Source organism: Aotus nancymaae, unplaced genomic scaffold (genome assembly GCF_030222135.1).
Source record: "Aotus nancymaae isolate 86718 unplaced genomic scaffold, 86718_ANA_hifiasm-v0.15.2.pri h1tg000007l, whole genome shotgun sequence".
Taxonomy (NCBI): Eukaryota; Metazoa; Chordata; class Mammalia; order Primates; family Aotidae; genus Aotus; species Aotus nancymaae.
In genome coordinates, this window is record NW_026988418.1 from 16,958,972 (window position 1) to 17,103,150 (window position 144,179).

A 144,179-nucleotide genomic window follows, 5' to 3' on the forward strand; every position below is an offset into this window, starting at 1 on the left:
GCCATCAGGAGAGTTTCCTGAGGGGACCACACTGATGTGTGTCAAGTGATTCCCCAGCCCTGCCCCACACCTGAGCAAGGAAGGAGGGGAGCTGCTCCCAGCCTGGAGTGGGCTGTGTGGAAGAGGGCCACTGGACTGGACCGAGATCGTCAGTGAGGACACAGCCACCCGGGGACCCCTCCCACCTCCCTCTCATGCTGGGCTCCTCACTGGCTGGAGCCAGCCTGGAGCCAGAGGGCAGTGGCTCCAAATGCAGCCCCCCACGAGTCGGCCCTGGATGCACAGCAGGCAGAGCACAGGTGTGGAGGGCTCAAGTAGGATGGGGGTGCAGGCACCTCCTCAGCGGGCTCCTGGAAGGAGGCAGAGGGCAGATCCCCGGGAAGCACTGCAGGTCAGCATGGCACCGTGGGTGATGGGGAGGACCAAGTGCTCATCATGGCTTCACCACCATGTGGCTGGGTGTTCACTCTGACCCTCAGTCTTCCTCTCTATAAAGAAGGGGGCTACTGGGCCTTTCATCTTGCTTTGCTAAGTCAGTGTACAAAAAGGCGGCCCTTTGATGGGGGTGTGAATGCCGGCTGCCCCTCCTCACCTACAGAGGGAACAAGAAGACCCTCCCTAGGCCATTTCTGGGAGCCTGGGAGGGTGGTAAACATGACCACCCTTGCATGGTTCCACTCCAGCGGGGATTAGGCAGGAGTTTTCCTGGATCTTTTTAACAGGTGATCAGTGTGACATGTGAGATGCTGGCCACTGTCCAGGTCACCTGCCCAGGCCTGGAGCGTGGGCCTGTTCCTCATGCTGGATGCTGGAGAGAGAGACATATAGGGGACGGGGACAGACCCATTCGAGCCTCGGTCTTCCAGGGTGGGCGAGGGGCTCTGGGACAAAGGCTGCTCTCAGCTTCCAGCCTGCCTGCAGGGACTGGCCTTTGCTCCTGGCTTTCTGAGGCTGTTTGGGCTCCATCCCAGGTAGGCTTGCCCTGCCCACCCAGGGCTTCTCTGTTTACAGAAGCCCAGATACCAGACTCGAAGCTCGTTCTCCCACCCACTGAGGAGTCTCTGTAGCAGGCAGGAGCCCGGGTCAGATGGAGCTGGGCCGGACTATGGTCAGACTGTGGGATCTGGGGTCTGGAGCCCGTCGCTGCACCTCCCAGCCTCGGTTTGTCCACCTGTCCGTGGGGAAAGGCCTACCTCTCTGCACAGTCCTGGGACTCACGCTGGCTTCTGAAAGGGCCGCAGTATGCGGTGGAGGCTATGTGCCACTGGTTCCCATCCCCACGGTGAGAACCCAGGGCCTGAGCTGGTTTCACCCAGCTTCCCTAGCTCTGAACCCCGGCTCCGTCACCCTCCTCGGAGGCTCTCCCGGTCCCCGCCTCTGGGCTGAATCACAAAGCAGAATCAGGCCCTCACAGCTCCTTTCCAGTTTTTAATGTTTTTCTTGTAAAACCAAAAATATAAAACTGGCAGGGGAATGGAAGACAAGTTCTGCATATTTTATATACACGAGGTCTGTGATTTCAAAACCACCGGGGAGAGGAATGGGAAGACACGATCGAGGGAATGTTACAGGGCCACGAGTCCTGACGGGCACCTCTGTGCGCCCAGCTTGGGCTCAGACGGCAGCTCCCTGGCAGCACTGGGTGGCACGGCCGACTGCCTCCCTGGGTCATGGCCCTGATGTTCCGGCTGTGGCCTGGCACTCCCGCGGGGTACACGGAGGGTGGGAGTAACAGCAGGTGGATGAGGTGACATCTGCTGTGCTGGGCAGGCAGGTGCACACGGGGCTCCTTCAGGTGTCCGTGTAGATGGAGGGGATGTGGCCCAGGCAGTGGTCAAAGGCTCCATTGGGGAAGAAGCCGCAGTCCTCGGGGCCACTGGACGCCACGTCTTCAGATGACTGCTGCGGCAGCGCTGTGGCGCATGAGGCCTCGGCCAGGGCCTCATAGCCTGACAACGGGTGAGAAACGGTCAGCGCCGGAGGCAGCAGGGGCTGTGCCTGCTCATCTTTCCCAGTTCCCAGGCCCCACCCCAACTGCCCAGGGTCCCCCCTCACCGAGTTCCGTCCGCGGGGCCTGCCTGGAGCCCCCTATTTTTCTGAATGTGGGAGCTGGCCACTGGGGTGGGGAGAGGGCTTGGGAGCCACCCTGGGCCTGGCACACCCAGGGGCCCAGGACAGCTGGGGAGACAGGCATGGGGCTGACTGTGGGGAAGAATGTGGGGGCAGTTAGGAGCAGCACAGCCCTTGCCCTCAGAAGGACCAGCTCGCCCCCACCCTTTCAGCTGCATCCCCCAAATGGACTCGAGAAACCCAAAGAAGAGCACCGGCATTTACTGGGCGCTTAGTAAATGCTCATTTCAGCTTGTCTGGCTTCAGCTCCGCAACGCTTCCATGCGGTGGGATTCACTATCCTATTCTATAGCTGAGAAGGCAGACACAGAGAGGCCAAGACGCTTGCCTAAGGTCACAGTGTGAGTAAGGAGGGGAGCTGGGGTTGAACCCAGGTCCATCTGGCTCCAGAGACAGCTCCCTGTTCCACTGGACATGCTGTGTCCAGGGTGAGGCCACCGCTCAGAGGCCCTTGACTTGGGAGAGGCTGGAAGGGGTCATCCTCTCCTGCCCCTGCCCTAAAGGCCTGTCAATGAACTGCTGTCATTCATGTGTGTGGCCTGAGACAGGTGAGCCTGTCTACGCAGTGGCGTTGGGCCGAACTGTTCTGAGGCCCTGCAGCTCCTCGAGCTTATCAGCTGGCGTGTCAGCTCTGTGTGTGATTTTTGCTTGACCAGGGAAGTGTGGGCAGAAGGCAGCTAGTGGGCCTGGAGTGGGTGCTGGGGAGAGGGGAGGCCAAAAGAACCTCCCCTGGCCAGTGTAGGGGTGGGGCGTGGAAGTTGCCAGCCACTCCGTCAGAGCTATTCATTCCAAGCCTTGCTGCACAGCTGAGAAATCCCACATGGGCTGGATGGGGGTGGGAAGACAGGATGGGGAGCCCGCAGTGCTGGGCACCTCAATTCAGGCGTGCACAGACACAGAACACTCATCTCCCGTGTGGGCACATGCCACACAGGGGGCCATGCACACACATCTATCACACGTGGACATGGCACACGTGTACTCACAGGCCTGTGGATATGGTCCTTGAACACAGGTGCACAAGTGCACACAAGCACGCTCATCTGAAACAGCTCACATCACACAGGCATGCACTGTCTGTGGAATCAGCCAAGTCATGGGTGGGTGACACAATGTGCACACAGACGGGGTGCATGGACATCCGCACAAACGTGGGGTAACACGTGTGCAGACACGAGTGCATGCCCTGCCAGCTCCTCACACTCATGGGGCACATGCTGCCAGAGCCACCTGTGCCAGCCCTGCGAGCACAGGCACACACAGGCACCTGGCATGGGCATCCAGCCTGTCTGCAGGGACCGGCCTTTGCAGACGTGTGGACGTGGACCCACAGGGTGGTGTGTGCTCAGCTGAAACCTCAGTGCTTGTCCCTATATCCTTGTCCCTCCACCGTCCCACTGAGCACACTCAAAGCTGACCAAAGGGCCTCTGGGGCGGGTCTCAGGTTCCTCTTTGTTGGAGCCCTGGAAACCTCTGGCTAGACCTGAGCCCCAGGCTGCTTTGAGGGTGGTCTTGGCTCCAGAATTCAGGGAGGGTCTAGCCCTTCCCTTCTGATGCCCCTGCTCTGAGCCTGGTTTCACCTGGGCTGTGGACTGTCCCCTCTCCCTGGGCCTCTCTAGCCAAGCCAGGAGCAGAGCTGGGGAGGCCCAGGGCCCTGCACGGCAGCACCAGGTACCGATGTGGAGAAGGGACAGCACGATCTCCAGGCTCTGTCCCCGCCTAGTCTCCTTTGCTGCCAAAGGGAGAGCAGGATTTGTTCATTCCCTGATACATCCCCAGGGTCTGTAGCTATGCCTGGCACACAGTAGGTGCTTAATAAATAAAGCAAAGCAGTAATTAAACCATGAGATCCCAGTCTGATTCTTCAGAAACCTGTCGGCATTCAGACACATAAGGCTCTCGAAGCTGTGGGAAAAGCCAGACATTACAGTCAGGCAGGTGCAGACGGTGCTGCGGGGTCCTGGGACTCTCTGAGCCTCTACTTCTCCCTCTGTAAAGTGGGGATGGCCCTGCCACATAAGCATCCAAAGGCTACAGGACCCCGTGCTTGCAGCACCCAGCACCAGGCTGAGCTCGGCAGGTGCCCTGGACCGGGAACCACACAGGCAGCGCTCACCTGGGGCAGGCATGGGTGCGCTGAGGCTGTGGTAGCCGTTGGGCCGCAGGGCGTTGAAACCGTGGGTCTCCCCGACCAGTCCATCCCCGCCAGCTGCTGGCTCCGCTGTCCGGTAGCAGTCACCATAGGGGAAGCAGCTCTGGATGGAGTGGAAACTGCCCTGGTAACCTGCAGACAGGGTGGCAGGGGCCGCGTTCACAAAGAAGAAGTACCCAGGGCGGGGAGGGGGACCGTCCTCACTGCACGCTGAGCCTCCCGTGTGGTCCCGTCCAGGCATCATGGGTGTGAGTGAGAGAGGAGGGCCAGGGCAGAGAAGGTGCAGGAGGCTGGGGCCCCGTTCTCAGCTCTGCCCTGCAGGGAGGGAGGACAGGCCGGGGGTGGCTGAGATGGTCTCGACGCCTGCTCCCTCCACGCTCCGGCGCTCACTGGCCTCTCACTCTTCCTCACTGTCAGGACCAGCTTCCTCCAGGCCATGCCCCAGCTGGGCCTCTTATGTCCCCTGTGTTCCAGCTTCTCCCAGTCCCAGTGCCCAGATGGTCATTCTCTGAGCCCCTGCCTCCCCAACTAGACCACTGTCTCCTCAATCCTCTGAGGTTCCTGAGCGGGAATGGCAGGAGTGATATGGAGTGGGCCCCTGGCCAGAGCTTACCTTGCGGGCTGGGCACAGGTGGGGGTGGAGGGCTCTGAAAGGGTGGGTAGGCGGGCTTGCTCGGGAGCGTGGAGAAGGGCTGGCCTCCTGGAGAATGACTCTGGGAGGATGGGGGCATTGGCGGTGGCCCGAGCCCCTTCAGGGGGCTGACTATGGGTGAGAGGAGTCCGGGCCCCAACCTGGAGAGAACAGAGAACCTGTCAGCAGGCAGGGGTGTGGAGGGCGGGGCGGCCACAGCTTGCTCTCCTCCAGCAACGGGAGCCCACTCCCCAGCTGACCTGCTCCAACGTACAACAGTTAGAAGAGGAGCTTTTATGTCTGGTCAGGTTCAAGCCAAACTTTCAATCCTGGAAGCTTTGGAGTCTGGTGTTTAGAACAGTCAGCAAGGAACAGAGGTAAGTGGCGCAACCTTTCCAGATGAGAGCACTGTGCTCAAACCCCTAACTGCTCTCATTGCCCAGGTGTTTAGGGCAAGCTACTCAATGTCTCTGAGCCCTGGTTTCCCGGAAGGGCTGCTGGCTCACCACCTGGTACGCTGCAGCATCATTACCTGCTGGGTGCCTGGCTCTGTGCCTCGTGCTCGCCACTCTGGCGACCTGGAGGAGGAGCCCTGGAGCGGCCCATGGCACTCACAGTCCCCAAGCATCGAGCCCTGACTTGCCCCAGGCCCTGGGAGACAGATGTTCTTGTGTCCTTTTCACAGACCAGAAAACCAAGGTTCAGGGAGGTTTGCCCAAGTTACTCCCAGCCACACAGCACCTGCCTCAGGCGCTACGGTGAGGGTGACATGAAAGCAATGTAGAGTGTGACGTCTGATGCATTCTCAGCCACTCCATCCATCAGCATCATCATTACAAAGATGAAGGGAAGAAAAACTAGCAAGTCGGTCCCACAGCCAAGTTGGCATTTTTTTCTGCACAGTGTATTCTGAGAAACCTTCTCCTGTTTCCAGCCCTGGCCATCTGTCCTCTGCTTGCATACCGCCTGCGATGGGGGGCTCCCTAGCTGCCTTCATACAGAGCCTGAGGGGCATGAAGGCTCAAGACCACGCACTCTGGAAGCTCATGTTCAGAAGAAAGATTGCAGCGGCTGAGAGCTGCACAGGCACCCTGAGCCCAGCCCAGTCCGGGGCCATCTACCTGGACCGTAGGATGCTGCAGGCCGGGTTCCCTCCTAAGCCCCTAGGCCCACTTCACAGGGACTAAAATGACTTTAAGATCAACGTCTTGGGGACTCTGGGGACAAGGCTAACGGCTCCCAGCCTGTAAAGCACTTATGTATATGGCAGAAAGAGGGAGATAGTGGGAGCTCAGAGTCCCCATTTCTTGTCTGGATTTGTGGGTTGTTGGACCATCCACATTAAAATATACAGTGAATTCAGTGTCACAGCTCCAGGTGACCTCGTTACCCTTGCCCACCCTCTGAGACACCAAGTGTTAACAGATCGGTGCCTCCCTGAAGGAAGCAGGGCTATCTGGAAATGGAGAAAGCAGATGTGGAGACAGGCTGGAATCTCCACGTCTGCAGCCGCACCAGGTTCCTCTCTGCTTCCTTCCACCTTGGCAGCCCCTCCACTGCCCCTCCAGTCTGCTGTCATCATCCACAGGTCTGGGCCTCTGTCACTGTGGGCTTGCTTGAGGACAGGGGAAGCAGGGCCTCGGTGCTGAGTCCCTGGCCCAGCCACTCACACACTGTGGGTCCATGTCACCGTTTTAAGTTCATGAGCCAAATCCTCATCACACCTCCAGGAATAAATTATCATTATCATCATCATCAATCATTTTTAAGCCTGTCTTAAGGGTGACCAAATGGGACAGTGTCTTCCTCTATGCACTGGAAACCGTGTAGAGTTGTGCACAAGCCGTGTGTCCTCATGGCCAGTTCTCCTGGCTGAAGCTGGTCCGGGGCCTGGCCGGGGAGTGGCTTCGCCTTCCCGAGGGCCTGCTGCGTGGTGGCTGCCTTATCCCTATCCCAGCTGGGCACCCACAGCCCAGCCGTCCCCTGGTTTCCTGGAGCCCTCGTAGGAAGGGCCGGGTCTTGGTCCTCTTCAGCCACCTGGTGCCTAGTACTGGGCCTGCCACTCAGTCAACAACCGATGACACTAATAAATGAGTTTCTGAATCTCTCAGCTACAAACCCCAGAGATTAACGGCATTGCAGGATTAAGATGAACCAGATATGAAGGAGAAAAAACATGCATTTTCAAAAGTTTGTTTTTCCTGTCTTGCTCCACCATAAGTTCACATTTGCCACCTTCACAGCCAGTGAAATTAAACAGAACACAACTCTCCCCACAGCAGACATGACGCCTGAGGGTACGCAGCTCTACCTGAACTCTTTAAAAGGCAAGAAAGATCATCTGGAGCTCCTCCTCTGAGTCATGCAAATGATTCCTAAATCAAATATTTTTGCTTCAACTGGAACCTATAAAAATTAATATAAAACCTCACTGGCCTGGCAGACCGAGGGCTTCATACCTCGCACAAGGCTGGGAAAAAAAAATACCCTATTCGGCATCTTCTCTGAGCCAGGGTAAATAAATTTGGTCATGAAGTCAGGCCCTCTTAGCATATTTTTGAGTGAATCAGATAATTCTGTCAAGCTATTTAAACGTCCCAGCAAACCACTGGGGAGCCACGAGTGGCTGCTCCTTGTTGACTTTGGCAGGAAGGGGAGGCTGAAGTCCCTTCTCCACTCTCCTCTCAGGATGAAAAAGAAACCCATTCACGCTGGGCCGGGGCCTGGTGTCAGGCACGAGGGCGCTTCTCTCCTGCGGCTGGTCCTGAGGCTCCCACCCGAAGGCAGGGGTGGGCAGGCGGGGTGGGCAGGCAGGGGTGGGCAGGCGGGGGTCCCGTCTTGTCATCACTCTGCCTCTCACTGCAGAATTCTTGACGGGCACTTATGCAGGCAGCAGGCAGGCGATGAATGAGGCAGAGCAGAGTGCACGGCCGAGGAGTGAATGGACTCCGTGGTTTCTTTTCCTTTGGTTGAAGATGTTTTTCAGCTGGCTGGTGGGTTAGCAGGTGGCCTGAGGGGGTATGGGTGGGGGCAGGGGCCATCAGGGTGTCGCCTGTGCCAGGTGGGACACACAGTGTCAGGCATGTGTACGGCTCTCACCCCCTTCCTCAGGCAGGGCCTTCTGATGCCTTTCACAGAAGCAGCAGCTGAGCTCGAGCTGGGCCCAGTTTTCTGGGTCCCCCTCTACATTCCCTGAGGCTGCCTCTTCATGACTCTCTGCTGACACTCACACTCACAGCTACAATCTTCCCCTGCCTGTCAGCAGCCCCTGTGTACCCCAGCTCGCCCCTGACACCCCCTCCTCTCCCTGCCCAGCCCAGGTTTCCCACTTCTGCTGCCTCCGTGTCACCCCTGCTTTCTGGTTCCCCCTCCCCAGCCTGAACCATGCCCCACAGTCCACTCCACCCCTGCAATGCTGCCCTGCATCCTCACCCCAAACCTGACCACATCACTGCTCACCACGCCTCAGGCTGAGTCCCATCCCAGGCCTTGGGCTCTGGACCTGGCAGCCTCTCTCCCAAGTTCGTCACCCCACACGATGGTTCCCCAGATCACACCAAGCTCTCACCATGCCTACCTTCGCTCTTGCTACTCCTTCCTCCTAGCCTCTCCACCCATCCAACTCCAGCCTCACCTCCTCCAGGAAGCCTTCTCTGATATCCTCCCGGCAGCCACATGCCACTGGGCTTTCCTCTGGGCTCCACAGCCCTTCTGCTTCCTTGCCGCGTAGCACTGGCCCCTATGTGGTAGGTCTCCCTCTCACAGTAAGCATCTCCATGGCCAGAGTCATCGGCAGCCCCAGCACTGGGCCCAGGGCCTGCCCACAGGGGCTCCGTAACTGAACACTGAAGGAGCGGGTGAATGAATGGCAGGAGGAGCCCAGTAATAATAGGAGCGGTGGGCCACAGTGGGCCACGAATGTGGTGATGAAGCCAGGCTGGCCCCAGGCGCAGGCAGGCCAAGACCAAGGCTGTTGCCTGGCAGAGGAAGGGCAGGGAAGGAGGAAGGTGCTGGGGCCAGGCTGGGTGTGGGGAGGGGGAGAGTAGGAGAAGGGACAAGGTGATTAGCAAAAAAATAGCAGGGATGGGAGGAGAGCGGGGCTGTGAGGCCTCCCTCTGCTCATTTGCAAGAAAAACAGATTTCAGCAGGTCATGGTCCAGCAATTAACACATTCACCATTTCCAGTCAATTAAGTGGCCACAATGAGAACCACATTGGGCCCAGGAAGAGGCCACCCCTCTCCACAGTGATCCTGAAGGCTCCCAGACAGCCCCCGCAGGCCGGGCGACAGTCACAGCTGCAGTGGCTGGAGATGGGGTGGGGCCCACGCCAGCATCTGTGGAGTGCGAGCAGTAGGCAGTCTGCTCCCAAATGCACAGATGAGCCAAGGAGATGCCAGAGTGAGGCCCGGGAGGCCTGGGTTCCATTCTGGGTTTGGCAGTCCAGAATGCAGGGGTCGTTGGGTGGGGCCACAGAGTTTTCCCAGGGTTCCCCAGTGGGGAGGAGGGGCTGCTTGAAGCAAGGCATTCAGAAGCCAATACTATTTACTCAGGGTTACCGCAGGCCCCAGTGGAAACATGCACAGAAAGTGTTTAGAACGCAGTACGCAGTCCATGTTCCCTGAAGGCTGGCCATTTTCATTATCAGTAACAAGCAGACAGATAGTGCGGGACACCTGCCCTCCCTCCCTCCCCCGAGTTCCCGCTTGCTGCCCCTGGAGGAAGACTGGCCTGGTGTACATACCCATCCCGGGTGCTCTCAGCCATGGGCAGAGGGGACAGATGGTGATGGGAACTGGTGGTGGCATCCAGCGGGTGGTGCCTGGAAGACACATCGTGGCCTGGGGGCAGGAGGCCTGTTGCGAGTCCATTGTGGGGTGTGATGGAGCCAGGATACACACCTGCAGGGAATCAAACAAGGGTCACTGGACTCGGGTCACTCCCTAGAGATGGCTGCGATGGCCCAGGAGCTGTGTGTGCCTGATGATGGAGACAGAAAGACAAGAGGGAAAATGAGCACAGTTGTATCACTGGAAGGTTAAGGGCCCCAGTGAGGGAGGTGCTGGCTCCACTCTGCTCAGTTCAGGCGCTGCAGGCCCGGGATAAAGGGCTGTGTCCAGAGCTGGGGCTCACCCTGATAGCAGAGGTGGACTGGCAAGGGGCTGTCAGAGGCATAGGGTGCTCAGACCCTGTGTGTGTGTGCATGCATGCATGTGTGTGTGCATATGCATGTGTGCATGCATGTGTGTTCGTGTGTGTGCGTGCACGTGTGTGTTGAGATGGGGGCACGTATAGGGTAGGCTGTCTCAAATCTCTGTGGTGCTGTTCAGGAAAAGAAGGGGATTGTTCTGTGTGGCCCTGGAAGCAGACAGAGACCCAGGAATGGAGAGCAGCTTGAGAGAAGTAAACGGCAGCCCAGGACGCCACCATGCCTTCTAACAGGCAGTGTTGCTGCAGGGCAATGGACTGCCCTTGCAGAGTAACCACCTCCCCAGAGACATGCAAACACAGCCGGGTGTCCACTGTGAAGGCTTCCAAAGAGGGAAGACTACACTAGCTGGGTGGCAGGCTGGCCTGGGAGACCTCTGAGAAGGGCTGCCATGGATGGTTGTATGGACTGTACACTGAACAAGGGTCCCAACTGAGGAAAGGAGTCAGCCACATTCTAGTCTCAGATTCTAAACCTTCAGAAGATACCTGCAGGGTGATGCCACCTTTTGTCACCTTTTACCCCCTAGGGTCTTACCCTTGTTAAGATAGGCAGGCTAATAAATCAATGGAGGACACTAGGTCAGCGTCCAATGTTGCTCCAGGGGCCCAACTGAGGCTTTGGGAGTTACTGAGCCCAGCACTCCCCAGATGCCTTCACCAAGAAACCCTAATCAGAGTAGGAAATAAACCCCTACTCTGGGACTGAAGTCTAGGAAGGACACAGCAAGAGCTGTAAGTTTTTATGTTCCCTATTTCATCTGAAAAAATAAAAAAAGATGAATACACCCAACCCCTGCATTCCAGGCCACCACACCCAGAATGGAGCCCAGGGCTCCTTGGCCTCCCTCTGGCTTCTCTGTGGCTCATCTCTCTAGGGACTGCCAGTTGTGCATCCCTTCTTCAACCTGGCCATGTTTATTTTAACAGCAACCGATCATTTTCTCTGAAATCCATGCATCCAGCAGATGCCCTGGGAGGACTCTGTGTGACCTGGGGGCTAGCCTGGGGCTGCACTGATGGACTGTGTGACTTGGGGGCTAGCCTAGGGCTGCACTGATATGGTGTCCACTCTGATTGGCCAGTGCACATGGGGCAGCTGTTACATACTGAACAGCACTCTGGTCACCATGGATCCAGACCAGTGCTTTTATTACACCATAAGGACAAATCTGAGAATACGCCAGTCTCTTTTCATGAATGGAGTAAGGAGACCTTTTACCTTCTCAGTTGGTTGGGGTTCCAAGGCTAGCTCATCCCAGCTGGCCTCTTTGGCCTAGGCCTGCAATTCAGGAGGCTGCTAAGGGAATGAGCAGGGCTGTGGCAGGGGCGGCAAGCTCAGTGCCTCAGGCAGCATGTCAGGGAGCAAAATAAGTGAAACTGCATGGATTAACAAGGGGAGCAGCGGGGCCTGTGGCAAAGGGGAGAGCACATGCTGTGGAAAGACCTTCATATGGAAACCGTTAAAAAAACAAGTCTGCAATCCCAGCACTTTGGGAGGCCGAGGTGGGAGGATCACTTGAGGCCAAAATTCGAGACCAGCCTGGCCAACATGGCAAAACCCTATCTCTACTAAAAATACAAAAATTAGCTGAGCGTGGTGGCATGTGCCTGTAATCCCAGCTTCTTGGGAGGCTAAGGCAGGAGAATGGCTTGAACCAGAAAGGCAGAGGTTGCAGTGAGCCAAGATGGTGCCACTGCACTTCAGCCTGGGTGACTCTGTCTCAAGAAAAACAACAACCAAAAAGCACCCCTGTGCCTATGAGGCCAAACAGTTTGCAACCCTTGGCTTGGAGTTCGAGCTGTAAGCACCCTACATTATGTTACATCAGGTGATTCTACTATCATAATAGCTACCATTAATTAAAAACATACTATGTGGCAAACTGTCTTTCCACATTATCTAGTTTAACCATCTCGACAAATGTCAGTGGGGAAGACAATATATCCCATTTAAGATGGAGAAACTAAATTATTAACAAGTTGAACGACTTGTCCAAAGTCACAGAGTAGGTGGCTCATCAGGGCCATCTTCCAAGCAGTGGGGAGAGAAAGTTCACTTGAGGCCAGGGCTAGGAGTGGCTCCAGCTCAGGTGATGTTCCAGATGTCTGACTGAGGCCTCATCTCTGGTGTGGGTGTCACTGCTGGCTGCTGTGAGACCCTGGGGCTCTGGGTGAGAGCTTCCGGGCACCCTCCAGCTCTCGGCCACTGCCCTTACCGCTCCCTGTCTCTGGGACTGTGTTCCCGGGGCTAGCACCACCTGTCCATCCAGCCACTGCCTCCCTCCCCAGCTTGGGGAAGGCGCCTGAAGCGGTATTTGTGGAGAGAGCTTGGCAAGGAACTGCCCATGTTTGAGCCGCTCACCACTCTCCTTAGCACCTCTTCGCCTGCTATCTTGAACCAATTTGGGGGCTGACAGCTGGGAAGGCTTAGAATCCCGATCAGTCCTGCTCCGTCTCCCTCAGCCACGCTGACCTCATGCTTCTCAAGTCCTCACTGTCCATAACATCACCTTGGGTCTGCTCAGGACAGGCCTGGCAGATAAGCTCCCGGGGGTTGGGGGGTCTCCTGTGCAGAAGAGAGCTGGTCCCTACTCAAGGGAGCGTCCTGCAAGCGGACAACGGAAATTCGGTGTCTCCCTCTGCAGCTCCTCTCTCACCCTCTCTCCTCTGTTCTGGACTCTGCTAACCCTCCCTGACTCGGTCCCCTGCCCTTGCCTCTGCCCTGGGGCCACGTCCCTGCCTGTCCAGCCTCCACACCAAAGATGGACACAGGGTGGGTGACCGAGTGTGTGAACTAGAGACACTGACCATGTCAGCAAACAGCAGATGGGAATGAAGGAACCACAGGATTGCGAAGAGCAGCAGGAGCAAGGATGCCACGGGGCCTGACAGGCTCTCCCCAAAACACACCACTTCAGGCTGTAAAGCTGTGTCATCAGTCATCAGCCCTGAGTGCTTAACCTCTGGCATCACATCTGTTCCCTTCTCAGGCATCTGCCACGCGGCCTGCAGAAGAACCTAGAAGGCCGGATCCTGGGGAATCCAGGACACTGGGCTTTGCCTGGCTGGTCTTGCCCTCCCTGCTGTACTGGAAGCAGCTCAGGGACGGGGCCAGCATGGGGCCTGGCAGACAGCAGGTGCTAGGTATGGCTGAGGGGCAGCATTGGCAGCAGGGAGGTACAGGCCCTGGTTAAGAGGGCAGCCTGCACAGATGGTCTGGGTTCAAATCCTGCCTCTGCCACCTGCTGGCTATGGCTTGCATGTGCCTTGTGAGGCTGATGTGAGCATGATGGTAGTGATGTCCATGCACAGTCCCTGGAGCGGTGCCTGGAACAGTCAATACGTGCTGGCTGTGCATGACTGTAAGGTGGATGAGCACACAGTCATTCTTCTTGCTCCCCATGAGCAACGATAACAGTAAGATCATCGGTCACACAGGGTTTATATAAGTGACCGCATCCATGATCACATTGTTCGCGTAGCAGATGAAATCCTTCAGTGTCTGGGAGGGAAACTGAGGCTCAAAGCAGGGAAAACACCGCTTATTGTCACAGAGCAAGGGCAGCGGCTTCAGCAGGAGTGGCTCCTCCAATCTGTGATGATGAGGCCTCAGCTGATTCTGTTTCTCATCTGCAGCATGGGTTTCGCACTACTCCACAGCATAGTTGCGGATTGAGTGAGAGGATATTTGTGAAGTGAGTGGCCCAGGCAGGTGCTCAAAGATGGTGACTGCTGGCCCTGGCCCTTCTTGCCGGGACAAGCCCGAGGCCGGCATCTGGGAGAACAGGCTTGCAGTCTGGACTGGCTGCTGACTTCTCTGGATGACCTTAGGTGATTTCCTCTCCTGCCCAGGCCTGAGTCTTCCCTGGGTAAATGATGGGGTAGGTACAAAAGCTTTGCCCTGGGGACAGCACTGCTTCTCGGGAGCAGCTCTTTTTCTGGCTGCAGCTTCTGAGGCCTTATTTTATTTTATTTTTTCTTAACACAGAGCTCCAAGCAGTCACTGCCATGACCAGTCCTTGGGAGCTGGCACTTGAGATACCTTCTCCCAGGGCTGGATCAGCCCCCGGTCCCTTCCAGCCCTGCCATTTTAGCAATTCTGACCCCGTGAGAAGCAGCCACACAGAGGGGTCCTCCAGCTGGATGTGAGGAGCATACAGACCCTCCCCCAGGCACCCATCCACCTGTGTCCTCACCCTCGTGGGCCTGCCTGAGCACAGACCCCTGGGAAGGGCGACCCATGAGAAAGGCTGAAAAGCTTTTCTCCCTGAGGCTGTTTGGCAAGTGTTTGATATATTTTTAAATCCGTTGCTACTTCAACATTGAGGGGAAAGAATAAAAAATTGAAAATAAAAAATGTTTAAAATGATTGGAGTAATTCAAGAAATCCCAGAGGGTGGGCAGAGCTTTCTGCTCTGATACTGTGGTTTCTTTAGGGGAGCTGGGGGTAGAGCTCAAGGACTGTCAGCTGGAATCTAAAGGCCACGCTGCTCTTATCTGGGCTGGATGCCCGAGCCACAAAGCCAGGAATACCTGCTGTGGCCTGAGACCTGCCCTGTGGCCCACGGCTGCTTGGGGGGACAGACAGGCTACCTCAGCTGGAACAGAGGCCCTTAGTGTCTGGCTGGAGGGGCCTGCAGAGTCCCAGGGGTTCTGGGGGCCCCATCTCTGGGCCACAGAGTTTAGTGATGAGCTGGAAGTGATCTGGGCTAAGTTCCTATCCTCTCAGAGCCTGGGTTTTCTCCTCTGGAGCAGGAGTCAAGGCCAGGGGCAGAATGGGCTCTTCTTGAAGATGTTTCCTCCCTGCGGATGATCCCAGCAGCATGGGTTATCAGGAAGGGCACAAGAGCCTCTCTTCATGATGCTTGGGGCAAGACCATGGGTTCCCCCAGCCCAGCTCTGCATATGTCCCCATCCTGGGTGCTGGTGACCCCAGAATCAGGCAGACCCTGGGCCTCCCTTGAGGAGCCTGGTAGGGGAGACAAATGGGAAGCAGAGTGATGCCCAGAGTGCTCGCCACTGGGGCAGAGCGAAGCCCAGAGGAAGACTTCCTGGAGGAGGGGGCACGGAGGTGGGTCCTGAAGGAAGGACAGGAGCTACCTTCATGAAGGGAGGGAGAAGAGGGCTGGCAGGGTGTGGACAGTGCCCAGTGTTGGGGAAGCAGGAGCAGAGAGTGTTCAGGGAACCACCTCTAACATGCCAAGGGGAGGCTAGAGGCTGTCAGGAGGATCCAGGCCTCACGAACCCTGGAGGCCGGGCTGAGAGGGGTGAGGGTTTCATGCCCTGAGCAATGGGGAGTCACAGAGGAATGTGAAGGAACATCTGCCTAGTTAGAGGGAGAAGATGGATTGGAAGTAGAGAGCCAGAGGCACAGACAACCAAGTCCAGACAAGCGGGTGCCTGCAACAAGTCGTTCCCATGTGGGCGGCCCACTGAGTGTCACTTGTGCCACAGGGACTGTCGGCAAAGAATGGCCCCTCCTGGGCTATGCCCTGGCCCTGCCTCCCAGCACACATACCTGGGAGCAGCTCCTGGCCCAGGCCGCAGCCACCCTTGCCGTCGCTGGCAGCCAGTTGTGTGGACGCGTGGAGCTGCTGCAGGGCCAGACACTCGGTCAGGACGTCGGCCTCGGTGTCAGGGCCCACGTGCAGCTGGGGAGCAAGCAGAGGGAAAGGAGGTGTGTGTTACGTGAGGCCCCTGCCCACCAGCAACCCTCCCTTTAGGGGACAGGGCAGGAGGGACTGCAGCCCCAGGGCAAGACCCTTTCCGTCACTGTGCCTCAGTTCCCCATCTGTGAAATGGGCTAACTGTGTACATTGTGAAGATGGTGTTAGTCCAGGTCCTTCGAGAAGCAGATACCAAGATGGGATTGAATGTGCAAGGGTTTAAACGGGAGACGTGCCTGTGTGAGAGGAAACAGGGAGATTGCTGGGAGAGCCCTGGGACCAAGGGAGGGAGGAAGGGAGGCAGGAGGGAGGGAGAAGGGGCCAGACGGGAGCGTCCAGGACAGGGACTCAGGAGGTCCTCAGCAGCCAATGTCTGCTGGATGTCAGGGAGTCCAGTGTCTCTTAGGAAGGCTCTGCCTCAGTGTCCCTACTGGGCCTGCCATACTCAGTCACTGCTGGGAGCAGCCCACGGGAGGTGTGGCCTCCGCACACCCACAGAATGGGTGGCAAAGGGCAGCACTGGGGCCTCGCATGGGTAGCTGCGGTCTGCAGGAGCATTCTGTGCAGCACGGGTGAACGGACGCGGTAGGGGTGAAGCGCAGCAGGCGTGCGGTCAGCAGGTGTGCTGTTAGTGCCCCCCACCTGACCCAGCTCTTTCGTTCTTCCTTCTTGGTACAAGGTTCGGTGGAAATTAGTTCAGGGCTAGGGATGAAGAGCTGGGCTCAGATCCCATCCCACCTCTTCTTACTCCTTGTGTAATGCTGGACAAATAGCTTAACCTCTCTGGGTCTTGCCTACCCAGTCTGTAATAAGCAGCAAGTCATGCCTCCCCCTGGGCTGCCGTGAGGGGGAATGAGACGATGGCTGGGGACGTGTTTTGGAAGTGCGGTGGTAGGGCTGGCTGGGCCCCATCTGGTCACCCCATCGGGCATGATGGATCAGTGTATGGACTTGAGGTCCCTCGGCTAAGAGCAAGCCTGGGCAGGGGTGCACCCAGGAACTCAAGCAAATCTTTGGCCTACAACCCTTGGCTGTTCCCAAAGACAGTCACCTCAGAACGCCTTCCAGAGCCAGAATGGGGACAGGGTGAGGCCTTCAGGACACTGAGTGATGATTGGGGCAGGCACCTGGATGGGAAGGGCCCCTTCTCTCAGGGAAATCCCGAAGCTTGGCTCATCCAAATGCTCATCTTCCCCAGGACAAAACAGACCCAGAGAGGGTGAGAGCTCTGCCCCACATCACACAGCAGCTGAGAGTCAGCCCTTAGGGCTTTTCTGCCCTCCCAGGACAGAAGGGCCGGGGCCCAGACTTGGAGAAGGCATGCCCAGCCTCGAGATGGGCTCTTAGCTCCCTGACCCAGCAGCTGTTTTCCATGTAAATTAAGTTTCTGGCAAAAGAGAGCCAAGGCATGTTCTTGTAGACCGCAATGTCTATCGGATTAGGAGCAGCAGGAGAGGAGAATTAAGGAAGAAAAGCATTTCTAATTCTCTCTGAAATGCAGCAGGGCTGCCAAGGACTTGTCATAATACAAGGGTCGCTTTACCCAGAAAGATACATCATCCCTGATGGCTCTTAATGGATGCTTATTGTTGGGAAGTTTGCAGATCTGGGGCCCCAAGTCCCTGGGGGCTCAGTGAGAGCCAAGCGTGGGGCCTGGGAAAGCCAGGGCAGGATTCTGGTCCTCGGGCACTGGTCCGCTTGGGACAGAAGCCTCCCTGGTGTGGCACTCCAGTCTCCTGGAGCCTGGGCCATTCCCTGTCCCTGGTCAGGCCCTCGACCTGAGAGCAGTGAACCGAGCTCAGGCCCTGAATTGAGCTCAGACAGGTCTGGGATGGGACCCTAGCTCTGGCGCTTCTGCGGTGCATGATGCTGGGCTGGTTTGTTAACTCTGACCCTTAGTTTCTCCATCTCTAAAATGAGGGGCTCATGACTCTAGCCGCCACACTTTGGGAGGCCAGGGTGGGAGGATTACTTGAAGTCAGGAGTTCAAAACCAGCCTGGACAACAAAGTGAAACCTCTGTCTCTACAAAAACATATACTAAAAAAAAAAAAGTCCAGGAGCAGTGGAGCATACCTGTAGTCCCAGCTACTCAGGAGGCTGAGGCAGGAGGATCACTTAAGCCCAAGAGTTAAAGGCTGCCATGAGCCATGATCATGCCACTGCACTCCAGCCTGGGTGAAAGTGAGACTTTGTTTCTAAAAATAAAATGAGGAAAAAAAAAACCGTGCCCACACCTGTGGTTGTGGTTTGTTTGTTTGTTTTTGAGACAGGGTCTTGCTCTGTCACTCAGGCTAGTGTGCAGTGGTGCAATCACAGCTCACTGCAGCTCCAACTCCTGGCTCAAGTGATTCTCCCATCTCAGACTCCTGAGGAGCTGGGGAGCTAGGGTTATAGTAAGGCCTAAATGAGATACAGGACATGAAGCCCCAGGTACAGTGCCGGAGCAGCAGAGGCACCTGGGCTAAAGCACAGCCTCTCCCTCCTCGGTGAATACGGAGGAGGTGTTTCACCAGAAAGCTGATGGTGCAGGCTCTGACCCCATCCCTCTCTGCTCCACAGCTTCTAACGCTCCCCAATGCCTGCAGGCTGGAGACCAGCTTCCCAAGCCTGGTGGTCCCCTCCCATCCTCTTTCCCACTAAGGCTGACTTGCTCCCAGCACCCCATCACTGTCTCCCTGTCCCAGGGCGTGAGGCAGCTGCTTCCTCCAGCCTGCAGGCCTCTGCTCTGTTTCATTCACAGCCATGTCTGCAGTTCACAGAACAAGGCTTAGAATACAGTGAGTGCTCTGTAAATCCAGGTGAACCAATGAATAGGCTCTTCCCACTCTGTCTTCCTCTGTCATGCTAGTGTCCCCGAGTTGGCCCCTGGTGTCTCTTTAACCCTCACACCCTCCCTAGCACTCAAGGACTCTCACTCCCTGGCCCCGGAGTTCCATGGGAGTCCCCAACGCATTTTCTACATGGCCCTCAGGGTCACCTCTTAACTTAAGGTGCCATGTCCCTGCTCTGCTTAAGATCTCTCCATGGCACCCACTGTGTCCTGGATGTAGCCCTGTCCACGCCACCTCTCGTCACTGCGCTGCTTGGCCCAAGAGTGGAGTGCCTGCTGGTCCTGCAAACGATGGGCTTCAGGCTTCAGGCCTTGCTCCACACCAGTCACTGTGGGGAGCGCTCAGAGAATTCACTGGCCCAACACTCAGTCCTTCCTCAGACTAATGAACATATGTGACAAGTCTGTTTTGAGCTTTTAAATTTGTGCCAGGTACAGTTCTAAACTCTCAGCATAAACCATCATTTACTCCTGACTGCAGCTGTCTAAAGGCAAGTCCTTTGTTGTCCCCTCTGATGGCTGAGGAACCTGAAGCCCAAAGGCATGTGCCTGGGTGCAGAGCCAGTGGAGGCGCGGCCGGCAGGCCCACTCCGTGCTGCCACCCCTAAACACTGCACCCAGGCCTGACGCCACTTCCTCCACGGACCTTCCTGCTCCCACCCCTAAACACTCCACCCGGGCCAATGCCACTTCCTCCACGGACCTTCCCACTCCCACCCGTAAACACTCTACCTGGGCGCGATGCCATTTCATGAAACTTCCTGCTCACACCCAGAGGGACTAAGGCCGCTCATCTGTGCCCTGACTTTTCTCTGCACACACCTCTCTTGCCACCTTAATGACATGAGGTGGAATCATCTTTTTGTGTCTGCCCCGCCTGCCAGGCCATCGAAAGTGGGGCTGTATATTTTCATTTCTGTATCTTCCGTGCCCAGCACAGGACTGGACGTTGTGTGTTTTCCACCCAAGCTGTGGGGGGTGGGCAGATGCATGGGGCGAGGGGCAGATGCATGGGGCCAGGAGCTGGTGGGCAATCTGTGGGTGGTAAAGGGCTGTCTGGGGTGCAGAGGGAAGGGCTGTGGGTCAGCAGAGACACTCAGGGCGGGTGGAAAGTGGATGGACAGATGGATGGACTAACAGATGGACGAACAGTGGCATTCAGGTCGAGTGGGTGGGCGGTGCCTGGCCTGGTGTGGTGCAGGCGGCTGCGAGGCTGGAGGCGGTCAGATGAGGAGGGCTGGCTTACCTTCTTACGCACCTGCTGCTCTTTGGCTGAATGGGCCTTGACGTGCTTGCGGAGGGAGCTAGGGTCCGTGTAGCGCTTGGAGCAGCCAGGGATCTGACAGGCATACGGCTTCTGTAACATGGGGGGTTGGGGTGGGGTGAGTGAGGTCCATCCCTTTGGGCCTTGGGCCTTTGTGTGACCTGCTGTGGGGAGGTGACCAGCCGAGGGGCTGGCTGCAGGCCAGGAGTGCTCTGCCTCAGCCAGCCCTGCCCAGCTGTGGGGACGGCGCCTGGCCTGGAGCCAAGTAGGGGGTTTGTGTGTTCATCCCACCACCATCCTGGGGCCTCAGGCCAGTTGCCTCTCCTCTCTGAGTCTCAGGGGCCATCTGAGGTCTAAGGATTCTTTCAGGTCAGATCCTGGCTCTGAGCCAAGTCCACTCTTTCAACCCAACAGCTGCAAGTAAGCAGTGAGCAGATAGGGAGTGCAGTGAGACAGCTGCTCTGCAGATGGGCGGGAAGGGGCACCCACACGGGGCCAGGCTGGGGGCACTGGCTGCACCTTGCAGGTAGGTGCAGAGGCCCCGGACAGCTCTTGGGGCCACAAGAAACCCAGGTCCTCCTGCCAACAGCTGTGAGAGGCTGGAAGCGTGGCTGGGTCTCAGAGAACACAGGGCTGGGGAGGGTGGGGCGACTGTGGAGGCTGGGGGCCGTGCCCTGTGCATGGGAGTGGATAAGTTGCTTCCCCTTGGGCCCCCATGGCTCACCCAGAATGTAAGAAGTGGACTCCAAAGCCATCCCCACTGCCCCTCCTGAACTCCTGCCTAGGCCCCACCCTGCCCTCCAGCCCTCGGCCTCCCGCACACTCACAGCCAGAGGAGAAGGTCTTTTGCACAGACCCGCGCTAGCCTTGAAACCCCTCCGTGCCCCCCAGTGCTCTATAGGCCATCTCCCAACACTGAAGGCCCTACGCCTCCCCCCACGGGAACCTCCTCAGCTCTCCTGCAGCCATGCCACCTCCTCTCCAAGGCCTCCTCGAATCCTCCACCCCCTCCCCGGGCAGAGTGTCCCCCTGCAGCGCTGTCCACCCTATGTGCTGGGCTTGCTCAGTGTCCCTCTTCTCAGCCAGGGAGGGACCTGTCTGATTCATTCCAGGTCTGAGTGACCCAGGGCAGTGACACGTGGCTCTAACTGAATCCCAATCTCTCCCAAGGCTTCCATAAGACCCTGCTTGAGGACTCTGGCTGCTGCTGGGGCTTGAAGCTCACGAGGCTTCCTTTTGTGGACACATCTAGTTCATCTGCTCTCTCGGGAGCTTCTGCCCTGCTGGGACTGCAGGGGACAGGAGCAGGACTGGAGGAAATGACACCTCAGAGTGAGTACCAGGGACTGCCGTGTCCTGCCAGACACACCCGGGGGAACTGCCCCCAGAACCTCAAGGCAGCTCTGCCTCTGCTGGACTGAGGAGAGGCCCGGCCAACCTCAAACCCAGGGAGAGGTGCCCATGGCCCTGGGACCTCATGAGGAGGGGAAGCAGAAAGAGACAACCATACCTTGGTGCTGCCACGGAGAGTTGCCAGATTAAAGAAATGGAGGAGAGCAAAAAGAGAGAGACAGCAGTGAGAAGCTTGCCGGGTTGGCCTGGGAGGGAGAGCAGAGGCCTGCCGCGGATGACCCCTGCTGCCCCCAGGCCCCTCAACCCCAGAGGCAGGCTCCCTCTCTCACACACCACACACACACACACCCCCCACCACCACCACACATACACTACATACACACACACCCCACACACATACACTATACATACACACACACCACACATACACTACACACACACACACCACACACAGGCACTACACACACACCCCACACACATACACTACACACACACCACATACACACTACACACACCACACATACACATACACTACACACACACCCCACACATACACTACACATACACACACACACCACACATACACCTACACTACACACACACCCCATGCACATACACTACACTACACACATGCACCCTGCACACACCACACATACACTACATACACACCCCACACACATACACTACACATACACATATACCACACACATACACTACACACCCCACACACACTACACACTACATACACACACCCCCACACACACATACACTACACACCACACACACCACACACTACACACACACCACACACATACACTACACACACACATACCACACACATACACTACACACACACCACACACACACCACACATACACATACACCACACACATATACACTACACACACACCACATACATACACCACACACACACACCCCACACACATACACCACACACACCCAACACACACATACACTACACACACACCACACACAACACACACATACACTACACACACCCCACATACATACACTACACACACACACCCCACACACATACACTACACACACACCCCACACACACATACACTACACATACACCCCACACACACATACGCTACACACACACCACACACACCACACAGAAACACACACATACACACACATCATCACCACACACACACCCCACACACATACACTACACATACACACACCCCACACACATACACTACACACACACCACACACACTCCACACACACTCCACATGCACATACACTACACACACTACACACACATACACCACACACACCACACACACTACATTCGCACACCCCCCACACACATACACTACACACACAACACACACATACACTATACACACACCACACACACACCATACACATACACTACACATACACAACACACACATACACTACACACACACCACACATACACATACACCACACACACACCACACACACATAACCCCCACACACAACACACACACATATACACCACACACAACATACACACACATACACTGCACACACACCACACACACCACACACACATACACCCCCACACACACCCCACACACACACCACACACACTACACACACACCCCACACATATGCTACACACACCACACACCAAACACACACATACACACACCACACACACATACACTACACATACACATCACACACCACACACACATACACTACACACACACCAAACACACACACCACACACATACCACCACCACACATACACCCCCACACACACCACACACATCACACCACACACACCAAACACACACATACACCCCACACACACCACACACATCATACCACACACACCAAACACACACATACACCCCACACATACATACCACCACCACACATACACCACACACACACACCACACTACACACATACCCGCCACACATACACCACACACACCCCACCAAATACACACCACACACATACACTATACACACACACCACACACACATATACACTACACACATACCACACATACACCACACACACACCACACCACACACACACCACACCACACACATACACTACACACACACACACACACACACACACACATGCATCTGCACGTGCACAGGCACACACAGGGCCCTACCCTGCCCCTGAGCCGGCCCCAGGACTGTCCCTTGGGGATGCTGATACAAATCTACTCGCTTTCGTCTAAAAGCAAACAAGCTGGCTCCGTGTCTGCAGCGCATTTGCCTGGAAGCGGGTGGCAAGGCCCATCTCTGTGTTTGTTTTTCCAGGGCCTGACGTGTGTAGAACATTCCTCAGGCCCCGTGCCCTGTGAGCCCTCAGGAAACCCTGTGGCCGTGCCCAGCCAGCAGCCACACCCCGCCTGGAATCGCCACGTGGGCTGCCGCACCAGCGGCCTCCCTGTGTCCATGATGAGGACACTCCGTGTCTGCTGTGCAGAGCCCCTGACTGCCTCTGCCAGTCTGCACTTGGGGGCAGCTCTGCCGGGAGCGCTCCCCTGTGCGGGCCGTGCTGAATGCTGGCCATCCACCCTCTGCCTGAGCCCCAAACCCACTCTACGAGACTCATCCTGCTTTGTAGAAGAAGAAACTGAGGCCCCTATTTTGCCCAAGATCCCACAGTGAGGGAAGGGAGGGAGTGTGTGCAGGCCTCTGCTAGAATGCTTTCTCACTCAGTGGCCTCGAATGGTCCAGTGAAGCAGGCAAGGGGAGAGAGAATCATGCCGGGGGGAAGCTGAGGCCCGGTGCAAGACAGTGGCTTATTCGAGCCCGCTCAGGGAGTCTGTGCAGTCAGGACTCCAGCCCCACACTGAGAGCCTGGGACATGGCAGGATATGGTCAGCACTGAGTCAGTAAGATGACAGGCAGGGGAAGGCTGCCTAGTCCGTGTGCGGGCCTCATACCTGCTGCCTCAGCTGAGCCTCCCTCTCTGTCTGAGGCAGGGCTTTTACCTCTGAGGTGGCCCAGGGAGGCCAGGGGGTTTCCTCAGACCTCCAGGACCAGGAGGCAGGGCCACAATCAGAACTGTGGTCTGGGCCTCTCCAGTCTGTTCCAAGAAACCTTCCCACCCATGGAGAGAATCCCACATTCTCCAATGCCAGAGGGGACTGGTGACATGGCTGGTCCCCTCTGGAAAGCAAAGCCCTGCCCTGTGAGGGGCCTGACTCAAGAGGCCTCTGGGGAGGGTGTTGGGACTGCAAGCTAGCAACATGGAGCTGCCGGCAGTGTTTCTGTGGGGAGCTGGATCCAAGCGGGGTGCTGGGCTTGGCCGCTATGCCTCCCAAGCCTCCCTGGGACCTCTTGGGGAGACGAAGGCCTGAGATCAGCCTGCGGGCTCATTCTGGGCCTGACCTGACCTAGGCCTTGGGGCTCTGTTCACACACCAAATGGGACCAAAGGCCTGTTGCTTTGGGGCCGGGTCCAGGAAATGCAGTAAGGAGGGCGAGAGGAAGAAGGAGGGACATGGAAGAGGGCCTGGAAGGGTAGGGAGAGGGTGTAGGGAGGCCTGGCGCTGTCAGCGCTGGCTTGCGGCCTCTGGGAGGCATAACTGGGAGTGCTGGGGCACAGACTGTGCCTCTCAGGGCCTGGGCCAGGGTGCCACGGGCCCCTCTGGCTGAAAAGGTGACAAAGCCAGGGAGATTTGCTAGCGCTGCTCCTGACTTCATGTCTGCAGCACAGCATGTGACAATGAAGCTGAGAAGTGGGGGAGAGTTGGGTTCAGGTTGGGGATGGGGCCCTTCCTTGCCTCCCTCACCCCTGTGCTGGCTGCACCCCCCAGGATGGCTGCCACACCAACTTTTCCAACAGAGGGCAGTGGACTGCGAGTGGCGCAGCCCGAGTTTGCGTCCCAGCTCTGCCACTCACCTGCTGTGGACAGGGCAGATGGATCAATCTCTCTAAGTCTCAATGTATGAAATGGGGATAACAGCCTCACACTGGCTGGTCACCAGGATAAACTAGGGGCAGTGTGTGTGAGACTGTGGGGCCGGATGTGCAGGGTGTCCCACCCCGGGCCCGGCCTGGCCCCAAGAACATTGCTTCTCTGCTGTTTTCTGTGCCCTGAATCTTTTCTGGGTCTTGGTTTTCCCTGCTCTAAGGTAAATGGCTGGAATCAGTGACCTACAAGTGCCCTTTCAGCTCTGACCTCTGCTGTTTCACGGCCTCCAATTTACCTTGGAGAGGCTAGCTGCCCTCTTGGGCCCCTGTTTCCTCCTCATCTGTGAACTGGATGGGTCGAGGGGCAGCCACTCAAATCTCCCAGCCCCCTACCCATGGAGTTCCCCAAACACCTGCAGGAAGCGTAGAGAAGTTGGCCTGGGCCTGGGCGTGGCTCTGCTGCATACCCCAGTCTCCTGCTGCACATGGGGGCTGGGGTCCTCCTGGGGCACGTGCCCCTCACCCAGGGCCCAGTGTAAGGCCCAGATCTGAGTTGGCTGTGCCACCGACCAGCTGTGTGATGGTGAGCAGGCACTGGCCTCAGGAGGCCCGCTTCCCTCATCTGCCAAATGGCTTAGTGACTGTCCCTGCTCAGTGCAAGGGGTCGGTATGATATCCTGGGGGGTGAAGTTTTAGGAAGCGCTCTATTAACAGCACATGGGGGGCTGCCTGGGCAGACACTGGAATAAAGCTGCTGTTATCTATTGCCTGGTGCAAACAAGGGCAGGGAGGTAGGAAGGGAGACAGCATCTGGAGGCCCGAGTCACCTGCAGGAGCCTGGAGTCTTAGGCACTGCCCACCTCAGCTCCTCACCTGCAGGGCTCAAGGGACAAAGGACCGCCCTGGAGAGCCTCTGGTGTGTGTCTGTGGAGGGGATAGGAAGAGCAGGGAGCAGTCTGCTCCGGGCATGGCTGACAGGTCCCAGGGAGGAGACGCAGGAGGGCGAGTGCGCTCTCTCCATGAGGCTATTCATGGCTCTGGAGCCCAGGCTGGTACCCATGGCCCAAAGCAGTGCTCCTCAACTGGGGCAGGTTTGCCTCCCCTCACCCCTAGGGACATTTGGCATCAGAGAGTTTTGATTGTTGCAATTGGGAGTGGGAACATCAGCTCTTTTCTAGTGGAGAGAGGCCGGGGATATGGCTAAACATCCTAGAATGCAGAGGATGCCATCCGACCCACCACCCTGCCAAGCATCGTTCTGCCCCGAACATCAGTGGGGCTAAAGGGCAAGGCAGGGGCTCTGCGCTGAATGAGCGGCAAGTGTGTGACCGTCCTCCACCCCGCCCTGGGCCTCTGCCTGCTGGGCCTACCGTGTCTAGGTGGGTTCGCTGGTGCTTGGCGCGGTCGCTGGAGTTGCTGAAGGCCTTCTGGCAGCCCGGGTGCTGGCACAGGTACGGTTTCTCACCCGTGTGGCTCCTCAGGTGGATCTTGAGGTTCTCCAGCCGTGAGAAGGCCTTGCTGCAGCCTTCAAACTACAGGAGAGGCTGGTGAGGGGCACTCCAAGCCCAGTGGGCACCCCACCCCTGCATGGAAATTTGTCCCCCAGGCCCACCTGGCCCCAGCACCCCTGCCCCTCCCATCCTGCCGGAGCCTCTGGGAGCTCCGGATCAGCTGCCACAAAGTGCTCAGGGCTCAGGCCTTATCTGGAAAGGCCGGGTGAGTCCAGAAAAATAGCACCCTGACTTAGAAGTGGGGCACGAGGGCTGGAGAAGAAGGTGGCCTTTCCAGTTCCGGACCTGAAAGGCTCCCCTCCCCAGGGTCATTGGAAGTGCCGAGCTGCCCTGGCCACAGCACAGCCCGAATCAGGACTCTGAGGCGGCACAGCCTGAATCAGGACACTGAGGCAGGTGTCCTGGCACAGAAAGCCTGAGATTGGACGGACCCACAGCCTGGGTCCGAATTTGGCTTGGCCCTGGAGAGGCGTTGGGCAGTGCTTTTGACCCTTCTGTGCTTTGTTTCCTTGTTTTCAAGGTGTTCCTTGTTTTCAAGGTGTTCCTTGAGACAAGGTAGCCACCACTCAAGGCCACTCAAGGCTGAGGGCCCCAGGGGATAGGACACCGAATGGCACAGGGTTTGTCCATCTGGAGCACAGAGTCAAGGCTAACTGCTGTCCGAACAAGAGCCACATTTGTACACCGAAGGGCCCTTCATAGATCCTGTGGCTCTGTGATCAAATATAGCCTACACACCTCTCCCTAGGCCCACCCCATGCCCTAGACCAACAGCAGGAGTTGGCCAGACAATTTACAGCCTTTCTTCATTCAAGTCGCTCAGCAAGGAGTGTCCCCTCTTCACAGCCACCCAGCAACCTCCCTCAGCCCTCACAGCCACCCAGCAACCTCCCTCAGCCCTCACAGCCACCCAGCAACCTCCCTCAGCCCTCACAGCCACCCAGCAACCTCCCTCAGCCCTCACAGCCACCCAGCAACCTCCTTCAGCCTTCAATCCAGCTCAAAACCTGACCAGTGGGGGAAGCAGCCTCTGGTCCTTCAGTGTGACAAGCTCCTCCCTCTGGCTTCTTCCCATCTGTCCCTGTCCCAGCCAGGCTGATGTTCTGGCCATGTGTTCACATGGGTGGGAGGAGGGGACCCATGCTGACAGGCGCCTGCTACATCCAGGTGTGGCGCTGGGTGTTGGACATACAACAGCTGTGAAGTATAGGGCATCAATGTCCCCATCTCAGAAATGGAGGCTTCATGTGGTCAAGTGATCTGCTCAAGGTCATAGGTCTGTGACGTGGCAATGACAGGACTCAGGCCAAGTCTGATGCCAAAGGCCAGGTGGCTCTGCTATGCCCTCAGCCTTCCTGGGGCAGGTGACCCTTGAGGAGGAAGGTACGGGAGGAGGCTGGCCCCCTCTCATGAGCCAATGATTTCATCCCCCAGGTCCAGGGCTGAACGGCCAACCATGAGCACCTAACCCAGATTAGGGACCATGGGACCCCACCCCTCTGAACCAGAGCCCAGAGTGGGCTCCCAGCAGCAGGTGGCCCAGGATGAGCTGGGAGCAGCCGTGTTCCCCAAGGACTGGCACTCCCAAAGCCTGCTCTTTATACCCTTTCTCTGGGGCTCATTTGGGGAGTAGGGGGAGGAGCTGGTGCCTGGAGAGGACTGTGAGCTCATTTCAGACCCTGTGATCCACCTGCCTGATTTTCATGGCCTTGGCTCAAGGCTGTTCAGCACATTGTATAATTTCTGTTGTGAGGCTTTTCACTGGGACAGACTGACAGATTGGCTCCAGTCTGTGCTGAGTGCCACAATGCAGAGAGAACTCACTCAGACACGGGTCCTGCCCTCTAGGAGTACAGAGCCCATGTGGGAGATGCACACCTGCACACCCCCATAAAGCAACGCGATTGAACTGTCACGGAGGGAAACATCAGGGCTGTGGCAGCACAGAGGAGATGCGTAAGGCAGCCTGGGGGCCTCAAGACGCTTCCGAGGGCTTGATGACGGTAGCGAGCTTAGAGAGACATGTAGCAGTGTGGAGACACAGGCAGGCAGCTATACCAACATTGATGTATTCACTTCATTCAGTCTCTGGCCTGCCTGAACCATGACCAACAGATCCAAAGAAGATAGTGGGGTGACGCACACTGAAGGCCAAGGAAGGGCAGGCTCAGAGGCACCAAAGCATGAAAAGGGCACAGATCCCTGTGAAGGCCCCTGAGTGGTTGATGTGTTCATCACGCTGCGGGTGGGCTGGGCTCTACTGGGCAAGGAGCCTGCAGGGAGGTGAGAGGCCAGATAGCAGGGACTCAGATGCCAGGCCAGAGAGCCTGGACTCCACCTTGGGGACGGTGGAGACCCTTCTCCTAAAGAAGGGAAGGGATAGGGTCAGATGTGTGCTGTAGGAAGACCCCTCTGGCTGCAGGGGACAAGTGGGGACTCGGGGGGGGAGACAGGAAGACGGCGGCGGTAGCAGTTCTAGATGAGGGGCACCAAGGCCCCATTCAGGGCACAGGCCAGGCAGAGCTGCTCAGACAGTCACGAGAGACAATGGTCCTGGGAGAGCTCCCTACACATCTGCTCCATGGAAGCCCAGCCACAAATCCGGGCCGTGCCCTGCTGGGGCCAGTCCAAGGCGAGCCACCCACAGCTGGGTTTTAGACACTGTTCTGCTTCCTACTTCCAGATGTTGTGCTTTTTCCATGCATCCAAACCAGAAGGAAACCCTCTTTGGGCAGTAAATAGGCCACAAGCTACCCCTCTTGCTTGCCTGCAATGGCTTTGTGCCAAGTTCACCCCAACGTGAGATGGGGGAACCCAGGCTGGAGAGCGGGGCTTCCTCTGGGCATCCAGCTCGTCCCTTTGTTCCCCTCTGGCCCATGCAGGGCGGGAGGTATCTGCAGCAGAGGGCAAAAACTCCTCTGGGCTGCGTGCTTTTCCCAACTCTGGGATAGTGCTGGATGGTGGACCACAATCCACACAACCACCTTCTCCCTGAGGTCTGTGTATTCCCGGCTCGGCCAACTCTCCGCTCAGCACAGTTGCTCCTACCCCCACCTTGTTCAGGCTGTCCCCCTCCAGGGACTCCTTCCCTTCCAACTCTCCGACAATCTAATTCATATGTTTTTCAAACACAGGATCTGCGCTTGGTTCTTCCAACATGGACTCAACTGTCTCTCCCATGCAGAGGCTCCACGTGTTATCTGCAGGAGTGAGACTGTTTCTGAACTTGTCAGGAATTTCCACGCCCTCAGGCCTTTGCTTCAGCTGTTCCCTAGGCCTGGAATGCCTTTCCTTCATTTGGTCATTTAGCGAATGTCTACTCCTGTTGCTTAAGCACTCCCTCTGAGAAGCCTTCCCCACCCTTCCTCACTCCTCCTCTGCAACATCCATGGGCTTGTGAAGTGGGTTTCCCTGCACAGCTATGGCCTTCTCCCCCGGCTCCAGGTTGAGAGTTTGACAGTTCCTTGGGAGCAGGGCTGGTGTCTCAATCATGGGGCAAAGGGTGGGACAGAAGCATGATCTTGGGGTTTCTAGGCATGCAGTTCATGCACCTCCTCACCTCAGTGTTGGGCAAGGTACCCCAATACATGTGTGTGCACTGATGCCCGTGCTGTGCCCATGTATATTGGCCCAGCCTTGTCCTGCTCCCCGCCCCCTGGAACTTCCCAGAGCTAAGCTGCAGGCTGGGGTATAATAAGCAGCTGGCCAGGATGCCCTGATGGGAGTGGCCCATGCCTCCAGGTGGAAGCAGTGGCAGCAGCAGATGACAGGGCACTGCCCCATCAGGACTGGTCTGGGATGAGGATGCTGCAGGCACCCCTGGCAGAGCCAGAGCCATGCCCCATCAGGACCAGACATGCCAGAGGTCTTCAGGGTCTATGGGCTCTGCCTGCAGCTGCCTGCCAAGGTCCCTGTGGTCCTTCCTAGCCAACAACTCCATAGATGGGGGCAACAGAGGCACAGAGAGAGGGATGGGAGCGACCATCAGTTCAGCACCTACTGTGTGCTCGGCTCTGTGGGGCTGCTGCTGTCACAAATGTGGTGTCTTATCCTCTCCACCGCCCAGTGGGCAAATATTACTGTCCCCACTGACAGATGAGAAGCTGATGCTCAGGGTGCAGCCAGCATAGGAGTTACAGACATGGACCGGGTGTAGACCCAGCCCACGGGGAGCGCTTTGGGTCCCAGGAGCAGCCTCCAGTGAATGTGAGGTAGCCTTTGGGGTGGGCGTGGCTTGAAGGGGCTGCATCCACAGGCTGTGTAGGGCTGGGAGGGCTGCAGGGAGGGAGCCCCCCACCATTGTGTCATGGGGGCACAGATGCTGCAGAATGGATGTGGGGGCTTATTAGAGCAGAAAGGCAGCCATCCAGCACGTCCCTGGCTTCAGACCTTGGCTTCTCAGGGGGAGGGAGGACTTGCCTTAAGGTCATGGCACCACGACCTGAGGCCATCGTGATGATTCCATGGGGCCTGCACCACAGGGAGTGCCACTGGGGCAGGGCCTTCCTGACACCCCGGTTGCCTTGGGCTCTAAGGTACAGGCTGGCAGAGCAGACCCTGGACCCCCATTGCGAAGGCTGAATGCCTCTACATGGGGGTGAGGGAGGGGAATTTTACCCCTGTGCCAGGGGCACTAAGCCTGAGCTATGCCACAGGCAGAGCTGCCATGTCTCCTGAGAAAGAAGTGAGCCATCACCTTGCAACACGAGGCACCCCATACCTCCACTCCCACCTTATCACCCACCCCATCCCTGCTACTGTGCACCCCCCATCCTTCCACTCACCCACTTCTGGGAGTCACTCGCTCATCCTCTCCTCTTTGAGCACACAGGTTCTTATACTCAGCTGCCCCTCGGTGTGCCTGGCAGTGTGCTGGGAGCTGAGACCCAAAGACTTACAGCTCCAAACACAGTGGAATGTGTCCAGAGCCCTAGGAAGGGGCTGACCTAGGGGCTTCTGGCTGGCAGAGGCTGGGGAGCTACAAAAGCCTTCACAGAGGAGCTCAGCCCTGACGCCCAGGCTGGACACACAGAGCCAGGAAAAGCATTCCAGGGAGAGGGCCAAGCATCAACAAAAGCAGGGAGGCTGAGGGTGGGGGGGATATGTTCTGGAAACAGCCAAGGACTTGTTGAGCAGAGAAGGAAGAGGGGCAGGGGGAGGAGAGGTGAAAGTAGAAATGGGAGTTTTCAGGGCCCCCTTCATTTGAACACATGGGGTAGTGATTCCTTCTGAAGCAGGCAAGTTTGGGGATTTTTGACCCCAAAAGACCTCACAGAAACCCCCCATGCAATGATGGATGCGGCCCAGCAAATGGTGAACACAGGCTATTCACCCGAGGGACTCCAGCGAGACTTCTGTTAGCTGGACCACCCAGCACATGCAGGGCTGAAGTCCTGGGTCAGGCTGTCACTGTTTCTTCCATCTGCCTTTACTAAGCACTCACTGTGAGTCCTGACACTGGGCTGGACCGGTGCAGGAGGGTGAACATGGGCCACAAGGCCTCATGCATATATGGCCCTGAGTTGCTGGCACAGGGCCAACCCACTGTGCGGCCTCTCGGTCCCTCATGGTGGGTGGCTGGGCGGGTGTGGGGTCCCTGACCTCCCACCTGCCTGGATGCTTAAGCCAGGAACATGTTCCCTCCTCTGTGGCCCCTGCATCCAACCCAGCCACTAACCCAGGAAATGCCACCTTGTAAGCACCTTCCAGGTCTGCCCCCTTCTCTTCCTACCCACTCCACTGCCCAAGTCCACACCCAGCGTCACTTACCTGTTGACTGCACCAGGTGCCATCCTGCCTCCCTCCTAACTTCCCAACCCATTTCCACAAGGTATCCAGAAAGAAGACTTAAGCCCATAGGTCTTAGTCCCTTCCTGCTTGAACCCTGCATGGCTCCCCAGTGCCTTGACATGTACAGATCCTCACCCTGGCATTCTGGCCAGTATGATCTGGTCCCTTGGTCCTGGCTTGGTGGCATCTCTACCCACCAACTCCCATACCCACACCACTGCATTCCAGGGCAGCCTGGGTGCAAAGCTGGCCTCCATGCTTCCCTACCCAATGAACAAAGGTTAGCCCATTTCATTTGTCAGAGACCAGATACCTCAGCTGTAAGAAGGGGCACATGGTGGGGGCTCTGTGAACCACTGTGTGCAGAAGCACCAGTGCTCTGGCACTGTCTGTGCATGCAGAGAATGACATGGGTACCTCCTGTTGAGGGCAGATTGGAAACACACTGGCTCAAATAACAAAAAACACGATAGACTGATCTGGCCAGAAGGAGAGGCTCCCACGCCATGGGAACAGAGAAGGTGATACTGCGGGCAGGGGGTACCCAGGATGGGGAGAAGGAACAGCAGGACTGTCTAACAGTCTTGAAAAATGTAAGGATAGGTGGTTAGGTTTTTCTTATTTACCTCAAAATACACAAACAGTAAAATATATTCGAAGATGAAGTTGGGGTGAATTCAGAATGACAGAGTGACTGGGTGACTCCCTCTCTGACGCCTACCATGGGCCAGGTGCTGCATGTGTTTCATTTAATCCAGGCCATATGCCCCGCTGGGGAGCTCCTTTCCAGCCCACTCTGCAGAAGAAGAAACTGAGGCTCAGAAGGGTGATGCCACTGGCTCCAGGTCACAGAGCCAGTCAGTGACGGAGCAGGGATCTGACCTCTGGTCTGGCTGATGGGTCTGTATGTGTTTCTAACCACTCTGGCCACTGCCTCAGGAACTCTTACCTAAAACATCAAAAAATAAGCTCTCTCTCAGGAGCTATTACTGTCAATTCAAACCAGGCTGTCACAGGTTCCATTCCTGGGGCAAAGCCAGGCCAGGCCCAGTCCCAGAGCTGACGCTGGGAAGGGAGGATGCCCACTGTGGATGTCCCCATGCAGAAAGGAGAACCAGGCAGCACAGCAGGGAAGAAAGTACCAGCTGATCCACAGAAGAGCCTTGACAAGCCCAGTTCCCACATGTGGGGCATGTTACAACAGAAGATTAAAATAATGGGGGAAAACACCCCGGGAACCGTGAAGCCCAGACCATCTGGAGTTTTATAGTGACAGGCAGGGGAAAATCACAACCTAATTGAAAATTGTCCACTGCAATCCATTACCGCTGCGTGCAGCTCGCAGAGCAGAGGGCAGGAGATGAAAGAGGGGAGCCATCAGGAGCCAGGGAGGGAGTGGCATCCTCACCTCTGGGTCAAGCCCAGGGACCCCTCAGCTCTGACTGGGGGAGGGGGAGGGCTGAAACCCAGGACCTGCTGGGCACTGGCTCAGACGTTCAAATTGCAGGCTGGGTCCACCTTCCTCAGCAAGCTGCCTTCAGAGCCTTTCATGCATCTGTGGAAGGGCTAGGAGCATGCAGAGAGCCCAAGTGCAGAGCCTGGCATGATGCTGGCACTGGGTGATGGCTCTTCTCTCCCTCTGGCCCCTGGGGAAGACCCAAGGGCCCTGTTTCACATGTGAGTTGGTGACACCATGTCACAAACGAAAGTACCACAATCTAAGTGATGCAGACAGAGGTTTGTGCTGTGGCTCCACCACCGTGAGCCTGAACCTGGGCTAGTCACATCTCATTTCTGTCCTCATTTTTCTCCTCTCTAAAATGGGGCCACCACAAATGGCTGGTAGAAGTAAAGAAAAGAATGTCCTCAGCATAGGAACTGGCATGTAGCTGGTGCCTAATGAATGTCAAATTTTCTGCCTGCGGCTGGCATGGCCAAAGAGGAGGCAGGGTTCAGTTTCTCATGCTCTCACTAAAAATCTGGACCCAGAGAGTGAAGAGGTTTGAGGGAACAGGGCACGTGTTGGGGCAGGGGAGGAAATGCCTCTAGTTTCAGCATTTGCCAGTGACTTGCTTCTAAACAAACACATTTCTGGTTTAAGGGTAAAATATATTGGGTTACAAAAGTCTGGCAGGCCATTCAGGGATCAACTCCTCATTTTTGTACAAATGTTTAAGTTATATACAACAGTGATTTGGATGGGAGAGATGTGCAGTGCCAGATCCTTCTACAAGGTGTCAAATAATCCTGCGTTTGGCCAGCTCTAAAGGCCATCCAGCTGGGCACTGAGGGCCACTCACCCCTGCACTCTGGGAGGAGCTGCTGGCTGGCCTGAGGCTACTGTCCTGTGCTCCCCCGTGGGGCTCCCCCAGGGTCTGCTCAGAGTCTGGGGCTTCACCAGTCCTCTGGGGGGAGGTTGAGGCAAGAAGGGAAAGGACAGATGGGAGGAGGGTCCTGGGGGCAAGGCTGGATGGCACCAGCCCAGGCTCTATGATCTGGACCATGAGGCCCTGGAGGGTCTGGTGTTTGGGCATGCGGTGCCACCTGCATACATGAATGGAAGTGAGGGTGGGGTGCAGGGGGAGACTCACCAGAACAGCAGCTACCACGCTGACCACATGCCTAGGACGAGCCAAGCTCTCCCTAAACACCATCTCACTAATCCTGCAACCCCTATTGTTTTGGAGGTGGAAACTGAGGCTGAGGGCGTTTCGGTGAGTCCCAGAGCTCACTCATGGGCTGGAGCCTGGGTTCGCCTCTAGTGCTGAGTCTGTGCCCTGAGGCACACTCCAGTCCAAGGCAGCCATGACCGAGCACCGCACAAGGGACAAGGCCATCTGCTCACTGGTCCTTCATACCCACCTAGGGAAGCTGGCAGGCCAGGGAGGGCTGGGAGCACACAGTAAGGCAAGAGAGAACGGGGCAGAGGGGTACACACCTCCTTCTGGGAGCCCGTCCGGGTAGGCCTGTCCTTGGAAGGAGGATCCCAAGGCTGATGGGGTGGAGGCTGCAGACGCCTGACCCTTCCTCACCAGGAATACACTGACAGCTCTGGCTGGGCCCTTCTCCGGCAGAAAGTCCCTGTCTGGGCAAGAAATGGGTTCCTGTTCCCAGCAGTTGAGGGATCTCCTGGAAAGGTGGCCGGCCAGCAAAGATCAAGAGGGCCACCCTTCCAGGGTGTGGGGAACCCCCAAAAGCAAGAGGTGCAGGGAGGGCTACATCGGCTTCTCTTGGGGCCCAAGTGGACAGGTGGGATCCAGGGGCTCTCCCAGTGCTGAGCTGTGGCTGGACATCGTCTGGGATGAGGGAAGAGGCTCCACCAGGGGCCAGGGCTTTGCAGTGAGCAGACGGCATAGAATGGCTGACACACACACACCAAGCCACCAGCCACAGGCCAGAAACGTGAACATTCACACACTCTGACGTGAAACACCTCTCCTTTCAGCCAAGCCACACGGCAGAGACAGAGCCCCAGGACACCAACACACACACACACACTGATTCACACACACACCAAGACCCAGAAACTCCCTCACACACATGCACACACACACGAACGTACACACCAATTCACCACACATACCATACCCCCACATATATACCACATAACACACCCACACATATCATACCACACACACCACACACACACTCCACAGCACATGAACACACCACACACACACCATACCTCACATCACAGCACACCCCAACACAAAAACATCATACCTCCCACATACATGTGCCACACCCCAACATACACACACCATACCACACACACACACCACACCTCATATACACCCCCACCACACACACGCATACAAACGCCATACATATAAACCACATCTACACCCCATGATTCATCACAAAAACACACTGGCCGGGACACACATGTTCGCACATATACGAAAAGACACCCAAGCCCCAGACCCGCCACATTCACAAACACACTAAGCCCCACCCGCCATACCGCCCCACCGCCCCACACACAGCACAGCACCTGGAATATGGATGTGGGTGCGGGGTCCGTGGAGGGGCCAGGTCCACTGTGCCTCCTGACCTCTGCGTGGTGGCTAGTCTAGCCTCGGGGACCACACACATAGTCTGAGAGATCCCCACTGACCTCACTAGCCCACTCTCGGGTCACAGGCATGCCTTCCCACCTCCGGGCCTTTGCCCATGCTGTGTCCTCTGCTCACGGTGCCCCTGTTCACCGGCCAGTTCTCCCTGCTGCTCTAGGCTTAGCTCAAGCCTGAGGCCTTCCTAGTTTTCTCACTGACCCCAGGGCTGTGGCCAGGACTGCCGGTCCCTCACTGCTCTCCTTCCGTTCATGCACCTCATGCTCCTCTCAGAGTTCGGCCCTGGGAGCAGGGGAGAGAGACATGAGGCCCCAGTGCTGAGCCTTGCGCAGCCTACCCTGCCCACAAGGTAAGCCTCAGAGAGGAGCATCTGTTCCCATTTGCTAGGGAGATTCTTTGTAGGTGGGTGCAGCATCTTACCATCAGCCCTGGGGGTGAGGCTATGAGTGCTGCTTCAGGAAGAAGAGGCCCACAGTGAATAAAAGGGTCTCTCCAGGCTAGAGATGACCCGGGGTTCAGGTGCTTCCTCCTCTTCCTGGGGGCCTCGGCATTCTACTTGCAAAGGGGCCATCAGGGTGTGGCCTTGGTACCGAGCACAGGACAGGTGCTCAGTAACGTTCATCCCCTTTTGGGATCCTCTCCCAAGTTCCAAGAAGAAACAGCAGGGGAGGAGTGGTGAGCAGCACATGGGTCTGAGAGCTGAGTCCAGCCCTGGCTCTGTGTGATCTCAGCCCAGCCTCCTCCCTTCACCCCAACCAAGCTACCTGCCCACCAGGGACCGCCTGCCCAGGATGGGGCAGTAGGACGATACAAGTAGCAGCCGCATCCATGCCTAGCCCCGTTCAACACACACCCCCGGGGCTGCCTGGGGAGGGCGGAGGCCAGAGATTCTCCACCCACTGCCTGAAAGAAAACCTAGTGTCAGGTCGTTGGAGTCATCACACATGTAGCAAGTGCAAAGTTCCCCATCTTGAGGGTGGGAACAACCTGCCCAGTGTGCACCTGAGGCTCAGATTCCACCAGAAATGTCCCGTGAGGCCCCAGACCCCAACTTGAGAGGGGCCAGTATTCAGGACCAGGCCACTGAAGACCATGGGGGTGGGAGCTGGGCTGGGAAGATCCACTGGTGTGTAGCTCCTGGAGCAACAGGGACCTGAGAGAGCTGGGGGTGGGGGGGTCTCCGAGAGGACTCTGCTTAGTAGCAAGATAAGCTCTACGGGAGAGATGGTAAGCCTCCTGTCCCAGATACTCAGGGACAGAGCCGGTGACACGTACTCATCAGGGCTGCTCAGAGGGTAAACATAGTTCCTAAGTTACCTTCAGGAGATCTTCAGGGGCAGCCCATGGTTCTAAATTGGGCTAAGCCTGCCACCTGTGGCCAGTAGTACCAACAGGCCAGGCTAACCTGCCTCAGCCTCCCCACCCAGCCACCCACATGATCGACCAAGAGCCCTCAAGGTAGGCTGGCCCTGTGCTGGCATCTCAGGGCCTTATGTGCATGAAGCCTAGAGGCCCACGTCATAACCTCCTGCACCAGTGTGGCCCAGTGCCTGGACTCACGGTAGGCACTTAGTAAAGAAAGATGGAAAAAAACGGTGATGACCCAGACCCAGGACATCAGCCCAGCACACGCACTCGAGTTAGGGAAGGGAGGTGAATTACAGCGGGAAACCAATCACATACACACAGACCAAAGGAAACCAATCAGGAAGGGAAGGAGAAGCCGGGAACAGACAGAGGCAAACCCGTTTGGTGGCCAAGGGCCTCTGTCTGCAAAGCCCCTCTCTTTCCTGTTCCCACCAGCATCACAGCAGCCCTGTAGAGGCAGGACAGAGCTGCTGCTTTTGAGATGGGTAAACTGAGACACCAGGTGGTGAAGGGAATTGTCTGGGGGTCTGAGCCTCAGTCTGTTCATCCTGCAGCTGGGGGAGTTTGGTGAGGAAGGTGCCTGGCACACAGTAGGTCTGCAATCCATAGCTCCTCCTGTGGCCAGTGATGACGACAGCTGGGTGATCACCCACAAAGGCTGAGGAAGCAGGAGGGCCACAGCCTCGGCTCAGAGGCTTTCCAGCAGTTGGGAGGTTCAAGGGCTTACTTGGCTTCCAGCAGTTGGGAAGTTCAAGGGCTCACTCTGCTTCCCAGCAGTGGGGAGCTGCTGCCACGGCTCTGCCTCCTCCTCAAATGCCTCACTGTCCACAGAGATGTCTGGTTATAAGCAGGTGCCCAGCATACTCCGCCAGAGGAGCCCCCTGGGCCAGGAACCCTGAGGACATCCCCTTCACTCATGGGCCTCAGTTTCCATCTGTCAAATGGGTCCATGTGGTATAGCACTGCACCTCTACTCACGCACCGGGGGAAGGAGATGACTTAGCAGAAAGCAGAGCACACAGCAGCAAATTCCTAGTTTTTGGGTTTCAAAATTCCAGGCCACAGTGCCGAATGGAAAGAACTCTGGACATGGAAGAGTCACAGGCAGTTAATATTTCAAATGATGTTTCTGCCACAAACCCATTGGAGAGTGCCCAGCACAGGGAATGGCACGGAGTGGGTGTTCATGAACATCTGCTAATGAATGAAAGAACCAAGCAGCAAACAAATGAGCCTTGAGGGAAGTGCGGGGCAGGGTGGGGAGGTGGCTGGATGCCCAGCAGTCACCTCTCAAATTAGTGGGGGCCGGGGGAGGCCTTGTGATGAGGAAAGAGCAAAGCTTCCTGTACCTCCACCCCCAAAATGATGCTTCAGCTAGGACTGGGACATTGGAGGGAAGCCAGACACATGGACACGGCATGGGTCCCTGAAAGCTGTGAGGCCCTGAGCTCAGCCCCTTCACCCTGGGGCTATTCCTGGGGGTGCTGACAACAGCACTAGCTAGGTTTGTGGGACCTGAAGCAGGGCTGCTCCCAGCAAGGCCCAGGTCGCCTGGGGCATCCAAGGAGGACACCAGCTGCCTCAGGGAGGTCCCCTCCCAGCACTGTGGAGAAGACAGTGAGTCTGGGCTGAGACAGCCTTTAGATGGACAGGGACAAGGGGACTCTGGCCAAAGATGGGGCAGGAGGGTTCAGCAGGTGTCAGTGTGAGAAATGGCTCTATGGGCCCCTTGGCTCAGTGTAAGTCCTCCACATCCTGGAATTTGGATGCAACTAAGAGAGAAGATGGGCAGTGATCTTAACTGCAGGAGATTCGCTACCCAGCATGTGGGGGCTCAGGATAGGAAGGGAGTGAAAGAAACATTAAAGTTACTTTTTCTTTTCTTTCTCATTACAGTTTGTGGGCTTCGGTTTGGACCTGACATAAGTAAAACAGACTACTGGCGGCCCTCCCTCAGGGGGGACGGGGACACGGGAGAAGGGAAGAGAACTGCCGCTGATGGGCGCCCTCGAGTCAGGCCATGCTGCCCTTTCGGCGGAATGCCTTGTGTAATCTCCAGAGTGCTCTAGACAGAGGGTGCCACCGTAATCGCCTTTCCTAGACGAGGAGACAGAGGCTCCCAGAGGGTTTCAGCCAGGGCCCCTGAGGAGTGCAGGCAGCAGTGGGAATGGAGCCAAGTGTTAAGGAATGAGCCAGGGCTGTCTGATACCAACCACCCAGCCCCTGTTCTTATGATGCATTAAGTCAAAAACGGAGGGTCTATTGATTTAGGAAGAAATGACTAGAAACAAAGGACCAAATATTTCCATGGCACAAAAATAATGCTAGCAATGACAGCCACTGCAGTGAGCGCGCCAACATCTCCTCAAACCCCAACTCGCCAGCTGTTCAGCTCAAAACAGGTTGGAAAGCTCTGGAAGGGTCTGGGGGAGGCAATCCAGCCCTCACCTGCGTCTGGGATGTCCCAGGGGTCGAAGAGGGAAGGGGCCATCTGCTGGCCAGGCAGGCCATCCGCTCCACATGAGCCATCCCTCTTTTGGGCAACGGAGAAACACCCCTTGGTCACCACTTGAAAGAGCAAGCCATGTACACTGAAAAAAGTTACATCCAGAGCGGGAGGAGCGCCGAGGAGAAGCACGCTGTGGGGCGCTCCGTGGAGAAGCAAGGGGTGGCGGGAGGAGCCGTTCTGGGGCGCGCGGCCCAGCCCAGATGCCTGGCTCAGCAGAGCGATGCCTTGAACTCATTAGCATTATGTCAGGAATAATATAAAATTAAAACATTTAGCTTTGGCTTCTAAAATCAAGGAGGATAAAAAGAAAAGGGTGCCATTGTGCTGAGCTGCTCAGCTATGACTTGGGCACCAATAATTTACAGAAAATAAATTGCTGTGCTGCACTTGGGCCCAGTGGGGGCCCTGGGGTTGCCAGCAGGGCTGAGGACACAGACAGGAGCTCCAGCTCTGCCGGGGACCGGAGGAGGGAAAGGTTGGGAGCCAGGGTGCGGCCTGGCCCCCACGGCACCGTGAGGCCTTCGGGTTGCTCACTTGCCAGGGCAGCACTAGGTACATGTGAGTCCTGCCGCTCTCCTCCTGGCCCCAGCCTCTACCCCAGCCGTTGCTCCCAGATCCATCATCTCCCCTGCAGCAGGGAGACCCCTAAATTGCAAGCCTTCCCTTGTCACTCCCAAACCCTGTGGGTGGCACTGCCTTCGGGATACCACCCTCAGCCCGGCACTTCCAGTGTCTTGCCGACTGACCTCTGGGGACCCTCCAGCTGGGGCTGGCCCCCCGAGCTCCCTGGCCCCTCTCCAGGCTCCAGTTACGTTGACCACTTGGGCCATAAGAACTTCATAGCTGTGCGTTTTTACATAGGCTGCTCCTTTAGCCTGGAATTACCTCAAGTCAGGCTCAGCTCCAACACTGGCTTCCTTGTGAGGTTCTGGGCTTTGGGGTAGGTCCTGGGCCCAACTCCTCTCTGGGTTCACGCCAGCCCAGGGGTAAAAGCAGGTGGCTGGGCTGGGCTGCATGGGAACCCAAGTCCCACACAATGTCAGCACTGGCCGAACCTCCAAGGACCTCATGTTGTAGGTGGGGACACCAAGGCAGCCCAGAGAGGGCAAGGCTCCCCAAGGTTTTCTCCCCAGGGACACAAGAGAAGGGAGGAGAACCCAGTTTTCTGCAGGCCCCTGGATCCTTAGGGCAGGCTCTTCCTGCTCCTGTGTGCTCATTTAGGGGAACAGAGTGCTCAAGAGTCACCCAGGCCTGGCTTCAAATCCTGATTCCCTCCAACTCTGTGAAAACCACCTGCCCTGCCCCGAGATTCAGTGTCTTTGTCTGCATTGCCAGGGAGGTAACATCACCCCTCCCAGGGTTGTGGAGAGTCAGCATCAACACGGCTGTAAAATAGCTGTAAAAGTCTACACTACCTGTACCCCCGGCACAGAGACACTATGGTCCATGGACCCCAAGGACAGGGGCCCTGATGGGGTGGACACAGGCTCCTGGCTCTTCAGGAAGGCAGTCTGGGCAGAGTCCCCAAAGCCTGGCTTATTCAGTAGCATCACGGGGCAGACTTATGCATTCGTTCAGTCATTTACCAGACATTCATTCATTTCCTCACTCACTCATTCACCCAGGTAACTGCTCATAGCTAGACACCCAAAATACACTGTTAATGAAAAAATCAAGTACCCGAACAGTAGTAAAAAGTATATATACACCCAGAGAGCAGCCTGGAAAAATACTCCAAAATAGTAAACAGTGGTTATTTCTGAGTGGTATAGTTAGGGGTAACTTTTCCTTTTTTCTTTACATTTCACCCTCTACTTTCTACTTCTTTACATTTTAAGCTTGTTGCTTTATATTTTATAATATGCTGTTTTGCTGAAGTTAAAAAAAATTATAGTAGGCAGCGTTATCCTTTCATGGACAGATCTAGGTCACAATTCTAGACTTCTTCCCTAGTTCTACATGTGCCCTTGGGTGAGCTGCTACGGATGACAGGACCCTGGCCACCCCCTGCTCCATGTGGAGCCAGATCCAGCCCACACACTGGCTCCCATCCCATGTGACACGGGCAAAGGGCTTTCCTCTGAACTCACTTTCCACATAAAAGTACAGGGACATCACAATGGCTTCCAGAGGGGATCTGAGGATTAAGGAAGACATGGATGGGGACCAACTTGCAGAAGGACGGGGATGTAGCTCATGGGACAGCGTGTGTGTGCATCAGGGAAGTGAGACCCACCCACTGAATCACTAAAGGATGTGGGTGCCTCCTCGCAGGGTGACGTCACTGAGCTGTTTCACACATGATGACCAGGGGCGACTGAGGAGGCAGGTGGCCTGTGTAATTAGATATTGGTGACAGACAGGCTCACTCCTAAGGGCAGAGGAAACAGAGGCAAGTCCAACCTGGACAGGGAGGGTGAGGATGACATTTCACTCTGCAGCAGCAGCCCGGAGCCATGCGCACTGGGGTGGAGTGAGCACTACCTCAACACCACCTCTGCAGCCTCAGCCAAATGTCTGGGGACACATCCCTGAGCCACCTGGATGGGGTGCAGCTTTGGATCAGGAAGACCAGGTTCAAGTGTCCGCTCTGCTGCTTACTCGCCTGTGTCCTCGGGCATGTTACTCGGCCTCTCTGGTCCGGGAGGTGTCTTCTGGAAAATGGAGTTAACACTCCCTGCTTACAGATGTATTACAACAACTACACGAGATGAGAGATGGTAGGGCTCGCCAATCTGGGCCTGGGAGAGGGTCCATCCAGCAGTGCCAATACATCACTAGAGGTGGCACACTCCATGCAACTGAAACCACAGTGCCTCTGCTCCCATCATTCTCTTCCCAGAATGCTCTTCACCTGTCACTTCACCTGGCTGAGTCCTGCTTATCCTCTAAGCCTCAGTTCATAAGCCACCTCTTCCAGGGAGACTTCCTAGATTCCCCTGTTGTTAAGACTAGGCTGCCCTGGGGTCCCCAGCCATGCCCTCCCTTCCCTCACGGCCCCTGGACTCAGCATTGTAACTGCCGGGCTCTGTGCCTCTTTCTCGCCCTGACTGGGTGTGGGAGGCAGACACAGGATGGACCTGGTCCTGACCGGCCTCTCACCCCAGGGCCCAGCAAGGGACCGGACACACGGCAGGTACTCAGGGTGTGCCTGCTGACGGCAACACTCTGCCCCATCAGGGTTAGCCACCCTTGTCCCACCTCCCCACTAGAGAAGGAGAGAAGGAGAAAGGCTCTTTCTTTTAAAATCCCAGAAGGTCTGAGCTGAAAGGGCTGTGAGACGAAGTCTACCCATTTTGCAGATAGGGATACTGGGGCTGGGTAAGGAGAAGAAACCTGCTCAAGGCTGCCTGGCATGTGAGTGGTGATACTGAGACAGGGAGCCAGGGCTCCAGACTCCCAGCCCAAGGCTCTCTGATCCTTGGCCTCAGGGCACTCTCCTCACAGCCAGAGAAAGGACAACAGCCAAGAGCCGCAGGCTCGATGGGGCTGAAGGTGGCAAGACCAACAGTGCACCCTGGTCTGGGCACCCCATTCTCCCCCCGTCAGCACAGAACTCACCTGAACTCTACTCCACTTCTCACTGCTGGCTCTGGCCTTTGATGGATGGAAAGTGCCACTCACCTCCATCAAGCCCCACTTCCCAGGCCCTGACCCAGGCAAGGCTCCTCAGTACACCTACCCCTCCAGAACATCACCAAGGCCAAAGCCATCTAGTGGGCCCCCCAGGCCTACTCAAACCTGGAACCAGAGGTCCCTTGCCTAGGAACATATTTGCGAACGGCAACGCAGTGGGGTTTCATCATCTTTGGTGTGACCGAACATTCTGGAACACAAACTTGGTGAATTAGGCTCAGACTGGGTTTAACAAATTCTATTTCCCTGCCTCTCCCTTTGTGCTGAGCCAAGCCTGGCTGTCAGCAATCACCAAAACAGAATGGCAGTGATTTATCATAGAAATCTGGTTCATAAAGTCTATTTCTATTTTATTGGAGCAGCCAAACGCAGCCCAATGGAGGCTGTCTCTGTGAGGCGGTAGCAGGGAGGACTTCTGTTTTCTCATCTATGCTTTATTGTGTCTTCCATGTTTTCTGCAATAAACATACAAAATTTTTACAAATCTGTGTTTTTCTTTTTCTTATTATACTTTAAGTTCTAGGTACATGTGCAGAACATGCAGGTTTGTTATAAAGGTATACACGTGCCATGGTGGTTTGCTGCATCCATCACCCTGTCATCGACATTAGGTATTTCTCCTAATGCTATCCTTCCCCTAGCACCCCCACCCCGTTATCCCTCCCCTAGCCTCCCATCCCCTGATTGGCCCCCATGTGTGATATTCCCCTCCCTGTGTCCATGTGTTCCTATTGTTTGGCAACCACTTATGAGTGAGAACATGCAGTGTTTGGTTTTCTGTTCTTGTGTCAGTTTGCTGAGAATGATGATTTCCAGCTTTATCCATGTTCCTGAAAAGGACATGAACTCATCCTTTTTTTATGGCTGCATAGTATTCCATGGTGTATATGTGCCACATTTTCTTTATCCAGTCTACCATCGATGGGCATTTGGGTTGGTTCCAAGTCTTTGCTATTGTGAACCATACCTCGATAAACATATGTGTGCATATGTCTTTATAATAGAGTGATTTATAATCTTTTGGGTGTATATATACAGTAATGGGATTGCAGGGTCAAATGGAATTTCTATTTCTAGATCCTTGAGGGATCGCCACACTGTCTTCCACAATGGTTGAACTAATTTACACTCCCACCAACAATGTAAAAGCATTCCGATTTCTCCACATCCTCTCCAGCATCTGTTGTCTCCTGATTTTTTAATGATCGCCATTTCAACTGGCATGAGATGGTATCTCAATGTGGTTTTGATTTGCATTTCTCTAATGACCAGTGATGATGAGCTTTTTTTCATATGTTTTTTGGCTGCATAAATGTCTTCTTTTGAGAAGTGTCTGTTCATCTATTCTTTGCCCACTTTTTGATGGGGTTGTTTTTTTCTTACAAATTTGTTTAAGTTCTTTGTAGATTCTGGATATCAGCTCTTTGTCAGATGGGTAGATTACAAAAATTTTTTCCCATTCTGTTGGTTGCCGTTTCACTCTAATGATAGTTTCTTTTTCTGTACAGAAGCTCTTAAGTTTAATTAGATCCCATTTGTCTATTTTGGCTTTTGCTGCCATTGCTTTTGGTGTTTTAGTCATGAGGTCCTTGCCTATGCCTATGACCTGAATGGTATTGCCTAGGTTTTCTTTTAGGGTTTTTATGGTGTTCAGTCTTATGTTTAAATTTTTAATCCATCTGGAGTTAATTTTTATATAAGGTATAAGGAAGGGATCCAGTTTCAGCTTTATGTATATGACTAGCCAGTTGTCCCAACACCATTTATTAAATAGGGAATCCTTTCCCCATTGCTTATTTTTGTGTGGTTTGTTAAAGATCAGATGGTTGTAGATGTGTGGTGTTACTTCTGAGGCCTCTGTTCTGTTCCATTGGTCTATATCTCTGTTCTGGTACCAGTACCATGCTGTTTTGATTACTGTAGCCTTCCAGTATAGTTTGAAGTCAGGTAGGATGATGCCTCCAGCTTTGTTTTTTTTGCTTAAGATTGTCTTGGCTGTACGGGCTCTTTTTTGGTTCCACGTGAAGTGTAAGGTGTTTTTTTCCAGTTTTGTGAAGAAAGTCAATGGTAGCTTGAAGGGGATAGCATTGAATCTATAAATTACTTTGGGCAGCAGGGCCATTTTCACGATGTTGAGTCTTCCTAATCATGAGCATGGAATGTTTTTCCAGCTGTTTGTGTCCTCTCTTATTTCCTGAGTAGTGATTTGTAGTTCTCCTTGAAGAGGTCCTTCACGTTCCTTGTTAGATGTATTACTAGGTATTTTATTCTCTTTGTAGCAATTATGAATGGGAGTTCATTCATGATTTGACTCTGTTTGTCTATTACTGGTGTATAGGAATGCTTGTGATTTTTGCATATTGATTTTGTATCTTGAGACTTTGCTGAAGTCTTATCATCTTTAGGAGATTTTGGGCTGAGACAATGGGGTCTTCTAAATATACAATCATGTCATCTGCAAACAGAGACAATTCGACTTCCTCTTTTCCTAATTGCATACACTTTCTTTTTCTTGCCTGATTGCCCCGGCCAGAACTTCCAATACTATGTTGAATAGGAGTGGTGAGAGAGGACATCCTTGTCTTGTGTCAGTTTTCAAAGAGAATACTTCCAGTTTTTGCCCACTCAGTATGATATTGGTTTCGAAGAACATCTTTATTTCTGCCTTCATTTCATTATTTATCCCTCACACCTCCCTGCTGGCCGCCTCCCTTGCTGCTGCTTTCACATGGGGAGTGGTGTTTCAGCTGAGTGCAGGCTGAATGTCTCCCCTCCAGCTGCCACACTCCATGGACTCAGGGGCCAAAGATGATCTCACAGGGCCCTACTAGTTCTGGCACTCGCACCCAGAGTGTGTTCCAGGGCACCTCAAGGTGAGGCTCAGGTGGGTGAGTTCTGAGGGCCTCCCTTCACACCAACACAGGACTTCGACCTTGCCATGCACATCACTAATGGGAGACCCAGTCTACATGCAGCACTGAGTGAGTGTTGACCTGTCAAGTCTTTAGCATGTTGCCACTGGCATTCCCATGTCCACCCTGGACAGGGAGCTCTCAGGGCAGGAATGAGAGAAGGGCCACACATCACGCGTGGACACCTGCTCCAGCTGGATGCTCATACCCATGACCTCGGCTCACCCTGTGACAATGCTTCCATGCCACCAGGGTTATCCCTGCTCACATTCCTACCACTTTGTCATGCTGCCTTTGCTGTGATGAGAACCCTGGGCCTGGCTTTTTGGGACAGGTCTTGGAGGAGCTCAGAAGTTGCTGAGGTGCTCTGACCAAATAAGGGTTACAGACGGCCTCTGCCCTGGGAAGGTGAACCCAGAGGAAGGTCAAGTGTGGGGCAGATTTTCTGGCTGATGTTATGCTTGCGGCCGTTTCCCTGTGGTCATCCATGTGCCTTCAATAAAGTCAATTATTTTTTTGCAGCTCTGCTGAAAGGTAGTTCACATAATCATAAAATCCACCCATTTAAAGTATAGGATTCAGTGATTTTGAATATATTCACAGCACTGTACAACCATTACCACAATCAATTTTAGAATATTTTCATCACTCCCAAAAGAAACCTTATCTACTCACAGACAGCACTCCCTATTCCTCCCTCTCCCAAATCCCTGGAAACCACTAATCTACTTTCTATTTCTATAGGTTTATCTATTTTTGACACATCATGTAAGTTGAATCATGCAACATGTGGTCTTTGGTGACTGGCTTCTTTCACTAGCATCATGTTTTCAAGGCTCATCCATGTTGTTGCATGTGTCAATACTTCACTCTTTTTGATGGCTAAATAATATTCCATTTTGTATGGATATACCACATTTTATTTATCCATCCACCCACTGATGGACATCTAGGTTGTTTCCACCTTTGGCTACTATGATGAATGCTGTTGTGAACATTCATGTACAAGCTTTTCTGTGGACATTTGCTCTTATTTCTCTTTGCTATATACCTAGGAGAGACCATTGATGGATCATATGTTAACTTCTGATCATTTGAGGAACCACCAGAGTGTTGTCCAAAGCTACTGCACAATTTTACATTTCCATCAGGGTACAAAGAGTTCCACTTTCTCCACCTCCTTGCCAACACTTGTTATTGGCATCTCTTTGATTCTAGCCATCCTAGTGGGTTTGAAGTGGTAGCTCCTTGTGGTTCCAATTTGCATTTTCCTGCTAATGCTGAGTGTCTTTTCATGTGCTTTGGGCCATTTGTATCTCTTCTTTGGAGATATGTCAGGTCTAGTTCTTTGCCTATTTTTAAATTATATTATCTTTTTCATTAAGTTGAAAGAGTCCTTAACATATTGTAGGTACAAGTCCCTTATCAGATATGTAATTGTAAAAGCGAAGTCATTTTTGAGCTGAAACAACAAAAGCTAACATTTCTTGGGTACTTTCAATGTTCCAGGCCCTATTTCAAGTGCTTTACATGTATTAAGTGTTTTAACCCCCAAAACTCCATGAGGTGGATATGGTGGTTATTAATATCATCCCCATATTACAAATGGGCAAACAGAGTCACAGAGCAGCACCCTGCTCAGGTCACCCATCTAGGAAGCTGCAGAATGGAAGCCTGGGGCATTAGGGAAGGTCATGCCCACCCTTGAGCCAATGCTCCAACTGGGAAGTGGTGCCCCTGTGGCCGGCATGGGGTGGCAGCAGCAAGAGGATTGACCCTTAATGGGGACTCTCCTGATGGGCATCACAGCCGCCAGGTTTAGCCCAGCTCATGAGATTTTTCTCTCTCCTTTCCTAGCCCTGTATTTAATTTTATTCGCAAAGAAGTCAGTTTCTTTATAAGCATGCATACTCAAACTGGGTGGAAGAGGAATTTTCTTTCACAAGGGACTCCAGACACTGGCTCAGGAACTGACTCACTGCAAATCATAGATGATGATGTTTCAGAATGATGATGTCAGCACCAGAGGGAGCTCAGCCCCATTAACACATTAGCAAGTGGGCATCCCTGGCCTTGCTCTGCAGTAGGCCTGGGCTGAAAGGAGGCAGGGCTGCTGGGAAGAGAGGCCTCAAAGGGAGGCTTGCCCCGGGGCTGGGAGAGTTAGATGTGACTGTGCTTAGAGCGTAGAGCAAACACATACTCACACTGAGCTGGGTTCAAACTGCCCCTTGACATCTCCATTCGGAGCTCCTACCCAAGGCTGAGGCTGGAGATCAGACTAGCTTTATGCAAGAAGATAATGAACAAAATATTGGCGTTATGAACTATGAGTGGTGGAAGATGAGTCCCACAGTCGGGAAAAAGCTGAGTGAATGGTGCCACAGTCCACACACTGGACGACCATACTGCTGTGAAGCCACGATTATCGGGTGCCATGGCACACCGGCAGATTTCTTAGCCACAATGCTGAAGCCACCGATACAAATTATTAATAATCCTCTCAGCAACTCCACAGGGAACGTGAGGCACAGAGAGGTGAAGTGCCTCATTCAAGACGAGGGGTGATGGGTTCAGACGCTCCCTACTCCAGAACCCTAGCAATGATTTTTTTTTCTTTTTGAGACAGAGTCTTGTTCTGTCACCCAGGAGGGAGTGCAATGGCTCAATCTCAGCTCACTGCAACCTCTCTCTCCCGAGTTCAAGTGATTCTCTTGCCTCAGCCTCCCGAGTAGCTGAGATTATAGGTGCCTACCATCATGCCTGGCTAATTTTTGTATTTTTAGTAGATGGGGTTTCACCATGTTAGTCAGGCTGGTCTCGAACTCCTGACTTCAGGTAATCTGCCTCCGTGGACTGCCAAAGTGCTGGGATTATAGGTGTCAGCCATTGATTTTTAAAAGACCCCTGTGTTGAGCCCTCGCTATGTGCCCGGCATTGTGCTAAGAGATGGGACCAAAGGAAAACATCCTGCAATGGTGGTTTGAAGTCCTCTGTTCTCTTTTTCTGGTTTGCCAAATTTCTAACATATGATTATGCCACATTTATACACAGAAATGTAAAACACCTACCTCTCAGGGTTGTGAGGCCTGGGAAGTGTGGTGGCCCATCTGCACCCTGCATCTGTGCCCAGGATGGAGGCCTCATGCAGAGGAGGGAGAATCACGGGGCGAGGGAGGTCCCTCAGCCTCTGCAGAACTGTGGGTCTCAGGCCACTCCCTCCCTCCCACCAAACAGGGTAACGACCTCTGCCCTGCTGCCTCCCTGGGCTGTTGGGAAAAAGTCAGGTCGGTTGCTCTACTGCAGACAGCTCAGAGCCCCGGGGACCAACAAGAAGCCATGTGAAGGGCTGCCTTTCTTAGGGCCCCTTGGAGTGCTCCGCAGAGCAGGCTGGCAGTCCCTCACTGTGAGGGCACTCCTGTTTGTGAGCTCTGTAGTCTAGCCTGCTCCCACCTCCACCCTCCCTCTGCCCGACATTCAAGGCCCCCAATGTCAGGGCACAAACCATGCTCTCCTCTGCTCTCCATGCCCACTGCCTTCCCTGGATGTACTGGGTGGTTCCTGGCTCTCGGCCTCTGTACAAAGCCATCCCTTCTCCTAGAATGGACTCTGACATCGGTGCTCTCTTTACCCCCAGGCCCTGTTCACTCTCATTCCTCCTAGAGGTCTTCCCAGATGCCCCCTGCGACACCCCACATGGGCCTTGACTGAGGAGGAGGGAGTGGGACTACAGGCTCCCAGGTTCACATCACAGCCTGGGCCAGCCAGAGGCTCATCTCTCCCAGCCAGGGCAATCCCTACACCAACACCCCGACACAAAACACACACCTCTCAACACACATCCAAACATCCTGGCACACACCTAAACACACACACACAAATCCAATACCAACTCACACCCCCACACCCAATACACAGGCACATACACAAAACAGATTCTCAAACACACTCCTTCAAACACATGCACACCATGACCACATACACACACCTGACACACTGCACATGACACACCCCATACACCAACCCCACTCTCAAAACTGCATTCCCCCAACAAAAGCATGCACCCCATGAACACACTACACCCCCAAACTCATACTGATGTACGCCAACACACACATACGCCCACTCACCCGACCCACGCACACACATGCATGCGCATACGCTGGAGTGATCTGAGGATGTGCTGTGGAGGCATGTGCTGGACGTGGCAGTGCATACTGGGTGCTGGCTGTGTGTGTCTGGGTGTGGTGCTGGGGGTGCCTGGGTGTGCTTTGGATGCCAATGTGGAGGTGTGTGTAAGTGTACATGGGTACATGTCTGTCTCCACCATATACTCCCCCTCCACACTTCCACACACATGGAGCTAACTACAGAAGCACTCCATACTCACCCACCCACATTCTTGCCCCCAACCAGAAAACTCCCCAAGCAAACACACCCCAATCACATCCCCAAACAAACTCTGCAACCATACACATCTCAACATGCTGCAAGCAGCCCCCCTACAGTTCCAGTCACGTAAACACATATATCACCACTCCCTCCTAATCACCCCCAAACCTTCACACATGCCTAGACACATTCAAACACACACTGTCACAGAACCCCTACCAAAGCCCAAAGATGCAAGCCCCCTGGCCTTTCCCCTCCTAGCTCCCAGGCCTTACAACACCCCAACCCTAAACTGCTATGGGTGGCAAGTGTGTCCCTGTAGGAGGAGGCCCAGGCACATCCCTGAGAGCCCTCACAAGGGCCCCCGCTGCTCCTGTGCCTGTGCCAGCTCTGCACAGCGTGGCCCAGGTGGCAGGCAGACAGCCAGCCCCCGCCAGGCCTTCCCTCTCAGGTCCCCCTGCCCGCATTCCTGCCTGCCCCGGGGGTTTACTCTTCCCCTGCTCATTGATGATTAAAATACTTTCAAGCCAACCACAAAGATTGTTGTCTTTGTCTTTTTAAATAAAAACCAACAGATGCATTTGGGGACCCTCTGGTTTTCCTCTGGGGTGATTTACGTGACCACAACCAGTTCTTGGAGAAGAAAGGCAAACATTCCCGTGGCCTAAAAGAAACACTCGCCCTCTACCACCCACCCTCCCGGCCTACTCGACTCGTGCCCACAGATGGCTCCCCAGGTTCCCTCTGTCCCACGTAGAGGCCGAGGGGCCAGAGGAGGATCTGGCTGGACCATGGGCTGGCAGCCCCACATGAGACAATCTCTCTGAGAGTTCTGTTTTTATTTTTGTCATCAGCCCTGGAAGAGGGAGTTGGGCAGGCAGAGACTAACTAAAGGAGAAAATCAGCCCGTGAAATCAGCCCATTTTAACATTTAGCAACCCTAGGAGTCAGGAAGTAGAACTATCTCCATCTGACAGATGAGGAGACGGAGTTAGAGGCGCAGGAACCGCTAACGTGCTCCAGGAATCAGCTGGAGGCAGGACTAACTGTCAGGTGCACAGCTGATGTTTCAGCTCTTTCCAAAGATACCACTGTCCCACCTGGCTGGCCGAGAATGGCTCATCCGGAAGATGTAGACCAACCCAATCCCCATCAGTCTTGGCAAGCACACATTGTGCTTCAAAACCAGGATAGATCTGGAACGTGCAGCCTCAGAGCTGGAGAAGTTGGTGGGGTTACTCCAGCCAACCTCCCCTAGCACAGGAATCTACTCCCTGGTGCCCTGACCAGGAGCACCCAGGCTTGGTTCGCACACCTGCTGAGAGCTACTGTCCTGCATGAGAAAAAAAAAGCCTTCCCTAGTCTTGTTCATCCATCCATCCACCTGTTCATACCACTAGGACCCAACCGCCCACCATCCACCATCCATAAACTGTTTCTCAAATGCCTCTAAGAAGCTGAGCATCATTCTAGCTGGTGGTGACACAGTGGGGAGCAAGACACAGGTGGTCTCGGTGCTTGCACAGCTCACATGCCAGTGGGATGACACAGACAGCAACCACATAAGCAAATGAGTAAGACAATGTCAGACCATCTAAGTGCGATAGAAGAAATGCCGGACTCTGTGGTATGGCAGGGAGAACTGGTGGGGAGGGCCCCCTGCAACTTGGAGGTGGTCAGGGAAGACCTCTCTGAAGAGCTGGTATTCAAGCAGAGACCTCAAGGATTCTCATCCTTCTCAGGAGCCACCCATGCTAAGCTCTAGGGACAGAGAACTCCAGATAAAGGGAATGGCTCATGTAAAGGCCCTGCGGTGGGAAAAGAGAGCAAAGAGGCCTGTGTGACTGGACCAGAATGGGCGGGGAGGATGGCAAGGGGCTCTGGAGAGGCAGGGGTGCCGGAGCTCAGACAGTATGCCTTGTGGCCAGGGGGAAGGTCTGGCTGGTGGTTCTGGGAGACAGAGCTCCCTAAGATGGAGCAGCATCAGCCTCAACAGCCTCCTGGATGTCCCTAAACAGAAAAGAGGAGACTAGCTCTCCCCAGACTCTGGCTCCAGGGCCCTTGCCAGGGCCACCTCTCAGTGCAGAGGACGCCATCCTATGGCCATGAGGCCACGAGATAGCACCCGTTCCTCCTGACCACAGCCCTTCCATCACCTGGCCCTCGCGGGACTTTCCCATCTGCCCTCTCATCCGAGCATCCCTCAAACAAGGGAGACAGGGCAGTCCTGACAACCTCCTCTTAAGAGGAGGAGACAGAGGCACAGAGAGGCAGGACGACCATGTGAGGTCACACAATAAGTCACAAGTAGAGTGAGACCTGAGCCCAAGTCCTTCATTCAGGGTGTCCAGACAGCCCCACCAACCCCACCACAGCCCTAGGGGTGATATGTGGTAACTGAGGTCATGGCAGGCAGCTGGGGCCAGGCACAGTGCCCAGCTATTCACATAGGTTAGCTTATAAAATGAGAACCAGAGCTCAGAGAGGGGAAGTGACATGCCCGGAGTCACACAGCGCATCTGAGGAGGAGCCAGGATTGGACTCAAATAGGGCACCACAGGACTAGTCAAGAGGCTCATTAGTGCTAACCAGTATGGACTCGGGTTGGAGCCTGTAGGCAACAGGGACGCTGGAGAGCGTGCGGTGTGGATGGGGCCACAGCAGGGACGGCAGCACAGGCCCCATCAAGCCGGACCTGGAACGTGTCTGTCATTGGGCCACTACAGCCAGGTCTGACAGGTGGGGGCACTTTCTCCTGAGAGCCACTGTGGGGCTCAGAACAGCTTCCCTGCCCTCAACTTGTCCCTGTCCCTGCTGAGACCACTTCTGAAGGACACTGTGTCCTCCTCCCAAGCTCCCATCAGGGCCTGTGAGGTGTGAAGGAGCCATTCTCTGGGGCGCAGAATGGGAAGGGCCTCACACGTAGGGCAGGGTACTTGGGAATCTGAGGGGGACTGGCAGCTCCCTGGAAATCCAAAGCTGTCTCCCTAGGCAGACCTCAGTGGCTTCCCTAGGCTCAGGGACCCACGGGGCTGGCATGTTTCAGAGAGAACCCCAGGCACTCTCAGATTTAAAGACCAGCCACCCCCATCTCCCAACTCAGGCAACACTGCCACTCCCTTCCCTACAAACCAACCTCTCAGGCCACTCTAGTTCTGGAGATCCTCTTACATCTTGTTTGTGGCTCTGAAGGCTGCTGAGAGAGATGTGCCACCATCAGCTTGTGCTTTTAAGAAACCACTACAAGAGCATAATTGGACTGTTTGTAACACAAAGGATAAATGCTTGAGGTGAAGGACACCCCATTACCCTGATGCGATTGTTACACATTGCATGCCTGTATCAAAATAGCTCATGTAACCCATAAATATATACACCTACTAGGTACCTACAAAAATAAAAAATTAAGAAATAAAAAATTTAAAAAAACAATAAAAGAACACTATGGGAGCCGGGTATGGCGGCTCAAGCATGTAGCCCCAGCTACTTGGGAGGCAGAGGCAGGAATATCACTTGACCACAAGAGTTCGAGACCAGAGCCTGGGCAATATGATGAAACACTGTCACAATAAAAACCCCAGAAAACAAAAAACAAAAGAAATAAGTGGAAAGACAACTCTAGCTGCAGTCTAGAGGATGGACGGAAGGGACCAGAAGAGATGCCATGCAGGTAAGTGGACATGTGTGCAGGTGTACTGCAGGTGTGTGTGTGCAGGTGTACTGCAGGTGTGTGTGTGGTGTACCACAGGTATGTGAATGTGTGCAGGTGTACTGTAGGTATGTGTGTATGTGCACGTGTACTGTAGGTATGTTTGTGTGTGCAGTTGTACTACAGGTATGTGTGTGTGTGCAGGTGTACTGCAGGTGTGTGTGTGCAGTTGTACTACAGGTGTGTGTGTGTGCAGGTGTACTGCAGGTGTGTGCATGTGCAGCTGTACCACAGGTATGTGAATGTGTACAGGTGTACTGTAGGTGTGTGTGTGTGCAGGTGTGCTGCAGGTATCTGTAGTGTGTAAAGGTGTATTGCAGAGGTGTGTGTGTATGCAGGTGTACTGCAGGTGTGTGTGTGCAGGTGTACTGCAGGTGTGTGTGTGTACAGGTGTACTCTAGGTGTGCAGGTGTAATGCAGGTACATGTGTGTGTGCAGGTATATTGAAAAAGTGTGTGTGTGCAGGTGTACTGCAAATCTGTGTGTGTGCAGCTGTACTGCAGTTATGTATGTGTGTGTGTGTGCAGGTGTACTGCAGGTGTGTGTGTTCAGGCGTACTGCAAGTATATGTGTGTGTGCAGGTATATTGAAGAGATGTGTGTGTGTGCAGGTGTACTGCAGATGTGTGTGTGCAGGTGTACTGCAGATGTATGTGTGCAGGTGTAGTCCAGGTGTGTTTGTGTGTGTGTGTAGGTGTAGTCCTAGTCCAGGTGTGTGTGTGTGCAGGTGTACTGCAGGTGTGTGTGTGTGTGTGTGCAGGTATACTGCAGGTATGAATGTGTGTGTGTGCAAGTATACTGCAGATGTGTATTATGTGTGTGTGTGCAGGTATAGTGAAGGTGTATGTGTGTGCAGGTGTACTACAGATATGTGTGTGTGCAGGTGTAGTGCAGGTATGTGTGTGTGTGTGCAAGTGTACTGCAGGTATGTGTGTGTGTGCAGGTGTACTGCAGGTGTGTGTGTGTGTGCAGGTATACTGAAGGTGTGTGTTGTGTGTGTGTGTGTAGGTATACCGAAGGCGTGTGTTTGCAGGTATACTGCAGGTATGAATGTGTGTGTGTGCAAGTATACTGCAGATGTGTATTGTGTGGTGTGCAGGTATACTAAAGGTGTGTGTGTGTGTGCAGGTGTATTTCAGGAGTGTGTGTGTAGATATGTGTGTGTGCAGGTGTACTGCAGGTATGTATGTTTGTGCAGATGTACTGCAGGAGTGTGTGTGTGATGTGTGTATGTATGTGTACTGCAGGTGTGCATGCAGGTGTGTGTTTGTGTGCAGATGCACTGCAGGTGAGTATACATGTGTGCAGGTATACTTCAAGGTGTGTGTATGGTACATAAGCAGCACCATGCCAGCTTCCACACACCCTCTCACCTCCTGACATACCAGAGTGAGCCCATGGCCAGGGGTGGGACTGGAATGAAATGTGTCCATTTGCCCACACTCTGGCCTTATTTGCTGATCGTCCTGGATATTTTGTCCATAGTATCATCAAGCCCCCAGATGAGCTCCAGTGGTAGGCATTATTATCATAATCCCCATTTTGCAGATGAAGAAACTAAGGAATGGAGCAGTGTACAACCTGGCCATGTTCACTCAGACAGTCCTAGGCCATGTTCACTCAGACAATCCTAGTAATTGAGATTTGACTCAAGCAGTCTGGCTCTGGAGGGAGGTTTAGGAGGCTGGGTCATCAGCCCTTGGTGACTGGCTAGATGGATGTAAGGAGGTAAAGAAAGTGTCTAGAAAGCCTCTTGGGGGTCTGGAGGAATGGTGAGAAGGGTGGCAGCAGGTACCCAGATGCAGAGCAGCCATGCCCTGTGGCTGAGGCCGGCTGGGGAACAGCCCAGCCCCCTGATCTCATCAGGTGGGCCTTGAAACAGACACACAGGGTGGGTCACATGGTGCCATTGAGCAGCTACCAAGAAATATCTTGTCACTCCAATTACATTTCTGAATACCTCTCCTAATTCACTTCCTGTAAAATCAGACAGACTGGGTAAATATATATCTTCTTTTAAATGAAGCACGTTATAGTACCTAAATGGTTTTTATCAAGTTGTTTCCAGTCTCTTGAAAATTTCTGATTTCTAAATAATCCTTTATCCATTCCATATGCCCCTCTGAAGTCATTGTTAATAGAAAAGCAGAAAACACATAAATAATCTTCCCTTTTGCATGAGCTTGGGATTGACTCCAGTTGCTGCCAATCAAACATGATTAGGGGACCCCCAAATCAAAGCAGGAAGGAGGAGTCGCTAATTAGATCAGGAACCAGGCTCTGGATGACGAGGGATGGGGTCTGGCGGAGCTGGCAGCGCCCAGTCCTGCAGTGGGTACTCTTCCTCAGGCTGGAAGGGTGCACCGTCCAACACACACAACTTGCAAACGATGTGACCCAGAGCCTGCGCTCCAGAGACAATAGCATGCTGGTGGGGTGGCTGCAGCAGAGGGACACAAAGGGACTGATGCAGGCAGAGTCACTTAAGGACCACCCCTCCAGGCAGGCCAAGGGTCATGCTGAGAGTCAGCCCCTGGGGTTTAGTCTCCTGCTCTGTCACTTACTATCAAAGCAATCTTTTGATGAGGGCCTACCTGCACTGGCACTTTTCATGGATCTCTAAGATAAGACCCTGGTTCCTCTGTGTTCATTCAAACCTCACCCTGGCCAACCTTTCCAGTCACTGCTGCTGCTGCTCTCCACCCCGGGCCCTATACTCCACCCCGGCAGACTTCTAGCCATTCTAGAACAGGAGGCACCTTTGTTCACTCTGTTCCCTCGCCTCCCCATAACGAACTCATTCTCTCAGGGCCAGCCCAGGTGTCCACTGCTGTTCTCCAGTGTCTGGCTTCCCCACTAGACTGGGGCAAGTTTGAGAGGGTGTCCCATTCATGCCACGGTGCCCAGCACCTGCCCAGGGCCTGGCCCAGAGGAGCTTTCAGCAAAGGCTAAGTGAGTGAGTAAATGCCACCTTCCCCTCTGGCTGGGCCATTTACCCTCCTCTATTCAGGCTACTGCCTGTGTTGGATACCCTTGATCTGTGCTGCTTTACTCTCCTATCCTGGGCCACGTAGACTCTGCTGAGATGTGGCCAGAAACAAACCAGAACTTAGCGAGCAGCCACCTGCCTCCTGTGGCCGTGGTGCTCTAGATGATGAAGGGTAAAACATCTGGAAGGCAGACAGCAGTCCAAGACGTGCCTGTGCTGTCTCAGAAACCAAAACCAGGAGAGATACAAATCCCAAACTGATGAGGGTCTGTGGTAGTACAGCCAGCATAAGAAGGGCCTAGAACGCTTTGTGGGACTTCTTAGAAACAGTACCTCTGAATGCAGGGGCTTGGTGGCTGCTATCATTCTGTATGAACCCTGTTTTGGGGACTTTGGCTTTTCCGGGGACAGGGACCAAGTGTTTCTCCGCTACACCAACCCCTCCTCAGACCCTGACCTGGCACAGAGTGGAAAGCACTGGGGCTTCCTAGCTTGGTGGACTGGAGAGAGCACCTGAGGCTGCAATCCCACCGTGCCATGTGTCCAATCCCAGCACCGTCCCAGGGTTTTGGGCTCTGAGTCGGAAGGGCTCTGGGTCCTGGCCTTTGCCTCCCCCTCCTCCCTCTGGTGTGGTCAGTCCCTCCGCCCTGGTGCCCATCCTTCCGAGCCTTCTCGGCCCCTGCCCTCATCCTGCCAGGCTGCCTCAGGCTGGGATGATGACTGGTGAATTCCTGCTGGTGTCCAGCACTGGCTCGCCCCTCCCATCATCCACTCACCAGAGCCTCCCCTCCTCCTCAGGGTCGAGCCCAGCCATGCAATGAAGGACAGAGCCTGGATCTGAGCCCCCGAAAGCCTCTGCTGTGGCTTATCCTCCCCCACACACCCTGCACCCCCTGGCCTCAGCCCTGCAGCCGGCCACCTGCCATGCATGGGAGGGAACTCTATTTCTCTCTGACACACGCAGACACTCACACTCACACACACACTCTGTTAGGTACACTCATCTACATCCCTTCCCCCACACACACTGTATCACACATATACACAAACATAGTCATCTACACAGTCTCTCACATGTACACACATGCACACACACAGCCCCCTACCTCTGCCCACACCGTTCCCTCTCCTGGACAATCTTTCTCCACTTTGGCTAACACGTCCGCATCCTTTAAGGTCCAACGCAAGTGCCTCCTCCTCCGGGCAGCACTCCCTGACTTCCCAGGCAGGATTGGAGGCCCCTAGACTCCCGCAGCCGCGTTCCCAGCAGGATGAAATACACACACTACAACATAGGGAATTTCTAACCAGAACTCTGCTATGGGCAGGGACCGCCTCCTTGACGGAGGTAGAGAAATGAATCCAATACGAAGCTGGAGAGGCCCGAAGCTCACCAGCAAAGACAGACAAAGAAGCGCCAGCTCTACCCAGTCCCAGGGGCAGCAGCTGTGTTGACTCATCTCTGTCCCAGCACTGGGGGAAGAGAAGGAGCTCTAGGGGTTGCTGGGCCTGCCCTTGCCAGCAACTGAGTGCCCCTCCCAGTAACCCCCACCTGGCCCTCAAGACCCAGCCAGGAGGTCGCTCCCTGCTTGCAAGGGCAGGGGTTCCACCGGCAGATGGACAGCTCTGGTTGGGAGATACCTGGTCCACACACGAAGCAGACATGTCCCCCCCAACCCCATGCCCACCAGTTAGCCCTTCCTACCTTTCAGGGAGAGTGGAGGTTGCGGTGGGGAGGGCGGAGCAGGCTACAGGTGAGATTGAAGACAGGCCCCAATTAAGCTGGTGGGCCCCAGGGTCTGTTGGCATCACTGGCTTTCTGCTACCCTTGGCAAACACTCGCTGAGGGCTGTGTGTCTAGCACTGTTCTCGGCACTGGGCAGCCCTGTTCATGGCAGGTGCTTTAAGAAGGCCTCTGCCATGGCCTGCTTGGTGGATGTCTCAGAAGTGGCCCACGATGTGGCGACAAGTCTTGGGGGTCCACTCATACCTCAGGACCCCAGGCCTTGCCACCTGAAGGGACAATACACCACACTCTTTCCTGCCCCTGCCCCATCCTGCCCTGCCACTGGTATCCCACTCTGCCCTGCCCACAGCCAGGCAGCCAAGCAGAGCTCCAGAGAGGAGGCCAGCCACACACTGGATGTCTGCTCCCTTTAGGATCTCCAGTGTACACTCCATTATTGAGCTCCAACTGTGTGCCAGGCATTGGGATGGGCTCTCTACAGACATCGCCTCGTCTGTTTGATTCCCGCAGGCAGTGTCCACTGCTCTGCCTGAGTCCCATTCTGCCCCACTAGCCAAGTCAGAGATGAAGGAATTGAGGCTGAGAGAGGCTACCCAACTTGTGTAAGGTCACATGGTAAGTAGGAGAGTGCCAGGATGCAGGGAAGCCGAGCAGCAGGGAAGGTACAAATATATGGCATTTATACATGGTACGCGACTTTACAAGCCTCCAGCTATAATTTCATCATAGTCCGGGACCTGGAAAGTCTGCATAATCCTGGAAGGCGCTGGGTTTCAGCTAAAAGACCACTGTGACTGCTAATTGGATCCTCAGCCTACACTGTAAATCAGACCAAAGTGTGGGCAATCTTTTTTTAAACAGGCACTGTATGTCTTTGCATTATTGTTGGCGGACCAGGGCCTTAAATAATTTCTGTGTAACTCAGTTCATAAATCTGCCCTCGCTCTGTGGCTGGCGAACGCTGCCAGAGAAGAGACCAAGTTCCCAAGGTAAACAGCTCAACTGGCCGCTGCTCCCTGGCCATGCCAAATCTAGAGCACTGGCCGGGGTTAGGAACGGCCGCACTCACTCAGGAAGCTCAGAACAGGCTGGGTTTGGCAGAGGGCAAAGGGCCAGGGAGCCAGCAGTTCATAGAGAGTCATCCCGAGGTGTGAAGCCAGGCAGCTGAGGCCCGGGGAAGTCAGGGTGCTCTGGCTAGGGGAACATGCCAACAAGCAGGGCAGGTCCAGAGGGCATCCGGAGACGCTGCAAGGAATTCCCCCTCACCACGCACCTTCAGCATGCGCATTTCCCCACACCCTTGGAGGCTGGCTTCACTATCCCCATTTCAGAGGTGGGGAAACAGGCTCATTTGTCCACAGAGCCAGCGAGTGGTGAACCCATAGTGTGAACCCAGCGTAGCTCAGTTTCAAAGTCTTTCCATGTTACCCATGAAGAGAGGACTTAGGGGCAGATGGGGTTACAGAGACCATCTTTACCAAATCAGTGATCTGCCTGCCAGGAATAAGTGGTTAAGAGGGCAATGCAACAGGGCATTTGAATTTGGGATGATGCCAGAACACCACAGTGACAGAAGGAGTGAGCTTCCCAGAGATGCACAAGCAGAGGCCGGACCATCTCATCTTACGAAGATGCTACAGATGAGGTTCCTGCATGATCATGGAGAAAGGTAAGAGTCAGTGCCTGCTTTCAAGGAGCTGAGTGGCAAACAGGAAACCACCAAGATTTTCACCATGCAGAGATGAGACACAGAATGAACCTGAGATGTTGAGAAGTGCAGCCCTCCCAGGGAAAACAATGAGGGTCACCTCCATGGTGACTCATGATGTGTGAAAACACACTCCCACAGCCACAGCTTACCCATCTGCTCCTAAGATAACAGCACCCCAGACCACAGCCAAGCTGGCTCAAGATCACCCAGCAAAAGCCGGTCAGAGCTGCAACTCCACCCTCTCTGCTGGGTTCCAGCCCATACTCCCCAACACACCACAATGCCTGTTCCCACCTGCTTAGGCACCAGTACACCTCCAGATATTCTCATTTCTTCTTCCCCCTCCAACAATAACAGCACAACTCTAACAATGGCGATAGAGAAGAAGCTTAACCACTAGAAACCTCAACTTCCTCATTTGTAAATGGAGGTGATGACAGAGCCAGATCTGTGAGGCATGAATGAAATGATGCATGCAAAGCACTCAGCACAGTGAAAGATCATCATCTAGCAGTTACTTGTAAAATCACACTTTACAGTGCTCTGCCATAAGCCATTTCCTGTGATCTTTACAATGACCTGTAGAGTAGTTATCATTGGTGACCATTTCACAGATGAGGAAACTGAGGTTGTGCTTCTGGGCCATTGTCCTGCAAAATCACGAGATTATGCATAAAAAATAGCTTCTGTCACATTGCTTCGGTTATAGGAGGTAAGGACAATCTCAGAGGACAGGGAAGAAACAGAAGTAGAAATCCCAGGCCAAAACTAGGCTGAAAGGTGGGGTTCTCCAGAGGGCAGGTACTCAACTCAAGCCTCCAGTGCGTTCAGAGACAAACCCTGGCCATGTGGTCTGGAGCGACTGTGTTAGAGGACCTTCCAGGGTTGACTAGGGGCTTTGTTTCAAGGGCAGGGATTTTTCCCACCTCTCACCCCAGAGGGCGGAGACTCAATGACTCAGGGTTTTGAAACAGTAATCAATCTGGTAAATGATTCAAAGATCAATTAATCCAGAGAAAGATCGGAAAAAACCCTCTCTTTGGATGAGAACAAAAATAGGGAGGGAATAACTCAGGGGTATAAGCTCCAGCCGCTCAAGCCTGCAGCAGCACCCCCTCTGTGTCCCCTTCCACTATGTGAAAGCTATCCTTTCACTCTGCCTAATAAACCGCACTACTGCACACTCTTTGGGTCCATGAGTTCTATTTGAGCTGTAACACTCATCGCAACACCGAGACCCCCTTCCCCATTTGTCAGGGTTGGAGAGGCCAAGAACCTGAGTTCCAGAAAATCTGGTCGCATCTAATCCGGTTACAGTCTCATGCTCAAAGGTGACCAAACACATGAGGCAAGAAGAGGAAGGCTCTGCAGAAGCAATGAACCACATCGCTGGACCTTCCAAGGATTCCAAATGCTAAAACTACCAGACATAGAGTGTAAACCAAAAGGTGTGAAATGTGTAAAGAACGAAAGGGCAGAATCACAAAAAATGAGCCAGTAACAAGAGACTGTCGAAAACAACCAATCAGATGTGAAAAGGAATCAACAGAATTTCTGGAAGTTAAAAATATAATTGTTGAAATTTTTTTAAATTTAAACATTTTCAATTTTCAAAATGTTGACTGAAATGAGTCAAGCAGCAGACGAGACACAGGTAAGCCAGAAGAAAGAACTGAAGACGTTTCACCAAACTCAGATCAGAAAGACAAGCAGCTAGAAAATAAGAAATATAGAAACCAGAATAAGAAGGCTAATCTACCTTTAATCAGAGCCTCAAAAAGAATACAGCATAGACGGGAAGCAATATCTAAAGGGATAATGGCTTGGAGTATTCTAGAGCTGCAAGGAGGAAAAAAATAAAAGAAATCCACATTTACTTACAGAGTGGTGAAAATTCAGACTATCAAAGAAAAAGAAGAACTTAAAAGCAATAGATAGGAAACACAGACACCCACAAAAGAATAACAGAGACTGACAGGTTTCTCTACAACAGAACAAAAGCCATTGCCAGAGGCAACACTGTAATATTTTCAAAGCACTGACAGACAGTAGCTGTCAACCTAGAAGTGGATATCTTCTATTTATCTTTCAAAACATGGGCAAAAAAAAGAGCACCTTACTCAAAGAACTTCTAAAGAATGAACTTCAGGAAGATGGAAGATGATCCCAGAAGAAAAATATAAAATGTATTAAAAACTAATGATGTGCAAATAAATGTATAAACATGTAGGTAGAGCTAAATGCACACTGTTTTATGAAATGGTAATATCCTCTAATGCACAGAGTTGAAGGAAGGCCAGAACTAGAATACTGTACAACAAACGCACGTAGGTTTGGATGAAATGATTAAGAGACAGTGCCCTGAGGTTCCTGTATTGTTGGGGAGGGAGTTAAGGTATTAATGTCAGACTCTGTTAGGTTAAGCATGCGTAGGTAATCATCAAGAGAAAGGAATTAAAAAACCTTTTACTCAACCTAAAAAGCAAAATAAAACTAACAGCAGCAATAACAACAACAAAACCAAGCCAAAACATGGAAGCAAAAAAAGGAAGTATAGGAAAAAGGAAAGGAGAAAGCAAAACGTAAGCTATCAGAAACAGGTCCAAATGCATTAGTAATTACTATAATTGAAGATAGACTAAACTCTAATTAAAACAGAGCATGTCAGCATGAATTACAGACATAAAACAAATTAACCCCCCATTTTCTAATTACAATAAACACATCTAAACATAAGGAAAAACCTACCTAAAACATACAGAAAAAGTTTAAGGGATAGAAAAAGATATACCATACAAATACTATTCAAAACAAGGCTGGTATAGCCATATTAATATTAGATAAAGTAGAATTTAAACCAAAAACATTCTTAGGGATAGACTGATTATCTAATAATAAAAGTTTTCATTTTATAGAAACCTAATGATGTTGCAGTGAAACCTACTCATATTATTAGAAATGCAAAGCCTACCACCTTGGTGGAAAATTTCAATATCTTTCTCCAATTACTAACATGTTAAACAAAGAACAAATTAATGAAGTTACAGAAAATTTGAATAAAACAATAAGATTTTTGATCTATTGAACAGAAACAGAGTATATACATTTTTCTCAAGTACATATGCAATACTTACAAAAAACTGCCTGAAATTAAATTAGAAGTCAATCACAAAAAGGGAAAAAATGTCCCTGTGTTTGGAATATTAAAGGCTCACTGCATCATCAAATCAAAACATCATAATGGATATTTATAATACTTATTTACAACTGATTGCAACTGAACAACAATGCCAATACTACGGACCAAAAATTCTGAGATGCAGTAAAAGTGGCATTAAAAGAGACATTTATTTTGCAAATATTTATATTAGAAAAAATGGCTGAAAATTAATGTGCTAGGAGACCCATTTCAGAAATTAGAAAAAGAACAGTGAAATAAACAAAATGTAAAAGGCAGGAGATAATAAAGATAAAAGCAGAAATTAATATAATAGAAACAAACATAAAATAAAACCAAAAAGCCAGGAATTAGCTCTTGAAAAGACTACTAGACAAACCTCTGATGAATTTTTTTTTTAAAGAGAGAAGGAACAAAAAAGGAATAAAATTAGAAATAAAAAGAGAAACATAACTACAGATCTAGCAAAGATTAAAAAAATAGGAGAACACTATGACTGGTTTTATGGCAATAAATTTGAAAGCATATACAAAATGGACAAATTCCTTGGGGGACGGGCAGACTAACTTCAGAGGAAATAGAAAGCTTTAATAGTTCTATGCCAATTAAAGTAATTGGATCAGTAGTTTAAAATCTTCCCACAAAGATAACACTGGACTCAGACAGTTTTATAAGCAAGTTTACCAGATGTTCAAGGAACATAGCATCCTAATCTTACACAAATTCTTCAAGAAATAGAAAAGAGGGAATACTCCCAAACTCACTCCATAAGACCAATAAAGCCCCAATATCAAAATCAGATAAGAAAAGCATGAAAACCATGGGCAAATATCACTCATAAATAAAGATGTAAAAACTTGGAATTGAGCGATGTATAGAAAAGATAACAAATTATATCCAAGTTGGGTGGATTCCAAGAATGTAAGAAGTATTTGACATCAGAAAAGTCTGTAAATTTAACTCACTACATATACAAATTGAAGTAGTTAAGCTATATAGTAATAACCTCAATAGATTTAGAAAAAGCATTTGATAAAATTCAATGCACATATATTCTAAAATTCTTAGCAAGCTAGGAATAAAAAGGAATGCCTTGAATAAGGCAAGATGTCCCCTCTTACCATTCCTTTTCAATATCATGCCAGAAGTCCTAGCTAAGGAAATAAGACAAGGAAAGGAAACAAAAGATACACAGATTAGGAAGGAAGAAATAAAACTGTTCACAGATGACATAAAAGTGTATGTAGAAAATCTAAAATCACTGACAAAAAAACCTATTGGAACTAATAAGAAATTATAGCAAGGTTGCAAGATACAAAGTTGGTATATATAAAAGTCAATTACTTTCCTATATACCAGAGATGAACAAGTAGAATTTGAAATTTAAAATACAGTATCATTTACACTAGCACCCCTAAAAATGACATACTTAGGTATATCACTAACAAAATATGTACCAGATCTATATGAGGAAAATGACAAACCTCTGATGAAAGAAATCAAAGAACTAAGTAAATGGAGATATTTTCCATGCTCATGGACAGAAAGACTTAACATGGTCAAGATGTTAGTCCTTCCCAACTTGATCTATAGATTCAATGCAATACTAATCAGATTCCCAGAAAGTTATCTTATAGATATTGATGAACTAATTCTTAAGTTCATATGGAAAGGCAAAAGACCCAAAATAGCCAGCATAATTTTGAAGGAGAAACACAAAGTCAGAGGAATGACACTATTCGATATAAAGATTTCCTATAAAGCTGCAGTAATCAATACAGTTTGGTATTGGCAAAAGAATAAACAAATGGATCAGTGGAACAGAATAGAGAGCCCAGAAATAGACCCACATAAATATGGTCAGCTAATCTTTGACAAAGGAACAATACAATGGAGAAAAGACAGTCTTTTCAACAAATGTTGTTAGAACAATTGGACATCCACAGACAAGAAAATGAATCTAAACACAGACTTTACGTGCTTCACAGGCATTAACTCTAAATGGATCATAGACCTAAATGTAAAACACAACAATAAAGCTCCCAGAAGATAACATAGAGGAAAATCTTGGTGGCCTTTTGTTTGGCGATGACTTTCGGATACAACATCAAAAGCATGACCCATGCTTTCACAAGCTGGACTTCATTAAATGAAAAACTTAACTGCAAAAGACATTATCAAGTGAGTGAGAAGACAAGCCATAGACTGGGAGAAAATACTTACAAAAGATATATCTGATAAAAGACTGTTATCCAAAATATACAAAGAATTCTTACAATTCAACAATAGCAAACAAACAACCTCCTTTAAAAATAGGCAAAATATCTGAAAAAACACCTTAAAAGATAAGAGATACAGATGGTAAATAAGTATATGAAAAGATACTCAACATTATATGTCACCAAGGAATTAAAATAACACAAAGATACCACTACACACCCATTAGAATAGCAAAAATCCCAAACACTGACAACAACTCTCATTCATTGCTGATGGGAATATAAAATGGTACAGCCACTTTGGAAAACACTTGGTTACAAAACCAAACATATTCTTAACATATGATCTAGAAATCATTCCTTGATGTTTACCCAAATGAATTGAAAATTTATGTCCACAGAAAAACCTGTACATAGATGTTTACAGTAGCTTATTCATAATTGCCAAAATTCAAAGCAACCAAGATGTCCTTCGGTAGGTTATATGATTTGGCTCTGTGTCCCCACGCAAATCTCATCTCAAATTGTAATCCCCACACCTCAGGGGAAAGGCCTGGTGGGAGGTGATTGGCTCATGGTGCAGATTTCCCGCTTGCTGTTCTCATGAATGTGAGTGAGTTCTCATGAGATCTGATTGTTTAAAAGCATGTGGCACCTCCACCTTCTCTCTCACTTTCCTGCTCCACCATGATAAGACATGATTGCTTCCCCTTCACCTCCTGCCATGATTGTAAGATTCCTGTGGCCTCTCAGTCATGCTTCCTGTTAAGCCTGCAGAACTGTAAGTCAGTTAGACCTCTTTTCTTCATAAATTACCCATTCTCAGGTGGTTCTTTATAGCAGTGTGAAAACAGACTAATACAGAAAATTGGTACTGGGAGTGGGGCATTGCTATAAAGATACCTGAAAATGTGGAAGCAACTTTCGAACTGGGTAACAGGCAAATTGGAACAATTTGGAGGGCTCAGAAGGCAGGAAGATGGAGGAAAGTTTGGGACTTCTTAGAAACTTGTTGAACTGTTGTGACCAAAATGCTGATAGTGATATGGACAATGAAGTCTAGGCTGAGTTTGTCTCAGATGGAGATGAGAACTTACTGGGAACTGGAGCAAAGGTCACTCTTGTTATGCTTTAGCAAGGAGACTGGTGGCATTGTGCCCCTGCTCTAGGGATCTGTGGAATTTCGAACTTGAGAGAGATGATTTAGGGTATTTGGTGAAAGAAATTTCTAAGCAGCAAAGCTTTCAAGATGTGGTCTGGCTGCTCCTAACAGCATATAGTTAGATGCATTCACAAAGAGAGGGTCTAAAATTGGACCTTACGTTTAAAAGGGAAGCAGAACATAAAAGCTTGGAAAATTTGCAGCCTGACCATGTGGTAGAAAAGAAAAACCCATTTTCTGGGGAGAAATTCAAGCCAGCTGCAGAAATTTGCATAAGAGGAGCTGAATGTTAATAGCCAAGACAATGTGGAAAATATCTCCAGGGCACGTCAGAGACCTTCACGGTGGCCCCTCCCATTACAGGTCCAGAGGCCTAGGAGGAAAAAATGGTTTCGTGGGCCAGGCCCAGGGCTCTGCTGCTTTGTGCAGCCTCAAGACATGGTGCTCGGTGTCTCAGCTGCCCTAGCACCAGCTGTGGCTAAAAGGGGCTGAGGTACAACTCAGGTCATTGCTTCAGAGGGTGCAATCCCCAAGCCTTGGAGGCTTCCATGTGGGGTTAGGCCTGCAGATGCACAGAAAACAATAGCTGAGCTTTGGGAATCTCTTCCTAGATTTCAGAGGATGTATGGAAACACCTGGATGTCCAGGCAGAAGTCTGCTACCGGGGCAGAGCCCTCGTGGAGAACCTCTACTAAGGCAGTGTGGACCGGAAATGTGGAGTTGGAGCCCCTACACAGAGTCTCCCTTTGGGAACTGCTTAGTGGAGCTGTGAGAAGAGGGCCACCATCCTCCAGGCCGCAGAATGGAGATCCACTGATGGCTTGCACCATGTGACTGGGAAGGCCACAGGCACTCAACACCAGCTTATGAAAGCAGCCATGGGGGCTGTACCCTTCAGAGCCACAGCAGTGGAGTTACTTGAGGCCTTTGGAGCCCACCCTTTGCATCAGCGTGCCCTGGATGTGAAACATGGAGTCAAAGGAGATTACTTCAGAGCTTTAAGATTTAATGACTACCCTGCTGGGTTTTGGACTTGCCTGGGGCCTGTGGCCCCTTTGTCTTAGCCAATTTCTCCCTTTTGGAATGGGAGAGTTTACCCAATGCCTGTAATCCCTATAGTATCTTTAAAGTAACTAACTTACTTTTTTTTTTTAAACAGGCTCGTAGATGGAAGGGACTTGCCTTGTCTCAGATGAGATTTTGGACTTGAATTTTTGAGTTAATGTTGGAATGAGTTAAGACTTTGGGGGACTACTGGGAAGGTATGATTGGTTTTGAAATATGGGAAGGACATGATATTTGGGGGGTGCCAGGGGTGGAACAATATGGTTTTGCTTTGTGTCCCCACCCAAATTTCATCTCAAATTGTAATCCCCACATGTCAGGGGAGGGGCCTGGTATGAGGTAATCAGATCATGGGACAGATTTCCCCTGTGCTATTCTCCTGATAGTGAGTCCTCACAAGATCTAATCATTTAAAAGTGTATGGCACCTCCCCCTTATCTCTCTGTCTCCTGCTCCACCATGATAAGACATGCTTGTTTCCCCTTCCCCTTTAAACATGACCATAAGTTTCCTGAGGCCTCCCAGTTATGCTTCCTGTTAAGCCTGTGGAACTGTGAGGCAATTAAGCCTCTTTTCTTCATAAGTTACCCAGTCTCAGGTAATTCTTTATAGTAGTGTGAGAACAGACTAATACAGTAGGTGAATGGGTAAATAAACCGTGGTGTGTCTAGTCAATGGAATATTATTCAGTAGTAAAAAGTAATGAGCTATTGAGCCATAAAAAGACCTGGAAGAAATTTAAATGCATATCACTAAATAAAATAAGCCAATCTGAGAAGACTACATGCTGTATGATTCTAACCATATAACACTCTGAAAAAGTTAAAACTAAAGAGATAGTGAAAAGATCAGTGGTTGCCAAGGGAAGGAGGAATAAGCAGGCAGCACACAGAGGACTTTTTGAGCAGAAAAACTATTGTATATGGTCCTATAATGGTAGATACATGTCATTATACATTTGCCAAGTCCACAAAATGTACAATACTAAGAATGAACCCTGATGTATACTATGGACTTTGGGTGATAAAGATGTGTCAATGTAGGTTCATTGATCGTAACAAATGCACCATTCTGGTGTGAGATGTTGATAGCAGGGGAGGCTGCATGTGTGAAGGCAGGGGTATAGGGGTACTCTATGCATCTTCCATTCAATTTTGCTGTGAACTTAAAACTGCTCTAAAAGAGAAAGTCTATTTTTTAAAAAAAGCCTTTAATCTGAAAGAATGAGTCCATAAAAATCCTATAGGAGATATTACACTTAATGGCAAAATATTGGAAGCATTTAAAATCAGGAGCAAGACAAGGAAGTCTACTATCATTCTGAAAAAGATAAAAGAGAAGGTAAAACATTGAAAAGGAATAAATAAAATGGTCATTATTCATATCTATGAAAGTTATATAGAAATATCAAAAGGATCTACACAAAAAATGAATAGAAATAATAAGAGAATTTGGCAAGTTGCCTGGGTATAAGATAAATATTTTAAAAGCAATTTTATTTCTGTTCACCAGAACAAACAAAACAAGTAATTTAAAAAGATAAAATTCACAATCACAACAAAACCTTCAGAAGACTTACGAATACATCTTTTTAAAAAGATATATAATGCATATATATAGAAAAATATAAAACACTGTAGAAAGTTACAAAGAACATGTTTATGGACAATAAGAATTAATAATCACATAAAGAGGTCCCATTCCCATTTCCCCCTACCAAGTTGATCTATGAGTAAATGAAATTTCAATCAAAATCTAATCGAGGTTTTTCATAGAAATTTCTTTCTTTCCCTCCCTCCCCCTGCCCCCTCCCTTTATTTCTTTTCTCTCTTTCTTTCTTTATTATTTGCGTTGAGGTCTCACTCTGTCACCCAGGCTGGAGTGCAGTGGTGTTGATCATAGACAGCTTACTGAAGCCTCAAACTCCTGGGCTCAAGCAATCTTCCTACCTCAGCCTCCCAAGTCACTGGGACTACAGGCGGGTACCACCATGCTTGGCTAATTTTTAAAATAATTGTTTAGAGATGGAGGGGGTCTTACTATGTTGCCAAGGCTGGTCTCAAACTCCTGGCCTCAATCCTCCCACCCAAGTCTCACAAGTAACTAGTATTACAGGTGTAAGCCACTGCACCTGGCTAATTGAAAATTTTAAAGTTGATTCAAAAATATACATATGGAAGAGCAAAGTCCAAGAAAAGTCAAGGAACACTAAAACAAGACTGGAGTGGGAAATAGGGGGGATGGACTTTTTACTAGATACTAGCAAAAACTTATTATGAAACTATGGTAATTAATGTGGTGTGGTTTTGGTGCAGGGATAGAAAAACTCACTAATAGAACAGAAGTGCCCAGGGACAGGCTTATAGTTATATAGAGTCTATGATATATGACAGAGTGGCACTGTAGATTACTGGATTTGTAGATCATTGGAAAAAAGACAGGCAATCCAAGGAACAACACCCAGAATAGCTGGAACAAATCAAACTGGATTCCTACCTCATGCCATATACTCTAACTAATTCCAATGGATTAAAAATAAATGTGAAAATAAAATTTTAAAATAAGTCCTCCCATTATCAGAGGATTTATCTGTAGCATCAAGGTAGAGAACGATGTTTTACTGCAGACACAATAATACAGACAATAAAAGGAAAGATTGATAAATTCAACTAATTAAAATGAAAAGATTCTACTAAAAAAAATACCATCAGAAAGTGAAGCTAAGTCACAAACTGACAGAAAATATCAAGAATTCCTATAAATCAATAAGAAAAAGACAAATAACCAATAGAAAAATGGGCAGAGGACGTGAAAGGTCTTTTACAGAAGAGGAAACGTGGACGGCCTATAAACTATGAAAAGTGCTCAACCTTATTAGTAATCGGCTAAAGATGAAAATTAAGACCACAAGATGCTGTTTCACACCTGCCAGACTGGCAAAGTTACATAACAACATTTTTGAGGCTGTGGAACCACAGGACTTCTATATACTGTAGGTGTGAGTATAAGCAGAACAACCACTTTTGAAACCAAGCTGGTAGTCTCGTACATTCCCTAACCCAGCAATGCCATTTCTAGGCACACATTCTAGAAACTGCTCCATGGATTCAAAAAGAGACGTGAACAAGAATATTCACAGCAGCACTGTTTGTACTAGCAGAAAACTGAAACAACCCAAATGTCCATCAACAAGAGAATGATTAAAGTTGAGTTAGTCACAGAATGTAATAGTACACAGGAGGTGAAATGAATGAATTATAGCTGCGCACAATAATATGGATAAAATCTCAAAAGCATAATGTTAAGCGAAAAAATTGCAGAGACTACATACAGTGTGAGACTATTTTTAGTAAAGCTTTAAACCAAGCAAAACTAAACAATATCTTGTTTAAGGACACAGATGTGTGATGAAACCATGTTGAAGAAAGTAGCGAACACTAAACAGAAAATAGGCAGCAGTTTCAGGAACTCACAGATGTTCATTTTGTTGCACTTCATTGCTTATGCATATTTGCATGTATTCCTTTGAATATAGCAAACGTGATATAATTAAAAAATTAAACATGAGTCTGGGGGCAAATAGTACTTATGCAAATCCTGGCATCTCCACTTCCCAGAGCGTGACCCTGACAAGTCTCTTTCCTTCTCAAGCTTCCATTTATTTCTCCATCTGTAAAATGGGAATGGTGACACCTCCCCCTCATGGGTATCGGGAACTCATCCTAATGTAGCACAGTATCTGGCATGTATAAAATGCTAAGCGTTCACTACTGTTATTACTATTAATAAAGATTAGCGTAGTCACTGGCAGGGCAGGGACCCAGGTACCCCATCCACCTGATCCGGTGCTGCTTCCATGACACCAGCTGTCCTGTCTACCTGTTTCCCCACCTCCCTTTGGGCTGCATTGGAGAGACTCTTTCCAACCCTATCATAGGAGCAACTACATCAAGTGCCACCATGGCCAACAGCCCCCATGCAGTCAGGGGACATTTACATTCCTGGTGGATTAAAACTCTCGACAGGCACTGCAGCAGCCTCCAGGCCTTGGTGATTAATAGCACAGGCCAGTGCTGAGAGCTCTCAGAGAATGGCTGGCAGGGAGCTGGCAGGATGGCACAGGAACCTCTCAGACACACATGAGCTCTGGGGACAGAAACATGCCTCTTTCTGGCTCTGGCTGGCCCCATTGCCTGGAGCTGGGGCAAGGGAGGAGGGTCAGTGGCCCTAAGGCCTCCTGACTCAGGGATGCAGGTTCCAGTCCTAGCTGTGCCTCTGCTTGCTTCAGGGACCCCGGGCAAGCTGCTCCACTGCTTGGGCTTGAGTCTGTCATCTGCTACACAACACCTAGCTCAAATGTGGTAGCGTGCTCAGAGCAGTGCCTAGCACACTAAAGGCTCAATCACTGTGTTTTATATTTTTCTTTGGAGAACCAGTCTTACGGGTTATCATCAGCGGTTTATGGGTCCATCTTCTTGAGGGCTGGAACTCAAGCTGAATTATGTCTGTTCCAGGGCCCAGCGCAAGCCCTGGTATGGAACAAAGAGCTTCAGGGAATGTCTGCTGAGCTCAATTGCTAAGTAACAGGCCAGCCTCTGCTCCCCCACTTTGGGGATGGGAACCTCATCCCTTCTCTCTCCTGGGGAAGGTGCCACCTGTTAGAAAGTAAATCCTGGTATGGAGCTGAAACCTATTTCAATGGCTTTCTCCCTCTGAGCTTTGAGAATGGGGGAAGGACAGTGGGGAGGGGAGCCCCTCCACACCCTCCCATTTACATCCACTCTCCAGGGCCCAATCCAGCCCGCCCTCCTTGATGTCCTCTGGCCACCCTGGCCTGGAGGAATGGTGTCCTCCTCAGGCTTATAGAGCCCACATTCCCAGACATATGTTGTATGGACACACACAGAGATGGGCAGACACACACAGTCACATGTACACATAGTTACATGGTCAGAAACTAACACACAGGAGTACACGTGACATCTTGACCCATGAGACAGCTTCAACCACACAAATGTGCCCACAGATACCAACACACAGGCACACACACACATACACACGCACACACACATACACAGAGACGTGGTGTGATGAACACGCAGATGCATGCAAAGATGGACTCTCAGACACAGGAATGGCAGAAGCCAGGGTGTCAGGGTCTAAGCCCCTTGCAGGAGGCAGGCTCAGTGCTTTCCTAGAAACGGACTTGGTACACTCTGAACACATCCCTTGGAGTGGCTCAGGCTAATGCTGGAGAATACAGGTTTCTCCCTGGTTGCTCAGCAAGCCTGGCATCTAAGGGACTCTTTCAGAAACACCAGAAACAGACATTCGGGGGTCTTTTCTGCTCCATTCCATGCACTACAAATGGTAAAGCAATGACTATTGGAGCAGCAGTTGCTGCAGGCCAGCCAGCTTGTGCAAAGAGAGACCACTGCTGCTCCATCCTGCAGCCGGCTCCAGGCACTCAGATGGCAGGACTCTGTGATCTGCGAGGGGCCTCACCACCCTGAGACCACCCACACCTCTGTGGTCCTGGCTCCGAGCTCCTTCCAGGGCACTGTCTGTGAGGCCCTCCCTCATCCAGCACAACTCTGAGCCTCAGTTTCCACAGATATCACTGGGCCTTTGGTTAGCTTCTCCTTCCACTGCCCCATCCAGCCTGCCTTGCCCTCAGGTCTCATTCACCGCTCTGTCCCAGAATACTCACTGCTCTCTACCCAGAGCATGCACAATGCCTGGCATATTCTCGGTACTCAATAAGATTATTGAATGAATGAATGAACCCTCCCCACCTTGGAAGACAGGCATCATTACTGCCACATGTAGAAGGGCCTCCCACATAGTCTCCCCTGGGAGATTACCTGTATACTAATTCCCCTCTCAAGCTCTGCTGTGGGACACCCAGCTAAACACCATGCTACAGGTGAGGAAACGGAGGCTTCAGAAAGGCAAAGTGACTTTCCCATGGTCACACAGCACAGCCAGCCCTGGGGACTAGTTTTGGGAAAGAAGTTTCTCACCCTTTCTCTGCCTGGAGAGGCTGGTGGGTCGTGATGTCCGCTGGTCCCCGATGTGAGTAGAGGAAGCAGTCCCACTTGGCCCTTTTGTCCAAGCCACATTTGTCATTCCAGCCATACCATTAACAAGGGCACTGTGATCCTCACCTGGCCATGGGGTCCAGCTGTGAATGTGGTAAAAAGCTAGGGCAGGAGGTCTGAGTTCAGCTATGGTTTGGCCACAGGCCCAAATGTCAGGCTCCTTCACAGCAACTCTCTCAACAAATGGTGCGATCACTCCAGGGACAGGGCGGGCAGCCCCGGTCTGAATCCGACATCTCATCTGGGCCCTCACTGGACACCTTGGCCCAGCACAGAGGATTCTTGGGCCAAGTTGGAAAACCGCTTGCAAGCACAGTACTTTCCAGCAGCCTACATAAATCTGGAGAAACGAGGTCTGCGTGCCATCCTGTCGGCTCCCTGCCAGCCATTCTCTGTGAAATGGCTGGGAAACCCTGGGAAATGGCAACCAAAGATACTATGTTTCTGGAAAAACTTCTAGAATCAAATTGCCTGTGAGTTATCAAGAACAGGGCAGATTTCAGTTAACATCCCGGCTGCCTATGAGCACTGGCCCTCATGCAGAACAGGAGGCGCATGCAGGCCTCTGTTGACACACACCTCACGCCCCCCCGACCAAAACCCTCCTGTGGCCTCTGCAGCCCTGTGGACAAAGCCCAAGGTCCTCAGTCTGACATCTACGGCCCCTGTCACTGGGCTCCTGCCTGTCTCTTTGGCCCCCTCCATCACTCCATGCTCTGGGCCACTCGCAGCTCTCATCTCCAGGCCTTTGCCTATGCTGTTCCCTCTCCTGAGACACCCTTCCTGTCTTTTAGCAACTTGGTAGCTCTTATCAAGCTTCCCTCCCCACACCAAGCCCTTGTGTCCAAGTCCCCTCCTCTGAGCTCCTGCTTGTCTTTCTCCAGGGGATCCATCCCGTGGTTGGTTGTGTAACTCGGGTCACAAGTGGCCCTCCTTGTCTGGACTATGAGCATTTCCAGGCAAGATTCCTGTCTGTGTGGCCAACACTCAGCACAAGGCAGAACGCATAGCAGGTTCTCGGTGATGAATGAATGCAGGAGTGAGGGAATGAATGAATACACACAAACCCAGTCACACACATGCAGGAGCCGCACTGGGCTGGGATGGGCGCAGGAGGGGATGCACAGGAGGACTCTGTAACACCCTCTGATCACACCGGCCTGCGGGTCCCCTCTCTGACACACGGTGAACATGCACAGTCAGAAGGAGATCAAAGAGGATCCCAAGGGGGCCCAGTGGGCATGAACAACCAAAACCACTCTGCTCTTGTGTGTCCCCAGGGAAAGGACAAAGTCATCACCCAACACTGTGCTTGCTGCACCCCAGGGCTTCACAAAGCACCCTCAGGGGAGAGAGCCTCGCCTTCTCTGCCTCCTCACCCCAGGTTCCCTCCGCTCCTTTCCTACCCACCCTCCTCCCCAGCTCCTGGAGACGTGTGCCCTGTGTACCTCACACTCCACATGCAGCAAAGGCCCTGAGGCCAGGCTTCCTCTGTTGCTCAATCCCAGCCTCACTGGGTGACTTCCTACCCCGGCCTCCTTTCCCAAATCCTCTCTCCTCCATCCTCCTCGATGCCCCTCCCAGATCCACACATCTACTGGGGCATCAGATGCAGAGACAAATCTTAGCTCCAGCACTCACTGTGTGACCAAGCATAAGTGACTGAACTTTTCTGTGTCTCGTTTCCTCATCCATAAAAGAGGGAGAATACTAGCTATTTTGCAGTGTGAGGTGACCCATGTAAAACCCTCAAGCAATTCCTGGCAGATGGCCATGGTGATCACTGAGCACAGCTGCCTCTTCTTCCAGCTAGTTAGCTAGTGCACCCCTGACCTCCCGCCTCCCCATCCACTGGGCCTCTCTGGCCCCCACACCCTCACTGCCCAGCTCAGATGCCTCTCTCTGTCCTTCTGGCCTTCTCAGCTGCTGGGCTGGTACAAGCCCTGAGCAAAACGCATGGATCAGCTTCACCTTCATGGATTCCAGCGGCGAAGAGGGCAATGACCACAACACACACACATATGCATACATACTCGTGCATGCATGCACAAACACACATACCTGCATACAGTCCACACCAGCACAGGCTCAGGGCTCAACTCTGCACCCCACCTTCCTCAATCTAAACCTCCCCGTCTGCTGTGCAGTCATTTTTCCTCAAATGTCCCCCTCAGCTGCGTTCAAAGTGCCCTTCTCTCCTCCTGCGCTTCTCATTCACATTCTAACAAGGCCCAGGCTCCCTCTCCTTCCACCAAAACCCTCCCTGACCCCAGGGCTCTTCTCCATCGCTCCGCTGCTCACCCCACCATACTGTCCCCTTGGCCATCCAAGCTCTGTGCCTCACTTTCCCTGTTCTTCCCCCCTTCCCCAATAAAGACTGATGTCCCCGGTGGGTACTCTCTAGCCCCCCATCTCACAGGCTAGCTCCTCCAGACCCCCATGCTTCTTAGTCTACCTTGAGACTGACCACACCCCTCTCCTGCCTTAGGAGCTCCAGACTCACACATCCCCTGTCCCCTGGGGCCCTCTGGCCAACACCTCCCTTTTCAGCATACCCCAGATCAAGTCACACCTTCCTCCCTAAGCTGCCAGACCTGCACCAGCACCCAGTCAGTGAACCAGACCAGAGACTGGGGCCCTCAAATGGGCTCCTCCACTCAGCCTCTGCATCCAGCAGGCTCTGCACTGCCTCCTGGTGACTATCCCTCCTGATTCTCTCTCAGATCCAGTCATTTCTGGAGCTGACAAATACGTGTCTTATTGGCTGCCCAGTTTCCCCATGGTAAGAACTATCACTCCTTGACTGCGGGAGGTGAAGGTGTAATAGGGAAGACCTATGCCTCCCACAAAGCAGGGGGCAGCCCCCATCCGCCTCAGGGCAGATAGGCCTGGCCAGTGGGATGCCCTGCTGCAGCTGTGGCCCTGGAGCACAGAAGTGAGGACCCCGCCATGGTGTCTGCATAGGCTCTAAGCTCATAGGCCCCTGAAGGACCTGGGACTCTGCCTGTCTTGAGTCTGATCCTCTTCCCTAAGATAGCCTGTGGTCCCCAGGGTCCCTCCAATATATTTCTGAGTGGGGATGCAGGGCTCACTATGGCAGGATTGGTTTCTGCTGCTTGTAACTAAGAAACCTGGCAGGTAGAGGCTCTGTCTTCCTCTGCCACCACTCCAAGCTAGGCTTCATTAACAGCCCCTGGCCTTTCCCTATGCCAGTACCTCCTCCTGGGAGCCCTCTTTTACCTCCTCCATGATGCCATCCTGATCCCTCTACCCTAGGCCCAGGCTCCTTCTCCTAGGCTCCATCATCCCCTGAGCACCCCTTAAAGCAGGTGAAAGAAGAGGGCAAACAGTGTCGCCCTCAGGAACCTTGGAGTCCACTAGGCTACAGACTCCTTGAGTAAAGGACTGCATCAGTCCCAAGTAATAGACTCAAACTTGAAGTCTGAAAAGAGAGGCTGCTTGCTATAGCAGCCTGAATCCCACTGGGTGATCAGGGTCAAGTTAATTAACTTCTCTGAACTTCAATGTCCTCTTCTGTAAAATGAGGATAATGACAGCTACCTCAGAGGGCTGATGTATGGCTAGGCTAAGAGCACCACACAGACTAGGACCAAGGTCCTTCACTGCCAGTATTTACTTGCTCTTGGCTTTTCTCAAATAATAGTAGCAGAGTTATTTGTGAAAATAAGGTCTATTGTTTTGTTCAGGGTCTCTGTGTCATCACCTGTTAATAATGAACTCTCATTTTTACAGCCTTCCTCCAGCCATCAGCTCATAAGACTCACACATAAGACCTCATAGAAATTAAGTATCCAGACAAAACTTCCCCCAGCACACAAGCTGGCAAGTCTGCTTCCTTTCTCACTCAAAAAAGAATCCTGTAATTCAACAAGTTGCCCTCTTTGCTTCGGCTACCAGGAAGCTCCAGGAAAATATAGGATTCAATCAGGACAATTAAGTGAGCTTAGGTTTTCCATGTATTTATGTCCTTTTCTCTAATCTATGTCAATTTAACTGCACATAGATCTTTCATTGTAACTATCCATCATTTCTTAATGGAAAACAATAACTCAATGATAAGGAACAAAATCAACTGTAACAGAAGGGAACAGAGTAGAACACTGCAACAGGATTTTCCTCCACCTGCCCCTTTTCACAGAGGATGAAACTGAAGCCCAGAGAAGGGCAGAGGTGAAGAAAACACGTACCATTCTGCGAGCAGCCCCAGGCTCTGCAGGCCTTGCTCTCAGGGTTGACTTTTCCAGGAGACACAGCAGGCACAGAACCTACAGTCCACAATACTTCTAGGGACTCATGAAAGTGTTTTAATTTAAAATCAGAAAAAAAAAGTTTAGGTCAAAGAAAATGTTTTAATGTATAATATGTTTCTCTTTATACCAATGCTGTCATAAAATAGACTTTTAAATGTTTTTCATGGAGGAAAGCGCCCAAAGGCATAAGTGCTGGAGCCTGAGGACATCAACGAGAAAGCCCTGCTGGCTTTACCACCTCACCAACGGGGACTGGACGCTCCTATTGGCCCCTACCTCGCTCCTGGGGCCCAGGCCTACTCCGTGCTTCTCTCTCTGACACAGATCCAAGAGCAACAACATTCAGCATTCTCGTGGCCGTGCCAGGGGACGTGGGGCCCTGCCAGGTGAATCTAATTTATCCTCTAGGTAACCACCTCAGACAGCTCTTGAAAGGAAGGGGAATCCCCTGGCTGATTTCACCAACCAGTTGTCAGGACAGACCTTCCTGAGCTCACAATGTGGAGACAATTAAAGAGCTGGTGCTTCGAAAGCGCAAGCTGCCAACCTCCTGACAGAGGTGCCGATTGCAGACAGCAGACCCTCTGTTCCTATCAGTTGGAGCTGGAAGCAGCCCTCACTTCTCAGGACCACACCTCATCTTCCCCCAGCACGCAAGCTGGGCTTGCTGTGGGGGCAGCTGTTGGGGCAGAGCTGGCCTAGGAAAACATCATCACACCCCAGGGTGTGGCAACGGGCTCAGAGGGAGAGGTACACAGAGCAATCGCCTGCCCTGGGCTTTGTCACAGACCCACTGTGTGACCTCCCTGCCCCTCAGCCAGCTCCCTGCCTCTCCAGTCCCAGTGTCTGCATTGGAAAGATAGGGCAATGGTCCCAATGACATGAGGTTGTCGCAGGACTATACGGAGTAAAGCGCAGGTAAGCAATTGGACAGGGTTATCACTGCCACTAAACAGATAAGTAAACTGAGACCAGAACAAGGAAAATGCATGCCCAGCCACCGTCCTGATGAGTAAGGGATCGGGCGAGGCCTGGGATCAGAATCTGGATTCCAGGAGCCCCTGGGGCGGAACCTAGGCCTCTTGAGGGGTGGCTATGCCTGCAGGCTTACCTGAACACCATGCCACCTCTTACTTGCCATAGGACCTCCCCACATTCCTTCTTCTGCCCCCGTGGGTGCAGCCATGAGCCGCAGAGCCCCTCCATCCTGACCTGATTCCTTCACCCTCTCTCAGGGCTGGAGTCCCAGGCTGCTGCCCTTAGCCCTCCCTTCCTCGAGCCCTGCAGGCCTCCCTACCTGCAAGATTGGTATCTTTCTGTGCACAGAGTTCAGGGAGTGGGGCATGAGGATGCCCTGAACTCCTGGTGCTGATTCTTGATTCAGCAAAACCTCCCTAGAGCAGGTTAAGTGGAGGGATCTGCTCCAAATCCATGAAGAGCCCAGATTACATGTGACTGCTTTTGAGGAGTTGCAAGAACTAATTAAGAGACCAAGTCAGGGGTCCTCTAAGGTGAGCTCAATTTAAAAGAGGACTCATCAGCTCATGCTGACACAGAGGGTACCCTGGAGCAGAGGGAGGCCAGGGGCTGGAATCCCAGCTCTTAACCTCCCTGGGCCTCAGTTTCCTCATCCATAAAATGACTGCATCACAAGATTCACTGAAAAAACGTGGACAAGAGACTGTGGGGCATCTGGAAGACAGCGCGTGCCTAACCAATGGCACTTTCCTTCTTTCCTCACACTTGAAAATAGCTGCTTTTGGAGGGTTTAATCATTTCCCCTGCTGCACTCTTGGCTGTTTTAATCCTTTTCTCATCAATTAATGCCAAATTTTACTCCTGCCCCACCTCTGTGCCCATGGTCATAAAAACAGGATCTGCAGAGATGGGCTTAATGATAAACAGCTGCAGCAGCAGCAGCTAATTGCTGAGCATCTACTACGTGGAGGACTTGATCGTAAATTCCTTTCCAAGAGGGAAACAGCATGGGAACCTGGATGAGAACTCCTTCTCTCTGGGCCTCAGTTTCCAAATTTGTGTTTCCAGTCGCAGCAGAGGGTTTCTAAGCTCCTGTTTGGATCAACATTCTAGGAGCTGTGGACTGAGGGCATGGCCTCTCCTTTACCCTGACAATGAGGATGAAGAAGGGAGGGAATAGGGGCTGGGGGTAACTGGGTGCTGAGCACCTAGTGGGTACTGGGTGCTGGGCTGGCCTCCCTTGGTGGACACTGCAGCTAGGCTGACCCAGAAATACCTCTCAGACAGCAATTGTGCAGCTCTCAACACGCTGTGAGCCGCTGCAAAACCCCTACTTCACAGAACAGGAGTCCTGACTCTCTGCCTGAGTCCTTTCTAGCATGTTCCATCCCTTCTGACCCGCTGAACCACTCTCCCCCACTGCTTTTTTTTTTTTTAAGACAGAATTTCACTCTTGTTGCCCAGGCTGGAGTGTAGTGGTGCAATCTTGGCTCACTGCAACCTCTGCCTCCCGAGTTCAAGTGATTCTCCTGCCTCAGCCTCCTAAGTAGGCGTGTACCACCACACCCGGCTAATTTCGTATTTTTAGTAGAGAAGGGGTTTCTCCATGTTGGTGTCTCAAACTCCTGACTTTAGGTGATCCACCCGCCTTGGCCTCCCAAAGTGCTGGGATTACAGGCGTGAGCCACTGTACCTGGCCTTCTCCCTTTCATGACTAATATTCATTTTTCTGTTGATCACATACTGTGGGTCAGGAACTGTTTGAGACACTGGAGATGCTAAGGGAACAAAACAAAAATGTCTAGGCTTTCTGGAGCTCAAGTCTGACTGGAGGACAGATCATAGACAAAAACACATAACAGGATTTCAGGTGGAATAAGGGGCAGACAGTGGCTGAAGGTGCTACTATAGATAGGCAGTCAAGTAAGGCCTCCTGGAGGAGGTAGCACAGGAGCAAAGGTCAAGCTGGGACAAGAGCATTCCAGACAAAGGGAACAGCCACGAAAAGAGCTGGTGGTGGGAATGAACTTAGCATGTCTAAGGAAGAGCTGGAACAGGGCAAGAGAGAGGAGTGTGGAAGGAACTGGGGCCAGAGAGCTCAGCAGGGGCCCACACCTGCCCTTTCCATGCCCTCCACCCCCATCATCCTCCCCTAGGGCGTGCCAGGAATGCAGGAAGGTAACTATGGACATCTGAGCATCTGAGCTCAAAGGATGGAGCTCAATAGAGTCCAAGTCTTCCATTCTATAGATGAGAAAACTGAGGCCTCAAAGGGGTGGGATGACTTGCCCAGAACCACAGGTAATTTGAATGCAGCACTGGGGAGGGAACCTAGCTTTGAACCGCTGGCCTGCACTTCTCCATTTAGACTGTATTAGGGTCAGGAGATCTAGGAGGGCTTCCAGCTTCATCTAATCCAAGTCCTAATCACACAGAGAAACTAAGGCCCAAGGGTCAGGTGGCTCCATGCAAATGAAGAAAGGAGGTTGGCAGAGCCAGGCAGTGGAAGCAAAGAGCTGGCACAATGCATGCCTGTGTGGGTCTTTGCACAAGCCAGGCACATGTTAGGTCCTCTGGACCTAACATCCACAGCAATCAGTCATCACACTTTTCCAACGCACTAAGGAGGTGTGATGTTTGAAACCTACCCTTGGTTAAAGTCTCCCTGGAGCCTGCCCGGCAGCTCTTTGTGAATCAGACCCTGCCAGGAGGGAAGGTGATTCTGGTATGTGTGGTATTGCATGCACTGCCAGACATCTCCTGCTGTGTGACCTCTAGCAGGTCACCTCTGTAAGGCCGGTTGCCTCGCTGGGAGCTCAGACACACACACCCCCCGCTTTTTGTCCAAAAGCTCGGACATGCTTGGGCATGTTCCCTTCTCCCTTTCTCGCACAGCCTGGCCTTCCCTTAAAGAACCCAGTATACAAGCGGGGTCTTGTGATTCTAGCTAATAGTAGCCAAGTCTTTCTAGCCAATAGCAGCCGAGTCTTTCTAGCCAATAGCAGCCGAGTAATTCTAACCAATAGCAGCCAAGTCCTGTATGCAAACAAAGGCTTGTAACCTTACCCAATAGTAGTCCTGCTCTCCCACAACCAATCGAGCTCCTTCACTCCCTATAAAACCCCACGTCTGAGAGGAGTCCGTGCCACTTCTCCAGCCCCTCCTGTCGGACTGCAGAACCTCGCCCGGGAGCCTGAATAAATCCTTCATATTGGATCTTCTTGTATTGGCCTCAGTTTCTTCTTTTTAAACTTGGCAAGAACCCAAGAACAAACCTTACAATCTCTCTGCCCTGAGTCTCAAGGCCCCATCTGTCAAAGGGTGCGGTAGGGATTGGGAGGGGCATCAGAGGAGCAGCTGAACCTGGGAAGTGTCTTCCCTAGTGCACACGACAAGAGCCAGTGTTCTTCAGAATCTGGAAGGCAACACATGTAAGTGCTCTACGCAGGACCTGGCACAGTGTAGGTACTCAGCAGACCATGGTGTCTAGAAGGCAGGACACTGGCTGGGAGTGGGGGGATGCTGAGCTTGCCTCTTTTGCTCTGCAATTTCCAGTGAGCCACATCCTCTCTATGTGCCTCAGTTTCCACATCCACAAACAGCAAAAGTGAAGATCCAGGTAGTTGGCCTTGTGACCTAGATGAGCCACCTTCTCTTGTCCTGGACTCCTGTGGGAAGGAGGGAGGGGAGCAGGTAGTGGGGGGGTGGGGACCTTAAGGAAGCATCTGAAGCACTGCAGACTCATTTTTTCTGCCTGTGGCTAGACTCTCTTAAGCTGCAATCACTGTCATGTTCACTGGTAACTAAGCCTGATCAGAAATGACCTGGTAAGAGAAACTAGCTCCCAAAATCATGGTTCAGCAGATGCTGGGAGCATACACTCACAGTTAAATGCGGAAGGCAACTAGGGGCAGTGGGAAGATCATGGGGCAGGGCCAGGACCTGAGCTGGAGGCACAGATGTAACACTGGACAGGTAGCTTTCACTCTGTGGGTTTCAGTGATCCCACTGTGAAAGAGCAATCCAGCCACTGCCCTGTGTCCCTGAGCACAGGAGCTATCCATCCAAACTCCAGCCCAGGGCCCTGCCCAGGGCCTGACTGCTCCCCAGAAAGGTACAAATGTTACTTTTGCTTGAAAATCCTATGGCTTAGGGATCTGCTGAAACAAAGGGGCTGCTGGATGGTTCATCAGTAGAACAGACACTCACCGGGTGCTCCATGCCCAGCAGACCTCCCAGTCTTGCCCCCCAAAATGCAGAGTCCTGCAGAGACCACCAGTACCATCACCCCATCCCCAGGAAACATACTGCCCAGTACCACATGGTCCATCTGCTGTCTGAGCTTATGCCCCAACATAGCAGACCTATCCAGGGAGGTGACTACAAAGAGGTGGACAAGAGCAGGCTGCCTTCTAACAGGAGGCCAGCTCCCAGCCATTTGGAAATTGCTATTTGCAAGGCAACAGAATCTCAGTGACAGAGTCTCATTTTATCATTACCCACGTCAGAAAAATGTATTGCAAAGAGGCAGGGCTGGGAAAGTCAGTGCCTTAATCACTCACAGACCATAGAGGCCCCAGTCCTGGCAGTGGAGGAAGATTTATTGTGGGGATGGGTGGAAAACAAAGAACAGTTGTGCAAACTTTACGGAACCACATTATGGGATATGCCTTTCCCATTTCCCACTGGTAAATGTGCTGGGCGCAGTTTCCAAAGGGAAACCAAGTTCCATCGCCCAGCCACGTGCAGACACTGTGCGCCAGCACGACACGCTGGGCTGACCTGGCCTGGCCCACCGGTGCCCAGGCATTGGTAAGTCTGGGTGCATGGTCCGACCTGGGCTGCTCTGGTGGATCTGCGGAGGAAGGGCTCCAGATTCGAGTTGACTGCCCTTCCCGGGCCCCAGTGTCCTCATCCGCCAATTGCCATGTACCCGCCACACTAACAACAACAGATGTTAACTCTCTGCCCATTTCATGGTCCTGTGTACAACCCTTCTGAGACTCTCTCCACCCCCTTGGGGCACAGTCCAAGTTCCTTACACACTAGACCTGGATGCCCTTTGAGGCCCAATTCCAATCGCCGTTTTTGCCTTCAGCCCCCATGCAGGTAACTCACTCCAAGTCCAAAAAGACACCTACGCTCCCCACAAGGTAAAGACTATCACATCTCAAAACTTCCACACATGCTGCTTCCTTTCCCTGCAATGCCTCTTCTCCTGGTCTACACCTGGAAAGTGCCCGCCCACCTGTCAGCGCCCAGTTCTTATGACATCCTGGGGAAAGCCTTCTCCCTCCTCTCTGTCAGATGCATTTGGTTAATTCCTTTGCCACCAGACCATTCTTCCTTTAACACTGTACCACTTGCTTCTAGCACTGAACTTGGCACAGTGGGGCTGTCAAGCTGTATTGAAAGGTTGGTGGCCAGGTTGGGGTGGACAATACAGATTAGTCCAAGGCTGTCTTTCAAGGGAGGAGCATAGGCAAGGAAGGACCCTACAAGACTCTAAAGAAGGGTCTCTTCTCCTGAGCATCCTGGGTCTTGGTGTGTCCAAGGTGACCAAGACCTTAGGAGTCACTTGGCCCATCACCCATTTAACAGACGAGAACAGGATGCTGAGGTCGGCAGCTGCAGCCATCCAAGAGAGCACACAAAGCCAGCTCTGGCTACCCCATCTGTTGTCCAGCAGAGACAGAGCCTATTAATGCTCAGTTATGAGGTTTACCATTTCCAGGATGGCCCTCTCAGAAAACATGGTCTGGACACCTTCTTAGAGTCACTGTTGATTTTATCTGACATTCTCACTCCAATAAGGCAATCGTTTCAATTCCATTTACATTAAATTCAAAAGCTTTTTTCTTTATTAGTTTAAATTCAATTCAAATAGTTGTGTTTTTTTAATCCTCAATTTTTTTTTCATATTCCATAAAGCAATGTTGAGCTCACAAAACTTGGCCAGCACTCCTGTTCCCTCAACAGTTTGGTGCTCTCGGGAATTCTCTTCCCTGTGAGAGCTTGGGACTAATGACTTCAAAAACTGGGGAGGAGGGGAAGGAACAAGGGCTCCTGTTTTCAAGCATCTAATACGCGCCAGGCACGAGGTAAGTGCTGCACATATATGATCTCATCTAGTTCTTACAACACCCTCCCCTCCACGCAGACAGGAAACCAAGGCTCAGAGAAGCCACATGACTTCTTTTGAGGTCTCACAGCTGGCTAAGGGCAGAGCAAGGGATTTGAACTTCAGTGGTTGTCCTATGTCTTTAGCCTTTCCTCCACCCTGGCTCAGAATTTAAATCAGAAGGGAAAGGGGTTGCGGGAGAGGGTCAGGGATGGAGATAAGTAGAGATGGGGGATGAGGAAGAGGGGTGAACCAGGGTGGGGTGGGGATGGAGGTGGAAGTGAGGTGGGCGTGGGCTGCGGAGCAGGGAAGGAGGGTGTCTAGGAAAGCTGCAGGCTGAGGCCTCAAAGCCAGGAACTACATTTGGGGAGCACATAGCCAACAAGTTCCATTCTCAAGGAAGAATCTAACCAGGGGAACACAGCTGTGAGAGTGCCGTCTCTACTCAGAGGCCTGGCTGCAGGCAGGAGTACTGGCCTGGGAGTCAGAGACTCGGTTTGAGCCCCACAGCCCTGACTAGGGCAACAATGCCCCTCTGCAGAGCAGAGAACCGCCCCTCCACCCCCTACAGAAACATCTGGGGTGAGCATCACAGCTCCCATTTTACAGATGCATAAACAGTTTTCGGAGTGGAGTGCCTTGTCCAAGGCTGCACAGCTGTGAGCAGCAAAGCCGGGATGAGTCTCCAACTCCATCTATCCCCAGTGCCTCTTGTCCTTCCCCAGGCAAGTTATTTCCATCTGGGTACTCAGTCTCCCCTTTGCACAGTGGCTGGTGGTGGACCAGGCTCTGACCTAATTGCAAGGCCAGAGAATTGGAAGGATACTGGCTTCCATGAAGCCTCTCCTTGTGAAGCCCAAGCCCCCTGGGTTTGCTTTTCTAAACTAGGGGAGGAGGAAAAGCATCCCAGTGTACGCCAAGATCTATGGAGCTAAACCTTGGGCTCAAGAGAAGAAAGGGCACTGGCATGTATTGGGCCCCTACTAAGTACAGCTGCAGCCTCTAAGTGCTAGGCATTATCCCATTTCACAGTGCAGGAAACTGATGCTCAGCACAGCCAAGTGACACATCCAAGGTCACAGAGCCAGCCCATGGTAGAGCTGGGACTTCCAACAGCCTTTTCTGTTTCTTTGGGGACATTCATGACTGAACAGCCACTATCCATTTTAGACTTCCCCTTTTCTCTTTTGCAAATGCAAATTGTGCAGAACAGCCAGAACCATCTTGGTATTCTTACTGTGTGCCATTGTCTAGCTTCTCACCGAAGCCTCACAACAGTCCTATTACCCTGATTTCATAGGTAAGAAAACTGAGGCCTATAGAAGTCAAGTGATCCTTGTACACAATCACAGGCTGAGGGGCAGCAAGGCTAGGTTTCAAACTCAGGCTTTCTTGCAGAAAAACTTCAAGCACCAGATTAGGGGGTGGACATGACAATCTTTAAGGTCCCGTCCATGTTGTGACTTCATAGGAAGCTACTCAGGAGGACAGTGTCCAGGCAACCTCACACGGCCTTGGAACAGAGGGAATAGATGATCGCAGGGCAGGGCCTCTGTCCTAGGGAGTGGACTCAGCTCCCCCACAACGAAGGCCAGGCCAGGCGCCAAAGGGCAAGTGGTCCCCCAGACACCTGGTCATTCAGGAACCACAGATGGACACCGTGCAACACATGCTGGGAGAAAAGGAGGCACAGAGAAAGGGGAAGCTCAGGAGGGAGCACTGAACTGGGTTGTGCAGGCTGTATGGGAGTTTGCCAGGCTGGGAAAGACATTCTAGACAGAGGAATCACCAAAAGCCAAGACCCAAAGGATTTAAAGGACCTAGAGAATGCAAAGACTCTCTAGGAGTTCAGGAGGAGAGGGAGCTTCAGGGCAGGAAGAAATAAAGCAGGCATCCCTGGGCTGCTGTTAATGCACTGGGTGACATGGGGCCGTGGTGCCTGCTCTCTGGGCTTCAGCTTCCCCACCTAATAATGAGGGTAGATATGAGAAGCGACATGATCCCAGGAAGGATCATTAACGAGGACACTTCTAGATGCCAACTTGCAAGCTGCCTTTGCCCAAAACAGTCCTGGACTGAGTTGAGGATAGACTTGGCGGCTTGAGCTGGTGGGGCCATTTGGCCTCTCTGGGCTCATTTACAGCAAGATTCTCCAGGGCAAGGGTTTTAAAACAGGTTCCATTTTGCAGCTTTTTTATTTGACCAGAAACCCCAGCCTCCAGGAAGGGAGCTTGTTTCCAGGTGACTCATTTATTTTAAGGAGAGTGAAATGTTTTACTTTTCAACCCATGAGGTGTTCTCTACTCCAAGACAGAACAAAGGACCCATCAAATCAGTGGGCAACAGGCTCTCAAGGTGACTGGGGTGCTGGCTTCTTGAGAAAAATAGTTACGTGCAATATCCATTAACTTCTCCACTTGGCTGAGGGCTCCTTGAGACCAGACAGGATTTGATTCCCTTCTGTGACCCCAGGGCCCAGCTAGAGGGCACACAGCAGGTGCATAGTGACAGCTTGCTGAATGAGTTTCAGATCTGGATATTCTCTCAATATTTGTAAACGGACTGATGATTCTGTGCCTGGAAGGTGGCTTGGGGTCATGGCTATCACACAGTCTCTGGAGTCAGATTGAGACCTGGGTTTGAATCTGACCCCACCATGCATTTGGGACCTGAACTTGGGCCAGAACTGGACTGTCCTTTCCCCATCTGTAAAATGGGGATCATAATTCCAGTCTCCGTGAATATTCTCAGGGCTGAGATTATGCACGTGGAAGCACTATATAAACTGAAAATCACCTGACAAGCATCTCAATAATGATCCCACCCCCACTTGACCAACCTGGCCAAGCTTATAAAGCCAGGCTGCAAAACCTCAGCTCCTGGCTCCCCTCCCTCCCTCCATCATCCAGCAATAATATCCCAAGATTCAAAGGCAGTGTTCTTCCCACGATGCCAGAAGTCTCACATCACATCATCTTCATCTCTGCACCCCAGCTCCGAGCACCGGGTCTGGCACACAGGAGAGCCTCAACAAAGTGAGGAAAGTGTTTCAGGGGGATGATTCTTTCCTAACTGGCGGGTTACTTTCCCACAGCCTAAACTTTCCCCAACTTTGTTTATCAGCCCCTTCAGGAAACTTTCCCTGCCCACCGATGCACACTTGCTGTGCAATCCTGGGCCCCTGACCACCCTCTCTGGGTCCGTCTTCCCTATTCTCTGTCTGCATGTGATGGGATGAACTGGCAGATCTGCCACTCATCAATTTCAGGGTCCTGGATAATTCCCTGGGATGAGCCTCAGATGTTGCAATGAGTCAGGGGTGTTTGCTGGCCCTACAATGCTCAAGCCCGCAGGGCTGGTCTCAAGATGCTGGGCAGGGGGCAGAGGGCAGCAGATGCCCAGGGACTGTACCCACTGTGATTTGAAAAGCACAGAGGTGACTCTGTTCTGCTGAAGGAAGAGGCTGGGCAAAGGTGGATGAGTAGAAGGCAGTGTGTCCCATTAGAATGGGCCAGGCAGCTGAGCCTGGTCATACAGAGCAAGCCATTTTACCTGCGAACATCAGAAACACATAGTTTCTTCTTTGGTAAAATGAGGACGGTAATTCATGGCTACACATAGTATGTCTCAGAATATATTAATTCTCTTCTCCCTCAGGATATCCCATGGGATATGAGCCCAGAACCCCAATCAAACCTCTCTCCAGTTAACATTGGCTGAGCAGGTCAGAAGATATGGTTGGTCTCTATGACCTGCCACTTGGCAGACTATGTGATCTTGGGAATTCATTTGGCTTCTCTGGGCCTCAGAGGTTTTTGTTTTTGTTTTTGAGACAGGGTCTTGCTCTGTCACCCAGGCTGGAGTGCAGTGATATGATCATAGCTCACTATAGCCTCAAACTCCCTGGCTTAAGTGATCCTCCTGCCTCAGCCTCCCATGTAGCTGGGACTACAGGCATGTACCACCATGCCCAGCTAGGTGGTCAAAACAACAGACAGGGACTGGCTTGCATTGAGCCAGGATAAAAGAATCTCTGAATCTCAGTAAGGAGCAACTCTACCTCCCCTGTCCCTCCCAGCACCCAGGGTTTTGTTTCTCAGGGGTTGCAGGGTTGGGGAAGTGGGGTAAAGGTTTGGGACAAGGCAAAAGGGAGAGCCAGAAGCCCCAGGATTACAGGGAATGACTGTAAGTTTGGCTCAGGCTAGAAGGGCAAGGCCCTCCCAGGAGGTCCAGCCAGGTGACTACTGTTCTGAGTTCCTTGGCTAGTTAAGGCCAATCCATAATACTCAGCTTTCAACCAGATAGATTTCTCTGGCCCTAAGTTCAAAGGCACCTGGGACAGCCTGGCAAACAGTGGAGAGGGGCGTAAGGAATGGAGACCAGTGGCCAATGTAGCTGCAGTGGCCAGAGGAAGCTGGGCAGGATGAAAACCCAGCCTGAGACTGCAGCAGCTCATGAGGACTGGGAGGACACACATGGGCCTCCTGTGCCACAGGTCCAGCTGCCTCGGCCTGGCTCCAGGCCCCCTCACAGACACTGTCTGACTTAGAGCAGGTGATCTGCAAGTGACTGTCAATGAACAAGATACAAAGAATCAGGGATCCCTGCAGACAGCGAATGGCAAGGCTGGAGTCCCTGCCCTGCCCAAGCAACTGCCCACACACTGCCCTGCCCACCCCACTGACAGCAGAGGCTGCTAGATCCTCAATTCCAGGCTCTGCCATCCATCGACTGGCTCTCTTGAGCCACAGTTTTGTCTGTAAATCAGCTGTAAATAACCCTGTTATAAGCCCCAGGGCTACTGTACACATCACCTGAGATCAATGCTGAAGAGTGTGATGGGGAAGGAAGCACCTTCCTTTCTGTCATCTCTTTTCATCTCTTTTATCCCTAATCACAACCCTAAAAGCCAAGTACTATTATTGCCGTATTACACAATTGAGTATGCTATGGTTCAGAAAGGGTAAGACACCCGCACGAAGCCACGCAGCTGCCGAGTGACTAAACCAGGCTGGGTCCCAGGTCTGTGGGACTCCAGACCTGGGCTTTTCACCTCTGCACATGCCTTCTGGACTGTGCTCACAGGTCTGGTAAAACTCTTCACCAAAGGAAGGAACTCTTCTCATGACTATTGTTGTTTTATAAAACCCAAGGTAGAGAAGGGCATTGTCATGAGTTTTCCTTTTCCCTCTGCCTCTCTCCTTCATGATGTGAAGAAAAGCAAGCGTCTACTAATTTCTGCAGTCTCAGACAATCAGAATTCTAGCCGTCTGGGAGAACCAACCTAAGAAAGCATGAAACTAATCTGTTCAAAGTTAACGTCTTGGAGGCGTCGCGTCAGTATTTGGGTTGGAAGCGTAACCTTGTTATCGTAACACAGATGAAGCCCCACATTTAATAAGGCTAAGACAACTCGGGCAACGAAAGAAACATAACAGGATATTGCAAAAAGATTAGGGAGCTTCCTCTGGACAGCGTGGATGGGCCGTGCAGAGGGCAGGGTGGGGGATGGACGGTGCCATTGACCCTGGGGTCTAGTGAGTCCCTAGTCCCAGGCTCAGCGTAAGGACTAAGATGCCCAGGCAGAGGGGAGCTGGGCTCCTCTCGGCACACCGAGGCCTGCCTGGTGCCGGAGCAAAGGCTCCGCTGGCTAAATGTAAGCCAGCTGCGAGAATGCAAGTGTTCCAGTCGGATGGGGTGGGGGAGGCTTACCTCATGAAAGAACTGTGGAAACGGCTGCTGGAAAGATAATAAAAGGATTAACTGCTATTTTAGTGGGCCATTTACTCTTCAATCAAAATGTCTCATCTATTTCCTGTTCTCCAGAGGCTCTGGTTCCAAAATTCCTTTGTCTAATACAGTGCATGGTAGCAGAGGCCTGTTATGAGAAATTAATAATTTTACAGGGAAGGGAGATTTTATTTATCTGGGTGCTGGTTGAGGCCCGCCCCTTCCCCTGGGTTACCCACTGTGCCAGCATCATGGAGGAGGGGGAGCATGCCCACCCCACCGCAGGCAAGAGGACCCCAGAGGAGGCTCTGAGGAGCCTCCGAAGCCCAGATCACTGCTGCTGTCTCCAGATGGTGGCACCCAGCAGGGCCGGCCCTAACAGCCCAGAGAATAGTCAGTTTAGCACATCTACACAAACAAGAGCACTGCGGGTTAGAAAGATGTCGGCTCAAGCTCCATTCCAGTGCTTACCAGCTGGGTAGCCTTGAGCAAGGTATTTTTATTACCATTATAATTATTAGCCTCTATTCTCATTATAACTGTTGTTATTGATTGTTTCCAACTAGCTGTGTGACCTGGGGCAAATTATGAAATCTTCCTGAGCCTCAGTTTCCTCATCTGTGAAATGGGGGTTCACAGTATCTACCCCACAGTGTTGTGTTGAGGACCAGGTGGAGTTATCACCTAGAATAGCACCTGCGCACAGTCTGTACTCGGAAGCTGCTTGCTGGTGTTATCAACACCACAATCCTAAACCCTGGAAGAGGTAAGACCAAGTGTTCTCACGGGAGCAAGTGGAAGGCCGGCCAGACCCTGCCAAACCTTTGTTTCTTCATCTGTAAAAACCCTTGGTTTTGCAGGACTTGTAAGGATTAAATAATACTGATAGGTGAGTGTCGACGCAGCTTGCTAATACCTCCTCCATGAAACCCTTGTGAGCCTTCCCTCCCTGGGCCTAAGCAAACTCCATCCCAGGACCTGCCACTCATCTCCCACCCATCCCTGAGCATGAGTGTCCCCAGGACAAGGGCCATCGCAGGTCCAGGTCTGGGTCCCCAGAGCCAGGCCTGAGCCAGTGTAAGCCAGTGTCCTGTGGAGTCTGTGGAATCAAGTGAGATCCTAGCAGCCTGGCCCCAGAGAGAGAGACCCTGAGTCTTCACTGAGTAACCCAGGCCCCTCTAACTGCTCTCTGGGCCCTGTTTCCTAAGCTAGAAAGTGGGTTGGGAAGGCCTAGATCCCCTCCAAGTTCCTGAATGTCCGGCATGGAGACTCCTCTGCATGCTGTGGTTCCACACAGAGGCCCCACTGTGAGAGGACCACTGACCACAGGCAGAAGCCAGGTGTAAGCCAGTGTCCTGTGGGGTCTTCCTTCGGGCCACAGAGCCCCCACCTAGGTCCCCACAGGCACCCGTGGGCTCACCCACAGGAGGGAATAAGGAGAACGGCTCAGCAGCTGTCAGCCCCAGGGTCTCAGGGAGAGATGCAGGCCCAGTTGTCTCCCTGCAGCCCTGACCTGGTCTGTGTGCTGTCTGTTGGTCATCTCCTTCCAGGAAAGGGCATGTGTCACAGGACCCCAAACAAGCCAGGGTATCGCCAGGGGCTGGCCCAACCCCCAGGCCTCCTTCTAGCATCCTCTCAGCCCAAAGGCACACAATAAAGTCAAAGTCTCAGCCTGCCCAATGCAGACTCTCCCCCGTGCCGCTCCACACACCAGAGCGCTAACCACAGATTCCCTCCTCCTGTCTCCCCTTGGCACAAGCCATTCACTGCTGCTCACTTGTTTACAAAGCAAACTCTTTCTCCTCCTTCAAGATCCAGACTCCTGAAGCTACAGAAGCAGATCCTGTTGGATGCCCAGCCCCCAGCTCCACAGGTGGGTGGGGCCCAGGGGCAAGCACCCTGCCCCAGAATAGAGTTTATCCTGCTGACTGCCAATGTGTCCTGCCTCCTTCCTGGCCCCTACAATGTCACTCTGGGCTCTGAGTGGGGATATTACGTCCCTTCCCAGACCAAGCGCTCCATGAGGGGGTGTCCAGTGACAGTGTCAATGTGTGAGTGTGAAACAGCTTGACTTTGGCTATGGCACCAGCCGCAGCACACCAGCCATGCTGTTGTCCTGATGGCCAGGCTGGCTGAGCGGTGGCCTTGGTGGCCCATGCTTCTCATCACCAAGCACACCCTGAGGTCCAGCTCTAGCATTCCTGGGCAGGCACCTCTCCTGGTGGGAGGGCTGGGCCTCAGGGGTAGCACAGCAGTTAGGCTGAGTGTATCAGGGAGTAAGACTATTCTCCTAGCCTCTGATGCAGTTTTCCCCCAACAGACAGAGCAGATATGACGTGTCACAGAAATGACTCATCAGAAGGCCCGGAGGCCTGGGTGCCCACAGTTAATATGCGTGTGTGTGTGTGTGTGTGCGTGCATGCGCACGTGCACACGCACATACACATAATGCTTGTGCCTGGGAACCTGTCTCAACTCCAGAAGAACACTGCTGGTACTAGCCAAGGCCTTAGCTAGTAACCCTGGGCCCCAGCCCAAAGCCTGCCCTGGGGACCCGCAGCTCTTGAGCCAGGTGCCTATGAGGCCCCACTGTTCCTTGGTGGATGCCAAGGCTGAAGGCAGCACCAGAATGCCAGGGAACCTCACTGGGATGGATGCCAGTGAGGGCCCAGCACTGGAGGAGAGCCTGTTCTCCACATCTCATTTGGCCACCAGCAGGTGGGACTTGGAGCACAAACACGTAAAACGATAGGCGGGCCACATCTGCTTTGATCTCCAATCACATGTGCACACAGCACCAGGCCCTGTGGCGTGGTACGATATATCTAATGCCTCAGGGCAGGGGACTGGGCACCTGCTGAGTGTGAGGGGCCCCTCTGCCATGGTGCCCAAGTGACAGGGGCACTGACCGTCTTGACCAGTGGCCACATCTACAGCACTGGTCCTTCCCTCTTCCACCACAGGGATCTCAGCCAGCCCGAGGAGGGAGTCCCAGGTGGCTCTCCTGGGGCACTGGGGTGGGTTCGGCTCTGCCTGAGGGGCTGGAGTGAGGCCTGGAGGCTGACGAGAACTCACCATGCACTTGTTGGGCTTCTCACCCGAGTGCACCCGCATGTGGATGAGCAGCTTGTAGCGGGCGTTGAAGGGCTTGTAGCGGCGCACACAGCCCGCCCAGAAGCAGGTGAAGTCCTCACCCTTGCGCTGGTCGATGTGGCTCTTCTCGATGTGCCGCACCAGCTCCTCCTGCTGCTCATAGGCTGCACAGCAGTCCACCCAGCGGCACGCCTGCCGCCCGGCCACCACCCTGCCTGCCAGGCCCAGCCCCAGGCCTCCAAGGCTCGGGCTAGGTGGCAACTGAGACAGGGGATAGGGGGGCGGCAGGCCCTGCTGGTGAGGCCCAAAGAGCTCTGAAAACTCATCTGCGGGCTCCTGCTTCAGGAAGCTTGCCTTTCGGCAGGCTTCCAGTTGCAAACTGCCCTCGTGGCTGTCCGTGGATGCAGGGCCAGGCCGGGCCCGCTTGGAAGGGTCCCCCAGGTCTCCTGGCAGAGGGGGGCTCCGGAGTCCATTCACACAGGTGACCAGAGACGTCTGGGAGGAGCGGACGATAGAGGTGACGTCGGAGGAGGCACAGGGTGAGGAGGAGACCGAGGAGGTTGGGGGTAGGCCCAAGAGGCAGCAGCGCTTCAGGCTGCCCTCGGGGAGGTGGGCCTCAGGCGGGGGGCCCAGGCCAGAGCTGGGTTCGCTGCCCATAAGGTAGCAGGAAGGCGCAGGGGTGGCAAGGCTTCGGCCTGGGAGGTCCAGGTCTGGGTGCAAACCAGTGGCCAGTGGGGCCCGACAGTGGGCAGACAGGGAAGTGCGGGCCTCTGCCATGGCTTGGTAGTCGGGCAGGGACTCCTGCTTGATGTGTTGTGTGGTTGGGAGGCTGCCGTTCACATATGTGGCCTGGGGTCTGGGCGACCTGGAAGACAGAGGCCAGAGAGGTCATAAGAGGCTGGGCACTCCATGGAGGGAAGGCCCAGGCAGGGGAAGGCAAGGAAGCTGAGGACAGAGGGACAGACGGACAGACAAGCCCAGGGCAGGAGACAGAGGCTGAGGGCTGGAGGCAGAGAACAGCATCTACAGATTGGTTGTCTGGAAAGCAAGGCAGAGTGTGAAGGAAAATGAGGAGAGAGAGGAAGAGGAGGAGGGCTGGGGAGGGAAAGAAGAGGCAGGAGACCAGGTACAATGGCTCACGCCTATAATCCCAGAACTTTGGGAAGCCAAGGCGAGAGGACCGTTTGTGTCCAGGAGTTCGAGGCCAGCCTGGGCCACATAGTGAGACTCCATCTCTATTAAAAAATTTAAAATTAGCCAGGTGTGGTGGCATGCACCTGTAGTCCCAGCTACTTGGGAGGCTGAGGTAGGAGGATTGCTTGAGACCAGGAGGTGGAGGCTGCAAGAAGCCAAGGTCATGACATGCACTCCAGCCTGCTGACAAAGCAAGACCCTGTCTCAAAAAAAAGGAGGGTGGTGGAATGGGCTGAACAGGTGAATGTGGTGAGAACACCAGGAAGGAAGACCTTGCATCCTTTTACCAAAGCCGAGCACCCCACCCATCTGTGGATGCCACGCCATCCTGCCTCCCAATGGCCCTGCTCCCTCCTCGTGGCCTTCTAGTGAGTTCTGCAGGAAGAAGGCTGAGGCTGGCATTCTGAGGAACACCCAGGTCCGGGGTGGGTGCACCCAGTGCACCCACCACTGCTAACAGAAAGCTCTGAGTATCTTAAAGATCTGATGGAAAAGTAGTAACTTTATGGAGCTTTAAAAAAATAAAAGCAGGCCAGGCGTGGTGGCTCATGCCTGTAATCCCAGCAATTTGGGAGGCTGAGGTGGGTGGATCATCTAAGGTCAGGAGTTTGAGACCAGCCTGGCCATCATGGTAAAACCCTGTCTCTACAAAAATACAAAAATTAGCCAGGCATGGTGATGCGCACCTGTAATCCCAGCTACTTGGGAGGCTGACGCAGGAGAATTGCTTGAACCCAGGAGGCGGAGGTTGCAGTGAGCCGAGATGGAGCCACTACACTCCAGTCTGGGGACAGAGCGAGACTCTATCTCAATCAATCAATAAAAGCAGAGCTGCTCCTTAGGGTGCTGTGATCCTGGGCCCTGGCAAAGGCAGACATGGGCAGGAGTTCGGCCAGGAAAATATCTGTTTGGAGCAGTCCTTTGAACATGGCTTCAGGTAAATCAACCAACACCAAGAGGAGAGAAGAGCGGTAGCTTCTGTGACTGAGTTACCCAAGCAACTGAGGCTGACAGCAAGACCTTGCACAGCAACAGGTAGGGAGGGGTGACTCAGGCCTTGGTGTCTGGTGGCTGCCCATATGCACTGAGGCAGCACCGCCTCCCTTCCTTTACCTGCTGTGAGGCCCGGGAAGCTTCCAGCCTGGCTCTGCCGCTGAGCCCTGTGCACCCCGGGGAACTTCCATCACGTCTCTAGAGACTGCAAGCCTGGGTCTCTAGACACAGCCAACAACTGCTGAGCAGCTGCATGTGCTGGGCACCTTCCCAAGGGCCGTCTCATGCAATCCTAGCGCAGCAGAAGACATGGTTGTAAGTATCTGCTGAATACATGACTACATGCTTCACGGGAGATTCCGCCATCTGTTTTACACTTACAAACCCTTGAAGCGACCTGCCCAAGCCTGCAAGGCAGTGATAGAGCAGGAGCTGGAATCTGGATCTGTGTGAATCTGAAGGTTGAGATTTCCCCACACTCTACTGACAGGGGCCCCAGCTTTGTCTATGGAATGATTTCGTCTGAGGAATGATTTCGTCTGATGATCCTTATGGTCCTTACAGTGTCAATGTTGTAAATACGAGAGATGCATGTGTTCTTCTGTCCATAATCCTGGAGCCTGGAAGGGAGCTACTGAGATTGGGATAATCAGTGTTTCTCCAGCAGAGACTCAGGAGAGAGGTAGGGATCTCAGACCTCATGCCCCTGCGGGCTCAGGAACTGAGGAAGCTCAGTGATTTCATTCAACAGGCTTTTCACTCTGCTGGGTGATGCTGAAGACATGGGAAGACCAGATCCCCCACCTTGGGGCAGCTCCCCTTCCAGTAAGGGAGTCTGTGGACCAGTCCCCCAAGAGAACATCTGCATTCTGCTGAGGGACAGATAGAGTTCTGGTGAACAGAACTAGTTACCTCACCTCTCTGGCCTCAGTTTCCTCACTCAACGGCAGTGGGGAGTTGAGATCGTTCATACATAAAAAGCGCTTGGCCTGGGGTGCGGTGCACAGCAAGCACCCCACCATCGTTTCCTATTAGCCGCAGGGTCTGGGCCTCCTGGGACTGTGAGGACTGAATGAGAGAATGTGCACATGCAGGAGTCACTCAGTAAGCCGGGGCTATTTTTATTAGTATTAGAGAGTTAGGCTGGAGCCACGGAGGCAGGTGACGCAGGAGCCCCAGCGCTAGTTGCAGGGTCCTGAGATTGGGAGGGGCAGGCAGGCACCAAGAGTGGAGAGAAGGGGCCCCCAACACAAGGCCATCAGGCGGTCAGGGGAAGGCACGGAATTTGGATCAGGTGAGGGACAGGGGCTGGGGGTCTGTTTTCCCTTAGGAAAATGAGGGCATATGAAAGTGTCAGCTCAAATTCAACCACTTTAAGAGGGAGGGTGTGGGGGCACAGCAACTTTGATTGATGCCGGCGTAGAAGTCTAGATACAGACTCTCCTGTGCTGTAAATTGTCAAAATGACATTCAAAACGACAAATGATATTTCTGGCTGTCTCTAGCAAAAGAAAAAAAGATCCTCTTCCTTAGCCTTTCCTAGGTTAGCACAGCTTCTACCTTGAGAGATAATAGAATGAATTTCACCAGGGAAATTGGATACCGCTGGGGAGCCTCCAGAGAAGAATCCAACAGATAAATGCTTTTGACTATCACTAAACAATGCACGGCTCAAAGTCTAAAAGACGCTCGCTCCTTGCTACGGACTGATTTGTGTCCCCCCAGAATTTGTACGTTGAAGCCCTTACATCCAGTATGACTATGTTTGGAGACAGAGCCTTTAAAGAAGTAATCAAATGCTAAACAAAGTCATAAGGGTGAGGTCCTACTCTCATAGGACAAGTGTTCTTATAAGAAATGAGGGCCGGCAGCGGTGGCTCATGCCTGTAATTCCAGCTCTTTGGGAGGCTGAGGCAGGCAAATCACTTGAGTTCAGGAGTTTGAGACCAGCCTGGCCAACATGGTGAAACCCCATCTCTACAAAAAATACAAAAAATTAGCCAGTCGTGGTGGTGCACATCTGTAGTCCCAGCTGCTGGAGTAGCTGAGGTGGGAGGATTGCTTGAGCCTGGGAGGCGGAGGCTGCAGTGAGCTGACATTGTGTGACTGCACTCCAGCCTGGGTGACAGAGTGAGACGTGTCTCAAAAAAAAAAAAAGGAGAAATTAGGGCACAGGCCAAGGGATGGCCATGTGAGGACTCAGCAACAAGGCAGCCATCTGCAAGCTAAGAAGAGAAGCCTCAGGAGAAACCAAACCTGCGGCACCTCAGTCCTGCACTTCTGGCCTCCAGAATGGTGAGAAAGTGCAATTCTGTTGTTGGAACCACCCAGTCCATAACATTTGCTACAGCAGCCTAAACAAACTAATACACGCCTATAAATCAGAAGTCTTACTAAATCAAAGAAGCCAGAAGGAATTAAATTCTCAAATGAAAATGATTGCACTTGGGAAGAACAGCATCCTTGTTTAGGAATTTCTCCACTGTGGAGCTTCCTCGAGAACATAAGCTCCATCAGGGGAGATCTTTGCTTCCTTCAACAAGATGCTCCCAGTACTGACCACAGTGCCTGGCATGTGACAGGCACTTGACAAACAGCTGGTGAAGGAATAAACTGCAAACCAGCAACTGCGCTAATGTTTACACTCCCTGGTCTGTGAAGCAGGCCTCAGGCTAGCAGCCCTAGGCAGCGGGTGAGGGGCTGGGGCCAAGCTGGTATGCACAGAGGCCTGTCTGTGACTGACCTGCTGTCAGCAAACCAGAGGGTACCAAGGCGGCTACGGTTTGAACATCTGTTCCCTCCCAAACTCATGCTAGAACTTAATCCCCAGTGTGGCAGTGTGGAGAGGTAGGGCCTTTAAAAGGTGAGTGGCTTGGGTCATGAGGGCTCTGCCTCATGTATGGGTGAATCCACTCATGGGTTAATGGATGATCATGGGAGTGGGACTGATGGCTTTATAAGATGAGAGAGACCTGAGCTAGCGTGCTCAGCCACCTCGGTACCCTGCAGAGGCCCTGCCAGCAATCTTGGACTCAGCCTCCAAAACTGTAAGAAATAAATTTCCTTTCTTTATGAATTACCCAGGGCCAGGTATTCTGTCATATGCAACAGAAAACAGGCTGAGACAAAGGCACAGCTGAGACCCTGGGAGAAGCTGTAGGAGGTGGGTGTCAGCCCAGTGCGCACCCGGATGACAGGCATCCCTTGAGAGGCAGCCGGCACTGGGAGTGTGCAGGCACTGAGTGGAGAGTTTCCCAGCAGGGCTCTGTGGGCCATGGTCTCCTGGGGCAGAAATGGCATTCTGCCCTATCAGCAGTTCGAGGTTTGACACTGTATAAGCTCTGAGCTGGGCTTTCCCTCCCCAACCTACCTGTGAATCTTCCTGTTCTGAAATGATTGATTCTCTGTGAAAAGCTCCATCTGCTTGTTTGACAGGGAAACACCTCAATGAACCATCCTTGTGTCTCTCAGAAGGCAAAGCAGGAGGTGCAGAGTCTAGGCCAGGCAGCTGCTTCTCAGCTACGGGGCCCTCTCGTGCCTCTATTTCCCCAAGTGTCCCACCAGCTAAGCAGAGGAGATGAGGCCTGAGGCCCTTGGTCCTGGGGCCTACCAGGAGTATCCACAGAAAGGAGCTGGAGGCACCTACCTGTTAGGGTAGGGGAAATGCAGCAGCCTCTCACAGGCTTGAGGGTGAGCCCGGGGCCGTGGGCTTCCTGCAGGGAGAAACAGGCCCTGGCAGCAGGTGGGGCTGGGGCCCTCAGCAAGGTCCAGGTCCAGCAGGCTCTTCTCCGAGCCCGGGGTGCAGTGGCCGTAGCTCCCATTCACTAGGCAGAGAAAGACAAGGAGAGAGGGGCACAGTGAGTGGGGGCAGCCTGCAGAGGGGTGCGGGGAGAGGGCGGTCCCTGGGGTACGGCAAGGGACAGGGCACCCAGAGCCAACACTGATGCATCCCTGCTGCATGCCAGGTACCAGGATACCTCGTCTAATTCCCACAAGCACCAGCAGGATTGATAATAAAATCCTCCATTCTCAGAGGGGGATGCTGGTGCTCTGGCGGTTAAATGACTGTTACACAAACACTGGACACCTCCTGTGTACAGACACTGCTCTAGCCGCAGGAAACACTGAGAAACTCCCAGTCTCTTGGAGCGTGCAGTGCATTATCCTCACGTTAACCACACGGTGTTCCCGGGGCGAGGTATGAGAGCACCAGCTGGGGCGGGTGGCTGCTCAGCCGTGCTGCTGCCCACAGGCCAGAGGGAGTGGCGCTGACATGTGGATGTCAAGGAGTAGGCGCTCACTACACAGCATCTGGTACTGTTAACACCAAAGCTCAGTCCACATTATCTTCCAAATTGTGTTACACTGTAGAAACACAGCGTGCAATTACTCAAACCTCACTATCACCCATGATTCTTCCATGCCTGTCTCATGCCCTGCCTTGCCCTTCTAGTGGGTTTCTAGGAAGATTAACTGAAGTAGTTGACGTGACAGTGCCGAAAAACCACATAAGGTGTAACCAAAGAGTCAGGCGTGCTTGTTCTAAGCTCCTTCCCCTCTCTGGGCCTCAGTTTGCTCATCTACGGATGAGGGATACACACCTCGAAACTCCATCTTCTTACACTTTCTGTCCTGTCATTCACAGAGCGAAGCTAGGGAGGAAAGGACATGAATTTGGGGGGCTGACAGACCTCGATGTGAGCCCCTACTCTGCCCCAAACCAACTCCATAACTCAGACAAATCCCTGCGCGTAGCAGACCCTGCTTCCCCAGTGTAAGATGGGGCCAGTCTCGCCCGCTCCCCAGTGATGCTGTGAGGCTTGGAGAACAGAGGTGCGAAGTCCCTAACACAGTGCTGAAACCTAGCGGATGCGCCAAGAATTGTTCTTATTGCTAAACAGCACTTCAAAAAGTACAAAGTGCCCTGCAGATACAATAAAACATGATCGACAGGCCGAGTATGCCCGACACCAAGAAAGATAAACTATTAAGATGTGAAAAAACCTGGTCCCTGAACACAATTGACTCCTTAACATGAAGAAAAGGACGTCAGCAAGAGCAGCGTTTGCTGAGCAGCCTGTGTAGGACCAGGGCCGGGGACCACACCACTATCTCATTCTAGCATCCCCACTGCTGTCCGGAGGAGGCCTGAGTCTCACTATCCCCATTTTACAGAGGAGAAAACAGAGGCATGGGGAGGTTCAATTACTCACCCAGGAACACACAGCTAGGAAGCCTCTGAGTTGGATTTCCAGATCTGGTCTGTCAGACCCAAACCCCACATCTTAATTGCTATGTAATAAGGAGAGCCTTTTAGAGAGTCCACCCCCAAGGATCCTTGCCCCTCAACCCTAATTCTAGCCTGCCCCCAAGGCAGTTCCTTTGGCACACAATGATCCCTGTGCTGACTCAGTGCTAACTCGCCACATGCCACAGCTCTGGACGGGCACCAGGTGTACGCTTGCCGAGCACATGCCAGTCTGCGGATGAGCATGCAACACTTGCAAGGTCCCAGGGCAAGTGAGGTGCTCAGATGGGAGCCTCCAGGTTCCCAGCCACACGCAGGCCTGTGGAGAGGACTCGGCTTCCCAGCTCCAGCCCCAGCCCCAGCCCCAGCCCTGGCCCATCCTGCTGCGAGGAACGCTTGTTCCCACTGGCCCTGGCTGCTGCCCGGCCAGCTCCTCACAAGCTTATGTTTTAATAACTGGGTTGTTTTTTAATTAAAATGAAATCCCTGGTAACAAATGTGAATGGCCTGAGTTAATGAGAGCAGGCTGTCGCTCATTTAACTCCGTCTCTGCTTGGCCGTCTTTGCCTTTTCCAAATCGTTTCTACATGCAGTTTTATTGTCCCATTGAGGCAAACCCTGGGACTGGGCCTCAGAAAACTGTGGATAATTTTATGACCATTAATAGCATTTGGAGCAGAGAGAGCTTAATCATCACACGGGGCAGTTTCACCAGGGTCTTTCTCCCAGAGTCTCTAATGGGGGTGTGGTTCAGAGCTTCCTTCCAGGACTCACCAGGCCCCTCGGGGGCCTCGGGTTACTTCTCCCCTCCTGCATTTAGGAGGCGGTGTGCAGTGGGGGAAGGTGGGCCCTAGAAAGGGTGGAGAGCCAGCACTCACCAAGCCCTCACCCATCAAGCCCTTCAAGGGACCATCTCTGTGGGGCAGGGGCAGGACAGCTATTTTCCATATAAGAAAGGCAAGGTTTAGAGAGAGATTCTGTGCCTTGCAGCAGACTTGGGAGTCTGTAAGAGGCAGGGCCACAGTTCAAACCTAGATCTCCTAGACTTCAAAGCCCACATCCTGCAGCCTCTTGGTCGACTGCTGAGTAATCAGAGATCCCTAAATCAGTGTCCATACCTTTGACTCCAGTGAGGGTCATGTTGGAGAGCCTCTGGGGAAATAGAAGAACCATCATAATGATGTCTAAGCTTTAATCTTTGCAATAATTCTGCCAGGAGGGTAAGCCTGCTCCATCAACAGAGGAGGACATAAAGGCTCAGAGGGGTCAAGCAGTTTGCCAAGGTCACACAGGGAAGAAGGGGCTGAGTGGCGATCAAACCTCTCTTCTATGGGAAGAAACAGTCTTTACCCAACAAACTAAGGGCCTGTTAGCTTCTTCTCCTCTGGATACAGTAAAAGGTTTTCCTGCAATAAATAAACAAGCCAGCTTTGGGAGGGAGGGAGGGAGGGAAGGAGGGAGGGAGGGAGGCGCCACTCAGGTCATGGTATGGTGCCACTTAGTGCTCTAGGCTCATTCAAGCCCTTGCCTGCCAGGACCCTCACAGCACTCTGGGTGGAAACATCAACCTCCCAACCTTGCAGAGGGACACTGAGCACCAGAACCAGCAAGTGGCCACCCAAGGTCATATAGCACTTGCTGGCATAGCCGGGGCCCAAAGCTAGGTCTCTCAAAGCCTAGACTCTGTCCCGGGATACCTGCTGTCTCAGAAGCTGGAAGTGAAACTTAACGCTGCAACACATGTCACAGAAATGCTGCCGTCACTAGAAAGATGGGGAGACTCTCACTGCTGCCCATCACAGGCCCACGTCCGCCAGGAAAGATGTAGGCACTGCCTCCTGTCTGTTGTATTGCCTCCCTGTCCCCAGTGGCTTCACAAGACCCAGATGGGGGAGGTCCACTCCTGCTCACTCTCCATCTCCAGAGAGCATGGATGGATCCTTCCCTGGGAAAGCCGGGGGAACAGGGCTGCCTTAGAAAGCGGTTGGCATCAGCAACTGTGTCTCACTCTGTGCCACAGGGGCCAAGAGCAGACCTTGAGCCTGGCTTTCCCCATGAAAATGAAGCACCTTTGGAGACTTACGTGGTGATGGAGTCCTGTGTTTACTTTTACAAGTTAGTGAGAAATCCTAGAATGTCAGAGCTGGGACTGGCTGGCCATCTATTTCACTAATAGATAAGAAGCTGAGGCTCAGAGAAGGAAAGGGCCTGCCCCAGTCACATAGCAAATCTGTAGCAGGGCCTGGATTGGCACTTTGGAAGCTAGGGAAGAATTTGGTTTGGTTTCCTCATCAAGCCTTCATTTTCTTGTCTGTAAAATGGTGCTAACACCTAACTCCCAAGGTTGAGGTGACAACTAAGCGTGTGAACACAGTGCATTTGGCATGGGGTCTAGCTCACAGTTAGTGCTTGAAAAGTAATGTGATGATAATTATTTCTTTTGTTTCTCCTTGAGCACGGGCCAGGGAGACGGAGACCTGTAAGAGAAGCATGCTGTCCCCAGAAAGGGCAGGTCTGGATGACTCTGAGGCTAGACTCAGAAGGACAAACCCCCAAACTTGGGGACATGCAGGATGGGGCAGCCTGGATGAGGTCACAGCCAATAAATCTGAAGCAAACAGCTCTAGTTACACACCAGAGAGCTTTGCAAATTACCATAATGACTTGGCTATAAAGTGGCACCACATATAAGGTGACTCCCCACAAGAATTTTAATTTATGCTGAAACCTGCCAAGTCTGTGTGAGAGTGGACAATGATGCATTCAGCATCTAGGACCCAGATGCTGCCTCCTTGCAGTCCCGGCAGCATCAGCAGCTGGGGTCCAGGCAGGCCTACATCATGACTGCCTTCTTGTTCACCCATAAGCAGACTGTAGTGCCTGTCGGGCACTGGGCTGGTAATAGGGCACTGCACTTTACAGTTTACAAAACATTTTCGCAGCCATCACCTGTGAGCTTCATTGCAACCCTTAGGAGTTGGCTGGGCAGGCTCAGAGAGGGCAGGTGATTTGCCCAAGCTCACACAAGTACAGGGCTCAGACTTGCCTGACTCAGCCATCTAGTCAGCAAGCTTTTTCCATAAAGGGCAAAAAAGTAAATGATTTAGGCTTTGTGGGTACATAGTCTCTGCCACAACTACTCAACTCTAACCCTGTACCATAAAAAAAAAAACATAAACAAATGAGTGAGCCTGTGTTCTAATAAAACTTTATTTAGAAAAACAGATTGCTGGCTCTCAGGCTATTAATCTGCCAGCCCCTGATCTCCTGCAGCAGTGAGAGAGATAAGATTTGACATTTGACATGAGCATACTTTTTCCTGCATTTCCATCTCCTAGTGGGCATTCAGTGAACGGACATGCCTTCAGCCTGGCTCTGGGGCCCCCACAGTTTAGGCTCCCCCCGGCCACCTGGTATGACCTCATACGTCCATGATGCTTCCTGCTCTGAGGCACACATCCTTGTCACCCCGTTTGGCCTGACCCTTCCAAAACCCTCTGGGCCCTCAGAGCCTAGCAAAAGTACACCTCCTTCTGGAACAGTCCTTGGTCTCCTGCCTTCCCTCCTGGTCTCCTCCACTGCCTGAGCTCCCGGCCAGCATCCCTACGAATAGCTGCCACTGAGGTGCACCTTCTGTACATCCAGCACATGCCAAATACTCCCCATGGTTTATCTCTAAATATTCACAACATCACTGCAGCACTCTCTCCTGCCACGCTGATGCCTTCAGTGCAAGGAAAGTCCTACCTCCCCTACGAGCCTGAGAAATCCTTCAGACAAGGATGTTGGAGCCCCAGAGCTGCTGAGTGTGTGTGTCCTGAGGCATGATTTTCTCCAACTGGCTTCACATATTGAAGAGAAAACAGGGGCACAGATCGAAGAAAGGGCTTGTCCTAGTCACACAGTGAGTGTGTTCCCTAGACACCTGGCCCCCCAGGCATGTGCCCCTCATTCCTTCATTTCCAGCACACAGTCAGGCCCACGGCAGGTGCTTAGAAATGCTGGGAGGGTAGGCAGCTGGGAGGCCTGTCCCGGGTTCACTTTTGTGCCCACTATATGCCAGACACTGTGACTTAGGGGAACGGAACAAGCTTTGTCACACACACCTAGGTTGAAGTCCTGCTCCACCATTAACTTTCTAGCTGTTTGACCCTAGATAGCCACCTCACCCTTCTGAGCCTTAGTTTCTTCATTTGTAAAATGGGAATAAGAATCCCAGCTCCAGGAGATGGCTGGCTCTTAGGATCAAGGGAGGCAGGCAGCACTTTGATAAAGGCCCCTCTGCTGCTGTCTGGACAGGCAGGGAGACACAGTCGCAGCCCCTGGCATTGACCTATTTTCCTGGGCAGTGGGCACCAGCCGCCATGGAAGGGCAGCTCCAGGCCAACAGGGTCATGCTAGCAGCCCTTTCCCGGGAGGCTAAGGCAGCCCCCTCTCTGAGCCTAGCTTTGCCCTCTGTTCCCCAGGAGTGCTCCACCAGGCTTCCCACGGGCCAGGCCCTGGCAGGAGCACCCCAGGGATCACAGGCAGGAGACATGGTGCTTCCTGCTTCCCAGGTCCTCTGCTTTTTTCATTTAGTAACATACCATGATACCAAAGTTGATGGAGCGCCCGTTATGTGCCAGGCACAGTGCTAGGCTCTTTCCATGCCAGTATTGCTAACCCCATTTCCAGAGGAAGAGCAGCTCGCTACAGGACACACAGCAGGGGCAGAGCCCGGCCTCATTCATCTCCTAACCCTTTCTGCCCTCGGGGCTGCCTCGTCACTCCCTCTTCTCCCTCCTCACAAAACTCAGAGGCCCAGAGACCAGCAGGGAAGGGCTTCTGAAAGAGGAGCAGCAGGAAGGTGGACAGCCCAGCAGGGCGGGCCGGGTTAGCCGAGACCTGCTGCTGGCCTGGAGCCATGTTGGGCCATTCACGGCCATGGGGGAGGGGGGGCACGTAACCTCAGCGGGGGGGCTCTGGAATGGCAGGCCTGACACTCACAGCCTCACACCGGGCTTATGCCACCCGCCACCTCTTATCCCAGACTGCAAGAACCCCATAAATTCCCCTTCAAAGCTAAGCTAGACTTACGGCGACTCGGGCCAGTGAAACCTGAGTCGGCTCACCTCGGGACGGCGCCACAGAGACACCTGAGCCAGCCCACAGGTCCAGCGCAGTCCAGGGCCAGAGTGAGCAGCCCAGGATGGGTCACACGTGTGGGGGCAGGTATGTGGTGTGTGTGAGTAAACACAGCCGGGGGCCAGCTTTTCCCTCAGACTCTCTTACTATTACCAAATTCACACATCAGAAGTCCAAGATCAAGGTGCCAGTCAATTTGGTTTCTGGTAAGGGCTCTCTTCCTGGCTTGCACGTAGCAGTCTTCTCACTATGTCCTCACATGGCCTTTTCTCAGTGTGGGCATGCAGAGAGTGAGTGAGCTCTCTGATGGCTCTTCTTTTTTTTTTTTCCTTTTTTTTATGGGGAGGAGACAGGGTCTCACTCTGCTGTCATCCAGGCTGGAGTGCAGTGGTGCAATCATAGCACACTGCAGCCTCAAGTTCCTGGGCTCAAATAATCCTCCCGCCTCAGCCTCCCAAGTAGTTAGGAAGGACTACAGGTATGTATCACCATACTTGGCTAATTTTTTATTTTTTAGAGATGAGGTCTTACTATGTTGCCCAGGCTGGTTTGGAACTCAAGCAATCCTCCTACCTTGGCCTCCCAAAGTGTTGGGATTACAGGCATGAGCCACTGCCTGATCTGGTATCTCTTCTTATAAGCACACCAGTCCTATATGATCAGGGCTCCACCCTGATGACTTCGTTTAACTTTAATTACTTCCTTAGAGGCCTCATCTGCAAACACAGCCACACTGAGGGTTAGGGTCTGAACATATGAGTTTGAGAGGGAAACAGTAATATTCAATCTGTAACATCCAGGATTTACTCCCTCCTTTTCCCTCCCTAATAGGGTCCCATATTTCCTATGTCTATCTGTGGAGCTTGAGAGAGACCAGTATAGCATTGCAGATAAGAGTATAGATTTTGGAGCCAGCAGACTAGGTTTGAATCCTGATTTTGCCATTTACTAGCTGTGTGACCTTGTCTAAGCCAAGTGACTTAGCTTCTTTGTGCCACAGTTTACCAAGTTAAAAGGGTTAATGTGCCATGTATTAAGTACCTAGAACAGAACCTGGCATACAGCAGGCACTACATAAGTGTTTGCTATCACGGTTGTTCTTATTGACCCCACCCCAGGATGGGCTGTGGAAGGCCTGAACCACTCAGCGTGATCTCGTCTCTCCAGATACAGCGCCACAGTGAATGGCTCAGAGAGAGACATGTGAGGCAAGCTGGCTTAATTAGAATCCTGGCATTTCTGTTTGATGACTCTACTCCCCTGCATGTGAATGAGGATGCATGCAGCCCTGGGAGCTAGTAAAAGCCATCCTGTTACCTGTAGAAAAGTCAACTGGAGGGCAAGGTCAACAAAATGGGGCCTCTCAGCCAGAAGAGCAGCAGAGAAACTAAGTCACAGCACTGGTGGCACCAAGAACCTCAAGTGAACAGTAAAGCTCCTATAGTGTTTCCAGCCCATCACAGATGGTTTTTTTTTTATTACTGAAACCGAAAGCATCCTTACTAATATTTTTCTACAAAATAATTTCTATCCATTTGACAATCTTTGTTTTTAATTTGAATATTTAGTCCATTTATACCATTTGCATTTAATTTTTTGAGACAAAGTCTTGCTCTGTCACCCAGGCTGGAGTGCAATGGCACAATCTCAGCTCACTGCAACTTCCTCCTCCCAGGTTCAAGCAATTCTTCTGCCTCAGCCTCCCAAGTAGCTGGGACAACAGGCACGCGACACCACACCCAGATAATTTTTGTATTTTTAGTACAGACAGGGTTTCACTATATTGGCCAGGCTGATCTCAAACTCCTGACCCCATGATCCACCCGCCTCGGCCTCCCAAAGTGCTGAGATTACTGGCATAAGCCACCGCACTTGGCTGAAATCTTTTTTTATTTGAACCTATTCTAGGTTCTTTTTCTCTCCTTTCTTACCTTCTTTCAAATTAATCAAGTATGTTTTATTATTCCATTTTATTAGCTTGTTAGATATACTTTCTTCTATTGCAATCTAATATAGATTAGGACAGTCATGCATCATTTAACAACAGGGATACGTTCTTAGAAATGCATTTTTTGGTGATTTCATTGTTGTGTAAACATCATAGAATGTACTTACATAAACCTAGGTGATATAGCCTACCATCTATGTGGTATACATGACCACACCCAGGCTATCTGGTATAGCCTATTGCTCCTACGCTACAAACCTGTACAGCATGGTACTGTACTGAATACTGTAGGTGGCTGTAACCCAATGATTAGCATTTGTGTATCTCTAAACACAGAAAAAGTACAGTAAAAGTACAGTATCATAATCTTATAGTACCACAATTGTATATGTAGTCTGTCATTGACTGAAACATTGTGCAGTGCATAAATGTACTTTTAATACTTTCTATACAGGACAAGAACCTCAGGACTCTAATTCCATTCATGCCCCATACATACACATTCTTTGGGTTATTGTTTTTGTATATTTCAATTCTACATATATTTTTAAATTGTTACCAGATACTATTGTTTTGTGTAGTCAATATGGTGTTTGTTTATGTATTTCTCAAAAATAGTGTCATAGTAATAGTTAGTATTTTAAAAAATACTTTCATCTTGTTTCTATATGAGGTCTTTTTCTTTCTGCATTAAGTCTACTGGCAAAGAATTATCTCACTTTTGTTTGTTTGAAAATATTATTTCACTACATCTGAAAAATATTTTTGCTGGGTATAGAATTCTAAGTTGGCAGTTATCTTCTTTCCATATATTATGGGTTTACGCCACTGCATTAAGAATTTCATAATTTCTATTGGAAAGTCATCTCTAAGTTCTTTGAAGTTATTGCATCTTCCCCATCAACATGACTACTTTTAAGATTTTCTCTCTGTGCTTTATTTTCAGCAGTTTGACATAACTATGATGTGCCTTGGTGTGCTTCTCTTTGTATTTATTCTGCTTGAGGTTTATAGGAATTTATAGGAAAATTTTTTAATTTAAAATTTTTCATTTTATTAATTTCTATGGTTTTCAGATCTCTATTAAAATCTCTATTTGCTAATCAATTTTCTTGAACATATTAATGTTATTAATGCTATGAACAGTTATTTTATGTTTTGAGACAAGGTCTTGCTCTGTCACCCAGGCTGGAGTACAGTGGCATGACCCTGGCTTCCTGAAGCTTCAACCTCCCAGGCTCAAACAATCCTGCCACCTCAGCCTCCCAAGTAGCTGGGACTACGGGCGACACATGCACCATCAAACTCCGCTAATTTTTATACCTTTTGTAGAGACAGGGTTTCAACAGGTTGCCCAGACTGGTCTTGAACTTCGGGGTTCAAATTCAAATGATCCTCCGGCCTTGGCCTCTTAAGTGCTGGGATTGTAGGCATGGGCCACTGCATCTGGCCAATCACAGTTATTTTAAATCCTGTGTCTGATAACAGCAACATTTGGACTCCTTGTGTGTTTTTATTGTGTTTTTCCCCCTCTTGGTCCTATCTCCTGGTATCTCTGGTAATTTTTGACAGAATGCTCAATATTGTGTATGAAATTTCGACAGATGATATCTTCCTCCAGAGAAAATTTTATTTTGCTTCTTAAAGGCAGTTAAAAGAGGAAAATATCATCTTAATTCAGTCTGGGATTTGGCTGTTTGAAAGCTGGGCTTTACTCTTTGTAAAAGTTGCTCTGTTTCTGGTTCATCCTTTCTCTTAGATGCTGCCTTTCAGGGGCCTCAACTGAAAGCTTGGGATGCCAAGCTTCTTGGCTGACTCTGAACTTGAATATTTGTCTTCCTAGAACTTGAAGCTGTTGAAAGGTCTGCCTAATTTATCAATTTTTTTCCTTCTTCTTCTTAGAGACAGAGTCTCTGCTGCCCAGGCTGGAGTGCAATGGTGCAATCAGAGCACACTGTAGCCTCAAACTTTTAGGCTCAAGGGATCCTCCGACCACAGCCTCCCAAGTAGCTGAGACTACAGGCACATACCACCATGCCCAGCTAATTTTTTAATTTTTTTAGAGACCAGGTCTTGCTCTGTTGCCAAGCTGGTTTCAAACTACTGGGCTCAAGTGATCTTCCCCTCTCAACTTCCTAAAGTCCTGGGATTACAGGTATAATCCACCACACTCAGCCCTCTTTTCAACCTCATAACTGCCACATATGTTGGTTTCTTCACCTCTTGGCCTACGCCATGCATAAATCAGCAAACATCTTGAAGGAAAAACAACACTGAATGTTAGGCTCACTTTTTGGCACTTCCTATCTCCCTGGGATCTTGACCCCTCAAGATCAGCCTGTCTCGGTAGCACTTAACTCCAATTTTTGTCTCCATAGCACAGTAAGGCCGCAGAAAGATCTGTTGAGCTCTCTGACTCTTGGCCCCAACATTACCCACAAACTGGCTAATGCCTGAAAGGAAGAAGTGGCAGAATGTCATATTCACCTTAGTGCATTTCCCTTCTCTCTGGCGTTTTGGTCCCTCCCCAAGTCCTAGCTGTCTCATTAGTTCTTTAATGCCTTTTTTTTTCTTTGAGATGGGGTCTCGCTCTGTCACACAGGCTGGAGTGCAGTGGCGCGATTTTGGCTCACTGCATCCTCTGCCTCCCGGGTTCAAGCAATTCTCCCACCTCAGCCTCCCGAGTAGCTGGGATTACAGAAGCGCACCACCACACCAGCTAATTTTTGCATTTTTAGTAGACATGGAGTTTCACCATGTTGGCCAGGCTGGTCTCAAACTCTTGACCTCAGGTGATCCACCCACCTTGGCCTCCCAAAGTGCTGGGATTACAGGTGTGAGCCACCACGCCCAGCCAGTTCTTTGATGCCTTTAAACGAACATTTTATCCAGAGGAAATATTAGTCCAATACAAGCTAATTTGCTATAGTCAGATGCAAAAATCCCCTTTTAACAAATAATTTTAATGACTCTATAGTATTCCATTCTATGGTCGTACATTTTAATCTATCCTTCATGGTTGGGATTAAGATTATTTGGAAAAGTGAAAAACTCAAAAGAATCATGTAATGAATGTATTTATAGATCTATCTTCATGTCCATCCATATTTATAGCCTTACGATAAATGTCTAGATGTGAGACTGCATAGCCAAAGGATATGCAAAATTTTAAGCATTTATAATAGAAAAAAATAGGAGATAGCCTGTATATCCATTAATAGAAGAATGATTATTGTGAAGTTATTTAGCAGAAATTTTATGTAACATTGAATATGATACAGTAAAACCCTGCCATAATGCAATAAGCATGGCCCAAAAGCGTCACTAACTTAAACATGCAGGGTTGTGCTATTAGGTAATTTAAAAATGATATCATTGGTGTTTTTTCCAGTTAATTTGTGGAAAAAAATGTTTACATTGATTGAATATGTAAGAAACAGCTCACTTACTGCAAAGTCCACACCACACAAGGAACTGAGAAAGTCTCAAATGATTTATGAGGCAACCACTTCCTAAACCCATCCATCCCCCGACAACTCCACAGAGAAGAAGAATTCTCACTGCCCCTTTTGTGAAGAGGCTGGACAGAGGACAGAAACCACCAATGGTCAACCATGCTTTATATGAATTTGCCTCATCACAAGTCATGGGTTTCCCTAGATTTACTAAAGTTTTTAGTCACAAAGGAAAATATTTATAAGAATTAATTCTATTACAAGAGCAGGATTCAACATTCCATATACTAAAAATAACTTGAAGAGTAAAAAGAATGGAAAATCAATACATTAATGTTAACAATTCATTCAGTTAACACGCGGATAATGAATGCCTACTATGTGCCAGGACCAGGCACCAGAAACGCGGTGTTCCAGTGATGAATGAGAAAAGAAAGTCTCTACTCTAGTGGAGTTTACATTCCAGTAAAAAGACAGTTTCAAAAGTAAACAAATAAATATGTACTAGAATATCAGGAAGTGATAAATATTATAAATTAAAATAAAAATGAGAAGTTAGAAAGTAAAGAGGTGGGACAGTCAGAGGAGGTCTCTCCAAGGGGGTGACATTTGAACAGTGGCCTGAGGGGAGGGAGGGCATGCCAGGAAGGGGGAGCAGCAGGGTGCAAAGGACCCAAGGCTGAAGTGCGCTCCGGGGCAGCACACAGAAGGCCAGGTGTGGCTGGAGACTAGCAAGCAAGTGATGGAGGTAGGCAGTGAGGCCACAGAGCAGGGTCTGGGGGCTACGGTGAGGATGCTGGGTGTTATTCCAGTGTGGCAGGAAGCCACTGGAGGTGAAAGCAGGGTGCCACCAGACCCAATGGGTGATAGGAAATGCTGTCTCAGTTTTGTCTTGAAAAAGACTTTAGAAAGCAAAGTGGAGATGCAGGGAGGTTTCTGGCTTTGGGATTAGGAGTGTTTTTAAAGCTCTATATTCCTTTTTTGGGTTAACAGGATGTTCTGTCTCATCATTGAAGTGGTGGTAATGTGACTCTATGCATTTCTTAGATCTCACAGAACTGTTCTCTCACACACACGCGCGCACACACGCGCACACACACACACAGGCACACATGCTCTCACACACGCACACACACAAGCACACCTCGCACACAGGCACACGCACACAGGCACACATGCTCTCACACACGCACACACAGGCACACACGCTCTCACACACGCACACCTCGCACACAGGCACACGCACACAGGCACACACGCACATCACTCCCTCACACACACTCCTCACACACATGCTCTCAAACACTCATACACTCTCACATGCACACATACACATACACATTCACTGTAAATAAATTTACTGTACATAAATGTTTAAATATTTTTAATATCTCCATATCATATATTTTGAAATATTTCACATTGTTTTAATAATAAAAAGACCACCAAAAAAAATCTTTGAGAATAAGCCTAAGACAGACTTGGACTAGACGGTGGTCCTTTAACTCAGCACACACCATCCCCCAGGGTCTGTGAACAGGTGCCTGTCCCTCCTGGCCCACCTCGAGTAATTTCAGGGCAGGGGTCAGGAGGACACTCTCAGATGCTGGCCCAAGGAACTGCTGGGTACCCTTCTCCTTGGTGGCTGATGGATGAAGACAGCTTGAAGGAGACAGGAGCAACCACATGAGATAAACCAGCTGACAGGAGGCTGCACAGGGCTTCCTCCTCCTCAGGGCAGCTCTTCGAGGGTCTCTGCCCTCTCTTCCCTCCTAGTACCGTCTCACGGGCTCCCCATAGCTCCCAAGTCCCTCCCTGTGAAAGGCTGCACCATTGCTGGGTGTGAATGATCACTAGTGCCTCCCCAGGGCCAATGGAGACTCCAGGCTGGGGTGCAACACAAGGTCTCAAGGAGCTGGAGCAGGTAGAAGAAGGCACTGAGAGTATCTAACATATTTATGTATCTCCCAAAGATTGGGAGGGATGGCCTAGGGAGTAAAACCTCAATAGCCTTTAAACTTCTCAGATTTTACCTTTTATCATATTGAGCTAGTATGATTCCAAAATTCAAAATTTTGGATTTATATGCAACAGGGATTCTACAATTCTATGAGCATTTCATTCTAAGATGATATGATTTTATTTATTTATTTACTTATTTTATATTTAGTTTTTTGGAGACAGAATGTCACTCTGTTACCTAGGCTGGAGTGTGATGGCACGATCTCAGCTCACTGCACCCTCTACCTCCCAGATTCAAGCATTACTCGTGCCTCAGCCTTTGGAGTAGCTGGGATTACAGGCATGTGCCACCATGCCTGGCTAATGTTTGTATTTTAGTAGAGATGGGGTTTCACCATGTTGCCCAGGCTGGTCTCGAACTCCTGAGCTCAGACAATCCACCCACCTCAGCCTGCCAAAGTGGTAGGATTGCAGGAATGAGCCTCCGTGCCCGGCCCTAAGATAATACAATTTTATAAAGCTAAGCATTTCAATGAATGCTTCTAAGATTCCATGATTCCACGAATCCATCATAAGGAGATTCTGAGGTTGTAAAATTCCATGATTTTCTGATTCCAAGGCCTGCCGTTTCCTAATATGTGCTGGAGCCCCACATGAATCCCTGCCTGGCCCAAATTTTCAGGGAGCCACAGCGATGGTCACCAATGCTCAAAACAGCCAGGACAGTAATGGGATGACAAGAAATCCAGAGGAAATGGCTGTAGAAATCGCTAAGAAAATGTATCAAGGACAAACATATTCCATCTGCGTTTTCAGTACATACAGACCCACAGATGATTATGTCAGGTATATATTTATTACTTGATGCTTGGCATTTTTTAACCTTCTCCTTTAAATCAAGCTAATTATGTAACTCCTGTGCCCACACTGGTTCTTCCCCTTCACTGATAAAACAGCTTCAAACTGCTCAAAAATATATAAAGCACAAAAAGGACTCCATGACAGCAACAGGGCAGGGTGGGGGGACGCCCAGCTCTGGATGGCAGGGGGCTGCGTAGGAGGCAAGGTTGCCAACACCTGAAAACCCCTCCGTCCACCTCCCTCCATCTCGAGTCTCCATGAGAAGGTAGCTCTCACAGAAAACGCCACTGTCCTGGGAGAAGGCGAAGACACCCTGGACACCTCAGCTCTCCAGGAACGGGCACCATCCAGAGATCCAGCTGGGAGCAGGCAGGGGGAAGACTTCCAAGTCCTTCCGAGGCTAGGGATTTCTGGATTCTGTAGACAAGATGATTCGTTCCACCATGTGGCCAGAAAGGGGTCAAAGCCTACTAGGGAAGTCACAGCTTTGGCTTCTGAAAAATCCCACCCCCAGCCCTACCTCCACTCCAGACCTGAACCCACCCAGATCCCAGGGCCCCTACTCCAGGAAGCTTTCCCTGACCAGCCCCATCCCATGGGGCTTTGCGCAATCCTCTCTGCCCTCCCCCAGAGAGCCTAGAGCCAGCACTCCAGCCTGCACCCTCAGCCCGCCAAGAACGAGAGGCCCTCAGACATCATTGTGGTGGAGGTTCCAAGGTGGCGTCCCACCCCAGGGCACACACTGAAAATCATGGGGGTGGATTTCTGGTGGCTGCCATGACTGGGAACCCTTGACATTTAGTGGGGAGCAGCCAGGGATGGCCAACTCACCATCAAGGGTGGGTCAGTCCCACACTAGCTTTCTAATATCTTGCCAGATACTCAACTCTCTGTAAACAAGCAACCTGATCAGCTAAGCCTAGAACATAGCTCCATTTTACACTTAAATATCAGCACATTTTCATGGTTTTAACATACAAGACATTTTCCAGGAATGGAACTTGCATGTAAATTGAGGAAAGACTATGCTGTGTTTTGTTTGGAAGCTGACCAGGGACTGTTCACCATCTCGGAAAATTATGTCACCCTCAGCCACTCTGTGTGTTTGCAGCCATCCAGCTTAGCAATGCCACACACAGGTGCAAGTGGCCGACGACTTCACCCCATCTTCCAGCACTGTCACGCCTGAGGGCGTGGATGTGGAAATACATTGTTCACAAGTTACTTCCCTTTAATTCTCTTCAATATAAAACCTTACATGAAAGTTTTTAAAAAGATGGTGCAGACAGGCTACATTATCAGCACATTTCATCTCAGGAGAGCAAAGGAGGCAGTTCAAAGAAGGCCCTGTTAAAAAAAGGAAGCACTGCTGAGAACCTCAGCTACCAGCCAGCTCCTTCTTCAGGTGGGGAAAGCAAGGTCTCCCCCAAGGTCACAGAGTGAGTGGGGGTGAGCAGGACTGCGTCTTGATCTCTGACATCCCAAGGACTATTTCTGGATTCAGTGACAGAGTCCTGAGCCCAGGGGGGATCCACAAGAAGGCAGGCACGTGGTTCCTGTGCAGGCTTCTCAGGGAAGGTGAGCAGGTGGCCCAGGCCCTGTGCTGGGGCACGAGGTAGGAGTGTGCAGGGCTGACTCCAGAAAGCTCAGGAAGGGCAGGCCCAGGGAAGGGACCTCGGCAGGGGCAGTCAGCACCACTGGCCGATCAGCAGAGAGGATTTGAGACCCTGAGACCGAGCTCACCTCCCCAACCCTTCCCCATCTCAAACATTCCCCTTCTCCCACTGTAAGTGATCAGCTGCCAGCTTGCAGAACAAATGCAGCCATGAATATACTGGGTGAGAAACAGGCTAGGCCTTGGATGCCACTCAAGCCTCTGCTGCCAGGAAAGACTACTAGAAAGACAAGAGATAAGAAGCCCTTTCTCTAAGATGAAGGCCCCTGGGGCGGGTCACCAGGCCACAATCCCAGCTCTGGCATTTACAATGTTACTGGTTGAAACCCACTGGTCTCCCACAAAAGACAGGTGAGACAGGACGTGGAAGGTAATGAACATTTCCAAACATGTGTTTGAGGAAACATGAAGCAGCACCTAGCCATGTTTTGATCCAGTTAGGAGCAGGCCTCTGAGAGGGGTAGGGAGAGTGCAGACTTGCCCCTGGCCCCACCTCCAGCTCTGCACAGGGCCACACCAGCCCACATGGCACCACACTGCCCTGACTGCTGAGGCTGCCAAGGGGAGTTTCCAGGAAAGTTGAGGGGCTGATGGGGGCAGCCCACTCACAGTTACTGCTGCTGCTGCCACCATTGCCAAGGAGAAAGCCTGCCCACGAGACCATACTTCACCTCCATTGGGAGGTTCTAATGCAAGTAGCCCCCCGTGTTCAGGCCTGACCCTCGTTTTCACACTTGAGGTCAAGAATCCAGGGAAAGGACCCAGGCAGGAAGCAGAGCCCAGAGTTCTAGTCTTTCCCTGGCTCTGAACTCATTCCCTCCACGGTGCCTCACTGCTGCCTCCTAAAGGCGGCCAGAGAGAATGATGCTCTCTTCCTCAGCATCCTGGGAGGGATGCGATATTTATAGGAACAACTTGGTTTATGAGTGTGTCTCAAAGCTTCTCTGATTAGTTCTGCAAGGCTGAGATCAGCAAATCCTGCTGAAGAGACGAGGACACCGAGCCTGGGTGGTGATGATGGCCGTACCAGGATTCGATGCAGAGTTGTCTGGGACAAAGCTCTCCTAGGCTGCTGGGCTGCTGTCCAGCACTTCACGTTTACACAGACGACCTCATTCGTCCTCACCGAGGCCTGTGGCTAGGGCTGACCTGTGCTTCTGATGCCAGCTCGGTGCCCCAGCATCTTATCTTCAGATCAGTACTGACATCACAATGGATCACCTTGATGCTCCATCAGAAAACAGAGTGAACAGAAAATGGGCAAGGGGCCACCTGGGCTCAGGGCACGTCTTCCCCGAAGCTTGCCTGCTTTCCTTCTCACCCTTCTCACTGCCAGTTTATTCCGGCTGAGCTTGGGCAGCTCACTGCCAAGCACAGGGACCCTGTCGGCGGCCTGGCCATGAATGAGTACAGTGTTTGGGACCAGTCAACAAGATGGATGTTGTTTGGTTTCGGCTCTGCTCACCGTAAACATTCTGCAGCAGACGCAGCTCCAGGTGGCTTGCTGGCTCTCATCGGCAGCTGGGCCGGCCTGCAAAGGCCCATTAACGTGCACATAAACAAGGAGGGCTGGGGGGGAAGGCGGGAGACTGCTGGGCCTGTCCCACTTTCTGGGAGAAGAACACAAAGAAGCAGAAATCCTGGAGCCAGGCTGGAGGTGGAGGCAGCCGATGGAGGAGGAGCAGAACCCAGCCTGGTCCCTGTTCCAGCTCTAATGCTGATCCACCGTGCGACCTTCAGCAAGCCTCACACCGTGTCCAGATCTCAGTTTCCTCATCTGAGAAAGAGAAATGGGCTCCACTGTCAGGCTGCAGTAAGGCTCATGGAAGTGATTCATCAATGAGCTGACTGGGCCAGTAGCTGCTTGAGGACAAGGTTTCCATCTGATCCATTTGGCCCTGGGGATAGGAGCATAGGCTTTAGAGACAGCCAGCCTGGTGTGGAATCTGAACTTTGCCCCTCACCTGCCAGTATGGTTTTGGCTAGGTAACCTAAACTTTCTGAGCCTCCATTCCCCTATCTATAAAATGCAGATCATCACACTAGTTGCAGGGATTTATTATGAGGATCAAATGAGATAATGCCCCATGAGGCACTTAGCTCAGGGCCTGGCACACAGTCCAGAAAGGGTCACTCTCATTTCTGTATCCCCCAAGTCTCCCTCAGCCCAGTGGGAGCAGGCTGTCAGGGTGAAGCAGGTCAGCCAAGGCCAGGGACGGCCAGGTCTTCTGGGGCTCTCCCTCCTGGTCTAAGAGGATCTTTGGATCCCATACCAAGTTCTCAGCCTGCCTGGCGCCCATGTGGGCCTCACAGCCCGGCCCCAGACACCAAGCCCCAGGCCCGTGTGGGAGGTGGGCCAACTTGATGAACATATACTCTTCAAGTGCCAGTTGGCCGAAAGTCAATGTGTCAAATGACCAATTCGTCAAAAGCCAATTTGCCACAAATTACTTCGCCAAATGGCTACATTCCCAAAATTTCCAAATAAACAGTTACCCAAAACTTGTTTATTTTAACCATTTATAAAGATGACAACAATTTATGTTAGAAGAGATGGTTTTAGTTTTAGTAATACGTTTTCATTTTGTGTTCATAGCAGCATTTTTAAAAATATTAAATTGGTCAAAATCAAGGATTATGGGTGGGTTTCTTCTTACTATTTCATATTTGCTGTTCAGTTTATTTCATTTGATTCAGTCATCAAATGTCAATGTTTCATACAGGAAATCTTAAAGTTACACTGTATAAGAGATTGAATGGTGGCCCCTTCGAAGATATTCCATGTTGGCCAGATGCAGTAGCTCACAGCTGTAATCCCAGCACTTTGGGAAGCTGAGGTGGGTAGATCACTAGAGATGAGGAGTTCGAGACCAGCTAGGCTAATATGGTGAAACCCTGTCTCTACTAAAAATACAAATATTAGCTGGGTGTGGTGGTGTGCGCCTGTAATCCCAGCTACTCAGGAGGCTGAGGCAGGAGAATCACTTGAACCTGGGAGGCAGAGGATGCAGTGAGCTGAGATCGCACTACTGCACTTCAGCCTGGGCAACAGAGCAAGACTATGTCTCAAAAAAAAAAAAAAAAAAAGGAAATATTCCATGTCAAATGTCAAATCTCCGGAACTGGTGAACGTGGCCTTATTTGGAAAAAGGCTCTCAGTAGATGCAATGAAGTTAAAGATTTTAAGATGAGATCACCCTGGCCTATCCAGTGGGCCCTAAAGCCAAAGAGAAGCATCCTTATGAGAGATACACACAGGAGAGACAGGCAGGCAGACAGGGAAGAGGTGATGTGGCTGGGAGGCAGAGGCTTGTCTGCCTTAAGTCAGTGAGTGCCAACAACCACCAGATGCCAGAAGAAGCAAAGATTTTCCCCTGGAGCCTCCAGAGTGCACAAGGCCCTGCCTGACACTTTGATTTTGGACTTCCAGCCTCCAGAACTGTAAGAGGGTAAATATGTGTTGTTTTAAATTTTCTGTTGTTTAAAACTGTGGGTAATTTGTCACAGCAGTCTCAGGAAATTAATACATGCTTTTTTTAAAAAAAATCATTATTTTTTGCCATTTTCTGTTTTACCAATTCTTAACTTTTTTAAAGGATTCTTTTGCTAATGTCTTAAGAAACGTATTAACTTCAGTTTGTTTCTAGTAATTAACACATGACTGTGATATGGTTACTTATGCTGCGTCTTAGTTTATTTATTACTTTAGCCATCTTTTAGGACTCTCTATGACTTACAATCAACTTTCAAAATTCTTTCTTTACAATTCATATTAATTGTTAATGCATATCGAATCTGATATCTGCTTTTTAAAAGTAAATCAAATTCAGCAATATATATTAATAGAAAAGATAATACATCGTGACCTAGTGAGGTTTACAGAGTGTAAGTTTCTAAATCAAGAAACATAATTCACTAAATCAAAAGAATAAAGAAGAGCCATATGATCAGCTCCACAGACACAGAAAAAGTAGTAGCCACTGATGATCAAAATTCTCAGTATACTAGAAATAGAAAAGAATTTCCTCAAGATAATAAAGTATATCAATGATAAACTATAGCTAACATCGTGGTTAATGGTGAAAAACGGGATGCTTTCCCCTAAGACTGGGAACAAAGCAAGGATGTCCACACTCACTACTTCAATTTAACATTATTATTAGATGTCTTAGATAGTACAATTCAATAAGAAAAGAAAAAAGCATGAAGATGGAAAAAGAAGCACAACTCTTTAGCCTCAGATAACATGACTGATTACATAAAAAGGCCTATGGAATCTCTAAAAACAAAAAAGATAGAATAAATTTAGACATGTTGCAAGATACAAGGCAAACATAATAAAATGAATTTTAATTCTATATACTAGAGGAAATAATAGGAAGATAGGATTTAAAAGCAATATCACATACAATAGCATCAGAAAACATAAAATGCTTAGGAATAAAGTTACAAAAGCTCTTAATATATAAGACCTTTCACTGAAAAATAGACCTTTCACTGCTACTGAGAGAAAGCAAAGAAATTCTTAATAAATGAGGAGAGAGACTATGTTCATGGATAAAGGATTAAATATTGTTAAGATGCCAAATCTATCCAGATTAATCTATACATTTAATACCATCTCAATCAAGACTCAGTAGGCTTTTTGGTAAGATCTGACAGATTGATTCCAAAATATATATATGAAAATATTAGAGATCTAGAATAGCCAAAACAATAAAATTAAGAACAAAGTTGGAGAACTGACACTATCTGATTTCAAGGCTTTCTACAAAGCTACAATAATCAAGACAGTATGGCACTGGCATAAAAATAGATATAGATCAACAAAACAAACAGAAACTCTACAATTAAATCCACACTTACCTAGTCACTTGATTTTTCACAAGGGTGCCAAGGCAAACCAATGAGAGAAAGCTATCTTTTCAACAAATGATGCTAGAAAAATTGGATAACTGCATGGAAAAGATGAACTTGACTCCTACCTCACACATGAAAATTAATTCATAATACATCATCAACCTAAACTTAGAACTAAAAACATAAAACTTCTAGAAAAGAGCACACCTTGGGAAAGGCTTCTTAGATAGAACACAAAAAGCAGGAAACATTTTAAAAGGTGGTAAATTGGACTAAATTAAAATTTAAAATCTTTTTTTTTTTAAGAGACGGGTTCTCCCTCTATTGCCCAGGTTGGAGTGCAGTGGCACAATCCTAGCTCACTGCAGCCTTGAACTCCTGGGCTCAAGTGATCCTCCTGCCCCAGCTTCCTGACTAGCTAGAACGACAGGCATGCACCACCATGACCAACTAAAATTTAAAATCTCTGTTCTCTAAAAAGCATCATTTAGAAAATAAAAAGGCAAGGCAGAGAATGGGGAGAACATTCTATATTCCATATATATAATATATATAAAATACAATATTCCATATATACATTATAATAAAATATTTCATATAATATGTACAGTAATATATTTCATATAATCTCTCTCTCTCTCTCTCTCCAACAAGGCTTCCACCAGAATATATAAAGAATTTATAACTTAATAATAAAAGGATAAACAACCCCATTTAAAAATGGACAAAAGACTTGAACAGACACTTCTTAAAAGAAGACACACACTTGGGAAGGCGCAAAGATATTCTATGTCTTTAGTCATTGGATAAATTAAAATAAAACCAGGGGCAATGGCAACCCCAGTTTGTTTGAATTTTTGTAACTGAACACTCACCGAAGGGCTGATGACTGCTCTATCATGAAGAACTGTTCTTCACAGTCAGTCCAAGGAGAAAACAAAACACAAGTCCAGCTTCTGGCTGCTCCAGGCCTGGATGGCAAACCTGGCTTCATTAGTATTGACCTCCTTTTCTTGCTTCTGAGCAGGAAGGAGTCAGAAAAAAATTCCCTGAGGAGATGACTTTTGAGCTAAAGCCTAAAAGAGTACTTGCCAGGAAAATGAGGCAAGGAGAACATCAAAAGTGCAAGGCCGGCATCTGGCCAGAGGCATGCAACAGTTGGACCTATTTGAGGGCTTTGAGTATTGAGGATCTGGGACCAGGAAGCCCAGGAAGTAAGATGTCAGGGGCTGGCACAGGTGGGGCCTCACTGACACATCAGTAACCTTAGACTTCATCTTCTATCATGATGATGTCATAGTCCTGACACAGCTAAATCTCAATAAACACACCATTTTCATTCATTAATTCATTCAAGTAGTCATTCAGCAAACATTGATTGCACTTCTACTGCTGACATTCTTGTCTCCCCATCTTAGATGGCACCCCCCAGGGTGAGCCCTGGCACTTTCTCTGGGATATACAGCCACTATAGAGTGAGCTCCTATTATGTGTCCAGAGCTAGGCCTGATGCTTTGTAAGTAAAATCTTAATCCTCACATTTTCTCCATTTTGCAGATGAGAAAATGAGAGACTCAGAGAAGAAATTGTTTCAAATCCAGACTTAACTCCCAAACCCCCCTTCAGGTCAATGCATCCATCTATGCAGAAATAGTGCCCAAGTGTAGGCTGAAGACCAGGCCCTGCAGCCAGCACAGGGGCACAGGTGGCCACAAGGCCACACAGAGAAGCTCACAGCAAACTGGCAGTAGCTGCCTCTCCTATCAGAGGTGACCTGCCTTCCTCACAGAGGTCTGGGTTGGCCCTAGATGCCGAGGCTGAGTGACCTTGGAGCTGTTGGGAGGGCACCCACTTGCTCTCTAGGGCTCACAACAATGGGTACACTATCCCTTTGCTTCTGGCAGAACCACCAGGCCTGGAGCGGAGGCTGCTCTTAGAAATGGTGAAGGAGGGCAGGGCATGCTTCCAAGGCTCTAGTTTCCTTTGCTGCAAGCCCACAGCTCTCTTTGGCATGACCAGACCCTGGCCAAATAGTGAAGTTCCCATTACTGCAGCTAGTGGGGTTGTTAATCCAGCTAGAGTCACATAAATAAACAGCAGACACAACCCATAACTTCCCCAAGGGGCAGCCTCCCTCCACCACACCCCTCCCTCGGGCTCTTGCCAAGTCTGTCCTGGACAGCCAGCAGCCTCAGCCTTTGCACACTGCCGCCTCATCCCAGGAAACCCCTTCTGCTCCAAACCCTGTTCTGTGGCTCCTGTTCCCAGGGCAGATGCTCCCCAGCCTGCATCCAGGGGACCCAGAGCTGGCCGTGGAGGCCCTCCTAGACCTGGGAAGTCTCATAATCATACCATCCTGCTCTACCATCTTCATAGCACTCATCATTATTTAAAAGCATTTTGCTTATCTGTTGACATCCTTGCATTCTGCTCGCTGAGGGCAGGGGCTTGGTCTATTTCAATGACAACCTAGATCCAAGAACAGGATCCTGGCTCAGAACAGGAATTCACCAAGTATCTGCTATAAGCATGAATCCCGTGAGACCCAGCGTCAATGACGCCCTCGGTGCAATTTCCTACACATCCTTCCTCTGCTCCTCAAGGTGCAGACCCCAGGGCCCACTCCTTCATCTTCTGTCTCCTGTGCCTGCAGGCAAAGCTGTGGCTGATACGCCCTGCATCCAATCAATGACCAGCCCACCAAAAGGGATTAATTCATTTTCACTGAATAAATAAATGCATGCAATTCAGCTTCCCCACCTGTGATAAATGTGGGAAGGCTTTGTAAACTGTAGAGCACCGTGTACACATCTGTTCTCCAGGGCCTGAAGGTCAGAGGCCCTTACCACACATCCGCTGAACTGAATCCTGGGCAGCTTCTGCCTCGGCCCTCATTCCAGATCCCACAACCACAGCCACACTGGGAACTATACAGCCCCAGTTAGCATGAGTCTTGAATAAGGCATTACCTGAGTAGCCTGAGAGGCAGAGGTTTACAAAAATAAAGAGCTGAACGCTGTGTAGTCCCGGGAGGGGGAGGTGCGGGCAGCCTGCACATGTGAGCCACAGATGGTCAGCTGGCCGATGGGGAAGGTTCTATTTCAGTGACAATTCATTTTCAGTAATTATCCCTCTCTCCTTTAAAGTCACCTAAGGCAGTCCTCGTGAGCACCGGACCGCTTCCCTGAGCGAACTTTCAAGTTAGCTGCACTTGTGGAGATGCATGGAATTCAAAGCAGATGTGCCAAATTGAGCCTCTCGCTTGCCGCTCCAGCTCTGATTTTTTCCCCCCGCAGCCCATGTAAATGTTTTTAAAATGGGACCCCGGTACTAGACATGTCAAACAGCTGAACTCAAGGTAGAGGGGGCTGCCAGAAGGGAAGACAAATGAAATTTAAAATCCCTTTCGACAGATTAACTAGATACACTTTGAAGCCATAAATCATGCAGACAGTCTAGAAGAAGCTAATAATGGATTTCGGTTTTGTTCATATTTATTATCTCAAAGAGATAGCAGAACGCAGGGCCAATGTGCCTGGCTGGGGAATCCACCAGGGACCTCCTAAAACTGAGTATCAACCAGAGAGAAGGTGGAGGGGAGGAGGGACATAAGCACTAGCATTAATTATGTACCTGCTGTGTGCCAGGCACTGGGCTTGGCATGACTTGTTTTAAGCCACAATGCCAACCATGTGAAGAATACACTATAGTCCCCATTTTACAGATGAGGACCCCAAGATGCCCCAAGATAGCTTGTTCCAGGCTGTGTGGCTGTGTCTCCTGACTCTAAAGCCCTTCCTCTTTCTGCCCAACAGAATGTGGGTAAAAAGGGAGGACCTTGTCTGAGAGCACAGTGGACCTGGAGGAGAGGGAGAGACAGCAGGGCATGAGTGCTCCAGCCCCAAGGGGCCAGTCCCCACATGACCCATGCACTGCTCCACAGCCAGGCCTTTAGCCTTGCTGTACCCTCTACCTGGGGTGCCTTTAATGTTCATTTCCTGAGCTCAAGCCTGTGCTAGGACCTGGGCTGGATCTCTGATCTCAAGTGTACCCAGATGACAGCATTTTTGGGTTTATCTTATTTATCCCTAGAGAGCTGGCCTTAATAGATTTGACCCTATCCACCTCTGTATTCTCCCATGACCACCCAGGAGATGCTCAATGCCCTGGCACCCTGAACACCAGCATCACATCCACCAAGGGCAGGAGTGCTGGGGGAACTGTACTGGCTCACTCAACACGCTTTTGAATGCCCACCTTGGACAGCACTGGGGACAGAACTGTGCACCACAGTGCCCACCCCAGGCTTACACCTGAGTACCAGTCACTTTATCCACAAATCTAACTCCATCAGCCCTAGGCGGGAGAAATCATTATTCCCACATAAGGGAAAGAAATCTAACTCTCAAAAGGTGAAGCCACTTGGTCAAGATCAAGCAGGATGTGCACCTGCCACAGGCACCCCCTCCACCATCAAAGCCCCACCCCACTTGTCACCACGCAGGTCTAAGCTCAGTCCCCTGGATGCTGATCATCAGACTCAAATGTGGTACAAAACCACAGGGTGGAGAGGCAGGATGGATTTAACAACCAAAGGCTGCAATATAGACACAGGAAACAGCACCCTGAGAGGTCAGAAGAGGCAGCCATCAGGGAAGGCTCCTGGGGAGAGGGCAGGCTCCTGCAGAGAGGGAAGGCTCCTGCGGAGAGGGCAGAATCCTGGCTCCTCTGTTTACAATTCTCAAAGACTTCCATCCACAGCATTGGGTCCCAAACTGTCTGGCACATCAGAATGACCTGGGAAACTTGAAAAATGAATCTGGGCCCTGCCTAGGTAGATCAAATCAGAAACTCACCTCTCTAATCTGATCTCCCAGACTGCATGTACATGTACACACACAGGGACATGTACACACACAGGATGTGTCCACACACATGGATGCACACACACCACACAGTCATACAGCCCAGGCTCTCCAGCTCTCTACCCTTACCCTGATGTGCCGAGGATGCAGCCCCGCCCTCACCCTGTGCTTTATGACGTTCTCCTTCCTGAGACACCTTTCTACCCACTTTAACCTGAGAACTCACTCCTACCCATCCCTCAAGGCCCAGCTCAAATGCTTCCTCCCTGAAGCCCTCCCCAATTCCCTCTGCACTTCACAGCCCAGGAGCCAAGCCCATACAGCAGTTGCTATCACTCTGTAGCATCACGCGGCACAGATGGCCCGGCTGTTCCTGCCCCAGATTGTTAATTCTTCCAGCCTCACTGCCTGACAGCACTTGGCTCCTAATGGTGCTCTAGAAATGAACAGCATGAGATAGGCTTGGAGAACAGGACTTCATGCAAAGATAAGGAGGGCCAAGGGCATGGCTGGGCACCTTGTACCACTCTTCCCTAGCATGCCACAACCACACCGGCCTCCTCCCACATCTGAGACACAGCCAGCTTGCTCTTCCTTCTGGGCCTCTGCACAGTTGTCCCCTCTGCCCATGGGCCTGGACAGTTCCGGTAGCTGCTTCTTGTCTTCAGGATCACCTTCCTGCCAGAGGTCTGACCTTCCCCAGACCCCGTCATTCTCTTTTTCTTCTCAGCACACATATCACCTACTACATATTATTATATTTGCTCATTGTCTGTCTGTCCCACTTGAACACAAGCTCCACAAGGGCAGGGACCGCCTCTGGACTCAAAGCCTGGAGAGCCTTCATGATCATTCCTGCACACACGCAGGCCTTGAGAAGGCCACCCTAGACCATTCAATATGGAAATGTCTTGGATTTTCCTTTCTGAGAGGTATGTATGGTTGACTGTACATGTTCATTCATGGTGAATTTGGGGATGAATCTTAAAAAAAAAAAGGATTCCATAATTGCATCTCCCAGACTGCTTAGACGTTGATATATTCATTTTTTCACTATAACTTCCTATGTGATTGTGTGTGTGTGTATGTATATGCATACATACAGATATTTGGCATCTGACTACATATTGACATTTATTTAGCATTTGTTACACTAAATATCAAATCATGAATGTTTTCCTTTGTCACTAGGGATTCTTTAAAAGCCCTCTTTAGAATGGCTGCATAATATTCCATCTTGATATCACACCATGATTTATTTAGCAATTCCCTGTTGTTAGATATTTAGGTTGTTCCAATATTTTTTTGCCATTATAAATAATGCTGTGATGGGTGCTTTGCACATAAATCACTGTCTGCCTCTCCAAATGCTTCCTTAGAAAAACTTCCAAGAGGAGGAATTTCTGGGCCAAAAGGGCTGAATATTTTCCAGGCTCATGGAACACACTGTGAAACTGCCCTCCAGAAAGACCAACCCAATTTATACTCTCACCAGTGACTGTGAGGGAGCCAATTTCTTTCTTTTTTTCTTTTCTTTTTCTTTCTTTTCTTTTCTTTTTTTTGGAGACAGAATCTTGCTCTGTTGCCCAGGCTGGAGTGTAATGGCAAGATTTCAGCTGCAACCTCCGCTTCCTGGGTTCAAGCAATTCTCCTGCCTCAGCCTCCCAAGTAACTGGGATTACAGGCATGTGCCACCACGCCTGGCTATTTTTTTTTTTTTTTTTTTTTTGTATTTTTAATTAGAGACAGGGTTTACCATGTTGACCACCCTGGTCTCAAACTCCTGACCTCAGGCATTCCACCCACCTCGGCCTCCCAAAGTGCTGGGATTACAGGCGTGAGCCACTGCCCCCAGCCAGAGGGAGCCAATTTCATTGCACACAGCAACAAAGAGTGACAAGATTTCCTTTCTCTTTGCTAATATGCAAGACTGAAATGATACTTCATTTTTTTAATTGGGGTTTTATAGCTAGTGGGAGCAAATATTTGAAAATACTTTTTGGCTATCTGTATTTCTTCCTCTGCCAAGTGTCTGTTCCTGTCCTTTATGCATTTTCTCTCATCATTTTGTGAGAGCTTTTTAATGCAGCAAGGATATCAGGTTTGCTCTTTATAGCAAATACTCTTCCCAATTTTTTATTGCCTTTTATTGCTGTTTATAACTTTTTTCCCATAAAAATGTTTTAACTTTTCAAGTAGTGTAATCTAACCGTTTTTTTTAGTTGCAATCACTTTCGTGATTTATGCAAAGCTAGTCCTTTTCCAACCAGACAACAGATAAATATTTCCCTACAATACCTTCTAATTTTTTTGTGTGTGGTTTCATTTTTCACACTTAACTCCTGAATCCATCTGGAATATATTTTGCAAGATAATGTAGGTGAGGATTTAACTTTATTTTCCCCAAATAGTTAACCAATTGCCCCCATCTGTGTTATTTTAAGATCCCTATGACAGGGTTTCTACCATCTCTGAGCAGCACCAGAGAGTTCTAATAATCATAAATATCACATGTATGTACTTTATACTCTACAAAACATTATTCAGTCATTAGATTTTTGTTGTGTACCTATGTGCCAGAGACTATTCTAGGTGCGAAGATACAGCAGTGAATAAAACAGATAATAATCTCTGCTTTCATGGCGTTCACCTTCTAACAGTGGACATAAATGACAGAAATAAGTAACTTACACAGAAGGTGAGTGGTAAAGAGAAAAATAAAACAGGAAGGGCCATAGGAAATATCTGAAGGAAGGATGCACTTTTATATGGGGCATTCAGGGAAGGCCTCACTGAGAAGTGTCACTGGGTAATGACCAGAACAGGTGAGGGATTCAGTCATATGGGCGTCTGGGTCTGGGGAGGGAATGTTTCAGGCAGAGGGAACAGCCAGTAATAAGGCCCTAAGGCAGTCACAGACCTAACTAATGGCCAGGATCAGCAAGAAGCCAGTGGGTTGGTGTTGAGTAAACCAGAGAGCACAAAGAGGAGGAGACCAGGGGAATAAAAGAGAGGCATGTGAATCAGTGTGACTGAGAGACTGGGGGAGTAACAGTGTGTGAGTGAGTGTGACTGATGGGATTGTGAGTAAGTGTGGCTGAGGAAAGGGAGGAGCAAGTGTCTGTGATGGGTGTGAATGTGTGGCTGTGACATATGAAAGAGTGTGACTGAAGGATGTGAGTGTGACTGAGGGGCTTGTGAATGAGTGTGACTGAGGAAAGGGAGGAGTAAGAGTGTGTGTCACTGAGGGGTGTGAATGAGTGGCTGTGGTGTGTGAATGAGTGTAACAGGTGTGTGTGAATGAGTGTGACTTAGGAGTGTGTGAATGTGTGACTGAGGGATGTGAATGTGACTGAGGGGCATGTGAATGGACTGAGAGGTGTGAATGTGACTGAGGGGTGTAAATGAATGTGACTGAGGGGTGTGTGAATGACTGTGACTGAGGGGTGTGTGAATGAGTGTGACTGAGAGGTGTGAATGTGACTGAGGGGCATAAATGTGACTGAGGGGTGTGTGAATGTGACTGGGGTATGTGAGTGTGACAGAGGTGTGAATTAGTGTGGCTGAGGGGTGTGAATGTGTGACTGAGTGGTGTGAATGAGTGTGACTGAGGGGTCTGTGAATGTGTGTGACTAATGGGCTTATGAATGTGACAGGGGTATGTGAATGAGTATGTCTGAGGGGTGTGAATGTGACTGAGAGGTGTGTGAATGAATGTGGTGTGTGAATGAATGTGACTGAGGGGTATGAGTGTTACTGAGGGGCATGTGAATGAGTGTGACTGAGGGGCGTGAATGAGTGACTGAGGTGTGAATGAGTGTGACTGAGTGGCGTGAATGAGTGTGACAGAGGGGTGTGTGAATGTGACTGAGATGTGAAAGTGACTGAGGGGTGTGTGAATGTGACTGAGAGGTGTGAATGAGTGTGACTCAGTGGTGTGAATGAGTGTGATGGGGTGTGTGAATGTGTGAGAGATGTTAATGAGTGTGGCTGAGGGGTGTGAATGAGTGTGACCTAGGGGTGTGAATAAGTGTGACTGAGAGGTGTGAATGAGTGTGACTGAGTGGTGTGGATGAGTGTGACTGAGGGGTGTGTGGATGAGTGTGACTGAGTGGCGTGAATGAGTGTGACAGGAGTGTGTGAATGTGTGAGAGTGTGTGGATGAGTGTGACAAAGTGTGTGAATGAGTGTGACTGAGGGTGTGTGAATGTGTGACTGAGATGTGAATTAGTGTGACAGGGGTGTGTGTGACTGAGTGGTGTCAATGAGTGAGGGGTGTGTGAATGTGTGACTCAGTGTCGTGAATGAGTGTGACTGAGGGGTATGTGAATGTGTGACTCAGTGTCGTGAATGAGTGTGACTGAGGGGTATGTGAATGTGTGACTCAGTGTCGTGAATGAGTGTGACTGAGGGTGTGTGAATGTGTGACTGAGATGTGAATTAGTGTGACGGGGTGTGTGTGACTGAGTGGTGTCAATGAGTGAGGGGGTGTGAATGTGTGACTCAGTGTCGTGAATGAGTGTGACTGAGGGGTGTGTGAATGTGTGACTCAGTGTCATGAATGAGTGACTGAGGAGTGTGTGAATGTGTGACTGAGTGGCATGAATGAGTGTGACGGGTGTGTGAATGAGTGTGACTGAGGGGTGTGTGAATGTGTGACTGAGGGGTGTGAATGAGTGTGACTGAGGACCACAGAAGGACTCGGGCCTTGCACAGCTCTTCCTTTACCTCCATATCTTGAAGAAATCAGGGCTTTTGGTGAGTTTGAGGCAGAAGAGCAACATTTCTTGTGTCTCAACACAGTGTTTGTCAATCCTAGCACTACTGACATTTGGGGCTGGATAATTCTTTGTTCTTGGGGCTGTCTTGTGCATTGCAGGATGGTTAGTAACATTCACGTGCATGCGTGCACACACCCAGGGGTGACAATCAAAAATGTCTCCAGATATTGCTAAGTATCCCCTGGGCGGGGAGGCAGGCAGGCAAGATTGCCCCATCTGAGAACCACTTCAACAGGATCACTGGCCACTGTGCCGATGGGGGCAAAGGCAGAGAAAACAGTTAAGAGATCACGAATCCACTAGTGACAGAGAATCATGGCGGCTTCAGCCAAGGGTGGGGAGAAGTAGCTGGATTCTGGATCCCCTTTGAGTGCAGAGGCATCAGATTTACCAACAAACCAGTTATCAGGGAGTAAAAGAGAAAGGGCAAGGATGCTGCCAGTTTTCATCCTGAAGTCTTATCAATCTAAAGCTGGAGTTGCCCCTTCCTGAGATGGAGACAATGGGAGAAGGAACGGGTTTGGGGAGGGCATCAGGAGCAGGATGCTGGTCATGAAAGTTTGAGACATATTTAGACACGCAAATGGAGGTGCTGAACAGTGTCTGTACCTACAGATCTGCAGCGCAGGGGCCAGCTCAGTTCTGGAAGTAACTTTGGATCCATAGCAAGCAGAGTGTTTGAAAAGCGATAATACAGATGAGATCACAAAGGAATGAATATAAAAAGAAAAGAAAGGGGCCAAGGGCTAAACCCTGAGCTCACCAATGTTTAGAAGTCAGGGACCTGAGGAAGGGTAGCCAGAGGTGAAGGAAAGCAGGCATGAGTGGAATCCTGAAGCTGTGAGAAGGAAGCGTTTCCAGGAATGGAGAACCCTCAGCTGTGCCCCAGGCTGCTGACAAGACAGACAGAATGAGGCCTGAGAAGTGCCCACTGTGAGGGCGGAGCAAGGAGGGCCTGACTAGAGTTCACCTGTGAGGGAATGCAGAGACATCAGGCATAGATTGTTTGGCAACAATGGGCTCTGGACTCTTCTAGCACCTGTGACATGCCCACCTCTATTCCAGCCCCTGCAGCGGAGGCCAGTTGAAGGCAGCTTCTGTAGTAGCAAGCACATGTGAGGCCACCTCGCATGCCCAACTCTAGAGTGGGTGGGGGTTAATGCCTCTGGAGCCCCCTTGACCCACAAGTCTGGAAGCCCACGAACCAACACTTCCCCTTGGCAACACTGAGATGCATTCCAGCAGCTCACTAATCCATTGGCTCCCCACTGCCTTCCACTCCCCATCTCATTCCTGCTCCCTGGGATCACTTCCCAGGAACACTACCTAGATCAGACCATGACAGTCTCTGCATTCAGGGGAGCCCAGGCTTAGACAAATGGGAAGGAGGCTGTAGGTATGTATAGTCAACAGAGATTGTTTCTGCTGGTTTTTTAAAAATTCTTTTTCAGAAACAACAACAGGTTTGTATGCTTGACAGGGATGACCCAGGAGAGGGGCAAAAATTGATACGGGAAAGAGGAGGGAGAATGGGGGGAGCAGGGGTGACCTTGAGCAAGTGAAAGGAGGGTCCACAGTAATACTCATAAACCCACCAAGGACTGGGCCATTGAGCAAGCCAAGCCACCATAGTTCTAAGAACTGAAATAAATAAAACACGTTCTCTGGCCACAATGTAAAAAAGACAATCAGAAATCTTATATATTTGGAAATTAAGAAACATGGCCTACAACCTGAGTCAAAAACATAATGGAAATTTACAATATTTTGAAGTAATTGATAATGAAAATGCTACATAGTAAAACTTTTGATATACAATATCACATTCCTAAGAAAAACTTTATGGTTTTAAATGTCTTAAATGTGTTGAAACTTAATGAGTTTAATATCCACTTCAAGATGTTTTTAAAAAAGAGAGCAAAATGAAGTAGAAACTCTAAAGGCAAAAGGCAGTAATATAGAAAATATATATACACGTGCACACTACACAACAGAAAGGATCATAAACAAGTCTAAAGCAGGTTCCTTGAAAAGATTAATAAAATCAGCCCTTGAACTACTGACAAAGACCAAAAGAAAGAAGGAGGGGCACAAATAACTAGTGTCAGGAATAAAACCGAGGTGACACTTTATGCTGCAGGCAATACAAAGATGTTTACAGAATATAATGAGTAGTTTAAGCAAATAATTTGTAAAATGTACTCAAAATGGGCAAATTCCTAGGAAAATATAATTTACAAAAATTGGTAAAGACATCGAAAAACTAAATAGTCTAATAGATATTAACATAATTGAATTAATGGTTTTAAATCTTCCCATAAAGGAAACTCTGGACCCAGTTGGCTTTTCTAGTAATTCCTACCCAATACTTGGGAAAGAAAAAATTCCTTTTTTTTTTTTTTTTTTTTGAGATGGAGTCTCACTCTGTCACGCAGGCTGGAGTATAGTGGCGTGATCTCGGCTCACTGCAACCTCCACCTCCCAGGTTCAAGCAATGCTCCTGCTTCAGCCTCCCAAGTAGCTGGAATTACAGGTGCGCACCACCATGCCTATAATCCTAGCTACTCGGGAGGCTGATTTTTGTTTTTTTAGTAGAGATGGGGTTTCACCCTGTTGGTCAGGCTGGTCTTGATCTCCTGACCTCATGATCTGCCCACCTCAGCCTACTAAAGTACTGAGATTACAGGTATGAGCCACCATGCCCAGCCAATAATTCTGTTCTTATACTCATTCTTCCAGAGACTAGAAAAAGGAGGAAATATTCCCCAGTTCACTGTATAAGGCTAGGACAATCTTGATATGAAACCTCAAAAAGGAGGCTATAAGAAAGGAAAATTACAAGTTAATTTCACTCATGAGTACAGATACAAAAATTCTAAAGAAAATATTAACAAATGAAACCCAATAGCACATAAACAGGAAAAATACATTGTGACCAAGTCGGGTATATCCAAGGAACTCAAAGTTGATTTAACATTAGAAAATCACTTAATGCTATTCACCACATTTATAGATTTTAAAAGAAAATACTATGATCATCTCAATAATTGCAGGAAAAGCATTTGATAAAAATTCAACATCCATTCATGATTTTAAAATAAAACGATTAACCAACCCAAAAAAGAAAAAAAAAATTCCCTAATGTGATAAAGAGTATTTGCAAAAAGCCAACAGCAAATATCAGTTGGTGATAAAATGCTGAACGCTTTCCCTTTGATATTGGAAGCAAGACAAGATATCTGCCATCACTGCTCCTATTGGACAACTACGGGAGGCTCCAGGAGCATGGGAAGGCAAGAAAAGGAAGTCAGAAGAGGAAGGACTTGTGAAGGAGGTGACACCCACAGCCAGGCTTCTCTGACCCCAGCCCACTCATCACTCTCGCCTCTCAGCGCACCCTGGGCGTCACCTGGCTTCAGTCCACCTGCTCCCTCCCTAACCCTGTTGGGCCTTCTGGGAGCCCATGCACTCACCTGCATTTTCTGCCTCACGCTGCTCTCTCTGTTCACCTGTGCTGTTTCTGACTTCACTTCCTAAGGGGCCACACTCAGTGCAGGGACCACTCCTGTATTACTCTGTAAGCGGCACTGTCCCTGCCTCAGCTCCTCCTTCGTTTGTGGGCAGAACGAGGTCTGACTCACCTCTGGGTCCCTAGCCCCTCACAAACGGCAGGTCGCAGTGAGCGTTTGCTGCAAAACGTGAGGGTGACTGGACGTGGGAGCCACAGCAGGACGCTGCCTCCTCAGCGGGCCTTCCCACTCACCAACATGCGCTGGCTTTTCCCTAGGAGACCACTTCCACCACTGTGCACTGTGCAGCTCCTCTGTGCCAGCCCTGGGCTGGTAGGTACTGACACCTGGTTCCCCCGCCTCATGGGCTGGCAATGGCCACACAGTGAGAGCCCCACAGGAGCCTGAGGAGCAAGCAGGTACCTCGCCCAGCTGCAAGGTCAGAAGAGGCTCCCAGGAGGAAGGAGCCTCTAAACTGAGCAATAAACGGTAAGTGAATGTTCATGTCTGAAGGAGGGTGATGATGGGAGGATCCCCAGGGTTAGGGAGCTACTAGTGGGTCTCCAAGGGTGGCACGATGTGAGTCAGCAGGCAGCAATGAAACCAGAGAGGTCACTCTGCTATCTGTGAGAACCACGGACCCAGCTCCCCCAAAACACATGAATACACTGATTAGATGGTACACATACCTTAAAGCCCACCCCACACCTGAGGGTCCAGAATATGAACTACATCCTGAGGACAGCAAAGTCAAAATGTTGCAATCTTAGGGAAAGGCTCATTTGCTGCTCATTTTCACCCATAACCTTGCGCAGGACTCAAAATAACACCCACAGGGCCTAGGCTGCCCTCCCAGCCAGGACAGACACTCTGTAGCCAACAGGCAAGGGTCCCGCAGGCTGTGGCTGATGGCCTGGGCTCAGCATGCCCAACCGAGGCCTCACAGTGACCGCACCATTGGGGGAAACATCACCATCTCCCTCGTGAACACCCCAGCAGCCCATTCCCATCACAGCACAGCCCATTCCCATCACAGCAACCACACTGGGTGTTGCCTACAGGAAGGCAAGGCTGAGCAAAACAGACACTGGCCCCAAGGGGCAGGTCTCCTCCAGGCCAGCTCAGGCCCCAGCTGAAAGACGAGGCAGAGACCCACACAGGGTTAACCAGGGGCCACTGCAGAGAGGGAGAATCTAGCTGTGATCAAGCATGTCCTAGCCGGGTCTGTCCTCCCTCGTTCCCCACTGCCTCCCAATCCCAGCAGGGCCTCTGAGGCCCCATGGAGCAATCACAAGGACCCTGGAGTCTGGGGGCAGAGATTCCTGTGCCCATGTCCCAACTGCACATCCCTGTGAGGCCCTGGCCAGCCTACCTCCCTGCCAATAAGCTCCTTCCAACCCTAGATCCCCACACCCAGAGAACAAGGAGGAGTGGAGCAGGAGCAGCCAGTGGACACAAAAACAAGGGTGAACCCTGGAGGGAGTGGCAGGTGGGGGGTGGTGGTGAGGCGGGCCCTGACCAGGAGGCAAGTCACAGCGGGAGGAGACCTGCCAGGCTCTGGGTTGGCCCTGGGTGACCTGAAGGTCTCAAACAATCACAGCCCCTCCTGTGGCCTGGACTTCCTCATGCACAAATCGGGGCAGGGAGTGGAGGGCAGAAGGACCAACTGGGACCAGATGATGCCTTCCAGTTTCTCAGAGTGCTTGACAGCATCGGCCCCTGAATCAAAGAACTGAATCTAGGAGCTACCACTGGTTAATTGTGTGACTTTGAGCCAGTCCTTATTCTGTCTGAGCCTCAGTTTCCTCACTGTAAAATGAGTCAGTAATACCTATACCCACAGAGTCATTCTAGAGATGAAGCCATACCAGCCAAAGCAGAGTACCCACGCAACAGTGGTCACACTCTACAGTATTACACTAGTGGAGCTGTGGGCTGGCAGGGGGAGGGCATGTCCAGAAGGTGCCAGCAGGCTCCACCAGGCTTCCCACCCCCATTGGGACGTGTCCCATCCCTGCAGGCTGCTCTCCTTCCCATCTCTCATTGGCCCGCAGGGTGGCAGCAGCCATCTGGGAGGCTGGACTGAGCCGCTGCTCTGAGAATTCCTGTCCATCGGAGGGCTGGCAGGAGGCACCCTATAAATCAATCAGTAAATTCCAAGCAGATGCGCACAGGCTGTTTTGGTTGGAACCCTGGCCCTTTTCTGTGGTTACAGCAAAACCAGACTCTCAGGTGATTCACAATTTGACGGAAGCCTAGAGCTGGATCCACCAGAGGGTGACGATAATATTTTCTTTCCTGTCTTACCTCGGAGACAGGGTGGGACTTTTTTTTTTCCAGCCCTCTAGCCTGGACTGACAGCATACTCAGGTTTACTCAGTGAATATTTATAAACCTCCAGGCTTGAGAAGCCAGTCACAAAGACCAAGAGCACTGCTGTGGGCTTCAATATATGCAAACCCTTCTCCCCCAGGACTGCACTCCTCACAGCTGCCCTGAGGCTCTGCTTGGCCACTGAGGAAAGTAGACAAATGCAGATGTGGTTTAAAAGCTGTGGCTTTGCTGATGATAGTCCTGGGTTCAAATCCCACGTCTGATATGTCACTGAGCCTCAATTTAGACTTCCACAAAAACAGGGATACTACACTTGACGAACATGCACGTGGTGAGATTTAAATATGTATGAGGTGCTTCCATAGGGCCAAGCACCTTTTATTCATTCAATAAGTTGTCACTATTATGGCTGTTATAATTGCTCAGAGAAGGGACACACTAGCCCAAGGTCACAAAGCTGTCAGAGGAGAGCAGGTGCCCTGTGCAGCAGGATGGGACAACCCAAAGTCAGAAGCGGTATACTGTGCCCAGCATCACTGAACCGGCTCCCCGGGCAGCCTGAGTCAGGAGGGCAAACACTACCTCACCTTCCGGAGGCTCCACAAAGCCCCTTTGTGAAGAATGCCCAGTAAGAAAGAAAAATACCCGGGGCTGCATCCACAGCAAGTTAGTGGTTTGACTCCTTTTGGTTGTAACCAAATGGGAAGAATATAAAAAGGCTGGGAGCCACGTTTAAAAGCAGTCAAGTGACTCTACACCGTTGTTGGTGAAAATCCTGGCCTGTCCCTCCCTGGGTCTCAGTGTTTCATCTGACAGCTGGGGCCTGGACAGTTGGGATCCTCAGGTCCCCAGCGCCCCGCTCTCCTGTGGAGCCTGGATCTGAACCTGTAGGATGGCTATTTGGAGTCTGACAGCAGCAGCCATCCACTACGCACCTGCTGTGTGCAGGTCCCTCTCTGAGCACTTCACTTGGACAGTCCTCCATGCCTGCCTACAGCCCTACACGAGCACTGTCGCTGTGCCCATCATACAGAAGGGGAAAGTAAGTAACGTGCCCAAAGTCATCAAAGAGGTGAAGCCAGGATTTGAAACCCGGGCAGTAGTCTGGCCCCTGGGCCACTCTGCCGTTCCCACCCCTGCCCCATGCCTCTTCCACGCACATGCACACACACACATGCTCATGCCTGTACTGAGGCAGCTCCCGGAGTCTGGGCTCTGCAGAGATACACAGCAGGACTGCGAGATGAAGGGAAAGGAAGAGCTGAAGGCTCACTCTCCAACCTCTGCAGGGAACAGGACAGGCACTTCAAAAGCACAGGAGGCAGGCCCGGGAGACAATGAGTGGTTTAAACCTGACCCTGGGGAGAAGTGTAGAGAAGGGCCCATGCTATTGCCTGGCAGCAATGAACACCTCCTTGGAGAGAATTCCCGAATATCTTGGGGAACCATGGGGCAGGGTCTGGGGTGTCGACTCTTCTTGGAACCATCAGAGTGCTCAGTCCAGGGTCTGCACGTGAAAGGCACTCATCATTCAGTTGAGTCCCTGGGCTGGACCTTGGCAAGTCCTTACTCGTTCTGAGGCTGTTTCCTCATCTGTAAAATAGGGATAACACCACCTGCCTCACAGGATTGTCCTAGAGGTGGAACGACACTGGATGGCACAGCCCCACTGCCCTTAGGAGTTAATAGAACAACCAAGACACAATGAATTACAAGATGCAAACAGCACAGGTCTGTGTTTGGCCCCCGAGGCCCTCGCAGCCTGGTCTCTGCCCCACTCTTGCCATGACCTGTCTCACAGCACAGCCACATCCAACCTCCTACGTGGCAATTTGGCTGTTCGCTGCCTTTGGGCCTCTGCTCTCCCATTCCCCTCTGCCCAAAATGTCCTTCCTCACTGCTTTTCTTAGCAAACTCCTACTCACCCATCAGGACTCAATTCAACAACCATGGCCTCCAGGCAGCCTTTCCAGACTTACTACAGGCTGGGCTGGTGACTCCTGCCTGCTCTCCCTGGGTCCACGCAGCTGTTAACACACTCTCTCCAGTAGACTCTGGTCTCTGCCAGTGCTCACACTTTCTGTTCACCCTGGGGCTCCAGCATAGGGTCTGGCCCACAGTAGATGCTTAGTTGACTTTGGTGGCATGAATGAGTGAGCAACTCAACAGATGGGTGATTCAGGGATGGGTGACCAGACACCTCCTGAAGACCCAGCTCAGTGACCCTCACAGTGAAGCCCCTCTGCACCCTGACACATGTTGCCCATCCGCCTCCCTTACGCTTCTTGCAGGCCACCTGCACTGACACCTTCTCTGGGCTGAGCCATAGAACATGGAAATGAACCAGAGAGGCTCAGCATGCACTGTAAATCCCGGGAAAAATGTCCCGCAGGGCTACCCACCAACCACCAGGCTTAGGAACATGCTGGAAGGGCGGGGCCTGTGTCATCCTGACAGCCACCTGCTCAGCCACCTCCGTGTGGTCAGGCCAGGCAGCCAGAGCTGACTCTGCAAAGAGATAAAAGACCAGAAAACAAGAGCAAGCAAGAGAGGGAAGGGAAAAGGGGAGAAGGAAAAATAATAATAATGTAAATAAATTTAAAAAACGTTCTTTTGGTATTTGTTTTCAAAGCCACTGACCAAAACCAGATTTGAAGTTTGGGGGAAAAAAGGGATTTGGGTCTTTCAAATTCCACTCTCCACTAATTGACTGCAGTTTCCTTTGAAAGCTCTCAGCTCTTCTGAGCAATCAGCAGCCCAGCTGGGACTTGACAACCAGCGGCATCCAGGCCTCCTGGCTCCAGAGGGTCGCCGTGGCTGGGTGAGCGCTGGATGATGAACCGTCAGACAGATGGTCGGACAGGCAGGGCCCTGGGATCCTCAAAATGCCCCTTTGGAGCCAGTGCCTGTTCTAAGTGCTTTCTATGGGAAGGGGCCAGATCAGGATTCAAACCCAGATCTGTCTGACCCGGGTGCCTGTGCTTTGCCCTTTTGCTCCCCACCTCTCCAGGTACTTGTGGCTTGTCCAGGGCAGCAGGGAGCCACAGCAGATTCAAGCACAAAACTCCTAGGGAGGTCTTCTGAGAGGGGAAGCAAACTGACCAAACTGACCTTCTTGGGGCTCTGAGAGTGAAATTGTCCCATGGCCAGGTGCCCAATGCTCCCTCCCCATCTGCCGGTGAAACTGCCTGAGTTCTCTGTTCCTCTTCTCCAGAGGAAGTCAGAAATGCCTCCAGATTCAAGCCTTATTAATCCTCCTGCCTCACTGGGCCTCGCAGCATTTCATAAACAGCTTCTCTTTAGAGCAGTTCAGACACAAACATCCCCGTGTACACTTTGCATTTGAAGAAATCTGAACCCAAAGATCCAAGACTCCCAGCAGCCCAGCCCTGGGAAAACCCAAGGCCTCCCCTGAGGGCAGCTCAGCTGGTTGAGCCCCACCGGTATGGAGGCTCTCCTACTGCATTTCTCAGAGAGGCCCAGCAGGGCAGAAGGACCGGCCCAAGGTCACTGCATCTTAATTGCCTCAACCCGGACCTGACTGTCAGCCCTCTGCCCTTTTCCCTGCTCCAGCCCATCACTCTGGACAAAGAACATATTTGCCTTCCCAGAGCCATTACCCTAAAGGGATCAATGAGCAGCAAACCAGAATTTCCTAGGAAATGTCAATTGTCTTCCTACTGCTGAAAGGTGCTACTGGCCTTCCGCAAAGGCTGGCCTCCCAGCTCTGCACATGCTGGTCCCTCCGCCCGGAGACCCCATCACCTTAGAAAACGCATACCAGGAGGCTCACTCCCATGCTCACCTCCTCTAGGATACCCTCCCTGGCCCCTCTTCCACAATCCTGTGCTGTCATCTCTCACCCTGCTTGGCACAGGAAGGAACAACCCTGCATGCCTATCTACTCCGATGGACAGCGAGCTCCCCTGGGAAGGAACAGCTTTCCTACAGTGACACCCCAATGCCTGCCGTAGGAGCTCCAGCAGTCTGGGGAGGAGGAAAACAGGTGGGGCCAGAGGAACCTGAGCACTCTGGAGAAGAGACTCAGGTGCAAGTTCTGGTGTGACTTTGGAGAACTCACTTGCCCTCTCTGGGCCTTGAGCTCTTCATCTGAAAAATGTGGGTGAAAAACTCTGGCCTATGGGTGTGGGGTTGTCACCTAGAGAATGGGGGCCTAAGGGTGCTTTGTGGGTGATGGAGCCTTGAATAAACAAGGACAGTGGGTGAGTGGTGCTGATGATGGAACACCAAAAAGAGGCCACTTCGGTGGTGGAGGGAGGGTGATTGCCTAACACACCTTCTTGACACCCAACGCCTCTCTCAAGCTTCTTGGGAAGGAACCGTCCATCTGTCCCTCCATGCTGCAAAAGCAAGGGAGTTCAAGATCACTGGAGCTCTGTGCTGGGACCCTCCACAGCTAGCATATCATTTCATCTCCAGCCCCAGGTCTCACACTGGGCTGTCCCATCCCAGGGCCGATGCTTTGTGCCTCCCATCCTGGGCTGACCCCAAAGCTCTCCCTGACAGAGTGTCTGCTTCCTGACCCCACTCCACTCCCAGGCACTGCCAAATGTGGGGCCTGGAGGCTGCTCCTGAGGCCAGCTGGCCAGACCAGGACACCTCAATGGCCCAGCAGGCCCAGAGCTTCTGGGACCAGGCCATGCCTACCCTGATGAGTCCCAAGGCAACACACTGCCCTGCTTCTGTTCCCCATTACGAAGACCAGTGCCCGTCAAATAAATCAGGCTAATGGAGTCTGGTGAACAAAGATTCAGATGGTGGGGCACAGTTATTATAAACATCAGCAGCTTGGCAATCTGGGATCGGGGAACCGCCTCGCTTTGACGGAGGGCGAGCACTGGAGAGATGGTTCTGGACATTCCAGGCAGGAGCAGCTGGGTTCCCTGCACCTACTTCACCAGCAGCGCTGTCAGAGTTTCAGGAAGCAACAAGGCCTTCCACCTCGGGGCCCTGCCATGATACCCTGCTGGAATGGTTCATAGTATTCACACCACCATGCCAGTCAGTATTCTCAGGCCTTTACAGAAGGTTTGCTCTTCTGTTGGTGCTAATGAACTCCTATCTATCCTGTAATGCTCAAGTCAAATGCTACCTCCTCCAGGAGGTATCCCCTACAGTAAAGCACTTCTTCCTCTGTGCTGTAGGACTTGCCTTCCAGCCTCACATGAGCTAAGCTCTCTCCTTTCTTGTGTCTTTGTGTCTACCATTCCCTCTGCCTGGAACACCCTTCCCGCTGTGTTTTAACTCCACTCACCCTTCTTGTATGAAATTCAACATCATCTCCTCCAGGAAGCCTCCCTGATCTCTACCAGGCTGCCTGGCACCCCCAGCTCCCTGCACTGTAACTTAGTTCCCATGTCTGTATCCCACCCTTATCTGGAAGCTCTCTGTCCCCAGTGCCCAGTGCAGGCCTGGCACTCAGTAGGTGCTCAGAAATTGTGAGCTGAGGAAATGTGTTCAATCATTATCAAACCACCACAGGGTTGGGACAGTCTAAGGCCTGCAGACTGTGGTCCGAGTCCTCTGAGCCCGTCTTCTCAGACTGACAAGACCCAGTTCCTAGTTCCTGAACAAACGAAACCACCAAGATCTGTTGTGACCCAAATATGGAGGGCTTCATATGGAAGGAATCAAGAGGCACGAGGAATCAAGTATCCAACGGAGCAGACACTATTATCCAGGCCGTAAACCTGATTTACACTCGGCTGCTTCTCTCTAGCAGTTCTGTAAAGTTTTCACTTGGCCCCAGTAAGCCCTGGGAACAAACCTTCAGAGCAGCAGGAAATGGCCCATTATGACTTTAGTTGGGGGCAGTGGGGTTCCAGGATGCTCTTGTCCTCCAGGTAACCCTGTGGGTGGAGTCACCTGAACTTGACCTGGAGTGGCATGGGCTAAGAGCCTAGAGACCTTGTTCTACTTCAGACTCTATCAGGCACAGA

General features: G+C 51.1%; 1 protein-coding gene across 1 annotated transcript; it reads right to left on the minus strand.

The window, feature by feature from the left end:
- Window positions 1–1,415: 1,415 nt before the first annotated feature.
- On the minus strand, window positions 1,416–119,176 carry GLIS1 (GLIS family zinc finger 1). Its single transcript, XM_064372371.1, has 10 exons — window positions 118,898–119,176; window positions 101,244–101,421; window positions 95,393–96,275; window positions 26,520–26,681; window positions 19,868–19,978; window positions 15,642–15,774; window positions 9,657–9,813; window positions 4,896–5,074; window positions 4,247–4,414; window positions 1,416–1,949 (listed from the first exon to the last, which is right to left on the minus strand). Exons 3-10 carry the CDS (start codon window positions 96,185–96,187, stop codon window positions 1,792–1,794), a joined length of 1,863 nt encoding a protein of 620 aa, XP_064228441.1. The 5' UTR covers window positions 96,188–96,275; window positions 101,244–101,421; window positions 118,898–119,176; the 3' UTR covers window positions 1,416–1,791.
- Window positions 119,177–144,179: the final 25,003 nt, after the last annotated feature.

What these genes read in the sequence shown, in the direction of transcription:
- GLIS1 (XM_064372371.1), bottom strand. Translation starts at nt 96,187, where the DNA reads ATGGCAGAGGCCCGCACTTCCCTGTCTGCCCACTGTCGGGCCCCACTG. An exon ending in GGGCCAGGAGCTGCTCCCAG is followed by an intron (nt 9,814 to 15,641) that starts GTATGTGTGCTG and finishes GATTCCCTGCAG; the next exon opens with GTGTGTATCCTGGCTCCATC. An exon ending in GCTGAGAGCACCCGGGATGG is followed by an intron (nt 5,075 to 9,656) that starts GTATGTACACCA and finishes TGTTCTCTCCAG; the next exon opens with GTTGGGGCCCGGACTCCTCT.